Genomic DNA, 144179 nt, shown 5'->3' with positions numbered 1-144179 from the left:
TAATATTAAAAAAAAATAAAAAAATTATAAAATATAAAATTAGATTTAAAATGTATTATTTTTATAAAGATTTGCTATTAAAAAACCTATGAAATTCACTGAAAAAACCATAGGTTATAGACCATATATAGTTAGGAATTAGCATTTACAAAACCTTGAAAATTCACTGAAAAAACCATAGGTTATAGACCATATATAGTTAGGAATTAGCATTTAAAAAACCTTATTTTACTCACACAAAACCATTGAAATTCCATATATAGTTAGTTGCAGTAACTATATATCGCGCACCCGCAATCCACTGCTGATCATGTCACATATTACATCATTCATGACATGGTCAGTGACATCACTGATGACATCACTGATGACATCTCAAATGACATCACTGATGACATCACTGATGACATCTCAAATGACATCAGTGATGACATCATGACACACCAATACCAGTTACTACATACGCACTCACTGATTCCTACGTCTACACACACATTCACTCATTCACCCATACAATCACTCATAAATACAGTCACTCATTATTACAACACTATCATATGCACTCATACACCTAGTCAGTCCTGTGAAGAATCAATCACACTTCGATTTCCTCATCTATACAGTTAAACACAGAACACCATACTTTTCACACATAAACTAACACATACTTACTCTCTTATACAATCACTGATACAAGTACACATTGATATGCACAGTCACACACCTCCCAGCCAGCCACACACACACTCAGTCTTCCATACATCCACTCATTCTTCAATATGTAAAACATATTTAAACTTTACAAAAACACACAGACACTAGATGATGTCATCAGTGATGTCACTGACCATGTCATGAATGATGTAATATGTGACATGATCAGCAGTGGATTGCGGGTGTATATATATATATATATATATATATATATATATACACACACACACATATATGAAAACCAAGTCCTTAAAAACACGAAATAGGCCAAAACTCCACCCAGCGTTTCTTCAGCAGGAACGGACCACACCAAAGGTAAAGTTCTTAAAGTGCAAATTTATTTTCTTCCAACATGACGCGTTTCAACCAGGTTGCCCCGGCCTTGATCACATGACATGCTTAAAGAACCCACGCCCTTAAATACCACATGGCTCTGTCCAGATCACTCCCATACAGTTCATTGAAGTAAAAAACAGACTTCATGAATAAAGTGCAAAGTGCAAAGTGTACTTTCCTAACAAAATAGATGTTAGAAAACACAAACACATTAATTTTGTTAAAATAATCAATGCAATGCAATGAAAAATCCAATGCATATATATATGTATGCTATATGTAACAAGGAGTTTAAAATGTTCTGAGTTACCACCCCAATACCCAGGGCCACTGTCATTGTGCAGCCACGGTGATTTTCAAATAGTTATGGGTTTGCTGCATTTGCAACAAAATCCATCATCTGCCACATAATCTGCAGATTTTACGAAACGGTTGTTTTTGTTTCTAGCCCAAGCAGTTCAAAAGTTACTAAACTTGAGACAATACATGGTGCTGTGCAGTGGAAGGACCTTTACAAAGCTGGACTGCTCACTTTTCTTTTGCCTATTGCTCTATTTGGGTGTTTAGCTGGTACCAATGAGGTGCAAACCACTCAAGCAAAATGAGCCCTAGGGGGAATAATGGAGGAGGCCGCCCCCCACTCAGTCAATATTCAACAACAAAGGCCTCCCCAACCCACTCTACTTTCACAATTGAGAGTGGGACTAGACCTGGGTGTAACTTTTTATGTAAACACACCATGACCCTTTAGATTAGTGTTAAGAAACGCATCTAGGGCAGTAGTATAATTGGTCGTCTAACTCTGCCATCGGTCCAGCGTGAACTGGTGTTAGGTGGGGGACACCAATGAGGTGCAACCAATGCTCAGATAGTGGTACTAAGTTTAAAAATGACAAAATAATGAAGTAATACTATTCCAAAATGTGCTGCATTATGCTGCATAATTTGCCTTTACTCAACCCTGCCGCAAAATTTGGCCCTCACCTGCTACATAAATCCAGTGGCCCTGCCAATACCTTTATCAGTGTACAGTGTCTTTTGTCTGTTTGTTCCACCACCCAAGTCCTTCAGGATATTTCGTTATATCTTAATGACTGGATATCTGAGAAGGGGGGTCACATTTTCTGCCATAGAGCAGACATTGACTGGGTGTCCTTCATTGCCCATTCTTTGGTTGCAAACATGGTGTGTAATTGTGTGTCCTACCGCCATTCATTACTATGACCAGATGGAATGCGTTGGAGTAGAAGGAGATATGTGCTATGCATATCCCCCTGGCGTATTGAGATTTAAAACATTTTGTTAAGGCTATCCTGCGGGACTCCATTCCATAAAATGCCCCGAATTAAAGAGGTAAGCCATAGAAAAATCTATTATGGATCTCATACGGGAAATTTTAGAGCGGGTAAAGTAGTTGCAGCAAGGCAACCGTCTCAATTATAGCTACTGTGCTCATTACAAACAATGTAATAGGGGCCAGAACACAATGTCGCTACACAATCTATATGCGACTGAATGTTTTTCTGCCCAGCATTGGACTTGCCCACCTTCATATAGACTCCCAATATCTAAAGTCATCACTTGCAATTTTGAGGTCATGGGCCCATCGCTGCTGTGTTGTATCGATAGAGCGCCCCATGGATTTGACCAGTTTTATTGTAAGAGCAGTGAACGTTCCAGGTAGTCTATCATTTGGAGACGTTCCAGAATCTTCAGAAAGACGAGTATGCTGTCCACACATAGACACTATCTTTGACCCCTGGTGCTCATTCAAATACCGTAAGTAATCCATCAAACCGGATCCATTCCGCCAATGGCTCTGCGGCAATGCCCATAGCCGGCTTGATTACTTCTGTTGAGAGTAATTTTTGTAATTAGTCTGGAAGCCATTCGGGTAGAACATAACCCTTAATGTAAAACTAAATTTCAAGAGGCATTCTCCATCTTAGTATGAGCTACTTGAATGTATCTGAAGCTCCAAGGCGGTTAGGAGTGCAGGTGATTCGGTATCTGCAAATGTAAGATATAGTCTATCGGAACCAAAGCTGTCGAAGGTAAGGAACGGTTTCTTTCAATGTATACTATTCCGTCTACAGTTTCTTTTTCTTTGAGAGATTATACAGCCAATACCGTTAAATGTGGTTGTAAGTTACACTATCAATTGGACAAAATCGCTTATGTTTGTGTTAAAAGGCAAATCACCGGTGCTGCCAAAAGAATATCAACTCAGGATAGCGACTGAGGGGTTCAAATACTTGGGAATATTCATCACCAAAGATCCCAAATTATTTTACAAGGCTAATCTACTGCCACCGTTGCAGCGGCTGAGGTGTGATGTAGAACACTGGCAGTCTCTTCCATTGTCGCTCTTGGGGAGAGCCGCATTGTTTAAGATGATGTCGCTGCCTCGTTTTTTATGTGTTTTACAGAATTCACCTGCCCTAGTCCCCACGTCATATTTTAGACGGGTACAAAGTGTACAGCGAACGCTACTCTGGGGTGGCGGTCTGCCAAGCATCTCATTCCCGAAATTAATGAGAAGCTGGTATGATGGGGGAATCTGTTTGCTAAATATCAAAAAATATTACTGGGCGGCACAACTAGCGGCCATTAATCACTGTATATATCGGCCCCCTTCTGACCCAGGCTATGCCATGGATAGGTGGCTACTCCCTGGGGGTAACTATACTCGAGCACTATACTCAAAGCCTGCTAAATTCCCATTGACCGGCCCCACAAAACACTCCGTACAGGTGTGGCACTTGGTCCAGAAAAATATTGGATGGACAAAGACCATAACTCCGAGCATCCCACTATGGGATTCAGAACAATTGGGAGATCTCTGGAAAATAAAGGGGTTTGATAGATGTGATAGAATAGGGATCTCTCGGGTGGGCGATCTCTGGACAAAGGGGGAGGCGCTACCCTTCTGAACCCTCCAACAAGACTAGGGGTGGGTGGAATTTGCGTAATCGCGTTACGCAAATCTCCGCGAAACGGTAAAAAATCTCCGCGAACATGCACAAATTCCACGAACTCGCAGAATTGCTTGTTCGTGGTGCTTTTTTACTGTTTGGAATCGCTGTTTGCGTGCTCGGGAGAAATATCTCGCGAACACGCATTTGAGAACATGAACAAGCAAAAAATTTCACGAAGTCGCGGACCGCAGAATTTTGGGCAATTTCGCGTTCTCCGCGGAACGCAAAATTACCCAAATTCCACGACCGGAACGGAATTTACCGCCCAAGGCCTAAACAAGACTACGACTGAAAGAATCAGATATCTGCAGGTGCGGCATGCACTATATGCAGTCATCCCGAAGGGTAGGGCCCCTCCTGAGGCCTCGCCTCTTATGGATAGGCTTTTGGACAGGTGCATGCCCAAAAAAGGCAATTTCCTTGATGTACTTACAACTGATAAATCATTCACCTGATCCCCTTCCACAACTCCTGGCAAAGTGGGAAAGGGACTCAACAGAGCTTGACGAGGAAGAATGGACGGAGGCGCTAGCGTCCCCAAGGGAGGTGGCAATATCCTCTAAGCTGAAGCTGGCACAACTGAAAATACTCCACAGGATTTATGTTACTGGGCCAACATTGGTCAGGATGAGATATGGGAAGGGAATGAGTCCAGTTGTAGACAGCAATGTGGCAGAGAAGGCACTTTTTTTCAGATACTATGGGAATGCCCTCATGTTGCTAGATATTGGAGAGCAGTTACCTCATGTATGGGGGACGTTATGGAAGAGACAATAGCAATGGAGACCAAGCAGTGTCTCCTAAATGGTAAACAACGTTTACCCTAAAACTTTTTCCCCGCAGGGAATCACAACGCGGTCGTTACAACAACCGCGTTGTGAATCCGCATACCATTACTCCGCAAGTCGGAACAACGATTTGCGGGGGGGGGGATGTTGGATTTAAAATCCAACACCTTCCCTAGTGTCCGCACAGACTGGAGTTGGAATAGTAAATTAAACTATTCCAACATCCAGCACCCCCCCTCCGCAAGTCGTTGTTCTGACTTGCGGAGTAATGGTATGGGGAATCACAACGCGGTCGTTGTAACAACCGCATTGTGATTTCCTGCAGGGAAAAAGGCTGCGGGATTTTGACACAGATTCCTCCTAAATATCTGGGAGCCAACGGACTTGGGTAGCAAAGAAGAAACTTGGTTGACACTAGGATTGATGGTCGCTAAGAGGAATATTGCAAAGAGCTGGGGAGTACACGCAGCCCTGACACTGAGGGAAGGGGAAGGTGACACGGATTGGTGCATGTTCCGAGAAAAAGCTGTGTGTGTGTGTATATATATATATATATATATATATATATATATATATATATATATATATGTATATATAATATATCAAGAGAATGCCCTGAAAAATGGATGCAAGTATGGGGAAAAAGGAACTAATATAGGGCCAGGTGTACTATATGTGAACCACCCACGTTACCGCCACAACTGTCCCCAGGAGACCTAACACCCTAATATGGTAACATTCACTGTGAAGTAATCTTCACATAATAATATGGAACTGTATGTAATGTGTCGCTGACTACCATGCCATTTGATCTATACCGTTTGTAAGCTGTGATGCTGTTTTGGTTAACAATAAAAATATATATAAATTTTTTTAAATGTGGTTGTGGTCCTTACATGAGTAAAAAAAAAAAGAACTAAAGCTACCCCCAAATTGTGTTGAACGACCCATCTTACAGTAGGTTCAGACCTGGCATCTGACTCAAGGCAGTAATGTTTTGCGAATCTAGGGAAAGAAACGCAAATAGCCATCTTGCAGATTTACTGCTAATGTAAGAAGGAAATGCCTGCTCTCCTGCTTTTTTTCCACAGCATCCATCTTATCAGGAAGTGACATAATTGCATTTTCCATCATCCATCTGCAAAAGAAGTGACACCACTGGTTTCCCATCAAAACCATCTTTAAATGAAGCTAGGCAAAAAACGTATTTTCCCAACATGCATCTCAACAAGGAGACCTCCCTAGATTTCCACAGCTTCCATCTTAACAGGAAGTGACATCAGTGCATTTCTCAGCCTCCTTCCAGTGAGAAAGAGACATGTCTAGGCATCCTTGTCCAAGGCCTTCCAAGCTAAGGGAATAGTACTTAGTAACAAGGGAGTCGCCAGGGACCTTAGGTAGTTGTAGTATATCAGAACAGTCGTCCCTAGACATACAGTATCAGCAATCTTATACACCAAATGGTTGTATAGTCGTAACAAAAGGAATAATATATATATAAAAAAGGGATACAAACTCCTAAACAATGGTGTAGTGGGTGAAGGTGACAAAACATGCTCATTGTTCTCTTATATGTGATACATTCATGTGATAATCATGGTCAAAGTGTGTAACTAAAACAAGAACAGCACGGCCCGTTACAGATAAATTAACAGTGCAAATAGGGTCCGTAACAACAGTCGACGTTTCAATCTCTTAAGGCGATATCAGGATCATCATAAGGACGAAAAGGCCTTTTTTGGAGCCCAAAAGTTAACTTAAATCACACAAAAACAAAAATAGAGAAAACCCATCCTCAGAAAAAACATATATAGAGAGACCGAGTGCAAGGAAAATCTGAAGAATTACTCACAGGGTAAATCGCAATAGTAGAGAAGGAACAAAATACTCATCATAGAGTCCAAAGAGGCAAAGCCCCTATGCAGAAATTGATGCGTACACAGCAGAAGGCATAAAGAATAACCGGGGCATCATAAGAGAGGATGCCATGTTGGTATGATCAGAGAAGGCACTTTGCAATGAAGATACAGAAGAACAAAGCACAACCAAAAGATATAGAACATCAGGTTTCAATACACAGAGCAATAGTGTTCCTTATGAAAAACCTTAATCGTAGGAGAGAAGCCATTCTGTTATGTAGTGCCCAAATATCTGTACTGCCGCAGACGATTGTCATATCAAATCGGCCCGGTCGTCTTGTCTGTTCAAGCCGGTTCTCACGGCGTCCATCCTTAGGATCCATCTGGTTCCTCTTTGTTCAGTAGCTGGCTCATGTCTCCAGCTCTCTCTGGAGTCTTGGGACATTGATGGCCGGCCATCTCAAAAGGTTCTCATGGTGGCCCACTCCAATGAAGTGTTTCAAAAGGGAGGGGGGGGAGGGGGTGCAGAGAAGACCTTGCATCGGATCTAACTCGGATGCTGACTGACACAAATTTTTATATTTTGGGTGGTTTGGCCAATAGAAAGTTTATATATGTGCTGTTCTCTAATGTTTACCATTACTGTATTCAAATAATTCATTGTATTTTTACATTTTTATGTTGATATGTCTGCACTGTAAAGCACTCTGATACCCGCAAGGGTCTTGTTCACGCTATACAAAACTGTCAAAATAAATAAATAAGAAGGGCATGTGATGGCTGATATCCCATTGCAATTAGAAAATATTTTTAGAGGCACTCTGCTAATACAGGAGCACATCTGTAAGAGTCCCCTACTTCAGCACTGTCAGTCGGGGTTCAGACCCCGCTGTAGTACTGACACAGCCACACTGCAAGTAGTGGACAATGCCCTTTTCCTCAATGACCCAAACGGCCCTTGTCTCTTGGTCCTACCCTGCCGCTCCGCATCTTTCGACACTGTCCACCATCCAACATTGAGCCACACTCTGAAAACGTGCATGGGCTTTGCTAGCAAAAATCATACAATGGTTTACAACATTTCGTCAAAAAGCAGAAGGCCCACTCATTAAGATATGACACAAGTTCTTCTTAGTCCAAATCATTAAATTCTTTTTTTCGGTGATTTCACCAAGAGACTCACACAGCCAACGCGTTTCGTTCCATAAAGGAACTTCGTCAGGGCTTTACTACGGATGTGCCCAATCGGCTTGTAGACTTGTAAGTAGTCAGTGCAACAGAAGTATTTATATGGAACTCCTATTGTGAATATGTCACAACAGAAGTAGGCTCCAGTTTTCGGACGTTTTCAGGCACATTGTCGTTTGCAAAGAAAATTCGAGCTTGTAAGGACAAAAGTCCTAAGACAAGTAAAATAATGAGATGCAGAAGTGTTTATTCGGCTCATGAAAAGCAATCTAAGCTTGGTCCAAAGCGGCGAGTCCCGGCATGGTAACTGGGATACAGAGATGGTTCACAACATACCTCACCAACCAACAGCAAATCACTCAAATGGGAACTAGCAGATCCCGGATTCTCTCTGTCACCTAAGGTATCCCCCCAGAGCTCCATCTTGTCCCCCACCATTTACAACCTTTATATGGAGCCCTTGGGAGCCATCCTTGCAAAGAGCAGCATTAAGATCCACCCCTATGCTGACGACACCCAACTCTATCTCAAAATCTCAACCAACAGCGTACAGAGTCTCGAAGCCTGCCTCAAACGCATGCAAACTTGGAAGTCAGTAAACTACCAGATGCCTCACCCACTAAAGACTAAGGGGCATATTTACAAGGAGATTGCGCCACTGGAACATCACTTTTGCTGATGTTCCTGTGGTGCAATGTCCTGCTCCATAGTTACAACGTGCAGTTAAGCCACAAAGAGTGGCTTTGTAAATACGGTACCCTTTCACGCAGGTGTGTGCGTGAAAGGGCCGTGCAATGGATGTTGCTGTGGGCGTTCCACCGCAAAACTCATTGCTTTTTTACTTTTTTACGCTGCCTCAGATTTACAAGGATCAGTACATCTGAGTCCACATCACAGATTAATGTCATTCAAAACTAGGCGTTCGATTGGTGCAACGAGGAGAAATCCTTTTATTTCTCCTCCTTTTTGCTTTTTCTATGTGTGCTCTCTATCAAGAGCAAAACGCCATTAATGATTGTTTTTGCGCAGGAAGGTGTCCCTTCATGCACAAAAAACAATCATTATATAATGGTGATTTGCTACTTCTATGTGTGCTGAAGGATGCAGCACAGACAGAAGTAACAAATCAACATTATTAATTATAATAAACAATCATCCCTGCATCGCAGGCACCCTTGCACTATGGCGCATGGGTGTCTGTGTTGGAGCTAGGCAGCTATTTTTAGCACCAGCGCTAGAGAGGTTGCCCCCTGTTCTTGTAAATACAGTGCATCCCTGTGTTTTGGAAACGACGCAGCACTGCAAAATTTGCTGCAGTGTCGCGCTGCGCCATTTCATAAACCCCTACATTTTTCCCAATTGCCAAAACCACCAAACATTTTCTGACTCGGTCATAGCTCTCCAACTTGAACCTAAGAAGTTTCACACCCCAACTGACAGAGCAGGCCCAAGCCCTTGGATTCACCCTCAACTTGAACCTGTCACTCAAAGAGCACTTTGCCAAGAAGAACAAAACAGCCTGGTCCCAACAATGAAATGCTCCTTGTGCTGTGCTGGTTGGATCTAGAAGAAATACAATGACTGAGGCCCTTGTTTATTAATGTTCTGAATGAGAGCTCTTGCACCCTAACTAAAAAGAAAGCATCAATTTCCTGATCACTGTAGAAGCCCACTTAGGCAGCTCTAAATTGTGTTGGTACAGAAGCCACTGTGCAGGCTTTAGTTAAAGGGCCCAACTCCCCTCCTTGGATCTGGTTCATGCTCTCCTCTGCCTTACTATCATGTGGTAATAGGAGCAAGAGTGGTGCCTAACTGGAGTGGTTTAAATGACCATCTGGTAGCACTTTTGGCAGCAGGTACAGCTTTACTCTCATATTTTATTTATCGCTGGAAAGGAAAATATTACTTACTCCTCCCTTAGTCCACAATGCGCATGGACACTGCCCACCCCTCAGATTTCTTTTTTCGCCCAGCAGCAGAAAGTGGAGTGTAGGTTAAGACTTCTTGTAAGAAGCTGGCTCTGTATATACTATACCAAATTGAGGTAAAGTGCTCAGAGTCCAGTGGAACCCCAAAGGTAGGCAGAGGTAAAGTAAGATAGCACCTCACTCTCAATTTGTGGTAGTGTGGTTGAGCAGTAAGGTAGTATCAGAGGACAGTGTTAAGCTTTTGTTGTACACACTCAGGCAGCAAATGAATTCACACACTCAAAGACTGAACTTCAGACCAATTATTTTTGTATAAAAATATTTTGTCTTTTTATTTTTTAGAACCAAGCAAGCCTGGCACAGGTAAGCAATTAAATACTTTACAGTAGTAATGCATTTTGTAAACAGTTTGAATTGTAATTGCATATGCACTTTGTTTTGATTTACAGTATGGTTGCCGAGAAATGCAATACTTTGTAAATACAGTACATAGACATGAATGGTCTTTTTAGTAAAATACCAGGTAAGTTACTTCTTAGATTACTTTTCTTACACAGAGTAGTATACCTGGATACTACTCTGGGACATTTCCTGTAAACAGGTAAGTAAAATTGTTTTTGTTAAACAGTACAATTTTAAAGAATTTCTTTAGGTTTTCAAACTCCACACTTCGAAACTTCTCAAAGTAAAAACAGTAAATGTAATCCTATGGAGGAAAAAAGTGTTATCAGTTTTGAGGTAAGTATTTGGTAGTGGGAGTTAAGGTTTTGGGGTTAGACTCAGGGGTCCCCAGGGTCAGTGATGCACTCTTGTTACACCCTCAGCGGCACTAGGGCGGCCGGGTGCAGAGTGCTGAGGCCCAATGTTATCCAAAGGCGGATAGGGGGCCTCTGGTGGATGGCTGCTGACGAGCAGGCCACTTGGTTGTGGGAGCAAAGCTCCTGGTGTTAGGCTCAAGGCAAAGGGGATCCTGTTTAGCACAAAAAGTGCACCCACCGTGGCGCAGGAGCAGCTGGGTGCAGGGTGCTGTTTTGGCATCGGATGCCCTGTTGTTTTCAATGAGGATTTTCGGTTTTGGTTTTTAGCTGCAGGCTCGGTCCAGGAAGGCTTCCTGGAGGAACCAACAGCTGGGCAGGTAAGTTGGAGGGCTCGGGGACATAGGTGCACCTCAGTTTATTTTTTTCAGGGCCAGGGCGGCTGGATGCAGGGGTGTCTTTTGAAGTCGGATTTCACCTTACCGGGCAACTCGTGGTTGAGGGGGTTTCCATGCAAAGGCTGCAGGCGACATCGGGGAGTCCTGGAGGGGTCAACCCAAGGTGGACTCGGACTCTGGAGCGCTGACAGACCTCGCTGGGACCAGTGGGCCACTTGAACTCGTGCCTTTGGCGACTGGAGCAGTGGTAGTTCCAGGCGTCGGGTTTCTTTGTCCTCAGCAGGCTCAGAGTCTGTTTTCTGAGTTTCATTTGAACAGGGCTGCTGTTCACAGGATATCTGGTCTTTGTTGAAGGCAGTCCGTCCTCCCAGGGGTTCTGGAGGTTGCTGGCTGCAGGACAAGACGATTTTTAGCGCAGGATCTCCGGAAACTGCAGACGAGCCGGTAGGGCTGGGGCCAAGTCCGTTGTTCTTTGCAGTCTCCTCTGCTGGGCATCTACTTTCATCTTATTTCTTCTTAGGTTGCGGGAATCTGCCTTCTTGGTTCAGGGCTGCCCCCTAAATACTGTATTTAGGGGGCGTTTTAGGGGTCTCAGGGTCAGTAGCCCAACCTTAGGGTGACTACACCCTTGGCGTACTCACCCCACGTGGGGGAGTGAGCACCATCCCTAATCCTGATTGGGGAGTGCCTGCCATCTGCAAGATGGCGGGCACTGAAGAGTGGCTTCACCTCGCCTCCCCCACCTGAGGGGTGGAGTTGGCAGTGGAGGGCACACCTTCTCGGCTGGCTAGCTTTTCCCACCTGTCTTCCCGCCGACAAGAAGGGGAGACAGGAAGGGGGCCTGCTCCTGATAGCAGGAGAGGCTGGGGGTCGCATTACAAAGGCTGCCAGGCCTTTGAAGCTCCCCTGCCACAGATGGCTCTTCCTGGCCTGGGGGAGGTGTGAACATGCCATCATTGCTGGCTCCCACGGAGGAGGGTGGGTGTATGTGAATCTACAGCACTACACGCTATGTAAAGATGCTTACAGGATAAGGAACAAGTTCCTGAAACATGCTTAGTTGTAGCTAAACATGTTCTGCATCATCTGTAAAACATTTCCTCCCAAGCACCGGCATGATGCAGAAGGTTGGAATAATATTCTTAACTCAGTCTGGCCAACAATAGCATGTTTGGCAAGCGATATGTCCAGACAGTAATATTTTGTTATTGACCTGGTAGCTGCGTTGCAGATGTTTGCTAATGAGATGTTACATAGGAAAGCAATGGTCGCCCCCGTCTTGCATGTGGAGTGTGCCCTTGGAGGTACAGCGAGTACCAGTTTATCTTTGGCATTGCAAGTTTGGATGCAATTGACAATCCACCTTGCAGTGTCTGCCGTGGGAATGGGGTGACCTTTGTGGGGTTTTGAAAAAGGTACAAAGAGCTGGTTAGTTTCACAGAAGGACTTAATCCTGTCCGTGTACTACATGAGTGCCCATTGCCGTCTTGAGTGTGTAACAACCTTTCCCCCACAGAAAAGGTTGTGCAATGAATACAGGCATCTCAATAGTTTGGTTAATTTGGAAAGGTGAGACTACCCTGGGCAGGAACGTTTGGATCGGTTCTAAAGTCTTTTGCATCTGGATAAATGGTTCCTGAATGGTGAATGTTTGCGCCGCGGTGATGCGCCGGAGGGAGTTTATGGCTATGATAAGAGGTCCCTATTATAGAGGTCACCTTCTAGCAAGAAACCAATGTATTGTTCAGCGGTTCAAAAGGCGACCCCATAAGCCTGGTGAGAACAATGTTGAGGTTCCACGCTGAGGCTGGAGCTGTTCTTGGGCTTATTGCCCTTTCAAGTTTCTCTATAAACTCTGTAACCACAGGAATCCTGCAAAGGGGTGAGGGGTCCCTGGTCTCCATGTATACCGCCACATCAGCTAAGTGGAGGCTTATAGAAGTGTATTCAAGGGCAGCATTCTGAAGGTTTAAAGGGTAGCAGATGATGTCTCGAACCTTAAGATTGAATGGGTCTAGTTGTTTGGAGATGCTGTAGTGGACATACCTCTTGCAGTTGGCTGCATAACACACACTTGTAGTGGGCCTACATGCCTCACGCAAAATGATCATGCACTCCTCAGTGAGGTTTCGGTAGCCAAACATCTGGTGTCAGATCACTAAATTGAGTCGCTTAAGATCTGGGTGCCTGATTTTGCTGTGTTGTTGCTTGAGAAGGTTTCGGCCTGATTGATAAATTTTCTATGGGTCTGACCGATAGCTCCAGAAAGACTGAATACGAGGGCGGTCTGGCCCAGGTCCGGGCAACTAGGATGAGGGCCATGGAAACCTGCCTCAAGCATAAGTAAGTATCCCCGATCATCCATAGTGCCTCGCCCATGGACTATAAATGCAGGTACCTGGAGGCGAAGCTTGCGCATTTGCAATTTTTGGGGTGGTGAAGAGGTTGCAGACTGAGGCGCATTTAGCATTTTCTGGGGTGGTGAAGAGGTTGCAGGTTGAGGCTCCCCACTGCTGAAAGTACCTGTGTAGGACCGAACAGATCCACAGGTCGTTGTCCACCACCTGCAGGTGTTCCACTATAAGATGAATCTTGTGAATTGCTCAGGGCCAGATCTGCTGTGCTGGTGGGAGGGGGTGGAGAGAGTGTGGAACAAGTGTTTCTGTATCTAAGACGCTGTCACGCTCCCCATTTTTGTGAGATCACTTTGCCCTGAATAAGCTTGTAGGAGGCTTTGAGGGCTCGGTGGATGGCATGCAGCTCTACATGGTTGTGCCAACCCTGGTGGGGAATGGTCCAATTGCCTTGCACCGTCATGTTGCAGAGATGTGCACCCTAGCTATTGAGAGGTACGTCAGTGGTAATAGTTACGTGCGGAAGAGTGCCTGTTGGACCTGATATTCGTCAAGTAGACTTTCCATAAACTTTTTGCTTTTTCCGCCTGGGATTTGCTGATTCTCTTGTGTGGCCTCCGCGCAATTTCCCATTGTAAACAGTGGGAAAGTACGTGTGCCCTTCTACTCGTGTGGGGAAGTGGCGCTGACTCGATGTTCAGGAACATGGGCTGGACTGCCAGCGCAGACCGGTGTGTGCGCACTGGCATTTATCATGATTAAACTCATGAACAGCATGCCATTGCAGGCCGCCGTAGGTGCGCACCGGCACGGATGGTGCCCGTGATTGCGTGTGCCGCCTGCCATCGCAGGCTGGTGCGTGCGGACTAACCCCTGTTTAGTGCCCAGTGTTACTTTGCAGACTCAGGTGGTCGCACTTGCACCTTGGGGACTGTGTCAAAGATTTATGGCTCAATCCTTCTCTGGTAATGCGACCAGAATCTGGAACTCACTTCCTCCATCCCTCCGAACCAACACCTCCTTCAGGACCTTCAAAACTGAGCTTAAAACTCTCCTCCTCCAAATCCACTTCCTGGAATAATTCAACCCATTTCCTGACCCTTTCGATCATCTAGCACTCACATTAGGTCAACTTTGTAAATATGTATTTTACTCTTGCTTTTAACCTTATTTTTTTACATTATAAATATGCAAATAGTTAGATTTGGAACTGCGTATATGTAACTTGTAGCGTGCTCAGTCTTTCTTGTGTACCTTTGTGACTGTATATATGTAACTCGTTAGCGTGCTCAGTGTATCTTGTGCTCCTTGTGTAATTTACCTGGTTCTTTTGTAAAGCGCTCTGACACCTTTGGGTAGAGTTCGCTCTATATAAAACTGCAGTAAATGAACCTGCCATCGCAGGTCTGGGTGTGAACTAGCGCACGTGCGCCCAGGTAGTGAGGAATACCTGTGTGTGTTGTCATTTCCTATGAGGCGTGCTCATCCCATAGGTTAACATGGGGAAGTGGTTGACATTACTTCCGGCTGCAATAGTGGAGTGCCGTGGAGCAGTCTCAGGAGGTTTCATATCAATGGATTCCTCATGCCAAATGTAAAGGTGGTTTTGGCATAACTGGCTTATGAATTCCACTTATTGTTGTATTGTATTGTGTTGTATTTTGTAAAGCGCACGGCTGCCCATGCGAAGGGGCGTCCCGGCGCTGCCCTCAAACCACTGTGGAACCCTTCCTGGCTTTTCCATGTGAAATGTCCACTCCTGGGCACCCCCAAGGTGAAGCCAGGCATCCTAGCGTTGTGGGGGCCGTTGTGGAAATTAAGCAAGCTATTGCCCAGACTCACAGAGTGGGACCCATGATTGGAATAGGCACCGAGGCGAGAATTATCAGGTCCAGGGAGATTGAGTCCAAGAGCCGCCGAGGCGGGAATTGAACCCTGGTCCCGGGCATCAGGGTCTGCCGCTCTAACCAGTGAGCCACACTTCTCCACAGAATATAAACATTTCTAGGCTTTAATGTAAGAGTCTGGTGTGCCAATGGTCTTGGCTCCGGTGGACACCAGGGGTCGGGAAACACATTTGTGCATTTCCCAGCGACTATCATAAACCAGGGGCATACCACTAGAACAAGACTTCTGTCATTTGAGGGCCGGATAAGATTGTTTGCAGATAGAGAGGTTCTGACTCTTAGGGGGATATTTACAAGAAATGGTGCACCGCTGTTTTATCACAGCAGTGCGCCCCAAAAAATTACCGCCATGGTATGACCGATTTCTAATGCTATGTTAGCGTCATATTTACAATACAAAACCAACAGTTGATGGACAGAATGCAGAACAATGTCAGACATTCACCCCAGTACAGAGATCTGGGCCTAAATCCATCGTTTTTTTGCACTCCACACCACCCCAGTTCAGACATGGCTATATGCAAATCAGCCTTGACCCTGTGCCTCATGGGAACAGTCCAGCCCGAACTGCCAAGCCATGTCTTTCCTGGACCGGAATCAAGCATCCAAGGACCGGTTTCTGGCTATCAGCCTTCATCAGCCTGGATAGCTTGACTCCAGTGGTATGGAGAGCACGGGACTCACGTCTGAGCATACCCGTCCCACTCGGGGTGACAAATGCAAAACAACAGTTGATGGACAGAATGCAGAACATGTCATACATTCACCCCAGTACAGAGATCTGGGCCTAAATCCATCTTTTTTTGCACTCCACACCACCCTAGTTCAGCGCTCCGTGGTGTTAGGAAGAGGCTGGCTTCGTAAAAACTAACGCTGTTGTGTGCGCAGTTTCAGGGGAAAAAAATCACTCTGATGCTGTAAAAGTGATGCTCAGTCAATCAGCGTCTAGAAAATAGATGCTAGTCGTCTTATCGTCACTTTTGTGCACCTAGTGGCGGGGAAAAACGCTGCTATGTGGTAAAAATAAGTTACACTTACCTGAAAGCAGCAATGGAGAAGCCAGGAGTGAGCACAGCACAGCTCAGGACAACAACCTCAGCAACTTTCTAGGCACCTGGAGCAACATAATCTATTGGAGGAGGTTCAGTTTGGATTTCGGCCAGCCCATGGTACCGAGACGGCCTTGGTGACCGTTATGGATGAACTTCAGAGGCGGGCAGATAGAGGTCAGGCAGTGGTGCTGATCCTGCTTGACCTATCTGCCGCCTTTGATACGGTCAACCACGAGATCCTACTAAGGAGATTAAGCAAAGCTGGGGTGAGGAGCTGTGCCTTACGATGGTTTCGGTCCTTTTTACAGGACAGGCAGCAGGCAGTTTCCCTCCCTCCCTTTCGATCTGCCTTCTCCAATGTGTCACACGGTGTGTCACAGGGCTCGGCAATCAGCCCTATACTATTTAATGTCTATTTGAAACCCCTGATTGCAGTCATCAAAGCACATAATATTGACATCGTAAATTATGCTGATGACACGCAGCTGATTCTCTCCTTTGAAGGAGAGGAGTCTACGTCAGTGGAAGCGTTTCATAATTGTTTGAGGGACACAGCCTGTTGGCTAAAAGATAACTCATTGCAATTTAATGCGGGTAAGACTGAGGTGATTTTCTGCTCAGCCAGCAGGATGCCGCATGTTTTGCCCAGCAACTTTTGGCCCCCTGATGCTTCGACTGTGGTCCGACCAGTTAAGACGGTCCGTAACCTTGCCGTCATGTTTGATAATAAGCTTACGATGGAAGCCCAGGTTACAAAAACGGCGGCTTGCTGTTTTGCGATCATTAGATCCTTGCGGAAAATGTTTCCTTTGTTGCCCCCTCAGGCGCATGCTCTAGTGGCAAGTAGTATTATTCTCAGCAGGCTGGATTATTGTAATGCCTTGTTCCTTTTGGATAGACTTCAGAGGATCCAGTCAGCGGCGGCCAAGCTAGTTTTAGGACTGCCTAGAAGGTCATCTTCATCTAAGGCCTTGGCAAAACTGCACTGGCTCTCGCTGAAACAGAGAGTTCAGTTCAAGTCTCTCTGCCTTGTTTTTAAATCCCTACATGGGCTGGGTCCGGCGCTCATGCGAAAGAAATTTGATTGGTATGTCCCAATGAGAAGGCTTCGCTCCTCATCAGCTAGACTGGTGAAGGTACCGAGGTTCAGGAAAGTCAGGTCAGGTAGTCGATCGTTTGGGGTGGCAGCGGCCAAACTGTGGAATGAACTCCCGTGGGAGGTTAGACAAATCAAGGAGCTCCTCCCATTTAGAAGGAGTTTGAAAACCTGGTTGTTCCCCAAGATATAGGGCCAGATGTAGGAAGGCCCTTACCGACCGGTATTTGGGTTTTGACATGTAGGGGGCATTTTATTTACAGAATCGGTATATTTACCGATTAGGTAAATTTACAGAGTCTGTAAAATACCGAATCGGTAAATATACCGATTCTGTAAATCAATATGTAGGTGGCACTGTAATCAGTGCCACAGTCCTTACCGAATCGTTATTTACCATGGAATACTATTCCATGGTAAATAACGAATTCCAGTGTACATGCACATCTGTGCATGTACACCTGTGCCATGTGGCACACAGACATGCCCTAAGGGCATGTATGTGTGCCACATGGCACACAAGCCCGAAACAGGGGTGCAACAGGGTGTCAAAGTGACACCCTGTCCCCCTTGTAAATTCGGTATTTTTACCGATTCGGTAATTACCGAATCAGTATCTGCCATTGAATCCTATAGACTTCAAGGCCCATAGGAATCAATGACAAGTACCGATTCTGTAATTAGAGAATCGGTAAATACCGATTCCTACCGAATCGGTAAACATTACCGAATATTTACCTACATCCTATTTAACGATTCATGAATACCGAATCGGTAAAATTTGGTATTTATGAATCGGTAAATGAGATTTACCTACATCTAGGCCTAGGTCTTCTGCCTTGTATCTGACACACTTTTTTTGTCCTCTGAGATGCCTAGCGCCAGAATGCCTGCAAGGTTATAGCGCGCTTTATAAGTTTAATAAATAAATAAACCCCAGTACCAGCCAGGGTTCCATGGGAAGGGAAAATGCAAGTTGAGTCAGGAGGAGGAGATCCTGATCACGGAGGTGACGAAGCACCAGCACCAGCTCCAAAGTGTCATTGAGGAGAAAAAAGACCACTTGGCAGAACATAGTGGACAAGGTGGAACAGCGTTGCCTAATTCAAGAGGACAGTAAGTGACTGTAGAAAGTGCTGGAATGATTCTAAGCGCAAGACAAAGGAGAAACTCGCAACCAATCTCAAGGCAGCAGGTAGTCGAGCACCCCAGGAGGAGTTGGTGGTTGGAGTTGCAGGACAGTGCTGGCTATGACGAACTACAACAGCAGCGGGGTAAGTTGCAACAAGGGGCAACATGGGTAACTACGTAACGTCATGCAGTGTAGGCAGCTATGTCCCGTCGCTCTGCTGCACTGACTTAACACCAGAGTGCATTACAAAGGCAGACGTGGCACTTGTGAAGGAATCTTTTTTAATGCGCAAGCAGATCAAGCGCGAGGAGCAGGAACTGACGAAAAATGGAGTCCGTAAACACCTAATGCTCAGAACTTCCCTCGAAATGGAGCCATATCTCTCGTGGCCTTTGTCAATGCACGAAAGATTCCTGCTAGTCAGGTTCAGATTGGATTATTTCCATCTTTTATTGGCAGTACCTAGGGGGAGCCATAAAGGCCAGGTGTTAGCACCCTGTGGCTGCGACAACTTGTCTCCACAGGACTTGCTACACTTTGTCTTTTTCTGTAATTTCTATGAAGCCCCCCGTAGGCTGTTTTTAAAATCCCTTTTAGGTTTAAAGTTTTTTATTCAGCATCTCACACAAAGACCAACAAACATCAACACTGGGCGTTCTGTTAGGGTGGGGAGAACCCCAATCCCGGCCGGACCGGTTACATGCAGTGAATTTTATCAGCCCCTTGCAGCTACATCTGAAGTGCCAGTCCACAGTATGAGATAACGTTCCATTTCAAACTCCCCCCCCAGACCCCAACAACCCAACTCCCGGATCCCAACCTCCCCCCCTCCCCCCCCCCCACCCGCCCGTCCAGTGCACCAACCTCAATTCAGTCCAATCACACGACCCCCACTCGCCAGGGAAGTACTCCTCCCACTAAGTTACAGAGCCTGTGCCTCAGGACTCGTGAGCCGCAGGAGGCGGAGGTATTTGGGGCAGGTAATTTCCGTGAATTCCATCAACAACAGGGAGTGAAATGGCTGCCAAAGCTCTGAGAACTGTGATATATCCCCTGCCACCATCAGCGACAGTTTCTCCATGCCTAACACGTGCCACAACCTATAGAACCAGCCCGTAACCGAAGGTACCGTGGCCGTGCGCCAATGGATCAAGATATTTTGCACCGCTGAGCCCAGTGCAATGGCAATCTGCCTACCCCTGCGGGATCTAAGTGGGTACATTAGGCTGTTAGGGAGCCCCAGTAGTGTGTAGGCAGGGAAGCGCGGCAGTTCAATGCCAAAATGCGTATCAATGTTGTCCAGTACCTCCTTCCAATATGCAGCCAGGAGAGGGCAGTCCCATAGAATGTGTGTAAGTGTACCTCGGTGTCCACACCCTCTCCAACACACTGCCTCCTTGCTGTGGTCGAATTCGTGTACCCGCTCCGGCGTGTAGTACCAGTAGGTGGAGACTTTAGTTAGAGTGTCAGTAAGGCCCATATGGTACGCTGAATGCCTTGCTCTGTAAGAGATGTTCTCCCAATCCTTAGGGCTCAGTGTCCTCCCCAATTCCCTTTCCCACCTCTCCCTTCCCGGGTTATAGAAGTGTGTGGGCGGAGGTTGCAATAATTTATACAGGTCTGTAATCAGTTTAGAGTCTGAAGTGCGTGTAAGCAGCCATTGTTCATAAGGTAGAAAGCGCCTGTCAGCAGTCTCCCTCACCTGAGGCTGGAGGGCCCAGTGGCGTGCCTGCATATAGCGGTGTCTCTCAGTCTCAGGGAGGGAAAACTCCTGCCGGAACTCTGTGAAGGGGATCACCCCGCCCTGACCATACATATGGCACAGGGCCCTACATCCTGCCCCTCGCCAGTGCGCAAACGCGCCCTGTTCCATGCCCGGGGTAAAGTCAGGGTTATCCACCAACGGCGTAAGCGGCGACGGGAAGGAGGTGAGACCGCACGTAGTGGCGGTAGCATCCCAGACCCGTAAAGGTACTCGTGTAACAAAGGAGGCGTACAGATTCTTAGGACGATGAATCCGGCGCAAGAACGGGACCTCCTGCAAGGGTCGCCCCGCCACCGCCTGGTCCTGAAAGAGCCAGTTCTTGTCGGACTCCCACCTACTCCATTCCACAAGACAACGTAACTGCACCGCTCGGAAATATCTACGAAAGTCCGGGATCCCCAACCCTCCCATCTCAGGGGCCAAGAAGGCGAGGGGTCTACGCATTCTGGGCTTTTTCCCCTGCCAAACAAAACGTGAAACGTCCGCTTGCAACTGCTGAATCCACCCAACCGGAGGCTGGAGTGGCAGAGCCCGAAACAAATACAGCACCTGCGGGAGAATAGTCATTTTAACCGCAGCAATCCTGCCCAACCAGGAAAGGATACCACGGCTCCAGCGGTGCAGCTCCTCCTTAATTTTAACACCCAGGGCCGAATAATTGGCCGTAACCATGGCCGGTAGGGTGGGCGCTATCTGGATCCCTAGATAGGGTACCGCCGCCGATGACCAGATCATTGGGAATCGGCTCTGCAAATCCGCCCTGGTGGACGGCTCTAAAGAAACATCCAGGGCCACCGATTTCCCCATATTCAGCTTGAACCCCGCAACCGCGCCAAAGGAGGCCAGCTCCTCGACGCAGGCCGGGAGGGCAGTCCGCGGCTCATCAAGCGATAGGATGACATCATCAGCGTAGAGGCTAATGGCGTGTGTAAAGCCACCCATCCGTATACCGGTCACGGCCTGGTTATCACGTATACGCTGGGCGAACGGCTCCATATAAAGAGCAAAGAGCAGGGGCGAGAGTGGACACCCCTGCCTGGTGCCCCTCTCGATGTTAAAGGCCCGGGAGGCGAACCCATTCACCCGAACCACAGCAGTCGGGTGCCTGTAGCAGTTGAAGACCATGGTGCGGAACCTGACCCCTATGCCTGCCTTCACCAACACCTGTTCCAGGTAGGGCCAGTGCACTCGGTCGAACGCTTTCTCAGCGTCCACCGTTAACATCATCCGTTCCCCCGGGATCCGGGAGGCCTTTTCGAGCAGATGAACAATCCGCTTTGTGTTGTCAACCGTCTGCCTCCCCGGAACGAAGCCTGCTTGGTCAGGGTCAATAAGACCTGACAAGTGCGGGGCCAAACGAGCCGCCAGTATCCCAGTATACAATTTCAGGTCGACGTTGAGAAGGGATATCGGCCTATATGAGCCACAGTGCACCGGATCCTTCCCGGGTTTAGGGATCACCGAGATGGATGCTCGCAAAAGATCAGGTGGAATAGCTCCCTCCTCGGCAAATGAGTTGAAAAGGCGGGTCAGGAGAGGGGCCAGTGACGAGCAAAACGTCTTGTAGAAAAGCGCGGTATACCCGTCCGGGCCCGGCGCCTTGCCATGCTTAAGCCGAGCGATGGCAGAGATCACTTCCTCAATTCTAATGTCCCTGTCCAGGTGTTCAGCCTGCAGGGGATCCAGGGAGGGCAGTGCAACCGTATCTAAGTAAGCGGCCACAGCCGGTTCATCCGGAGGGTCTCCAGTGTAGAGGTCCTCGTAGAACCCACGGAAAACGGCCGCGATGTGGGCGTCCTCCGTCTCCATGGTCCCCGTATTGCTAGTGATCTCCTTTACCAGCTGACTCTGACGTGCCGCGCGGAGTCTGTTGGCCAGGAGCTTACCACAGCGGTCACCTCCCGTGTAAAAGGTATGGCGCAGCCGGAGTGCGGCGTATTCCGCTCGGTCCAAATCCAGAGCTGCCAGGGCCTTCCTAACCCCCTTAAGCTGTCGCCATATTCTAGGGGCCCCTGTCCTGCGATGGATCTGTTCAAGCTCGCGAGCCTTAACAGTGAGTTCCTCCCTCTTAGCCTGTCTCTCCTTGTTATCGGCGGAGGAGATCGCTAAGAATTCTCCCCGGAGGACCGCTTTCAAGGCTGCCCACTGCGTAGCCCGGGCGGTGTCCTGATTGTCATTGTGCACCATGAATTCCCGGAGAGCTCCCTCTATGCGTTCCACTACCACCTTCCTGTGCAGTAAAGTATCTCGCAGGCGCCACGTGCGAGGGGGGAGGGCCACGGGCGGCAAACGCATCGTGGCATCGACCGGAGCGTGATCCGAAAGGGACAGCACTCCTATGTCCGAGCCTGAGACCAGTGCCTGAACCGGGGCAGTGACCAGCAAGTGGTCCAGCCGTGCATACGTCTTATGCGCATGGGAGTAATATGAGTAGTCCCGATCCGCTGGGTGCATGTAGCGCCAGATGTCCAAAAGCCCCACCTCCGCCAACCACTCCTTGCCGTCGGCCGAGAGCTCCCCGACCTGCGGGTAGCGCTGTGCCGACCTGTCCATAGCCGAATCAAAGACCAAATTAAGGTCCCCTCCTATAATAACATGTCTATCCTGTGAGGCCGTGATATCCTCGACCGCTGTTCGCAGGAAACGTTCCTGTCGTTCATTGGGGCTATACAGGGATCCAATCGTAAACGTAAGACCCCCTATTCTGAATCTATAGGCTAACAGTCTACCCTTTAGTTCTGTAAGCTTGTGGAGGACCTCCCCCTTAAAATGACTGGACACCAAAATAGCCACCCCCGCAGACTTAGAGGAGCTGGATGAGAAGAACTGTGACGGGAACTTACGGGAGCGTAGTCTATGTGTGTCTTGCTGCAGCAGGTGTGTCTCCTGTAGGAGGCAAATGTCAGCGTGCGTATTCTCCAAGAGGGAGAGCACCGCCCGCCGTTTGACAGGGTTGTTCAGCCCCCTAACGTTCAGGGTAACCACTTTAAAAGAAGAAGAAGGCATAGAAAAGGAGAGGCAGCAAGCAATAGGGACCCCACCCGCGGGGATGGAGCGCAGGAGCCCACAATATGAACACAAGCAACAAAGCAGAAAGAAAATCACAAATGCATAAGCAGCCTCGCGACGCAGGCAAACCAAAGTGTAGGGCCACCTTCAAAACTCCCAACAGTCGCACTGTGCACTGGACAACCCCCCTTCCCCATCCCAACTCCCGGATCCCCCCCCCTACCCCCAGAACAACCCCCGAACTGCCCAACCCCCAGCCCCCATTCCCCTCCTTCCCTCTCAAGCCACCCCCCAACTCCCCCCCCCCCCTTCCCCGCACAACCCCCAGCATCAGAACCCCAACCCCCCGCCCCAAACCACCCAAAACTTCCTGAAATAGTCCCAGACCGGCCCTAACGGACCAGTCCGTGGAATGTTACCTTAGTGGACGTCCAGCCACACGTGTCCAACCGTCGCCCACCCCCCCCCGCTCCCCTTCAGCCAGCTGTTGGAACAGTGCTGTAGCGAACTCCCCCCGGAGCACGATTAAGCAGTCAATGCAACAACCTCCGGATCTCCAAGCTCCTCGGACGCTGTCCGAACAGCAGCCTCACGTTCCGCTCTAATAGTCGGAGACCCTGGCCTCCGGGTCCTCTCCGCCGTCCTTCTCCTGCGTGCAACCTGTTGCCAATCTCCCTCCGCTGAGCGTCGTCTTCTCGGTGTGCCGGTCTCTTCCCCTTCCGTGGTGATGCCCAGGATCTCACAGGTGTCCTGGAGGTTCCGCAATTGGTGAGACTGTCCCTGCCACTGAAAGATGATACGGAAGGGGTGTCCCCAGGAGTAAGGCGTGTCGTGTTGCCTGAGAAAGTCCGTCACAATCTTAAATGACTTACGCTTCTGAAGCGTGAGGGTGGACAAGTCCTGATATAGCGCCACAGGGTGGTCTCGGAAGGTGAGCGAGTGCGCTTTTCGTGCCTCCGACATGATCCTTTCCTTCAGCGGGTAGTCCGGGAGGAACGCCAGGATGTCCGGGGCGGGCCCATTAGCCCTTCTGCGGGGCCCTACTCTGTGTGCTCTGTCAATTTTAATGAGGAAATCGTCCCCTTCGCCCAAGACCATGCGAAAGAGTTCCTGCAGGTACTTAACTATATCAGGGTTCTCTTCCGAAGACGGCACACCCCGGACCCTAATGTTGTTCCTTCGTGACCTATTCTCCAAATCTTCATTGTGCGATTGGAGATCCAAGTGCTGTTCCCTGAGAGTCAGTACTTCCTGCTGCAAAAAAGCGATCTCCTCATCCTGTCTGTGCGTGGAGTTCTCTACAGTGTCCACTCTCTCGCCCAAACCTTCCACTTCCCTGCGGACTTCTCTCACCTCACCCGCCACTTCCTGCTTCAAGGTTTGGAAGTCGTCCCTCAATGTGCTGAACAGAGACTCCAAAAAAGATCTGGTGACCGGGGGTTCCATCGCCGCACCCGAGTGCGAGCTCCCAGCTGCTCCAGGCGAAGAGGAGTTCCTGTCACCCCTGGCCGGCTGTCTGTTGAGCATCTCCGGAAGCGTGCGATCATTGCGCTTACCCCCTCGCTGACCAGCCATGATGTAAGCTCCTTCACCCGGCCTATCGCCCGTCACGGTTCTTCAGCACGTCCACTCCCGAGCCCCTAGGGGCCACCTCCAGGCCAGGGCGGGCGGCGGTCCACTGCAGCTCCAGAAACCACGGGGAGATTCGCGCTCGCTATTCACCGGGGTCTCAGGCGCTACGGTACCGGGGCGAACAGCGGCTCAGGGGCTCCGGTGTCCTCACCGACGTCCAGCCGGTATTCGTGGCCAAAGGGCTCACCACGTCCGCCCGGTTGTGCTCCTGCGTCACCCCGTGGATGTCTGTAGACGCGGCAAACGTCGAGAGGGAAGGCCAGAACCCCCACGGCACCCCCTTGTGTCCGGGGGACGTGAGCTCCGTCCAAGGCGTGACCGCAGTACCCCCACTTGCCTCAAACCACTGCAGGCCTCGCTGGCGGCCTCATGCACAAGTGAATCAGCACCAGGGGCGTGGGGGCGCCACAAGTAGGCGAGGCGCTTGTGCCCATGCAGTCTCAATCAGGGCCGAAATGGCTGGTCCTGCCGGAAGCAGCGCCCGGCTCCTCGCAGAGATCGGGGAGGCCTCCAAGCCGGGCGCTCGCGTAGGTCCGTCCCCGGCCACGTCTGTCCCTGGAGTGGGGAGATCGCCCAGCACCGGCCGGAGGGACCGCCGTGTCCGGCGCCTCGTCCGCCTCGTCGCCAGGGAAGCCCCGCCTAGCAGCGGGGAGCAACCGCTCCTGCTAGCGCACTCACTTGGCAGTCCCAGGGCTATCCGCCAGTCCGGGCGGGGATCACCGGTCCCGGCGCGCCGCCATCTTGGAGCATAGAGGGGACAGCAGGGATGCCCCGGACACCTCGCTGCACCACACCGCAATAGGGGCTCCGAAGTCCGATGCCCTCCAGGTGCTCCGTACTCTTCCGCTGGGGGGATCAGCGCCCCTCCGCCTTCCCGATGCCACCGATCCGGCGGGACCCAGGCGCAGCGCCGTCACAGGTCTGCAGCTCGTCACCGCGAACTCGGTGAGTTTTTGCTGTGCGGGGCTCCGGCGGCGGAGACCAGGCGGTGACCAGCCCCTGGACAACACAGCCGCTCCGTATGGCTCTGGGGGGGAGTTCTTAGCAGCAATCAGGGCTTAGGGCCTAGGATGGGGTCGGGAGCTCCGGCAAACACGTCTTCCTACCCCGCCATCTTGGCCACGCCCCCTTAAAATCCCTTTTAAAAAAAAAAAAATTCCAAAAAATTTGCAGGTTCGCCCAGCCCTGTTCTATTTGCAAATGTTAAAACCCGAACATATTCCATTTATTGTAGGCTTTTTAAAATGCTCCTTAAGGTACAGGAAATGTCTGGAATTTTAATTGATTGGGATGAAATGTACCTTTATGAACTGCCTTTCAACTTAATAATGTGATGTACTCCGCCCTCTTATATTTGCACGACTTATGGCTAATTGCACTATTTGATATGTATATTTTTCTCATCCTGTTTTTATATTGATAAAATGTAACTTTTATGGCTTTTATCTTCAGAACCGAATAAAGTTTAATGAATGAATGACTGCAGGCCAAAGGGTAGGATGATAACTTATCTATGGCTAAACATGGCATCAATGGAGGGCTCATGGGCATTTTGATAATATGTTAGCGTAGGGCAACGCCGCAAGCCTTCTAGCTGTGTTACCCTATGTCAAAGGAAAAGGGCAAGAATGCATTGTTATCTACAAGATGCATTGCATTCCTGTAATTTCTGCCAGTGCTGGAGCACAAACAGCAGACATCCGCCAAAGCAGGCACCTCTGCATCAGGATGCAAGGGTACCTGCGGTGGTGCTAGCCAGCTGAAGGCGCACCAGCATAGAGGAAAGCACAGGGATGCGTTGTATTGTTGTAACCACAGCGCGACCCTGCACTTTCCTAATAACGCAGCTTGGTGCAGCAAGATGGTTTGTGGCGCTACGCCACATGTCTATGAAATATGCCCCTCTTTCTCACCTGGGCCCGTGCACAAAACCTAGCCTGCAAATCCATAGCTTAGAATTGGTACCTCAGAGGAGAAACTCACCGGAGGGGTGGGGGATATGTGGGCCGGTGGATATGTGGGCCGGTGGATATGTGGGCCGGTGGATATGTGGGTCGGTGGATATGTGGGCCGGTGGATATGTGGGCCGGTGGATATGTGGGTCGGAGGATATGTGGGCCGGTGGATATGTGGGCCGGTGGATATGTGGGTCGGTGGATATGTGGGCCGGTGGATATGTGGGCCGGTGGATATGTGGGCCGGTGGATATGTGGGCCGGTGGATATGTGGGTCGGAGGATATGTGGGCCGGTGGATATGTGGGCCGGTGGATATGTGGGTCGGTGGATATGTGGGCCGGTGGATATGTGGGCCGGTGGATATGTGGGCCATGGTTAGTACCTACACATAGGGACAATTTCAAGAGTCACTTCCATAGTCGCCTAGATTAAACTACATTGTAAGCAGCTGTCTTGGCATGCAGGCTCAGAGCAGGGTGTCAGCTGCCATGGTAGGGACCACCTGAACTCCTCTCATCTACGAAATATGACTGGATGTGGGGTGAATGCAAGGGATGTGCACCAGAGGACCGTGGGGCATATTTACAGTGAAATGGCGTAGCGCGTTGATGCAGACAAATCATCAGCCAAGCTGCATCATTGCAAAAATGCATGGATGGGCTGTATTTACAGGAATATGTGCCTCCCGTGTGCTCACCCCGGCGTCAAAAGAACAGCTGTGTGCCAACGCAGGGACTGTTGCACCATGGCGCAAGGGTGTTGGTCTCAGCAGAAAACCAACTCTGGTCACAATGAAATGGGTTGAACGTCAGTGATCGTAATCTGACTAGTATGACAGGGCCCATCCACTCCAAGTAGGCGTACAGTAGTAGTGAGGACAATACTGAGAGCCACTCATCTGAAAGGGAAATGCAGTGCTATTTGCAATCCATACCCTTGCGTAACAGGTGTCTTACCTTGATTGAAGCGATACAAAAGGGGATGATGGACGGAGCGTTTGAGCAAATCAAACACTCACCCCCAGTCAACTGACCTGGGTTTAATGGAGTGGCTGAGTGGGCTAAAGAATGGTGATGGATTAAACCCAGATCAGTTGACTGGGGGTGAGTGTTTGATTTCCTCAAACGCTCCGTCCATCATCCCCTTTTGTATCGCTTTGTTCGCCCTAAGTGTGGCAGGGTATGCTCCGACGTGAGTCCCTTGCTCACTTGGCCACTGGATTCAAGATAGCCTGGCTGATGAGGATTATGAATCCGAAACCGGTCCCAGGATGCTTGTTTCCGGTCCAGGGAAGACATGGCTTGGCAGTTCGGGCTGGACTGTTCCCGTGAGGCACAGGGTCAGACAGATTTGCATATAGCCATGTCTGAACTGGGGTGGCTGAGTGAGCTAAAGAATGGTGATGGATTAAACCCAGATCAGTTGACTGGGGGTGAGTGTTTGATTTGCTCCAACGCTTCGTCCATCATCCCCTTTTGTATTGCTCCGTCTTACCTTGATTGTCAACTGAATTACTCATGTCAACCTCTAATGGAGATCATTAATAGTATTTCTCCATCTCATTGCAGAGGATGAACCCTCACTACCTGGCCAGGATGTTCTCCGGACTTCAGCAATTATGGGGATGATGACAACATGCCGACCATAGAGCAGGACCCCCTCCAAGAACTCCTAGATTCCATCGGGACACCATCTCCGGACACAGGGAGGGTCAACAGCTTTGTTGGTGCTCCACATACCGCACCTACCAACCAACAGGCACCACCAGGCACCCCTCTCAGGTAGGGGGGACTCAGAGGACCCCCAGATTACCTTCCAATGTACTGTGGTAGGAGTCCAGTGGGAGTTGGTAGAGCAGGTGCAGGCAGAGATGGAAACCTTGGCGGCCACCTTAGAGGGAGTCCGTGGGTCCCTTGGTCCCAATAGGGACAACACGCCCACCATCAGAGGCTCCTACTCTCCTCTCTGTGACCTCCAGCAGTCCCTGGTTGACATCGCTGGTGTCATGAAGCAGATGCATGAACAAATCCCCTGCCAAAGTGGCACCCGCGAGGTAGCCAACTAGCTGGGGGCAATGAGAACCATCCTGGAGTCCATAGAGCAGAAGCAGGACTCCCACTTTGCTGCCATGGCTGCCTACCGCCGCAACATTGCTGCTGTTTTATAAAACTAGCAGATCCTCGTCGCCGCTGTGCTGCCTCATGTGTTGGCACAGATGAAAGATGCTGCAGGCACAGGATCCACATCTTCCGCCCCTGATGTGTGGGTGAGCCTCCCTCGGCTGCTGCACCTACATCACCCTCCTCATGGGAGACACCGCACACATCAGAGGAGCAAGATGTGGACAGCATCTCTTTCCAACAAAAAAGGTCTCCGGTAGCATTCATCTGTGCCACGTACCCAGTTTCTCCTGCGCTTATGAACATGCCACTGTGCTCATTTTGATTTTGCCCGATTCATCTTGACGATTTGTGGACTGTCCATGTGGCCTATCCTCCCTAATGACTCCGGGCCCGATTCACAGAACTAACTTAAGACAAAATCCTAAACTTACTATCATTTTGGTATTCACAGAAGGCACTTACTCATTTCGGTATTCACAGAAGTTAGGAGTCCTAACTTTAGGACTCCTAAATGCCTTCTGTGAATACCGAAAGTCTTAAAATGAGGATTTTTCTGAGAAAAATCCTCATTTTAAGACTTTCGGTATTCACAGAAGGCATTTAGGAGTCCTAAAGTTAGGACTCCTAACTTCTGTGAATACCGAAATGAGTAAGTGTCTTCTGTGAATACCAAAATGATAGTAAGTTTAGGATTTTGTCTTAAGTTAGTTCTGTGAATCGAGCCCTCCGTGGTCATCCTCCACACTGAAGCACTCCTCTCCTCCACATGTCCCTTGGCATGTTCCCCACATGGACTCCGTCTGGATCTCCACTGTCTCAAAACATCTTTTGGGGTTATTGTCCAATGACCTTTACATGTGCGCCGCCTCATCATTTGCACATGTAAATAAATGCACTTAGTATTACCTGTGTGTTGTCTGTCTGTTGGAGTCTGGACCAAGTTAACCAGAGGGCATTCTGTGAGGCTAACTACTTGCCAATGGGACATGTGTTTTTTGGAGTCGGGAGCGATGCTAGTCATAATATGAGTTGTCTGGATGGACTATGGGTATGTGCATCAGCTCAGTGGTTACCTGGGAGTCATTTGTATCACCTACAGGGACACTAACACTTGTGTGGCCTGCTCCGTGTCACAGAACACTGGTGCACAGATCGTGCCTGCACTATTGCCACAGTACAAGAACAAGAGCAACCCTAATGTCCATGTGAACATGGGTATCACGTAGCCTTGGAATAAGTATTCACATAGAACTCATTTAAAGAAAAGATTTGTAATGACACAGAATTTGCTGTGTGGATTTAATCTCTATTTCAATTAAGCTCCTTGTCTTGATTTAATCAATAAAGACATTATTTCAAACAGAAAAGAAAAGCCTATCATTATTAAACCATCCCCAGATCATTACAGTCCTGATGATACCCTGGTATTGGAATTAGGGACGAAACTCCGTCGATAAAGACAGACTATACCTTTGAATAGATGGCACACTGATAAAACTCTGTGTTCCCCATTGTATTGAATATATTTGGCTGACTTTTGAATGCAATAACCAACATACAGTAGATGTTCACATCACATTCCACTGTGTTTCCTTGTGGATCGGTTTTGGTCTTCTTTCACTTGGGGCTTATTTTTTCTTTCTTTTCTCTTTAAGCAAAATCTTTTATCACTCGCATATTAGATGAACGCCTTAGATTGTATAATATAAAATATAAAAAAGGATTAATGGGGTGGCTGAGTGGGCTAAAGAATGGTGATGGATTAAACCCAGATCAGTTGACTGGGGTGAGTGTTTGATTTGCTCAAACGCTCCGTCCATCATCCCCTTTTGTATCGCTTTGTTCGCCCTAAGTGTGGCAGGGTATGCTCAGACGTGAGTCCCTTGCTCACTTGGCCACTGGATTCAAGATAGCCTGGCTGATGAGGATTATGAATCCGAAACCGGTCCCAGGATGCTTGTTTCCGGTCCAGGGAAGACATGGCTTGGCAGTTCGGGCTGGACTGTTCCCATGAGGCACAGGGTCAGACAGATTTGCATATAGCCATGTCTGAACTGGGGTGGCTGAGTGAGCTAAAGAATGGTGATGGATTAAACCCAGATCAGTTGACTGGGGGTGAGTGTTTGATTTGCTCCAACGCTTCGTCCATCATCCCCTTTTGTATTGCTCCGTCTTACCTTGATTGTCAACTGGATTACTCATGTCAACCTCTAATAGAGATCATTAATAGCATTTCTCCATCTCATTGCAGAGGATGAACCCTCACTACCTGGCCAGGATGTTCTCCGGACTTCAGCAATGATGGGGATGATGACAACATGCCGACCATAGAGCAGGACCCCCTCCAAGAACTCCTAGATTCCATCGGGACACCATTTCCGGACACAGGGAGGGTCAACAGCTTTGTTGGTTCTCCACATACCGCACCTACCAACCAACAGGCACCACCAGGCACCCCTCCCAGGTAGGGGGGGACTCAGAGGACCCACAGATTACCTTCCAATTGTTAGAAAGGCGTCCCCGGGCGAGGCAGAAGATGTCTGACTGACCACCCCTAGGTCCACCTCTCCGTCGAGGAGTAGCCGAGCGGTTGCTGAGAGGCCTCCTAAATGAGGGTCCTCTCCTAGGATCGTACAGCAGAGTAACCACAACACTACAAACGGACACCACACAAGAAGTTAAGTTCTCAAGCTTTTATAGGGAATAAACGGTTGCTGGTTCTTGGCAGTATGTACAAGCAGATCGAGGGATCTGGAAAGTCTCTTAAAGGGGGGTAAGGTAGCGGGACAGTCTTACTCTGGGCGGAGGAAGGGATACCCTACGCACAGCTCTCAATCCTCGAGCTGGGGGGTTCCGAGATGTTCGAGCCGCGGCAGCGCCAGCAGGCTTGCAAGGTGGTTCAGCGAAGTAGGCCGCGGCAGCGCCAGCAGGCTCTCAGATGGTTCGACAGGATAGGCCGCGGCAGCGCCAGCAGGCTCTCGGAAGGTTCAGCAAGGTAGGCCGCGGCAGCGCCAGCAGGCTCTCGGAAGGTTCAGCAAGGTAGGCCGCGGCAGCGCCAGCAGGCTCTCAGATGGTTCAGCAAGATAGGCCGCGGCAGCGCCAGCAGGCTCTCGGAAGGTTCAGCAAGGTAGGCAACGGCAGCGCCAGCAGGCTCTCAGATGGTTCAGCAAGGTAGGCCGCGGCAGCGCCAGCAGGCTCTCAGATGGTTCAGCAAGATAGGCCGCGGCAGCGCCAGCAGGCTCTCGGAAGGTTCAGCAAGGTAGGCCGCGGCAGCGCCAGCAGGCTCTCAGAAGGTCGTCGGGTTACGGATGAGTTCGTCTGGTGTCGGCCGTGACAGCGTCAGCAGGGCTTCCAGTCCAGGATACAACTGAAGTCTTAATCCAGGGTTGCCCCAGATATAGGTCTGGAGGTCTTTGAAGTCCGGACCCTCGCGCCTGGGGGTCAGAGGGGCCGGGATGATGGTGTCCAGACACCCAGCAGGGGGGTGGAGCCAGCGCCCAGGGAGGCCGGAGGGCGATCGATACCAGGCGTCCGGGGACGGCTGGAGGCCCATCGAAACTCCCCTTCCTCCGGGATCTGTTGAGTGGCTACTCGACCACCTGGGTGGATCTTGGTGCCTCGATGTCGGAGCTTCGCTGGGGCCTGGGCTGGGGCCGCGGCCACGTGGTTGTGACGTGGCGGGTCCAAGATGGAGTCGGGCACGGCCTCGTGCTGAGGCCGTGATGGGCCTACGCTGGGGTCAGGCCTGCGCTGGTGGACCGGGATGGTAGCCGGCCCTGTGGGGTTGGGGCGTGCAGGATCGGGCCGAAGGGGCCGCCCGAGGTCTGGTGGAGGGCGGATATCGTCCTGGGCCCGCCATGCGGGAGGGGTAGGGCCACGCCATGAGGCCGGGTCCAACACGCGTCCCCCCCAGCTGAAGGCAGGGGAGAGTCACCCAATTTATTATAAGCACAAAGTAGCCATGGGGAAAAATATCTATTATACCACCCAAATAGACCAGGCGGAATGTAGCATGAAAAAATTGTTCGAAGTAGTGAACCATCTTTCAGAACCAATAAACCCTCCCACTGAAACATCACAAACTCTATGCAATACACTAGCTGACTATTTTTCAGATAAGGTCACATCTATATTTAAGGACTTTACCCCCAACTCCATTAATATGACACTCACGAACACAGAATCTAAACTGAACCCATCTACTTTCACGGATTTTACTCAGGTACATTCACATTGTATCCATAAACTAATTTCTTCAATTAAATCTGGCTCCCCTCTGGACCCTTGTCATCCCTCTATACTCCATACTATTTCAGATATTATTACTCTACCACTGACACATATTTGTAATATTATGTTTTCATCAGGTGTTTATCCAAATATTTGGAAAAACACAATAATCAAACCACTCTTGAAATAACCATCGCTTGACCCTTCTGAACCTTCCAGCTACCGCCCCATTGCATCATTGCCATTTCCTGCTAAGATCTTTGAATCTGTCATGAATGAACAACTATCTGACTATATTCAAACGAATGACCTTTTAGATGACACCCAGTTCGGTTTTCGACAAGGTCACGGGACAGAAACGGCTCTGATCAAGGCCGCTGACGAAATAAGAACCATAATGGACAACGACGGCCGGGCGGTTTTGATTCTGCTGGACTTATCGGTGGCTTTCGACACGGTCGATCATTCTACTCTGATCGGCCGTGTCGAGACCATCGGTATCAAACACAAGGCCAGGGATCTCATAGCATCTTTCCTGGCCGACCGTAAACAGGCAGTCAAGCTGGGCTCATTTACTTCTCCAACATTTGCCCTTCCTTGTGGTGTCCCACAGGGCTCCTCGCTGAGTCCGACCCTTTTCAATATTTATGTGTCGGACTTAGCGAGGGTAATAAAAGCGTATAACATCAATTTGACCACTTACGCTGATGATACCCAGCTGGTACTATCTATTCATAAAAATGGTTCCACTATAGCGGCCAACTTTAAAGACGGCATGCGGGCCATCAGCAGTTGGATGGCCTCCAACTGTCTTAAATTGAACTCTTCTAAGACCGAGGTAATGCTGTTCGGTAAGGTCCAGCCGGTCTGGTCTCCCTTATGGTGGCCGGAGGAGATGGGCACTCCACCTGAACCAGTCAGCAAAGTGAGAAACTTGGGAGTCATATTCGATGACAAACTCCATTTCCACGACCACGTGAATTCTGTAGTCTCATCATCTTTCAACATCTTGCGAAAAATCAAGAAGCTTTTGCCATATCTTCCTACCACTGCTGGCAAAACTCTTATTTCTACCCTAGTGTTTTCACGTACTGATTACTGCAATGCCCTTTTCCTCAACGCTCAAGAAAAAGTTATATCCAAACTGCAAATGATTCAGAATGCCTCAGCCAGAGTTTTACTTGGTATCCCAAAATTTATTTCTGTCTCTCAACAACTACCTCAACTACACTGGCTCCCAGTGAGGAGCCGTATTAAATTTAAGTCCTTATGTATTGTATATAAGGCAATAAACAACATGGGACCCAAATTTCTTAGAAATTCCCTTAAGCCTCTACCAACCCCCAGAACGCTTCGTTCCAACACTGCTAACTTGCTCCAACTTCCCAGAACAAGGAAAGTTAACTGGGGAGACAGACGTTTTAACATTGCATCAGCAAGATTATGGAACTCTCTTCCTTTCCAAATAAAATCCAGTCCCACATTGCTTATTTTTAGAAAGCAACTGAAAACGTGGTTGTTTTCTCAATAAACTAATCAGCACCTCAGACATAGATCTCTACACCTGCTCTTAAAAACACTGGTAGTGGATCTAGCTCTTAGCGCCGAGACACCCACGGGTAATTGCTGCGCTGTAAATATCACAAAAATAAATAAATAAATAAATCTTCTTGGGGATTCTCCTCGCCAAGGCGGAAGAATCTGGACAGGCCGTCAGCATTGGCGTGGTCGTTGCCGGGGCGATGCTCCACTGTGAAATCCATTCCCTGCAGCGAGATGGACCAGCGCAGCAGCTTCGGGTTTTCTCCCCGCATCTGCATCAACCAACGCAGGGGCTGGTGGTCGGTCTGGACTCGGAAGTGGGTGCCGAAGAGGTAGGGCCGGAGCTTCTTGAGGGCCCACACCACGGCAAAGGCTTCCCTCTCGATGGTGCTCCAGCGTTGCTCTCTCGCCAGCAGGCGTCGGCTGATGAAGGCCACAGGTTGGTCGATTCCTTCGGGGTTGACTTGGGACAGGACCGCCCCGATGCCGTGCTCCGAGGCGTCGGTCTGGACCACAAACTCTCTGCTGTAGTCGGGGGCCTGGAGCACAGGGGCGGTGCACATGGCAGTCTTTAGAGTCTCAAAGGCCGTTTGGCACGCAGGGGTCCAGTGCACCCTCTTTGGTAGCTTCTTGGAGGTCAGTTCGGTCAGGGGCACCACAATGCTCCCGTAGTCTTTTATAAACCGCCGATAATATCCAGTGAGCCCCAGGAAGGCTCGGACGGCGGTCTGGGTGACTGGGGGCTCCCAGTCCCGGATGGCGTCGATCTTTGGTTGGAGGGGAGCCACGTGGCCGCTCCCCACTTGGTGTCCCAGATAGGTCACAGTCCCTTGGCCTATCTGGCACTTACTGGCTTTGATGGTGAGTCCGGCCCGCCGAAGGGCCGTCAGGACCGTCCAGAGGTGGGTCAGGTGCTCACCCCAGTGAAGGCTGTACACAGCAATGTCATCGAGATAGGCAGCTCTGTACTCCTCTAGTCCGACCAGCACCTGGTTCACGAGTCTCTGGAAGGTTGCTGGTGCGTTCTTCATGCCGAAGGGCATCACCTTGAAGTGATAGTGGCCATCGGGGGTCGAGAAGGCTGATCGTTCTTGTGCACCCGGGGTGAGGCCGATCTGCCAATACCCCGCCGTGAGATCGAAGGTGCTGAGGAATTTGGCAGCTCCTAAGCGATCGATTAGTTCATCTGCCCTGGGGATAGGATGGGCGTCGGTTCTGGTGACTGCATTCAGCCCCCGGTAATCAACACAAAACCGGAGCTCCGGAGCTGTCCCGGGGGCGGCGGCTTTAGGGACCAGGACAACGGGACTGGCCCAGGGACTGTTGGAGGGTTCGACTACCCCCAGAGCTAACATCTTGTCCACTTCTGTTTGGATGCAGGCCCGAACCCGGTCGGGTACTCGAAAAGCTCGGTGTTTCACGGGCGGGCTGTCTCCGGTGTCCACATCGTGGACACACCACCGGGTGACCCCCGGAGTGAGGGAAAACAGATCCGCAAACTGCCCCAGCAGCTTCCGGCAGTCTTGTTGCTGCTCTGGGATCAGGGTAGAGGAGAGCCGGACCCCTTCGAAGGAGCCGTCTTTCTCGGAGGTGCTGAGGAGGTCTGGTAGTGGGTCGGAGTCGTCTTCCGCTCCGTCATCGGTCGCCAGCAGCAGACTTAGTTCAGTGCGTGCAAAGTGCAGCTTGAGTCGGTTAGCGTGGAGAACCCGGAGGGGGTTCCTGGGGGATTCCATGTCCACTAAGTAGGTGACGGGGCTCTTGCGCTCCACCACCTTGAAGGGCCCCGTCCACTTGTCCTGGAGGGCACAAGGTTCGACCGGGCCATGACCCAGACCTGCTGGCCCGGCTCGAATTCGATGGACGAGGCGTTCTGGTCATACCAGCGTTTCATCTCCTCCTGACTAGCCTCCAGGTTGGCCTCGGCAAGTTCCCGAAACTTCCGAGTCTGATTGCGTAGGGTCAGGAGATACCGGTAGACATCAGGTGGGGCATCTCGGACTGCCGTCTCCCAGCCTTCCTTGACCAGGCTGAGGGGGCCTCGGACCGGGTGCCCGTACAAGAGTTCGAAAGGGCTGAACCCCAGGGACTTCTGGGGTACCTCTCGGTAGGCGAACAGGAGGCAAGGCAGTAGGACATCCCATTTGCGCCGGAGGGGCTCCTCTAGGCCCTTGATCATCCCCTTCAGTGTCCTGTTGAATCGTTCGACTAGCCCATTTCCTTGGGGATGATACGGAGTGGTGAACTTATAGGCGACCCCGCACTGCTGCCAGAGGGACCGCATATGCTTCGAGATAAAGTTGGAGCCCCGATCACTCACGACTTCCCGAGGGAAGCCAACTCGGGAGAAGATGCTCATGAGGGCTCGGCCCACCACGGGGGCCGTGATGGTTCGGAGGGGGATGGCCTCGGGATAGCGGGTAGCATGATCCACCAGGACGAGGATGAAGCGGTGCCCCTGCGAGGTGCGAGGATCCAGGGGCCCTACGATGTCGATCCCCACTCGCTCGAAGGGGGTGGTGACCACGGGAAAAGGTTGGAGCGGGGCCTTCACCTTCCCCCCGCTCTTTCCGCTGGCTTGACAGGTCGGGCAGGTCCTGCAGTGGTTATGCACATCGTTCCGCATTTTCGGCCAGTAGAAATGGGTCACCAGGCGGCTGTAAGTTTTGTCCTGCCCCAGGTGCCCGGCGAGGGGCACATCATGTGCTAAGTTTAGGAGGAAGTCTCTGAATCGGAGGGGCACGACCAGCACCCGGCTGGCCCCTAGTTCGGCAATCTTCTGTTCACTGTAGAGAAGGTCGTTGTCCCAATAGACCCAGTGGGACCCCGCGGGGTCTCCCGCGGCTTGAGTAGCGGCTTGCTGTTGGACCCCCTCAAGGGAGGGGCAGGTTTTCTGCTCCTGCCGGAACTGTTCGCGAGTGGGACCCCCTTCTTGGCGCCATTGCGCGAGTTCGGGGAGGTGTTGGAGTTCGGGGAGATTTTCTTGGTCGGGCTCTTGGGAGCCGTGTTCCAGGCCAGGGTCCTCGGGGATGACGGGTGGCGGCGGTGCGGGCCACTCCGGCTCTTCAGTCGAAGCTTCCCCCGCTGGGGTGGAGGCTCGGGCGGACATGGAACGGGTGGTCGCGCAGACCCACTCGGGAAGGCCTAGCATCCCTAGGTGCTCTCTTCTTTCGACGCCTGCCCAGGGGGAACTTTCCAGGTCGTTCCCAAGGAGGCAGTCCACGGGGGCATCGTCGCGGACAGTCACTTTTAGCATGCCCGACACTCCCCCCCACTCGAAGGGGATGCGGGCCATCTGGCACAAAGTCTCTGAGTTATCTGCGGACCGGACTGGGCACAGGACGTTAGGAAGGATCTGTTCGGAGGTCACCAAATGGCAGCGGACTGCTGTTACGCTGGCTCCAGTGTCACGGAGGGCTTCGGTTCGGCGACCATTGATGGTGACCCACTGGCGGTACTTCTGGGTGTTGCCGGGGATCGGGCCTCGGGGGATTAGGTCGTGAGTCCCCAGGCAGGCTAAGGTCATGGCGGCGGGCTCCCACTCGGCCTGCTCGGGGCCGTTGTCCTCTTCCTCACTACCTTCTTCACCCAGGGCCGCGGCCATTATCTGGCGGGCTGGGGGCCCGGTGGTGCCGGGTCGCTGATTCATCGGGCAGAGGGGGTCATTCGCGTAATGACCCTGTCGCTGGCATCTGTGGCACGTAACATTCGGGCGGGGCCCTGGTCTGGCTGGGGGGCCCCCTCTCTGGCCCCAGGGTGGCGACGTGGAGGCAGGGGATGACCCCTGGGGGGCGTCTCGTCCCCGGCTCTGGCCTACTCTGCCGCCTCGGGGTCGGTGGTTTCCCGGAGATCCCCGGCCGGAGTCTTCCGTCGGACCCCGGCCGACTCGGGTGCTCGCCCATCTATCCGCCTCGACAGCGAGTTTTCGTGGCTCAGTCAGTTTGCTGTCGAGGAGGTGTTGCCGGAGTTCGATGAAGCAGTTATTGGATAGATGTTCCCACAGAATGAGGTCGACCAACTGCTGGTAGGTGGTGACCTGACAGCCCCGAGTCCACCCCTCGAAGGCTCTGCTGTAATAGTTCACGTACTCCACCCACGTGGTACCGGGGATTTTTTTGCAGTCTCGGAATCGCTGCCGGTACATCTCGGGGGTGAGTCCGTAGCGAGTGAGGAGGGCGGTCTTCATGTACTCGTACGAGGTCATCTCGGCGTCGGGGAGCTCTAGCAGGGCGTCTCTCCCTTCGTTGATAAACTTCCCCCACAGGCCGGCGCCCCAGTCCTTGAGGGGTACTCGATGGGCGGTCATGGCGACCTCGTAGGCTTTGAACCACTGTTGGATGTCGTCGTTCTTATAGTACTCTTTGACGACATCCTTAGGTATGTGCACCTTTGTGTCCCCCGGGGGAGGTGAGGTCTTCCCCCCGGAGCGATCAGTCTCGTTTGCCTTGGCTTTAAATTCCATTTCTTTGAGGACGCGCTCGTGCTCGAGCAGGAGTTTCTTCTCCTCGAGGTCTCTTTGTCTTCGCCTTTCTTCTAGGTCTCCTTCTAGCCGTAGCTGCTGGAGGGCTAACTTCCTTTCTGCCAGTTGGATCTCTCCTTCTTGCCTGAGTCGAACGAGCTCCAATTCGCGGAGCCGGTTCTTCTCTCGTTCTCTGGCATCTTCGTGGGAGAGGCCCGTGTCTGGGTTCGCGGGTCTCCCTCCCGCTGGGTTCGTCGCAGCCTCCGTTCGGGCCCGGGTTATCTTCCCTCGGGGGTGGCGCCTCGCCGGCGTCCACCCAGGCCTGCAGGGCCGATTTAAAGTCTTCTTTAGTACTTAAGTCAGTGGTAGCGATGCCTAAGTCCTTGCAGAATTGCTTTAGCTCCTTGTGACTGTAGTCTTCCATTTTCTCTTTCTGGAATTCTGTGCTCATGGTTGCAGTGGTTTTTTCTTGGTAGTGAGCGAATTACTCTCTGTACGATCTGCGTGGGCTCGGATCCCAGCGCTTGCCACCAATGTTAGAAAGGCGTCCCCGGGCGAGGCAGAAGATGTCTGACTGACCACCCCTAGGTCCACCTCTCTGTCGAGGAGTAGCCGAGCGGTTGCTGAGAGGCCTCCTGAATGAGGGTCCTCTCCTAGGATCGTACAGCAGAGTAATCACAACACTACAGATGGACACCACACAAGAAGTTAAGTTCTGAAGCTTTTATAGGGAATAAACGGTTGCTGGTTCTTGGCAGTATGTACAAGCAGATCGAGGGATCTGGAAAGTCTCTTAAAGGGGGGTAAGGTAGCGGGACAGTCTTACTCTGGGCGGAGGAAGGGATACCCTACGCACAGCTCTCAATCCTCGAGCTGGGGGGTTCCGAGATGTTCGAGCCGCGGCAGCGCCAGCAGGCTTGCAAGGTGGTTCAGCGAAGTAGGCCCCGGCAGCGCCAGCAGGCTCTCAGATGGTTCGACAGGATAGGCCGCGGCAGCGCCAGCAGGCTCTCGGAAGGTTCAGCAAGGTAGGCCGCGGCAGCGCCAGCAGGCTCTCGGAAGGTTCAGCAAGGTAGGCCGCGGCAGCGCCAGCAGGCTCTCAGATGGTTCAGCAAGATAGGCCGCGGCAGCGCCAGCAGGCTCTCGGAAGGTTCAGCAAGGTAGGCCGCGGCAGCGCCAGCAGGCTCTCAGATGGTTCAGCAAGGTAGGCCGCGGCAGCGCCAGCAGGCTCTCAGATGGTTCAGCAAGATAGGCCGCGGCAGCGCCAGCAGGCTCTCGGAAGGTTCAGCAAGGTAGGCCGCGGCAGCGCTAGCAGGCTCTCAGAAGGTCGTCGGGTTACGGATGAGTTCGTCTGGTGTCGGCCGTGACAGCGTCAGCAGGGCTTCCAGTCCAGGATACAACTGAAGTCTTAATCCAGGGTTGCCCCAGATATAGGTCTGGAGGTCTTTGAAGTCCAGACCCTCGCGCCTGGGGGTCAGAGGGGCCGGGATGATGGTGTCCAGACACCCAGCAGGGGGGTGGAGCCAGCGCCCAGGGAGGCCGGAGGGCGATCGATACCAGGCGTCCGGGGACGGCTGGAGATGCTGCAGGCACAGGATCCACATCTTCCGCCCCTGATGTGTGGGTGAGCCTCCCTCGGCTGCCGCACCCACAACACCCTCCTCATGGGAGACACCGCACACATCAGAGGAGCAAGATGTGGACAGCACCTCTTTCCTACAAAATAAGTCTCCGGTAGCATTCATCTGTGCCACATACCCAGTTTCTCCTGTGCTTATGAACATGCCACTGTGCTCATTCTGATTTTGCCCAGTTCACCTTGACGATTTGTGGACTGTCCATGTGGCCTATCCTCCCTAATGACTCCGGGCCCGATTCACAGAACTAACTTAAGATAAAATCCTAAACTTACTATCATTTTGGTATTCACAGAAGGCACTTACTCATTTCGGTATTCACAGAAGTTAGGAGTCCTAACTTTAGGACTCCTAAATGCCTTCTGTGAATACCGAAAGTCTTAAAATGAGGATTTTTCTCAGAATAATCCTAATTTGAAGACTTTCGGTATTCACAGAATGCATTTAGGAGTCCTAAAGTTAGGAGTCCTAACTTTGCTACTCCTAAACTGAGAAAAATCCTAATTTGAAGACTTTCGGTATTCACAGAAGGCATTTAGGAGTCCAAAAGTTAGGACTCCTAACTTCTGTGAATACCGAAATGAGTAAGTGTCTTCTGTGAATACCAAAATGAGTAAGTGTCTTCTGTGAATACGAAAATGGTGGTAAGTTTAGGATTTTGTCTTAAGTTAGTTCTGTGAATCGAGCCCTCCGTGGTCACCCTCCACACTGGAGCACTCCTCTCCTCCACATGTCCCTTGGCATGTTCCCCACATGGACTCTGTCTGGATATCCACTGGCTCAAAACATCTTTTGGGGTTATTGTCCAATGACCTTTACATGTGCGCCGCCTCATCATTTGCACATGTAAATAAATGCACTTAGTACTACCTGTGTGTTGTCTGTCTGTTGGAGTCTGGACCAAGTTAACCAGAGGGCATTCTGTGAGGCTAACTACTTGCCAATGGGACATGTGTTTTTTGGAGTCGGGAGCGATGCTAGTCATAATATGAGTTGTCTGGATGGACTATGGGTATGTGCATCAGCTCAGTGGTTACCTGGGAGTCATTTGTATCACCTACAGGGACACTAACACTTGTGTGGCCTGCTCCGTGTAACAGAACACTGGTGCACAGATTGTGCCTGCCCTAATGCCACAGTACAAGAACAAGAGCAACCCTAATGTCCATGTGAACATGGGTATCACGTAGCCTTGGAATAAGTATTCACATGGAACTCATTTAACCCGTTGCATGCTGATGACGGAACCGCTCCGTCATCAGCTGCGGGTGCGCTGTGCTGATGACGGAGCGGTTCCGTCATGGCCCACTCGCCGCTCATGCGCGGCGCGAATTCCGCGCCTGCGCTGAGCGTTCTATTGAGCGGGACGGGCCATGACGGAACCGCTCCGTCACAAGCACAGCGCAACCGACGCTGGTGACGGAGCGGTTCCGTCACCAGCATGCGCCCGCCGCATTTCTGCCCCGTCCCCTTAGCACTGCGGCGGAATAGCCGCCGCAGTGAAGGGGTTAAAGAAAAGATTTGTAATGACACAGAATTTGCTGTGTGGATTTAATCTCTATTTCAATTAAGCTCCTTGTCTTGATTTAATCAATAAAGACATTATTTCAAACAGAAAAGAAAAGCCTATCATTATTAAACCATCCCCAGATCATTACAGTCCTGATGATACCCTGGTATTGGAATTAGGGACGAAACTCCGTCGATAAAGACAGACTATACCTTTGAATAGATGGCACACTGATAAAACTCTGTGTTCCCCATTGTATTGCATATATTTGGCTGACTTTTGAATGCAATAACCAACATACAGTAGATGTTCACATCACATTCCACTGTGTTTCCTTGTGGATCGGTTTTGGTCTTCTTTCACTTGGGGCTTATTTTTTCTTTCTTTTCTCTTTAAGCAAAATCTTTTATCACTCGCATATTAGATGAACGCCTTAGATTGTATAATATAAAATATAAAAAAGGATTAATGGGGTGGCTGAGTGGGCTAAAGAATGGTGATGGATTAAACCCAGATCAGTTGACTGGGGTGAGTGTTTGATTTGCTCAAACGCTCCGTCCATCATCCCCTTTTGTATCGCTTTGTTCGCCCTAAGTGTGGCAGGGTATGCTCAGACGTGAGTCCCTTGCTCACTTGGCCACTGGATTCAAGATAGCCTGGCTGATGAGGATTATGAATCCGAAACCGGTCCCAGGATGCTTGTTTCCGGTCCAGGGAAGACATGGCTTGGCAGTTCGGGCTGGACTGTTCCCGTGAGGCACAGGGTCAGACAGATTTGCATATAGCCATGTCTGAACTGGGGTGGCTGAGTGAGCTAAAGAATGGTGATGGATTAAACCCAGATCAGTTGACTGGGGGTGAGTGTTTGATTTGCTCCAACGCTTCGTCCATCATCCCCTTTTGTATTGCTCCGTCTTACCTTGATTGTCAACTGAATTACTCATGTCAACCTCTAATGGAGATCATTAATAGTATTTCTCCATCTCATTGCAGAGGATGAACCCTCACTACCTGGCCAGCATGTTCTCCGGACTTCAGCAATGATGGGGATGATGACAACATGCCGACCATAGAGCAGGACCCCCTCCAAGAACTCCTAGATTCCATCGGGACACCATCTCCGGACACAGGGAGGGTCAACAGCTTTGTTGGTGCTCCACATACCGCACCTACCAACCAACAGGCACCACCAGGCACCCCACCCCACCCCACCCAGGTAGGGGGACTCAGAGGACCCCCAGATCACCTTCCAATGTACTGTGGTAGGAGTCCAGTGGGAGTTGGTAGAGCAGGTGCAGGCAGGGATCGAGACCTTGGTGGCCACCCTAGAGGGAGTCCGTGGGTCCCTTGGTCCCAATAGGGACAACACGCCCACCATCAGAGGCTCCTACTCTCCTCTCTGTGACCTCCAGCAGTCCCTGGCTGACATCGCTGGTGTCATGAAGCAGATGCATGAACAAATGCCCTGCTAAAGTGGCACCCGCGAGGTAGCCAACTAGCTGGGGGCAATGAGAACCATCCTGGGGTCCATAGAGCAGAAGCAGGACTCCCACTTTGCTGCCGTGGCTGCCTACCACCGCAACGTTGCTGCTGTTTTATAAAACTAGCAGATCCTCGTCGCCGCTGTGCTGCCGCATGTGTTGGCACAGATGAAAGATGCTGCAGGCACAGGATCCACATCTTCCGCCCCTGATGTGTGGGTGAGCCTCCCTCGGCTGCTGCACCTACATCACCCTCCTCATGAGAGACACCGCACACATCAGAGGAGCAAGATGTGGACAGCATCTTTTTCCAACAAAAAAAGTCTCCGGTAGCATTCATCTGTGCCACATACCCAGTTTCTCCTGTGCTTATGAACATGCCACTGTGCTCATTCTGATTTTGCCCAGTTCACCTTGACGATTTGTGGACAGTCCATGTGGCCTATCCTCCCTAATGACTCCGGGCCCGATTCACAGAACTAACTTAAGACAAAATCCTAAACTTACTATCATTTTGGTATTCACAGAAGGCACTTACTCATTTCGGTATTCACAGAAGGCATTTAGGAGTCCTAAAGTTAGGAGTCCTAACTTTACGACTCCAAAACTGAGAAAAATCCTAATTTGAAGACTTTCGGTATTCACAGAAGGCATTTAGGAGTCTTTACGACTCCAAAACTGAGAAAAATCCTAATTTGAAGACTTTCAGTATTCACAGAAGGCATTTAGGAGTCCTAAAGTTAGGACTCCTAACTTCTGTGAATATCGAAATAAGTAAGTGTCTTCTATGAATACCAAAATGAGTAAGTGCCTTCTGTGAATACGAAAATGGTAGTAAGTTTAGAGATTTTGTCTTAAGTTAGTTCTGTGCATCGAGCCCTCCGTGGTCACCCTCCACACTGGAGCACTCCTCTCCTCCACATGTCCCTTGGCATGTTCCCCACATGGACTCCGTCTGGATCTCCACTGTCTCAAAACATCTTTTGGGGTTATTGTCCAATGACCTTTACATGTGCGCCGCCTCATCATTTCCACATGTAAATAAATGCACTTAGTACTACTGTGTGTTGTCTGTGTGTTGGAGTCTGGACCAAGTTAACCATTGTGCATTCTGTGAGGCTAACTACTTGCCAAAGGGACGTGTGTTTTTTGGAGTCGGGCGATGCTAGTCATCATGTGAGTTGTCTGGATGGACTATGGGTATGTGCATCAGCTCAGTGGTTACCTGGGAGTCATTTGTATCACCTACAGGGACACTAACACTTGTGTGGCCCGCTCCGTGTCACAGATCACTGGTGCACAGATCGTGCCTGCACTATTGCCACAGTACAAGAACAAGAACAACCCTAATGTCCATGTGAACATGGGTATCACGTAGCCTTGGAATAAGTATTCACATAGAACTCATTTAAAGAAAAGATTTGTAATGACACAGAATTTGCTGTGTGGATTTAATCTCTATTTCAATTAAGCTCCTTGTCTTGATTTAATCAATAAAGACATTATTTCAAACAGAAAAGAAAAGCCTATCATTATTAAGCCATCCCCAGATCATTACAGTCCTGATGAGACCCTATTATTGGAATTAGGGACGAAACTCCGTCGATAAAGACAGACTATACCTTTGAATAGATGGCACACTGATAAAACTCTGTGTTCCCTATGTTATTGAATATATTTGGCTGGGTAAACAACCTTTACAACAAAACTTTTACAACGCACTACCATTACAACGCAGTCATTACACCGCAAACCATTACAACGCATTGCGCTGGGGGGGTGCTCTGGGATAGGGAATAAGTTTAATTTACTATCCAACACCTTCCCTAGTGTCCACGGGGACTGGAGTTGGAATAGTAAATTAAACTATTCACTATCCAACACCCAAAAGCACTATGCGTTGTAATGGATTGCGATGTAAAAACCGCGTTGTAAAGGCAGGCGTTGTAATAGCCTGCGTTGTAACCTCATACATCCATTTGGCTGACTTTTGAATGCAATAACCAATATACAGTGGATGTTCACATCACCTTCCACTGTGTTTCCTTCTTAATCGGTTTTGGTTTTCTTTCACTTGGGGCTTATTTTTTCTTTAAGAAAAATCTTTTATCTCTCACATGTTAGATGAACGCCTTAGATTGTATAACTATTTTCTAAGTAAAATAAAACTTGGTTCGGCTGAATCGAAGTACACCACACGATTCTAGCTTTTCTTCTCTTTTTGAAATAATGTCTATATTGATTAAATCAAGACAGGGAGCTTAATAGAAATAGAGATTAAATCCATACAGAAAATTCTGTGCCATTACAAATCTTTCCTTTATATGAGTTCAATGTGAATACTTGTTCCAATGTTACTTAGCACTATTGCCTCAGCATTTCCCTCTTTTGCTTGGGGCCATGGCTATTTTGAGCCAAATGTAATGTGAGCCATGCTTAATGTTGCCACAAATCATCAGTGGGTGCATGAGACGCATAAGCTCACCCTGCTCCACATACTTCGATGCCAACATAGTCCAGGTCTGACTCCCTGCCAACCATATCGGCTCAGCGGTGTTTCAGCCGATGGCTGTTGCACTCCACTCCGAACGGCCTCAGCATCCTAAGGCGTACACTCTCCCACTGTTGCTTCCGCACCTTCACGAAGTAGCCCTGGAGCACACGTCCCCCGCTGGCTACCATGGCAGCCCGGTAATGGGTGACCACCTACAGGAAGCTGCCAAACCCTGCTCACTCATGGGGCAAGACCTACTCTTTCCAGGCAGGATCCCACTAAATAAGAAAACCCAAATAAAACTGAACACCCCAAAATCCCACTACTACCCCTATGACACAAAATTCCAAGAGATAAACACATGACAGCACACAGGACAATAGACAACTAAACAGCACAAAAAGTACTTGAGGGACATGACAGGGACAGCAGATACGATGAACCAGCTACAAACACACCGACTTACTCTCCAGCAAAGACAAGACCCAGCCTCTCCCAAGCTCAGACAGTAAAACTGTGACTTACAGTGAAAATGAAAGTAACTTCAGAGTTCCTGGTTTACAAGCATGCAGGATCCATGACATCACTTCCCTTTAACATCACTTCCTGGGCGGATGCATCACGTTTTCAGCCGATGCATCGCCGTTTTCTTGATGTTACCAGTCAATGCGTTGAATTTAGACAAGGCACCATGCTGTTACTTTGACACGTCATCTGGGAAGCATCATTTTTGGCTGACGCAGTGGCTGCAGAAATCAAGCTTTAGGCCCCTGCGTCTGCAATAGGGCAAATGTGTATTTTTTGGTGATTGGGATGTACAGTGTATGTAATAATTAGGGGTGGGCGGAATTTGAGGAATCGCGTTACGCACATTTCCGTGAAACGGTAAAAAAATGTACGTGAACACGCAGAAATTCCGCGAACACGCGGAATTGCTTGTTCGTAATGCTTTTTTACTGTTCGCAATCGCTGTTTGCATGCTCGGGGGGCGGGAAAGATCTTGCGGACACGCATTTTGAGAACGCAAACAAGCAAAAAATTTCGCGAAGTTGCAGAACGCAGGATTTTGGGCAATTTCGCGTTCTCCACGGAATGTGAAATTACCGAAATTCCGCAAATTCCACGAGCGGAACGGAATTTACCGCCCAGGCCTAGTAATAATGTGCAGAGATTGCAGTGTTGGGTGTGAATAGTGGATCTGATCTCTTTACTGTCTTTGCATGTGTGTACTATGCATGTTGACAGTGTACATATGTGTGAGTTCATGCTGTTCCAGGATACGCATAGTGCCCAAACACACTGGAAGCACAAGGGTGCACCTTACAGGAGTTGCCCTGTGTGCTAAATTCATCTGAGCACCCAGTGGCATCGCATTAGCTTCCCCCAGGGATGCAACCTACATCGATGACAGCGCAGTCTCCTGCCAAACTGTGCAGTGTCCCACAGTAGAGGCTGTGGCGAAACTTGGTAGGGTTACATCTTCCCATACAGGTGTGTTGTCCTCAGTGATTCACTTACTATATGTCATACTCGTGAGTGCCAATGCCATGCTTAATGATTTGTCACCAGTAAGGAGAGTCTATTAGCCATTAGGGAGACAAATCTCTCACACCGGAGAAGTGTGGCTCAATGGTTAGAGCAGCAGACCCTGATGCAGAGGTCTAGCCCGGGACGAGGGTTCAATTCCCTGCCTCGGTGGGTCTTGGGCTCAAAATTCCTCGGACCTGATAATTCTCGCCTCAGTGCCTATTCCAATCATGGAGTCCCACTCTGCAACTCTGGGCAATAGCTTGCTTAATCTCCACAACGGCCCCCACAGCGCGAGAATGCCTGGCCTCCACCTTGGGGGTGCCCAGGAGTGGACACCTCACAGGGAAAGCCAGGATGTGTTCCACAGCGGTATTCGTACAAGCGCCTTGAGACCCTTGCGGGTGAGTAGTGCGCTATACAAGTATCAATTTACATTTTACACTCATCTATTGTGTCTATTATTGGCTACCATTGCTATATCTGAACTGCTACCTGTCGGAGTTTACAACCTGTAACTGGAGTAGGCGATGTGGTGTACTTCAGTCACACATATGTGCCATTGAGAGTTGGACTCAATGTTGTTCAATGTGTACTGACATGGGAAGGGTGGTGAGTGGATATCAACGTGTGACATGGTAGCGTGCACATGGCCGTGCACAGTCTCCACTGTGGTGACAGCACACAATGGGTTTGAGATACGTGGGAATCTTCGCTGTACGGTGCAACTGGTAGACTAACTACACCACAGTGCTGCACTTCTTGTGGACAGTTCAGAACATATCTTCCACATGATTTAGTCGAGGATGTTGTGCCTGCGCTGGCAGAGACTGTGCAGCACTGCTCCAAGACAGGCACTTTATTCCTGCGATGACTGTGTTGTTGGCCGTCATGGGAGATGTAGTTTGCTTGAGGCTGCACCTCGCTGCACAGTCTTGGAGGACTGATGGAGTGGTTTATGCACTACACAACGGTGGGTGCATAGGATGTGATGTGTGGATATGATGAGTGTGTAATGTAGCACGGTAGGCATGATCTTGCAAGGTTTATATATGACAATATGTCTCCGTTTCACAGGGTTCGGATACATCTCATGCCTCATAACCATGGGATTTACATGTGGACACACAGACTAGAGACCCTTCTTCAACAGGGTGATTGGACACGGCACTTTACAAGGTGTTGCATTAGCCCCTTTGCTGCGGGGGTAATTCCCCTGCTGTGCTGGGGGGGAGGGGAGGCGCACAGCGCCCGCATGCTCATGACGAGCTCAGCTCGTCACAGGTGCGCCGGCTCCCGTGGAACGCTCAGCACAGCAGGGGAATTCTCCCCGCACCTGAGCGTTCCACGGCTCATGACGAGCTCAGCTCGTCATGAGCACCGGAGCACCGTGCCTCATGACGAGCTCAGTTCGTCGTGAGCATGGAAAAGGTTAATGATGCTCTTTGACACTATTGAATGAACACACAGGGCCTCATGTAGCAGTGATTGCCGCTGGGCAGCACTGGATGTTTGTTATCTGGCTGCGCTGACCTGCATCCAAAGGGAAGGGGTCGAAGGTGCCACATACAGCACATCCACAGTTTGTCCGCATACGCACCATCACATGGTAGTAACTGGGGCCATCACCTCCAGTAGGAAGCTGGCTCTGTTTATAATATACCAAAGTGAGGTATGGTGTGCAGAGTCCAGTGGAACCCCAAAGCTAGGCAGAAGTAAAGTTAGATAGCACCGTACTCTCTATTTGTGGTAGTGTGGGCGAGCAGTAAGGCTTTATCAGAGGAGAGTGGTAAGTATTCGTTGTACACACGCAATCAGCAAATGATTTCACACACTCAAAGACTAAACTTCAGAACTATTGTTTTTGTATAAAAATATTCTTTTAGTTATTTTATTTCCTAGAACCAAGCAAGTCTGGCATAGGTAAGTGACAATAATTTTGCAGTAAATATACAGATTGTAACACAGTTTGGATTGCAATTGTAACTGTACTTTGATTTGATTACAGTAGTGTTACTGGTAATGCAGTGCTTTTCAGAATACAGTACGTATACTTTGTATAGGATTTTGGGTAAAATTACAGGTAAGTTACTTTTCTTACACAGTGTAGTATACCTGGATACTACACAATACATTTCCTGTAAACAGGTAAGTAAAATCGTGTTTGTTAGTACAATTTTAAAGAATTTCTTTAGGTTTTCAAACTCAATACTTGGAAACTTTTCCAAGAAAAGTCAATGCTGTCCTATGGATGAAAATAGTGCTGAGGCCCAATGTTATCCAATGTTATCCAATGCGGCATAGGGAGCTCCGGTTGGTGGCGGCTGACGAACAGGCTACTTGGTTGTGGGAGCAAATTTCCTGGATTTTAGCTCAGGGCAAACACTGAAACAAAGTCGTACCAAAGGTGCACCCTCAGTGGCACTAGGGCGGCCGGGTGCAAGGTGCTGTTTCGACATCGGGCACCCTGTTGTTTGCAATGGGGAACCTCCGGTTTGCAAAGTCACTGCAGGCTCAGGAACAAATGTCTTGTGGGTGTGACCACCACTTCGAGAGGTAAGTTGGGATGTTGGGGATTGGTTAGGCACCATCGATTGGGCCACCCAAGGCTGTGGGGTGTCGGGTGCAGGGGTGCCTTGGTCCTTGTTGGGGGGGACCTTCCGGTTTGAGGCTGCAGGCGTCGGCTGGAGGCTTGAGGCAGGTCAGAGGTCACCAGATAGCGGGTCAGGATCACTGGGGAGACCTCCTCGTGGTGTTTGCCCACTAGAGCTCGGGCCGTGGCGGCGGGTGCAGAGTGGTGCAGATTCGCAGTTTTCGGCCGGGCACAGAAGTTGTCGTTGAACAAATCCAGTGTTCACAGGAGACACAGTCTTTGTGGTTGCAGGCAGGCAGGCCCTCCAGGGTTTTCAAGGTTGCTGGCTGCAGGACACACCATGATTTCGCAGGAGGAGGTTTGAGGTGGAGACAGACCGGTAGGGCTGGGGCCAAGTTAGTGGGCATCTTCCTCTTGTTAGCTTCGGCACAGCTGTTCCGTCCTTCTTCTTTTCTTGTTGTAGGTTCTTGTCTGAGTAAGCAAGGTTCAGGGGTGCCCCTCAATACTATATTTTGGGGCGTTACAGGTAGGTAAAAAGATTGGGACCAATGGGTGCCTTCCCTGGGGTGGGTACAACCCCTATTATGCCACCCTCCAGTGGGAGGGGGGCATAAGCCTTTCTCTGGTTGGTCCCCCATCTGCAAGAGGGTGGGAACTGAGAGTTGTGCTTCACCTCGCCTCCCCCACCTGAGGGGGGGAGTTGGCAGAGGTGTTCACACCTCTCTTCCTCACCTGTTTTTCCCGCTGGTTCTCCCGCCCAAAGTGGCGGTCAGAACCAGTGGGGACCAATTGCTTAAAGCAGCAAGTGGCCCAGGGAAGCTCACAAAGGCGGCAAGCCTTTGAAGCTTCCCCTTCATGGACCCTGCCCATCCTGGGGGTGGAGGCTTGGCCCTCTCATCCCAGGATGTGCATTGCTTCAGGCTCTCGACCCAGGGGTCCAGAAACATGTCTGGTGGTGGCAGCTGAAAGCAGCCTCTCAGCATGGACACTAGTGGTAGGTTCGTTTTTAGGAGGCATCTCTAAGATATCCTCTGTGTGCCTTTTTGTTATTAAATCCCACCCACACTGGCATCCGTGTGGGTTTAATGTGCTGAGAAGTTTGATACCAAACGTCTCCGTTTTCAGTGTAGCTATTATGGTGCTGTGGAGTTCGTAATGACAAACTCCCAGCACCATATACTCTTAATAGCAGCACTGTACTTACAATGTCTAAGAATGGACTTAGACACTGTAGGGGTACAGGGCTCATGCACCTTTACCCTCACCACTGGTATAGTGCACCCAGCTAGAGGGGTGACAGATCTATGCCAGGGCAGTGGAATTGTGGGCATGGCACACAGGGATGTGTGCCATGTCGACTCTTCATCTTGTTCTGCACCAAGACACACAGCCTGCAAAGTCAGTGTGTGTGTGTAAAGGTACAGGGCCTCTAAGGATGGCACAATAAGTGCTGCAGCCCTAAGAGGTCTTCCTTGTTCACAGTACCCTGGGTACCTGTGGTACCATTTACCAGGGGCTGACCTGTGGTTAGAAATGCCAATTAGGTTTGGGTTAGATATGGGAAAGAACACAGGTTCTGGGAACCTGTTTGGCAGGGACCCAGGGCACACCAAGTAAAAAGTGCATCAGTAGTCTGGCAAAAAGTGTGTGTGTGTGGGGGGGGGGTTACTGCAACAGAAACCCAGCTTCTCACACCTCCCCCTAGCACAATGGTGCACGTGTGTCAGCTTAGTGTCCTCACATAAGGTGCTTTAAGGGACACATACCTGCCCCAAAAAAAACTCTATCTATGCAATTTCCATCTGTGTGCTCTGCGGAATGCAGGGACAGAGTAATTGGACGTGACAAGGAGACATGTAATTATGTATCCTCGTTTCACCTCCCCTTGGGATGCACACTATGTGCACGCAGTCCCAGGGTCCCTGAGCGTAGGATGTGTGGAAATGTGTGAGATCTTCATTGGTGTTGCATGGGAAAGGTCACCGCAAGGCCCATGGTACACATCCGTAACATGGAGTGAATGAATGCTGCACTTTGCTGTGACTTGCCTTACTGCACACCTATGAGGCCATACAATGGCATGCAGAGTTTGCATTGCCACATTGATATGATTTGGGGAGCTGCTCCACCAGTCCATCAAGACCAGCGATACTCCCATCAGCGCAGTTCACATGTACATGTGGCACACAGTGGCATGGGCAGTCTTGACATGTATGACTTGTAGGACTGTGTTTCACATATGCCATGTAGCAAGGCACAAGTATGTAGGCCCACACCGCATGCAGTCTCAGTCAAACCAAGCCTAATATGCCAATGTATTCCAACATAATTGACTGTTATTTGCTTGAGAAGTATTTGCCAACAAATAGGCCATTCCCATGTGTCCCATTCTAGAAGCGCTCATTGATGGAGGGATGCTGGAAGATGAAGGAATCATGAGGACTGCCAGGGGATTTTCAAGGACATTTATTTATTTTATTTTTTTGAGTTTTATATAACGCGAACTAGACCCGAACCGAGTCGGGTATCAGAGCGCTTTACATAGCACCAGTTACGTTACATGAGGACACACATTCATTTTTAGGCACGAAGAAGAGACCCAAATGGTCCACGATTGCCTGCATGTTCATCGGATAGGTGTGCTTCCTGTTGCAGTACAGGTGCAATGTAGCCGCTGGTGGGGCACAAGTTGCACATGGGTGCAGTTTCTTGCCCCAACATATGTGGAAATCCTGCAATGGCATAAAAGCCTCGCTTGTCCTCCTGTTGCTGCACTGTGTTGGGGAAGAACAGATACTGCGGTATGATGTTTATGATGGCACCGAGGACAGAGGGGAGGAACCTTGACAAGGATGCCTGGAATACTCCTGCAACTCTGGCTGTGGTGGGTTGGAAAGTTTCAGACACCAGCAGGCGTAGGACAGCCAATAGCTTGGCCTGCAGAGGTATGTTGGTACAGCGCTGCAGTGTTGGACAATGGGCTCCCTCCTGAGCCTATAAGGGGCACTGAACTCCTCTTCCCTGAGGTTGATGAGGGTAATCCTCTGGCAGTGTGTCCGCTCCCTTCTCCTACGCTGCCTCTGCGGTGGTGGCCTTCTTGGTGCTCCGAGCTGCAATAGTAGAAGGTCCATGGCATAGGTGAGCTTGCCAGAGTGACTTTGTTATGTTCTGCTGTTAAACCAGTGTCCATGCATCATTTTTACGCCTGCTTTTCTGTAGTGGTGAAAAACTGATGCTATTGGGATGCTGAACCTAATTTTAAAATTGTTAAAAATACAGCTGCATCAGTTTTGCTATGCTTTTTCTGGGGGAACGTCCACCTTGCATACCATTAGAGAAAACCGGTCGGTGGGGTAATATGGTATTAGGCATTATACACCTCAGACACATGTCATAGTTTGTTATAGTACAACAGAACTATAGGTAAACTTTTATTAGGTCTGAGTACGAACATGATGTATGGTAGAATATAAACCGCTATTAACATCTAACTGTAAAGAAATACAGCGGTACCCTGCATACCACTTATTGTCAAAAGTAAAATGTATGACTGTATAATCAATCCTGTAACCTTTAACCGTACTACCCAATAAAATTTGTGTAAAAAAAAAACATTAGAGAAATCCACGGCAAGCAGATCTTGCACTAATAAAAATATGCGCTGGGGGTAAAAAAGTGACGCTAAAGGCCTCCGGCATCATGTTGTAAATATAGCGCCAACAAAAAACTCCACAACATCAAAAAATGTATGCTGCAGTGATAATAGATCCTTGTAAATATTGTAATTGCATTTATATAGCGCTTACTACCCCTGACAAGGCGTCAAAATGCCTTTTCGGCAAGTAGCACGCTACTCCGGAACCTATAAAAGATTAGTGGCGAATTTGTATAGTGAAATATGAAAGTAATTTGAGTGGTGGATATGTTAGTTATTTGGATTGAGAAGGATAGAGGAGGGAAAGAGGGAAAAGGTTTGCATATATATAGCGCTTGCTACCCCTGATGAGGTGTTGAAGCGCTTTTTGGCTAGTAACACGCTACTCCAGAACCCATAAAAGATTAGTGGTAAATTAGTATTGTGAAAGAGTAAATTAATTTGAGTGGTGGACATGTTGGTCTGTTATTTGGATAGAAAAGGATAGTGGAGGGATAGAAGAGGGAAGGCCTCAGAAATCTTTGTTTTTGTTTGGAGCTCATAGCAGAAGGAGGAGGCTTGGGATGAGTAAAAGGGAGGTGGAGGGGAAGGGTTTAGAAAGGCTTGTGTGGGAGATCTGAATAGTAAGAGGTATGAGATGATGCAAGGAGGGGTAGAGTAGAGAAGAGTCTAGAAAGGGTTATTTTGTGGATCATAGTAGTTGTATGGGTTTAGGATGAATGCGAGAGTGGAGGTAGAGGATGCATTGATAGATGTATAGGGTGAGAAATAGGGTGGTGCAATGGAAAGAGTAGTAGCATGAGGTTTGAGATGAGTCAGAGAGTTGAGGTAGAGGTTATATTGAGAGCGGTATAGCGTGAGAAATAGGTTAGTGCATTGGATATGCTTAATTAGAAGAAAAGTAATAAATATATAGATGCATAAGTACATGGAATATATATATATATATATATATATTACCTACTGGCGGTCGCCAGTAGGTATATATAGTTAGGATTTTTTCCCTATGGGATTTTTGAAAATTCTATGTCTAATAACTTTGGCGTTTGTGGACGGAATTGGCTGAAATTTTCTGGAAAATGGAACATTTTGTTTCTGAGCAGCCCCTGGAAATTTGGGGGGGGTTTGTCAAGGGGGGGCCGAGAAAAAAGGGGGGTCCCAAAACGTGTTTTTAACATTGAGTTTTCCATAGGGCGGTTGGCCTCACTTTTAGCCCGAACGGCTGAATGGATTTGCACGAAACTTGGCAAAATTGTAGGGACTGGTAGCCCGATGTGCCTTTGCTAGGTCTCAATATATGTGCTTCAGTGGATTTTGAGAAATTAACGTTTAAAAAAAGATATATATCTGTAAGCGCGCTCCCGGGCAGCGCCCCGGTTCGCGTACCTAACGCGTAACGGAACTTCGCGAAGCGAAGCTGATTGGCTCTCTGGTGTCTGTCAACATTCTAAACAGTCCGGAGCGGCCGCCATCTTGTCTCTCTGTAGGATCGAGAGACAAGATGCGGTGAAAAACGAAGGGGGAAATGAAGGAAAGGGGGCAAGGTAGACCCCTCCTGACCCCCTAGGATTGATGAGGGGGATATTAAAGTGCCCCGCGGGGCAAAAAAATTTTTTTGCGATTTTTCGCCATAGAGGCGCGTCCCGGTACGCGAACTGGGCAGCTAACTGGCAGCGTAACGGGAGTCCGCCATCTTGTGTTTTTGGAGCGTCCGGTTCGCGTACCGGGTAGCGTCCCGGTAAGCGTAACAAGAGAAACAGTAAAAAAAAAAATTAATGGAATAGATTATCAAGAAAACTTTGAAAAATTGTAGGGACTGTTTGTTTGATGTGCCTTTGCAAGGCCTCAAGATATGTGCACGTGTGGATTTTGTCTAATTAAGGTTAAAAAAAATATATATATCTGTAAGCGTGCTCCGGCGCGCTTACGTTACGGGTTTTGTTTGCGCTGCAGAGCCGATATCTCACGGTTATGCGACGCGTCATGAGGCCTCTCACGTGGCTACGTGATACGTCACGTAATAAAGAATATATTTTACAGATACAGATATTAGCTTTTGAAAAACCATTGAAATTCACTGAAAAAACCATAGGTTATAGACCATATATAGTTAGGAATTAGCATTTACAAAACCTTGAAAATTCACTGAAAAAACCATAGGTTATAGACCATATATAGTTAGGAATTAGCATTTACAAAACCTTATTTTACTCACACAAAACCATTGAAATTCCATATATAGTTAGTTGCACTAACTATATATTTCGCGCACCCGCAATCCACTGCTAATGATGTCACATATCACATCATTCATGACATGGTCAGTGACATCACTGATGACATCACTGATGACATCTCAAATGACATCACTGATGACATCATCCAGTGACTGTGTGTTTCTGTAAAGTTTAAATATGTTTTACATATTGAAGAATGAGTGGATGTATAAGTGTCTGGATGAAGGATTTAGTAGGTGCGTGACTGACTTATGAGTGAGTGAATAAATGTGTCGTACTAAATGCATGGGTTAGTGACTAAACTGTCTGAATGTGTGCATCAGTATGTCTGTTGTGGTGTAAACTGCTGCATGTGTTGATCATTAGCTATACGAGAGGCTATATGTGTTATTGATTGGTTGCCCAAGTATTTGTATGGGAGATTGAGTGTGTGTGGGGGTGGCTGGGAGGTGTGTGACTCTGTGCATAGATGTGTGAGCAGTTGATTCACTAGGTGTATGAGTTCAAGAGTGCATGTGGAAACAGCTACATGGGCGGTTGACTGTGTGCATGAGTGTATTGATGAGTGAATGGATATCTCAATGCTACATGTCATAGTAAGTACATATGTAAAACACAGTACATGTGAGAGTTGGCATATATAAATAACTGTGCATGAGAGCCAGTGAATGTGTGAGTGGCTGTATGGATCATTGTGAACTTGTATCAGGGATTGTATAAGAGAGTAAATATGTGTTAGTATATGTTTGAATAAGTAAGGTGTGTATAACTGTATAGTTGAGGAAATGGAGGTGAGATTGATTCTTTGCATGACTGACTAGGTGTGTGAGTAACTCCATGGATGAGTGACAGTGTGTGAGTGTCTGTATACACTGAGTGTATCTAAGGTTATATTAGAGTCTGAAGAGGTTCATCGTATTAGCACATGAATGATGTCATCAGTGATGTGATCAATGATGTCAAATGAGATGTGATCAGTGATGTCATCAGTGATGTCATCAGTGATGTCATCAGTGATGTCATTTGAGATGTCATCAGTGATGTCATCAGTGATGTCATTTGAGATGTCATCAGTGATGTCATCAGTGATGTCACTGACCATGTCATGAATGATGTGATATGTGACATCATCAGCAGTGGATTGCGGGTGCGCGAAATATATAGTTAGTGCAACTAACTATATATGGAATTTCAATGGTTTTGTGTGAGTAAAATAAGGTTTTGTAAATGCTAATTCCTAACTATATATGGTCTATAACCTATGGTTTTTTCAGTGAATATATATATATATATACACATACACATAAAGAAGGTAGTATATATACACACATATATAGGTACATATCTGTAGTCCAAAAGGCTGCTTATATGCAGAGGGATATGCTGTATATTTCTGTTTCCGTATGGTGGTTATGTGGGGAAGAGCCAATTCTTGAGTAGTTTTCTGAAGATAAGCTGCTTATCCGTGGATTTTATGTTGGGGGTAAAGACTTCCATAGTTTGGCTGCTTGAACAGAGAAGGATGTGCCACCCATGTTTTTTTCTTGTACGTTGGGATTTTGAGGCAAGGTGCCACTCTAGAGCAGAGGCTCCTTTGTTGAAAGTATTTTGTTATTTTATTTCTGATGAAGGGCGGTCCTGTTCCATGTAAAGCTGTGTGGGGGATACAAAGCAGCTTGAACGTTGATCTTCTGGCTTATGGTAACCAATGCAGGGCTTTCAAGGCAGGAGAGACGTGGTCTTGCCACTTTATATGTAAGAGTAGTCTGGCAGCTGAGTTCACATGAGTATTACTGTTTTGGAAGCAAACATTTTGAGATGGTTCCACGTTATCCATTGATCCACGGCACTGAGACAACAGAAAATTGGCGACTTTCCAATGTCTTTGGGGCATTTCAGTTGAAGGTGTATTTGTGTGTCATCTGCATAGTTATAGCACATGAGGTGAAATTAATTGATCAGTGGCTGTAATGACTTCATGTAGATGTTGAAAAGCATGGGCGAGATGATAGAACCTTGAAGGACCCTTGCTTTTGTGAAACACAGTTTGGATGAGAAAGGGACCCCCCTTTAGTTCTGACATTAGTTCTGTTGCGAAGGCAGGAAGTGATCCAGTCTAGAGCAGTCCCCTCTATGCCGGCTTCATAGAGTCTTTGTATCAGAATGTCACGGTTGACCATGTCAAAGGCAGCTGAGAGGTCCAAGAGAAGTAGTGCAGCAAACCTGTTGCGGTCAACTGTGTTCTCCAGGTCATCCCAGATGGCAAAGTGGGCAGATTCTGTGCAGAATCCCATTTGGAAGTCTGAAAGTATGGCATTATCTTCAATTAATTGTGGCATTTGGGCAAATGCTGCTCTTTCTATCAATTTGCCCAGGAAAGGTACATTTGTAAAAGGTCTGTAGTTGTAAGGGTTCAGCGGGTCCAAGTTTGTTTTCTTCAGTAATGGGCACATGTATGACTTTTTGAGTTCTTCTGGAAATATTCCGGTTGTTAAGGAATTGTTGATGATTCTTACGGGTGTGGCAGCAGAGGTTGTTATAGAATTGTCTTGAAGGTTTGCGGTGGACACAAGTCAGAAAGGCTGGCGGCAGGCCTGGTTGCTTTGACCAGGTTCATAAATTCATTGTGTTGGAAGGAATGGAGAGGCTGGGTTAGAGTATTCTTGGATTGTTGTTTTGGAATTGAGTCGTAGCTGGTGCTTTATCGTTTTAAATATGAATCCAACGTGTCTGCTTTTGCCATGTAATGAGCCAGGTTGTCTGTGAAATCTTGAGCAACGGAATAAGCTGCTTCTACGCAATTCTAAAAAATCCATTGATAATTTTATAGAATTCTTCATTTGCACATTTAGCATTTGAATTCTGTGTGAATAGTACCTTTTCTTAGCTTTTTTGATTCAGGACTCATCAGCTCGAAAATCAGGATTCATCTGCTGATTTGAGTTTTTGTAAAATAAGTTTATAAACCAGCTACATTATTTGAATTCAGGATTCATCAACGTCAAAATCAGGACTCATCTGCTGATTTCAATGTTAGCAAAATAAAGCTACAAATGTGCAAGATGATTTGAATTCAGGATTCATCAGCTCCAAAATCAGGATTCAGCTGCTGATTTCAATGTTAGCAAAATAAAGTTACAAATTAACAAGATGATTTGAATTCAGGACTCATCAGCTCGAAAATCAGGATTCATCCACTGATTTCAGTTTTTGTAATATAAGCTTACATAGCAGCAACATGATTTGAATTCAGGATTCATCAGCTCCAAAATCAGGATTCAGCTGCTGATTTCAATGTTAGCAAAATAAAGCTACAAATGTGCAAGAAGATTTGAATTCAGGATTCATCAGCTCCAAAATCAGGATTCAGCTGCTGATTTCAATGTTAGCAAAATAAAGTTACAAATTAACAAGATGATTTGAATTCAGGACTCATCAGCTCGAAAATCAGGATTCATCCACTGATTTCAGTTTTTGTAATATAAGCTTACATAGCAGCAACATGATTTGAATTCAGGATTCATCAGCTCCAAAATCAGGATTCAGCTGCTGATTTCAATGTTAGCAAAATAAAGCTACAAATGTGCAAGATGATTTGAATTCAGGATTCATCAGCTCCAAAATCAGGATTCAGATGCTGATTTCAATGTTAGCAAAATAAAGTTACAAATGTGCAAGATGATTTGAATTCAGGATTCATCAGCTCCAAAATCAGGATTCAGATGCTGATTTCAATGTTAGCAAAATAAAGTTACAAATGTGCAAGAAGATTTGAATTCAGGATTCATCAGCTCCAAAATCAGGATTCAGCTGCTGATTTCAATGTTAGCAAAATAAAGTTACAAATGTGCAAGATGATTTGAATTCAGGATTCATCAGCTCCAAAATCAGGATTCAGCTGCTGATTTCAATGTTAGCAAAATAAAGTTACAAATTAACAAGATGATTTGAATTCAGGACTCATCAGCTCGAAAATCAGGATTCATCCACTGATTTCAGTTTTTGTAATATAAGCTTACATAGCAGCAACATGATTTGAATTCAGGATTCATCAGCTCCAAAATCAGGATTCAGCTGCTGATTTCAATGTTAGCAAAATAAAGCTACAAATGTGCAAGAAGATTTGAATTCAGGATTCATCAGCTCCAAAATCAGGATTCAGATGCTGATTTCAATGTTAGCAAAATAAAGTTACAAATGTGCAAGATGATTTGAATTCAGGATTCATCAGCTTCAAAATCAGGATTCAGCTGCTGATTTCAATGTTAGCAAAATAAAGTTACAAATGTGCAAGAAGATTTGAATTCAGGATTCATCAGCTCCAAAATCAGGATTCAGCTGCTGATTAATGTTAGCAAAATAAAGCTACAAATGTGCAAGAAGATTTGAATTCAGGATTCATCAGCTCCAAAAATCAGGATTCAGATGCTGATTTCAATGTTAGCAAAATAAAGTTACAAATGTGCAAGATGATTTAAATTCAGGATTCATCAGCTTCAAAATCAGGATTCAGCTGCTGATTTCAATGTTTGCAAAATAAAGTTACAAATGTGCAAGAAGATTTGAATTCAGGATTCATCAGCTCCAAAATCAGGATTCAGCTGCTGATTTCAATGTTAGCAAAATAAAGTTACAAATGTGCAAGATGATTTGAATTCAGGATTCATCAGCTCCAAAATCAGGATTCAGCTGCTGATTTCAATGTTAGGAAAATAAAGTTACAAATTAGCAAGATGATTTAAATTCAGGACTCGTCAGCTCAAAAATCTGGATTCATCTACTGATTTCAGTTTTTGTAATGTAAGCTTATAAAGCAGCAACATGATTTGAATTCAGAATTCATCAGCTCCAAAATCAGGACTCATCTCCTGTTTTAAATGTTGGCAAAATATGAAAATCAGAAAGATGATTTGAATTCAGAATTCAGCTGCTGATTTCGATGTTAGCAAAAAAAAGTTACAAACTAACAAGATGATTTGAATTCAGGCATCATCAGCTCCAAAATCAGGATTCAGCTGCTGATTTCAATGTTAGCAAAATAAAAGTTACAAATTAACAAGATGATTTGAATTCAAGACTCATCAGCTCAAAAATCAGGACTCGTCTGCTGATTTCAATTTTAGCAAAATAAAGTTACAAATTAACAAGATGATTTGAATTCAGGCATCATCAGCTCCAAAATCAGGATTCATCCGCTGATTTCAATGTTGGCAAAAGAAACATAAAAATCTGCAAGATGATTTGAATTCAGGACTCATCTGCTGATTCCAATGTTAGCAAAATAAAGTTAGAAATGTGCAAGATGATTTGAATTCAAGATTAATCAGCTCTAAAATCAGAATTCAGCTACTGATTTCAATGTTAGCAAAATAAAGTTACAAATTAACAAGATGATTTGAATTCAGGACTCATCAGCTCAAAAATCAGGATTCATCTGCTGATTTCAATGTTAGCAAAATAAAGTTACAAATGTGCAAGATGATTTGAATTCGGGCATCATCCGCTCCAAAATCAGGATTCATCCGCTGATTTCAATGTTGGCAAAAGAAACATAAAAATCTGCAAGATGATTTGGATTCAGGACTCATCTGCTGATTTCCATGTTAGCAAAATAAAGTTAGAAGTGTGCAAGATGATTTGAATTCAAGATTCATCAGCTCCAAAATCAGGATTCAGCTGCTGATTTCAATGTTAGCAAAATAAAGTTACAAATGTGCAAGATGATTTGAATTCGGGCACCAGCTCCAAAATCAGTATTCATCTGCTGATTTCAATGTTGGCAAAAGAAACATGAAAATCTGCAAGATGATTTGAATTCAGGGCTCATCTGCTGATTTCAATGTTGGTAAGATAAAGATGAAAATCAGCAATATGATTTGAATTCAGGACTCATCAGTTCCAGAATCAGGATTCAGCTGCTGATTTCAATTTTAGCAAAATAAATTACAAATTAAGAAGATGATTTGAATTCAGAACTCATCAGCTCAAAAATCAGGAGTCATCTGCTGATTTCAATGTTAGCAAAATAAAGTTGCAAATGTGCAAGATGATTTGAATTCAGGATTCATCAGCTCCAAAATCAGGACTCATCTGCTGACTTCAATGTTGGCAAAATAAAGATGAAAATCAGCAAGTTGATTTGAATTCAGGATTCATCAGCTCCAAAATCAGGACTCATCTGCTGATTTTAAAGTTAGCAAAATAAAGTTACAAATTAACAAGATGATTTGAATTCAGGACTCATCAGCTCGAAAATCAGGATTATATGCCTTTTTGCCTCTCGGGCCAGATCATCGCCCCACTATTAGGATCTGCACTCCACAGGCCAATGGCAGACAGGCTTACAATTTAGGGGAGACATCTGTGGTTCAAATGGAAACCCCTGAAATCACTCCTAATTTGAAAGACACACAACAGTATAACTACTGGTGCCATCCTTCCACAAGGTGTGAGATACACTTGTTATGACGCAGGACCAGAGAAACTGGACTGCATGTTGCACATTGCCAGGGGACTGTGTTGTGCACATGGAGGATTACTGCCTGTTAAAGGGACCGCATGCCATTTTTGAATAGTGGCTGTCCTGGGCCGAAGACCTGCTTAAGGGGGTGTCTGGCATTGTGCTTTCCAAGGGCCGGTCAGCGGGCCTCCTGTTCTCCCTGAGATTTTTCAAGGACATCAAAGATCTTCCATGAGGGACCTACACCATCTATCTACCTGACACACCTGGGGAGCGGTGACCTCTCAAGTGCCCACATCGCCTACTGAATCCCATCAGGTAGTGCAGTGTGAGAGTGGAATCAAGACTTGTGTCTGGAGACCGGATTGTCTAGCGCAGAGCCCCAGAAATCTTGTCCACCTCTAAGGCATGTGGTGCTTGTACCGCAGGGACCTTAACACTCATTATTTGCAGGAACACCTTCCTGCACATAAACAATCATTCCCTCATCGTAGACACCCTTGCACTATGATGCAAGGGTGCCTGCGTTGGCGCTAGGCAGCTGAATTTAGGGCAGGCAGAAACGCAGGGTGCATCATATGCATTTCTAAAGTGATGGAGCACGGCATTAGCTATTTTGGAGCTAACCCATGCTCTGCCACTTTCTTATACATATTCCCCTAAGTCTGACTTCGGCCGCTAGCAGTCTAGTATCCAGCAGGCAGGCTGATTATCTTCCATATGGGGGTACAGTACTATCAGGGTGATTTAGAGGGTGGAGGCAGGCTAGGGCCACGGAGTCTGCAGGGTGTTATCCATTGACCTGCTGGGTACCAATAGCACCACATTAGGTGAGTGCATATGTGTGTAATAGCGTTCCAGATGGACTGGGCTGATACCTGTTGCATGGTGCAGAGTAAGTGTGGGAGAGTGATTCACGACACTGGCCAGCGGTGCTGCTTTATACATACATTTTATGCCAAAATCACAACACATTTGACATTGGGTCTACCCATGTGGCTCTAGCCCACAGTGCTGCTAAAACGTGTTCTTGTAGGTACATATCTTTGATATCGTTGGGACCCGTGGTGCATCCTATAACAGGCTGGGACTGTATTATTAGGCTTGCTAGGGTGGGCCAGGGGTGGATAGCATGTTGCATTGCATAAGGTGCTCTCTTTCTGTGGGAGTGGTCTTGAGGCCACCATTCTGCACTCCTCGGATGTCTGCTATTACATGGAGAGTACATCTCCTCCCCTAGTGCGGCGGTTATTACTTTTTTTGGGGAGGATGACAGGTATTCGTCTTCTGAGATGGCAGTCTCAAAGTCATCCTGATCTAGGTCAAGGACGTATTCATCCATTAACCGCTTCCGCGCTACCACGAATTCCCGCTGTGCGCTGGAATTTCAAAAATGCGCGGTTTGTGACAAAGTCAGCTCGTCATCCGCGTAGCGCAGGTAACGCCCATGACGAGCTGGCTTTGTCATTAGCGCGGAAGGGGTTAAATCTGCGCCTTAGTGCCTTGTTCCTCCATTGCAATGTCTTGCGTTCCATTCGGAGCACTTATAAAGGTGTCCAAAGCGGCACACCGCAAATATGAGATCACTGCTCACATACGGGGAGGCTTACGAGAATGTGACTCTGTAGACCGACAAGCTACAAACAGAAGGTTACAGGGTAAGATCTTCTGAGTGTAACACGTGTTGCTTTAGACACACATACTATACACTGACAGTAAAACAATTTTCTCCAATAAGCAGTACCCTGTGATTAGATGATGCTAATGTGTGGAAAAGTGTTTTGTAACACAGTTTGGTCAACTGAAGCATCTTGGCAGGCATGAATATCCTCTAGTTCTGTACTATTCATTATTAGAGAAGTCCCCAAAATCCTTTTGTCCTAATGGGACCCTTGTATACTAAATAAGGGGCAAAATGTCACCAATACAAATGACTAACATACAAACAATGAACTGCTAACTTTGCCACATAGATTCTAAACTAGTGTTTGTTACAAACACATCAGCTTTTTGCTATACATTTACTGTTATATTTGTTGTTGCAGTGGTAGTTAAACTGGGGACAAATGCCGAAAAATCTGTATTTAAGATCAGAGGGTGCCCCAAGAAGTGGGATAAAAAGTGGGGACAATGGAACGCGTTTAGAGGAGAGATATGTACCTTCCCCTCTGTGGAAATGGCAATGGATAAGGCTGGATCGAGACGATGTAATGATCTTTAAAGTGTTTTCTTTCTGTGCATGCCTGATATATCTGATTGTGTACTGCATTGTTTGATTAATTGGATGATGACTCTGCTGTTGTTTTTGTCTTTCAATAAAATATTAAATAAAAAATAAAAAACTGGGGACAAATGCACTGTTTTTTCAAATAATTTTCTTGAATGAAATTATTTTTAATGTGTTTCTATGGACATTTTGTTGAAATAAAATATTTGAGGATACAATTCTTTCCCTTTTGCTTCACCTGGTACTGTGGTGGTCTTTGTTGACTTATCAATACTATGCCATTGATTGGATGAGGTTGTTTAACCTCCTAATTTAATAACCATTCTCAAATTATACCAATGAGAACCACTGATGCATTACGTTTGTGTAATACCCAGGTTCCCATGGGTTGCTCTTGTGCCCTAATAAGACTATTTAGGATGGTGGCTACACCGCAAGAACTTAAAACAATCTCTCAACCCAACTCTCTTTTGGGGTTCATGTATTAATTTGTGTTGAGATTATGATAGAGATAGAGACACCCATTTATACAGAGGAATACATAGCAAAGGTCATAAGTGGCCCCTCATTAGTCACAACACCACCTGTGACTACCAACCCAAAACAAACCACACTTGATAAATGAGAAAAAAGCAGGTTTGTAAACACCTACATGCTTACAAAATATTTGAAAGCTGGGATCATCCCTTTGGGCTTACAAATTAGGAACATACCCAGTATCTTTAGAAAAAACAAAAAGAAATTCAGGGGGGGGCTTCAGTAACATCACAACTTCTTCTCGCGACTGGATGGCATCAGGTATTGAGACTGCCTCTGAACATGCTAAAGAAGAGCTGAAAATTATCAACGAATTGGAGGAAGAAAAAATAACGTTTTAGCCCTGATGCCATCTCAGAAGCTAAAACATCCACAGAGAATCTACACAAAGCCATTACTGAATTCAGCCCCAGAGAGATCAAAAATAAAACTGGTAAGATTACCAAGGAAATTAAGAAATTCTCAAAAGGAAAAGGCTTATAACTATCTAAAAGACAAATTCTATGCCCAGAGTTCTACTTTTAATAGAACATATAAAAGGGGGAGATGATTTAAAAATCAAAAGTATCACCTTCTCAGACTCTGATCCTCAAGAAGGAACAATCAGTTGTTTGAACTCAGACTAACAAACCTTTTTACAAAGAGGACAGCGAGAAGGGGAGTAAACGGTAGGGGAAAACAATGGCAGACCCCAGGGGATCACCAAACCAAGAGTAAATCTTAGAAATAGGGGGCCAGAGGGCCCTTAGTCACTGATGAAATGCCAGACATACTGCCAGGGGCTAGTACGCAATCAAGTGACCAATCCATACCCATTTTCAATCGGTCTCAACATGTTCTATCCTCTGCTGAGATCCCCATTTTAGTAAGGGTTTATCCATAGTTTAATTAGCAGCGCATCCAGGGCTCGAAAAATCCAAAAAATGGTACTAGTCCTGCAGGAATAGTACCTTAAAAATGTCCTCGACCTAACTGCAACCTACTTGACCTCCGTCTCTGAAAGCGGAGCAAATGTGACAAGATAACAAGATTTAAAGGCATCTTTATTGCTCATTAACTTTATGAGCAATAAAAATGCCTTTAAATCTTGTTATCTTGTCACATTTGCCCCATTTTCACAGACAGAGGACAAAAGTTGGTTTGTTTTCCTACTTGCCAGAAAGGGTGAGTAGGACCTAAAAACAGCTCGACCTTGTTAAATTTAGCTCGACTATGCGAGCGGTCGAGTGGAATTTTCAAGCCCTGGCATCCACATCATATGAAAGAACACAAACTTCGGCCAATGAGGTAAAAGCATAATCTCTCCTACTCACCCTGCAGGCTACCATAGCTCAGATTTCAAAGCACAGGTGTGATCAGAATATATAACGAATGAACCTTTGACCGGGAAGGAGAGGGTCGCTCTTGAAAATATATATAAAAAGATACCAACATTGGAGAAATAGAGTTACAGGTAACTAATTTCTTCTCCAACATTGGATCTTTTCTATTACGACAAACATAGTAAGCAGGCTCACCTTTATCGGAACGGGTTTCTCAGGACTTCCGGTCCACTGCTGCGTCAGCTTCTGCATCCACATCTAGAAGTAACGCTTCATGAACATAGTCCATTCTTGCAGGTGACTGCACGACATTCAAGGGCACACCAGCCTAGATCCACACAGTTGATACCATGCTCCTTGCGGAACGCATCCTCGCTCTTCTGTCGAGTGGGTGCTTAGCCCTGTTTCAACCTCATCGTGGCTGTCTACACAACACAAACAGCTGGTCTGATGTGCGTAGGATCTTTGTTTTGTCTACATCTACAGCAAACCTGAGACATGTATGCAAGTCCAATGAATGCAACTATTTTTCTGCTATCGTAGATGGATTTGGGAAAAAAGATTTAAGACCGACAGGTTAATTTAAGTGAGTTAGAAGGAACCTTGGGTATGACTCTACGGTTTATTTATTTATTTATGTTCTTGTATAGCGCAGGACTCGACCCCCGAAGGGGTATCTCCAGTTGGTTCTACAAATTACTTTATGTTTTATGAATCAGAAGAAGGGTTCCTCGAAGGTGAACACTCGAAACTCGCTCTCCTTGCAAATGTCAAGGCTAGAAGAAGCACGGTCTTCCATGAGCCACATTTGAGATGTGCCTCGTGTATAGGTGCAAAAGGTGGTAACATTACCTAAGTGTTAAGTTCCCATGGAACTGGGAGGATGTTGAATAGGTGGGATTTCTCGAAAGAACCCTTGCTTAACGGCTTCGCCGCGGCGGAATCCTGAAAAAAATTACACGTGCACAGTTTGGACGGCCCCCGGCCATCCTCCGCACACGCCCACTGTGACGTCGGTGACGCATGGAAAAGGTTAAACCGTTTTATTATCCACTGGGAAAACAAATTACAAAACTTCAATGTAAACAAAGATTTTGGACCAACTGATGGAAAGGGCATTGCCCATCATCCCTGGATGCCAAAACCTGCGTGCATGGCACCAGCATTTGCTGTTGCCTGCAGTGATAAACAGATCGATCTTAGGTTGATGCAAACGACTGGATATGTATTTCACTTGGTCTTGATGGAATTATCACTCATGATGGCGTGAATCCATCTGTTCTATAGCAATGCCGATGTGATGAGAAATGGCCCAATCCCAAAGCCGTAGAGCATCTTCTGAGTTTTCTGGACCCAGTTCCTCCTTGCTTGGCTATGTAAAGCATAGACGTGGAGTTGTCCGTTCTAACTAGGACTGCTTGACCTGCTAATCTGGGGAAGATCCCCTGAAGACCTAGACGTATGGAACAGTTAAAACACATTGACGTGAATTCTCTTTTCCACTTGGATGTATCCATGGTAGGTATAATCTGGTCTGATATAGGTAAGAAAGTCCTGCATTCACATTTGCGGGAAGCCTCCCCCACAATGGCTGCTTTAGCCACTGTGTGACCTGGACTATTTATTCCCATGATCCTTTGATCAGCTTCCATTGCAAATACAGTTCGACAGGTCTCGTGCAAAGCCTGCAAAACGCGACAAGGTCTGTAAGGGCTCGTAATATCACACGGATTGCTTTGTTGAGCTATTCCATGCAACTTTTTTGCCTTTTCCTTTGATGGAAAAGCCTTCCTCAAGCGTTTCAATTAATGCATTTAAGAACAGGATCATTGTCTAGGTATCTAAGGTGATTTCTCGGTTAAATGGGAGGCCCACTATCTGGAATGGATTGATGCAGATTGAAACTTTTCCCTCTTCATTTGATGGCGCTTTGGCAAGCCAGTCGCCGCAGTATGGGACAACTAGATGACCTTCCCTTCTGAGGAAAATAGCTACAGGAGCAAGACTTTTGGGCGAATGGTTGTGGCAGTATGCACCACCCAAAGATCCAAAGTCATCATAATAGGAAAATGTTATTTACCCTATAAGCATCTGTTGGTGGCATGTAGTGCTGTAGATTCATGTGCTGGGCATGCTTCTGCCATTTAGTGTTGGGCCCAGATGTGTGCAAGTTGTTTTATTCTAAAAAGTCTTTCGAGTCACAAGGTACAGAGACTCCTCTTGGTGAGGATACCCATGGTCCTCAACTCCGTCGGATTGTTCTTCCACAGAGCAGGTGAGGATTGAATGCAAAGCGATATTATAGAGAGGACTAAGAGGGAGGAAAGAATGAAAAATACTGAAACAGCCGTTGGGTGACGAGGAGGGACGCATGCATATCTACAACACTATATGTCACAAACAGATTCTTACAGAGTAACATATTGTGTTCGAGGCATGCGTGGCTGTAGATACACATGCTGTGCAGAGACTGTAAAGCAGTCCTCCCAAAAAGAGGTGGCTAGCACGTGGGTGTTGCAGTAGATTGAAAGAGTGTACAGAGAACTGCCTGACCAACATTAGTTTGTTGGCAGGCTAGGACATCCACACAGTGAAGCTTTGTGAAAGTGTGTGGTGTGGATCAGGTAGCTGCTTTGCTATTAGGATGTTGCACAGGAAACCCATAAAGGCCCCCTTCTCATGAGTGGAGTGTGCTTTAGGAGGAGTGGGGAGAGACCTTTTAGCTTTAGGATGGCAAGTCTGGTTGCCTTTAACTATCCATCTGGCAATGCCTGACTTGGATATAGCCTTTCCTTTGTGGAGTTCGGAGAATGCAACAAAACGTTGTGTCTTTCTAAATGTTTTTGTTCTGTCAACACAGTACATAAGAGATAATTGTACATACAAAGTATGCAGAGCCTGTTCCGCAGCTGAATGAGGTTGCAGGAAAAAGCAGGGAGCTCAATCGACTGAGATGGAAGTGATAGACTAACTTAAGGAGGAATTTAGGGATGGTACGGAGGACAACCCTATCCCTTTGCATTTGGAAGAAAAGTTCTTCCAGGGTTAATGCATGTTATTAACTCGCTCAGGCATGCCAGCTTCAACCAGGAAGGCCACCTTTCAAGATGGGAACTAAAGGGAGCAGGCATGGAGGCGCTCAAATGGAGGAACCATGAGTCGAGTGAGTAAAACGTTGAGATTCCATCATGGTGCTGGTGGTAATCGGGGAGGAATTACCCTTTTGAGCCCTTCCATGAAAGCTTTAACCCCATCGCCGCGGGAATAATTCCCCTGCGGCGTGGGGGAGGGGGACCGCGTGCGGCACCGCAATGCTGAGGACGAGCTTGGCTCGTCATGCAGCACGGTGGCGCGGTGCTGATCCCGCCCGCTCAATGGAACATCCAGCACAGCAGGGGAATTATCCCCGCGTGGGCGTTCCGCGGAGGCCATGTAAATGTATGTATACTTGTAAAGCGCACTATCACCTTTCAGGCATCCTGGCGCTGTATACCGCTGTGGAACCCTTCCTGGCTTTCCCTGTAAGATGCCCCCTACTGGGCACCCCCAAGGTGAAGCCAGGCATCCTAGCGCTTTGGGGCCGTTGTGGAGATTAGGCAGGCTATTGCCCAGAGTTGCAGAGTGGGACCCATGATTAGAGTAGGCACCGAGGCGAGAATTATCGAGTCCGCGGACATGCCGCGTCGGGAATTGAACCCTGGTCCCGGGCCAGACGCACAAGTTACTACTTGTGTAACGATATATCTGTAAGAGACATTAGTTAGTATTAGATTCCTTACCTTAGAATATCCCCAGGCGTCAGACTGGATCCGGAAATGTTTACGTAGCAGTACCCCTGCGCGTCGGTAGGCGTCGTCTGCGGCTCCGCGTCCGTCATCGGCGTCGTGATGACGTCGTCGGAGTACTTAGACGCCGCCTCCATGTGCTGACGTCAGTTCTTAGACACAGCTTTTCCGCGCCAGAAACGCAGAGCCATGTTAAAAACCAACACTGGTGCCATTGAAACTAGGGCCCTGAAAGGGGGTAACCCTAACCCTAGATATCGGTTCGCAGAACGGGGAGGATGGGTGGGTCAGTAAGGAATCTAATACTAAGTGTTCTGGACCCAGTTCCTCCTGTCTTGGCTATGTAAAGCATAGACGTGGAGTTATCCGTTCTAACTAGGACAGCTTGGCCTGCTAATCTGGGGGAGATCCCCTGAAGACCTAGACGTATGGCAGAGTTAAAACACATTGACGTGAATTCTCTTTTCCACTTGGATGTATGCGTTGCAAGTATCATCCTGTCTGACATAAGTAAGAAAGAAAGTCCTGCATTAACATTTGCGGGAAGCCTCCCCCACAATGGCTGCTTTAGCCACTGTGTGACGTGGACTATTTATTCCCATGATCCTTTGATCAGCTTCCATTGCAAATACAGTTCGACGTCATCAGCACGCAAAGGGTTAATGGCTGGTATCCTGAAGAGAGATATTTTGTCTATTTTGACGGTACGCAGCCACAGCAGCCTAATGTAATCGTATAAAGGTAATAGCTAGGCCAGAAACCAGCAAGAATAGTAAGTAGACACTGTCCTGCACTGTGGCTTGAAAAGGGTGAATATCTTTTGAGTGACAGAGAAGACAATTCTTTTCCACTTGGCTGCATAGCAAACACAGGTGGGAGGACTGCTCCCTTCCTTGAGAATGCTTATGAATTCAGGTGGAAGATTGAGGTACCCAAGTTCTATGACCTCAGGAGCCAGATTGCAAGATTCACGGATTTGGGATCCGAGTGCCTGATTTCTCCAGGATTCTGTGAGAGTAGGTTTGGCTTGTTGGGGAGCTTCTCGTGTGGAACCAGGGCTGGTGCACCCATGTGGGGGCCTCCAGGATGAGGAAGGAAAGTCTGTTGCAGCCTCTGAACCACAAATGAAAAAAGGGTGAGAGGCTGTAAAGCCTATGCAAATATCCCTTACCAGTTCATACATAGTTGTAGGAAGCTGGCTCTGTATATACTATACCAAAATGAGGTATAGTGTGCAGAGTCCAGTGGCACCCCAAAGGTAGGCAGAAATAAAAGTAGATCGCACCTTACTCTCTATTTGTGGTAGTGTGGGCGAGCAGTAAGGCTTTATCAGAGGGTAGTGTTAAGCATTTGTTGCACACACTCAGGCAGCAAATGATATCACACACTCAAAGACTGAACTCAGACCAATTTGTTTGTATAAAAAATATTATTTAGTCATTTTATTTCTAGAACCAAGCCAAGACTGGTGCAGGGAAGTGAAATAAATGCTTGCAAAATCCTATGCAGTGATTTACAGTTGAATGCAGGTTCAAATGCAGTTGGTTGAATTACAGGTAAATCAATAGTTCAAATTTACTTTTCACTTACTTTATAGATTACTATGTACGTTACTTTTTAAGATTACTTTCGATAATCAGTGTGATATGCCTAGATCTCAGACTGCGACATCTTCTGGACAAAAGGTAAGTAATTCCCTTTCAGTACATTTGCAGTTTTTCAATGTTCCATACAAACCAACTCCACACTTCGAACAATTTTCAAGAAAAGCAGTCAATGCAATCCTATGGGAGGAAATGGAGTTAATCGGTTTACAGGTAAGCAGTTACTTGTGGGAGTTGGTATTCTGGGGTTAGACCCAGGGTTCACCCAGGGTCAAGGATGCACTCTTGAAACACCCTCAGCTGCATCAGGGCAATGGGGAATAGGGGGCCTCGGTTGGTAGCTGCTCACGAGCAGCCCACAAGGTTGTAGGAGCAAAGTTCCTGGTGTTAGGCTCTGGACAAAGGGGGATCCGAGTGAGTGCCCAAAGTAAATCTGAAGACGGCTGAAATGCCAGAAACCGGTCCTTGGTAGCTTGTTTCCGGTCCAGGGAAGGCATGGCTTGGCAGTTCGGGCTGGACTGTTCCCATGAGGCACAGGGTCAGACTGATTTGCATATGGCCATGTCTGAACTGGGGTGGCAGAGTGGGCTAAAGAACGGAGATGGATTAAACCCAGATCAGTTGACTGGGGGTGAGTGCTTGGATTGTCAACGCTCCGTCCATCATTTCCTTTGGTTTTTCTTTGTTCGCCATAAGTTGGCAGGGTATGCTCAGACGTGAGTCCCTTGCTCACTTTGCCACTGGATTCAAGCAAGCCGGGCTGAAGACGGCTGAAATGCCAGAAACCGGTCCTTGGTAGCTTGTTTCCGGTCTAGGGAAGGCATGGCTTGGCAGTTCGGGCTGGACTGTTCCCATGAGGCACAGTGTCAGACTGATTTGCATATGGCCATGTCTGAACTGGGGTGGCACAGTGGGCTAAAGAACGGTGATGGATTAAACCCAGATCAGTTGACTGGGGGTGAGTGCTTGTATTGTCAACGCTCCGTCCATCATTTCCTTTGGTTTTTCAAAGTAAATCTACAGCGGCGCAGGAGCAGCTGGGTGCAGGGCGCCGTGTTGATGCTGGGTGCCCTGTTGTTTTCAATGGGGATTCTCCGGTTGCAACAAAGACTGCAGGCTCGGGGACGAAGATATTGTGGGGGTGACCATCGGTTGGCGAGGTAAGTTGGGATGCTGGGACACAGTCGGTTGAGCCAGCCAAGGCTGTGGGACTTAGCAGGGACGTCAGGTGCAGGGGTGTCTTTAGGCGTCGGGTTTTCTTACCAGCTCCGGTCGCGGGGATACTCCAGAAAGGAGCTGCAGGCTTTGCTTGGAGATTTGAAGCAGGTTAGAGATCACCAGATCTCTGGTCAGGATCGCCGGGGAGACATCCTCATGGTGTTAGACCACTCGAACTCGGGTCAAGGCCATCGGGTGCAGACTTGTGGTTTTGGTCCGGGCCAGAGTCTGTTAGTGAGCAAATCCAGTGCTTACGGGAGACAAAGTCTTGTGTTTGGAAGGCAGAGCAGGTCCTTCAGGTTCTTGAGGCTGCTGGCTGCAGGACAAACCGGGATTTCGCTGAAGCACGGTTCGAGGTGGGGACAGGCTAGTAGAGCTGGGGCAAAGTCAGTGGGCATCCTTCTCTTAGTTTCAGCACGGCTTCTTCGTCCTTCTCTTCGGTTTTTGTCCGAGGAAGCAAGGTTCAGGGTTGACCCTAAATACTAGATTTAGGGACATTACAGGCAAGTAAAGGTTGGGACCAATGGGTCCCTTCCTTGGGGTGGGTACACCCCCTATTATGCTCCCTCCAGTGGGAGGGGGGCATATGCCTCTCTAGTTGGTTGGGTCCCCCCCATCTGCAAGATGATGGGGACTGAGAGGTATGCTTCACCTCGTCTCCTCCACCTGTGGGGTGGGCACACCTCCCTTCCTCACTTGGTTTTCCCCGCCGACTCTCCCGCCCAAAGTGGGGGTCAGAACCTGTTGCTGGAAGCAGCAAATGGCTGGGGTAGCTCACAAAGCAGGAAGCGTTTGAAGCTTCCCCTTCGTGGACCCTGCCCATCCTGGGGGAGGCGGCATGTCACCTTGCACCAGGTTGTGCATTGTTTCAGACCCCGAGAGCAGCAGGCTCTAGACCAAGGGGTCCAGACCATGTCCAATGGTGGCAGCTGGCGAGCAGCCACTCGGCCAGGACACTAGTGTTGGGTCATTTTTCAGGGGGCATCTCTAAGATGCCCTCTCAGTGCATTTTTCATGTAATCCCACACCAGCATCAGTGTGGGTTTAATGTGCTGAGAAGTTTGATACAAAACTTCCAAGTCTTCAGTAAAGCCATTATAGAGCTGTGGAGTTCATAATGACAAGCTCCCAGCACCATTAACTCTTAATGGCATTACTGCACTTAAAATATCTAAGAATTGGCTTAGAAACTGTAGGGGTACAGGGCTCATGCACCTGTACCCTCACCACTGGTATAGTGCACCCAGCTAGAGGGGTAGCTGACCTATGCCAGGGCAGTGAAGGGTGGCACAACAAGTGCTGCAGCCCTTCCCTTGCCACAGTGCCCTTGGTACCATTTACAAGGGACTGGCCTGCGGCCAAAGAGTGCCAATTGGGTTTTGTTTTCAATGCTGTTTGGCAGGAACCCAGGGCACACTCCATCAGCAGTTCGGAAAACAGAGGGGGCAACCATGCAAAAAGAGGGCACTTTCTTACAATAGTGCATTGCTGCTGGACCATGATGTGGGATCCTGAAGGCGAAGTTTGAGCATTTGGCCTTTTTTTTGCTGCTGGGACCAGGTCTGTCTGCGGGAAGCCCCTCTGTGATAGTATCGGAGAAGGACTTTCAGGTGGAGTTCCCACTCGTAGACTTGCAGCCGAATCCTGCTGAGGTGGTCGGCAAAATCATTGTCCATTCCTGGAAGGGACTCTGGCACTCCGCCGCAAAATCCATTTGTTGGTAAACACTAGATGCTCTTCACACCTATCGCAGCTGTCACAGAGCGTGTCCCTCCGGTTTCTGGAGGTAGTAAATGACTGTCATATTGTCCATTCGGAAAACAACAACCTTTCTGGTGAGGCAGGAAGGCCTTCGGTGAGAATTACATGGCTAGAAGTTTCAGGTGTTTGATGTGGAGGCCCACTGACCCTGAACAGGGACATCTTGTATGTGCACACACCCCCAATCAGGAAGGCATCCGCTGCAACCATCCTCTGCAGAACCGAGTCAAGAAAAGCCTGCCCATACAACAGGTAGTTCCACCACTGCAGAGGGCAAAAGGTGATCGTCCCAAAGACCCTCCACTTGAGACCACTGCTGTGCTAGGCATTCTTGCATCAGGTGCATATGTAGCTTGGTATGAAGAGCTATGGTAATGCAGGAGGCCACCATGCATAGGAGGCACATGACTGTTCTGACCTTTAGTTGTCAATTTGGTTGGAACAGAGGGTGCTTTGCCTGAAAAGACTGAACCCTGGGTTTGGATAGACTACACCTACCTCATAGTTGAGAATAGCCCCTAGGTAGGGTTGGATTCGGAGAGGTTGAAGAAGGGATTTTGTGGCATTGATGGTGAACCCTGAACAATGATGGTCTATTGTGACCTGTGTATGTTTGCAGCACTGCTGGCGTATGGCACTTTGATCAGCTTGCTGGAGAAGCAGGACATCCAGAAGGGTAACCATATGAAAATGTTCCGACAGTATGTATTCATTCAGGGGCGTGAGGTGCATACGGACCAGTCTTTCTTGGGTATCAGAAAGTACAGTGCATACCCTCCCGTGCCTGCTGATGGCGGAGGGGTGGGGGGCGGGTTCTATAGCCCTTTGAAGAGAGCCTTGTCCTCTGCATTTGGTGTACTGGTGAGTGTGTGAGGTGGAAAGCTGGGAGGCATGGGAGTGAGCGCCAAATCCTAGCCATGTTAGATATTATCCAACACCCACTGGTCTGGTGTGATGGTTTGCCATGTGGGGAATAAGGCATGTAGTCACCCCCAACCAGTGTTGTGTGGTCAGTTAAAAGACTGAGCAAGTAAGTGTTTGGTGGAGGTTGTAGCTCCTTTTGAGGAGCTATCCTTGCCTCTAGAATTGACCCTTTAAATAGCCCTGGGGGAGGATTGCTCACCCTGAGTACACTGATAAGATGTGGAGGCCTCAGATGGTCTTTGAGCCTCTACATAATGGGTGGAGTGAAAGGAGCCACAGGGAGCATCTTATCTAATGTTTGGCCCACTTGTGAAACAGAGATGCTCACCATCAAAGGGCATCTTCAATCTTGCCAAGTGCGGCTACTAACCCGTAAGCGGCTTAAGTCTCGGAAGGAGGGAGGGGTTGGAGGTCAGGCTGGGCGCTGAGGTTCATTCAAAGAGCCAGGTCAGGAATTGTGTAAGATGGGGATAGCCTGAGGCGGAGAGGCATGGCATTCCAGGTTTTGTTGTTGAGGTAGGTTCTTTCTCCAGTCCTTGTCTTGCGGATCAGAGGGATGGTGGACAGGGCCAGTTGGAGGGGGCGGAGGAGTCTGGAGGGTGGGTGGAAGGAGAGGCGGTGTTTCAGGTACGCTGGTCCGGCATCATTGAGGGCTTTGTAGGCATGTGTGAGGATCTTGAAGGAGACTCTTGTTGAATGGGAGCCAGTGGAATTCTCGTAGGTGTTTGTGGCTGCAGTGGGGGGGGGGGATGTTGAGGACCAATCTGGCTTCAGCGTTCTGAAGCTTCGGTGGTGCCTGCTGAGTAGAGTGTGCTGCCGTAGTCAAGTCTGCTGCTGACGAGTGCTTGGGTGACTGTTTTCCTGTGCTCAGTGGGTATCCATCTGAAGCAGGCAGAGTGTGGAAGCATGACGAGGTGATGGCATTGACCTGGTGGTTCATGGTGAGAGAAGAGTCCAGTATGATGCAGAGGTTTCGTGCAAGGTCAGTCGGTGTGGGCCACCAGGAGTCTGCCCAAGCAGAGGTGTTAGGCCGCAGGACATCGAAATAGTGAGCAAGTTGAATTGAGAGCAGGGTAGAGGCCAAGGAAAGTATAAGATTGAAATAAATCAGCCACAGGGGGCATATAAGTGAAGCACGGAGTGCTAAAGCTGTATCCAATTCGAGTCGTTCGCTTACAAGGAGACCGTATGAAAGGGCTGAGTGAATCAATTATGGAGAGCCATGCGACTGGGGGTCACTCTGCCTTTGCGCGATCTGCACAGTGCAACGAGTTGCATCCGGTCAGGGATCAGACTACGCAGCCGTTGTTTGCTCAAAGGGGACTTAATTAATATGCCTCAAATCAAAGGTCCACTTGTCCTATTATTAGAAGGGAAGAGTTGGGCCGGTTATTGGTTAGTAAAGGCTACATGAATGAGCCTGAATTGGGAGAATGGAGCTGCGTGTCCTGCTGCTTCCGAAATCCTCCCACAGACAGGAGTCCGTCAGGTCATGGAGAGGGAGGAGGGCAGTATGAGGCCGAGGTTTCAGGCATGGTCCGAGGGGATGGGGGAGGGCTGATGAGGGAGGATGGCCACCTGGTGTTCCATGCGGAGGGGGAGGGTCAGAGTTGAGCTTCAGGCAGCTGCTGTTCATCCAGGATGCGAAGTCCTTCATTCCTTCCTGGAAGTGGAGTCTGGTGGTGATCAGGTCATTGGTGATGGAGAGAACGAGCTGGGTGTCGTTGGCGTATGATACTATGCTGAGTCCATGCTGTCTGACGATGGTGGCGAGAGGGGCCATGTAGATGTTGAAAAGCGTGGTGCTGAGCAACGATCCTTGGGGTACTCTGCAGTGGATTTCCCTGGGTTCTGAATGGAAGGGTGGCAGTCTGATTCTTTGGGTTCTGCCGGTGAGAAATGAGCGGATCCAGTTGAGGGCTGTACCTTGTATGCCGGCGCGTGGAGTCTGGCTGCAAGTGTGCTGTGGGAGACTGTGTTGAACGTTGCCGAGAGGTCGCGTAGGATGAGGCTGCAGTGTGACCTTGGTCGAGGAGGGTGCATATGTCATCTGTGGCAGCGAGTAGACCGGCGGCGTGTAGAGCAGTCTCGGTGCAGTGGAATCTGGATTGGGTGGAGGATGGAGTTTTCGTCGATGATTTTGGTTATTTGTATATTGACGATCTTCTCTGTGTATTTGGCTGCGAAGGGAAAGAGGGAGATGGGTCAGTAGTTTTTTAGGTCTGTGGGATCTGCTGAGAGCTTCTTGAGCAGTGGTTTGACTTCTGCGCGTTTCTAGTCTTCAGGAAAGATACCAATCTTGAAGGTGGCGTTGCAGTTTGGGACAATGGCGGCATGGGTCCATGGGGGCTCCTGAGTGGATGCCTTTCATGGTCGACAAGGTGTCTTCAGTGGTGACTGGGGTCCAGGATGAGAAGGTGGGTTGGCTGGCGTTGCTGGAGGGGGAGAAGGTTTCGGAGTCTGGTTTCCAGTCCGTTTGTTGAAATGATCGTAGAGGCCCTTGATTTTCAGATGGAAGAAGGATCCGAGCTTGTTGTAGAGGTCCTGGGAAGGGGTGATGTCTGGTCTCGCTGGGGGGCTTGGTGAATTCTTGGATGACGCTGAAAAGTTGTTTGGAGTTGCTGAGGATCTTGTTCTGGATAACGGTCCTTTTAGTGGATCTGATGCATTGGTGGTATTCAGTCATGGCGTTCTTGTAGGTGGTGCGGTCTTCTAATGTTTTGTTGTTTCTCCAGTTCTTCGAGACGTCTGTAGGTGCCTGGATTCCTGGAGGTCAGCGGTGAACCAAGTGGCTTCCTGGTGCGCTGTCTCTCAGGGATACATAGGGGTGCGAGCTCGTCTGCGCAGTTGGATGGTCATCTGTGGATTTCTTTGGCTGCGTGCGAGGTTGGCATCTGACGGTGTGGACGTCGCGGTTGAGGGTGGTGTCGAGCTGCCCCTGTGACTTTGCTCCAGTTCCTTCGTGGAGGGTGCGGTGCCGGTTTGGACAGCGTGGGTTTGTCCATGTTGAAATGTATGCAGTGGTGATCCGTCCAAGGGGGTTGTGTGGTGTGGAAATGTGGATGTTGTTCCCTCCTGCGAAGATGGGGTCGAGGGTGTGAAAGTCTATGGGATTGGTGTCGATCTCTACTGGTTAGACGATGTAGACCATCATTTTGGTCTAGTCATCAATATTGCGGTTGACTGCTGTAGTTTCGAAGATTTCTCATGTTTAATTATAGGTTGACCCTCATATGCACTATATTTTGCATAGATTACAATCCCTCAGATGAATGTTTTCATTGTCCATGTTTAATAACAGAAGAGGTGGCTACAAGCACTTATCAAAGTTTTATAAAGCGCTCGCACACCCAAGGGTTTCATGGCGCTAACCTACAGGACACTAACTCTACTAAGGAGCCCATCATTCCTTAGGCCGTAGCCTGGGTGAACAGCCATGTCTTTAAAAGCTTCCTAAATGAGAGGAGAGCGGTGCAGGAACGAATTTCAAAGGGAAGAGAGTTCCACAACTTGGGAGCAAGGGAAGCGAACCTGCGGCCTCCCTTGCGTGAAAGCTTATAACGAGGAACTATCAAGAGAATTTGGGAAGTAGACCGAAGGCTGCGAGAGGGGGTGTATCTGAGCAGAAGTTTCTGAATGAATTTAGGACTGCGAGCGTGTAGGGATTTAAAAATTATACAGGCCAATTTGAATGTAACCCGGTGTTGAATCGGGAGCCAATGGAGTTGCCTCAAGAGAGGCCTAGCTGACTGCCAACGCTGGAGCACTGTACCAAACAAATCAATTTCAGGAAACTGCATAGACTCCTTTTCTGTGCTGCAGTCATAGAAGTGCTAGGCGGAGCACTTTTCACAGAATCTTGCCAAGAGGGGGTAACTCCTTTAGGAGGAGGAAAATTCTCCATCGCCATCATATACAATGCCAACCTCCTTTCTCGGTCCTTAATGGTCCTAATTATGAAAGTTTTACATTTATCACATTTAGCTGCCTTATGATTTGGATAAAGGCAATAGATACACTGAAAAAGAGGATCATTAAATGTAAATCCACTTGAACAAGGTTTGAAAAGGGATTTCTTCTCTGTAGGCCATGGTGACAGTTAGGTTTTGGGTACAAAGATCTCCCTGGTACAGCATTTGATCAAGAGCTCTGCCAGGTGATTCCCTCGCATAAGACATGTGGTACAAATCGGAGCTATGGCAGCCTCTAGAGCAAGTAGGAGAGCTCAAGCTTCCATTCCATTGGCGTACACTTGGGTTCGTTCAAATGAGGTGGCTGTGCTACTGAACAGATGAGCTGGCTGGGAGCACAGCCGCTCACACTCAGAAGTGGAGAAGTGTGGCTCAGGGGTTAGAGGCAGCAGACCCGGAAGCTGAGATCGGTCCTGGACCAGGGTTCAATTCCCGCCTCGGCGGGTCTTGGGCTAAAAATTCCACAGACTCGATAATTCTCGCCCCGGTGCCTCCTCGACTCACGGGTTCACACTCTGCGACTCTGGGCAATAGCTTGCTTAATCTCCACAACGGCCCCTCGCGGCGGGATGCCTGACTTTCACCTTGTGGATACCCTGCTATCTCACAGGGGAATACCAGGAAGGGTTCCCTAAGCAAGCGCCGGGAAACCCACTGCGGGTAGCTGTGCGCTATATAAGCTCAACTACATTTACATTTACATTTACAAGATCAATCCTAAACTGTCAAGTCTTCTGGCACCCGGCTGTTTTCACCCCTAAAACAATAAATTAAACAGAATGAAGGCATTGCTAGCTGAAGATAACCACATAATAAATTCCATTAAAAACAAAAACTCAAAGCTAAAGTAATTGTAAAGTCCATTTATTTTCAGTTGCAAGCGCCTCACCCATGCCCCTTTCCAAACAAAAGAAGCCAGTCTCACATTCTGCAAATATAAGGGGATGAAAAATAAGACAACTGTATGTTTGACATTTGTTTTTTGCAGCTTTTTTCTTTTGTTATAAAACAATCATTTACAAATTGTATGAAAGTTAAACACTTAATAATCATCTTAAATATCTGAATTTTCGATTGACAATTGCTGTCCACTGAAACGTGGATGCTCTTTTTTTTTAAAGCAATAATAAAAATAAAAAACTGAAAAGAGGCCATTTGGAAGCTGCAGTGAAGCACCTGTCAAAGATACAACTGGATCTGTAACAAGCGCAGACCAACCAGAAGTATACAAAATAAGCAGGATCTATTATTACAGCAGGAAACATTTTGTTATGCCTTATGCTTCCTAAGAGAAACAGTAATAGGTATCCTTTACTGCCCTATGTTGAAGATGAACTGAAACCACCTGACTCCAGCTACAACACATTTTGTGGAATTTTCGGCTGCGATTTCCACGAGAATGTTGCTCCTACCCAGACTGGTTTCCAAAAGGAGAACAGCAACAAAAACAAAAAAAAAAATGTTTAAGCACAAACTTAATATAAATGGAATTTATTACAACTCCCCTGTAGTTTTTGAATAGATCTTCAAGTCCTCTCTTTGGGATGGATATGGACACTCTACAGACAAATCAGACTGTGGTAAATGAACAGGTTCGGCCCAGCTCAAGATTCAAGAGGGATTCTAGTGGAAGGACAAACTGACTCCGCAGCACTAGAAATGTGGCAGTTTACCTTTCCATCAGTGTAAAGCCACAAATTATATGTATATAAAAAATAAAAAAAATATTCTGGTTACCTAACTGCACCAAACCATACTAGAGCCCTTGGGTGCAGAAGGTGAAAAATCTAAATGGTTACCAAGACAATATTTAGTTCTGGAATTTTTTGTCCATTCGGATGTGATTTGTAGTGAAAGGACATCCCGACAACTAGGGTGCAATCCACCCCTTCAATTTCCCTTCTGGCTTTTACACTAGGCAACCCTTAGTATAAATTTCAGGCGCATCTATGATGGAACCTAATTACTAACGGACCACAAAATGCTGTTTGGAGTACATAAATACTGAAAAATTAAATCATTTCTGGATGTTTATGAGGAAACAAAAAGTAATTTATCATTCTGTCCTAGTTTAATATGAAGGAAATTGCTAGCATCTTTTTTACGTGTTTAGCACCAATAGAATGTCAAGACTAAATAATAGTAAGCCTATATTGAACAGCAACTAGATGGATCACCTTGGGTCCTTGTTTAATACATTAACCTTCAACAGACTGTAGATATAAGCACCTCTAGTGTATACTGGTCTGCTTTCTTTGACCCACTGGTGCAGGAAGCAGTGCTGGGCTTTCTTTTTGACATTCCAGTCCTTGGCGCTGCTAAACAAATGTAATATATTAAAAAATAAATAAAGGTGGCTGCAACATGGGTTTTGACTGAAATGCCCTTGAGAGGTCTGAAAACTGCTCCATGTCCTACTCCTGCTACCACTATCCTAAGAAAAGGAAAACCGGCACTAAGGATGTAGGTCAGAAGATGACGGACCAACCGAGCATTATGCAATTCCTATTTAGCAATCAATGCAGTTCCTGGAAATCTCCATTGTGATAACAGCACCAAAAAGGAGGACTGTGGACCGAGTCCATCCAGAGGAAGAAGTAGGGCAGTACGAGAAGGAAAAGGGGATTAGTTTATCAGTTACATTCTGAACAATGAACAGGCAGACACCAAGATCAGACCACAGGGGCCAAGATCAGACCACAGGGGCCAAGATCAGACCACAGGGGCCAAGATCAGACCACAGGGGGCCAAGATCAGACCACAGGGGGCCAAGATCAGACCACAGGGGGCCAAGATCAGACCACAGGGGGCCAAGATCAGACCACAGGGGGCCAAGATCAGACCACAGGGGGCCAAGATCAGACCACAGGGGGCCAAGATCAGACCACAGGGGCCAAGATCAGACCACAGGGGCCAAGATCAGACCACAGGGGGCCAAGATCAGACCACAGGGGCCAAGATCAGACCACAGGGGCCAAGATCAGACCACAGGGGCCAAGATCAGACCACAGGGGGCCAAGATCAGACCACAGGGGGCCAAGATCAGACCACAGGGGGCCAAGATCAGACCACAGGGGCCAAGACCAGACCACAGGGGCCAAGATCAGACCACAGGGGGCCAAGATCAGACCACAGGGGGCCAAGATCAGACCACAGGGGGCCAAGATCAGACCACAGGGGCCAAGATCAGACCACAGGGGCCAAGATCAGACCACAGGGGCCAAGATCAGACCACAGGGGCCAAGATCAGACCACAAGTTAGGATCAGCTGCCCATGTCCTATGGCACAAAAAGATTCCACAACGTATTGGGATGCCACTTTTCTGTAAACCTGGCAGTTGGGTAATCATGGATTTCAGAAAATGCATAATGTTAAGGGACATGTAGAGCTTTTACCAGACAAGGGCACTGTCTATTTAGAGGGCAAATGCAAAACTACTAGAAGAATGTGACGCTCATTACACAGGTGTTACCAAATTGAACAAACAGAAAATTAAGGTATATGGTGATTGAACTGAAAAGGACTCAAAATTAAGGTGAAACCAAATTAAAACAAAAAACTAAGGCAAATTCATCTACTTATTTGCACCATGAATTTGTGCATAATTATGTAAATAGCAAAGCCTTTTAGGCTAGAAAAATTCAATGAGCAGTTTCAGGCCCCAAAATTCCCTGCGATGGTGTTGAGAAGTGTTGGGGCTAGCTGCGTTTCCTAAAAATCCTGACAAACTGATTTAGAAGCAAATATGACATCTTAAACATCTGCCATTCCCAAACAGCTGGCTCCAATAGAAAGAGGGTTTGAATACCAGCTTCAATCGGTCTCCCTAAAGTACAAGATTTAGGATAAAGTAGAGTTGTACAACGGCTTCAACCGCTGTAATTCGCAGATTACGTGGCATCACTTAAGGCCTGCTTCACTTCTGAAAAGTCACCTAGGCGGGTTTTATGATAAAACATATTTGGTGCACCTGTTCCCCCTAATAATTTGAAGACAGCTGGATCCACGGGTAAATAACAATGCTCAGGGTGTCGTGCAAAACTAGGGTTAGCAAAGAACGTAGAATGATTGCGTCAGTTACCAGATATACATTTTAGTCAATTAACAGTAGATGCCAAAAAAGGAACATGGAATTACAGATTTTAGCCACAACATAAATACATTGGGAAGGGTGTATGTAGGAAGAAGAATGTGGTTATTGGAAAATAATATGGGGAAAAATACTGAAACTAATTTGCCAACAAGGATGCCCATATGCCATTTAGTTCTTGCTCTCAAGCTGTGGAAGCAGCCCACACATTTCCATTCTGGGTTCTCAAACATGAATAGTCAGAGGGAATTGGAAGCTTTTAGTGCCAGCACCAGTCATGAATTTAACATCCGTGAGTGGGGAGGGGCGAGGCCTGGAGGGGAGAATATGCTCTGCCCCTTTCATGTTTTCACACAGCAGGGGTTCAAAAGTCCACGCGACAGGATTCCAGCCTGGGAAGGTAAGTGGCAGTTTGCAGATGACAGCAAGCAGTAGTTTCCTTTAACAGCCTTGAATGACAAGCATTTCAAATTTCTGTATAAAATAAGTTTTATAGGTCAATTTACAGTCAAGAAAAACTGCAGCTCCACACCCCTTCCATCAAAGTTTAATAACAGTAGATGATGACGTATGTGACAGTTGATGGGGAGTCGAATGGCCATTGTAAACAGACTGCCCAGAGTCCGATCGGATGCCCTTGCCGAGCATATACCAGTCAAGGGGGATGCAAATATCTGGTCCACCCGGAGTGAAGAGCTCTTGGAAACACATTCCCACGGCAAGACATCCGGGTATCCATGTGCACAGAACCCTGCATTCCAGCAGCTGAACCGACTGGACTGCAGCTGAAACGCCATTTTCTTTGCATCCGGTCTCCAGCGGGTTACTTGAAGGAAGAATGGCTCTTGTGGAAGAGATAGATTGGACGTTGAAATCCTGTAAGGACAAGAAACACCAAATCAGAAAGTTTTCAAAAATTGGGTCAATGCAATTAAGATCCCCTGTGATCCACTGAGAATAAGGAGGGATGTGTACTAGCACAGGCAAGGGTGAGTGATCCACCCTGGTTTTCAGAAGCATAAGGCTCCCTCCAGACCAGGAGCAGGGGTGGCCACAGCCCAAGAAAGGATCACCTTACTAATACCGACAATACAAGCCCTCCCTCAACCCTGTCCGCGGAGCCTCCGAACCAGTACATCAGCAAGCAGAGGTACTCCCCTCCCCTACGCCCAAGCCTGCTGACAGCCAATAAATCAACAAGTGCAGCTACTTTCTGGTTCCCCAGCAGCCCGCTGTGAAACTATCCATCAACAAGCAAAGGTTTCAGTGCTTAAGGAAAAGTTTCTTACCTGCAATCTTACTTCTCTTTACGGGGGGGATGTTCAAAGCCATAACCACTGAACTCCGAGCACTTTGCTAAATGTGTATATGTGCGCAACTTCTTCTTGTAGACCATTCATATATTTCAACAAAAAAATTTACTTTGCAGCCCATCTGAAAAAAATCTCCAATTATATTAAGACGGTCACTAATTCAAAAGAGGTTAGAACTAACATTCTACAAACCTTTTTAAAGGTTGTAGGATGGAGACCTGCATGGTTAAACCACGTGAGCCTCTACAACGCAGCCTGAACCCCGAATGAGACTTAACCACACATTCAATTACCTCGCATTTGTCATAAAGGCACGTTTGGTAAGGGAATGTACGTTGTTAAATTCGCCACTACCCAAACCCTTCTGCCAAGCCGGTAGGTGATTTAAGAAACTCCACTCGCCCATTCTTAGAGCCACAAGGCAGGTTTTAATCAGGCTGGATAGGTGCAGGTTATATATAGTACTGTTGCTTTGTTCAAAGAGTACGAGCTCATCACTGACAACGCATGGGCGCGTCTGCAGAGCTGCCTTATCTTCTAATGTAGACATATGTTTGGCCGTGGAGAATGTCACTTCAATACTTGCTGGGAAAGGCGTTTACGCTGCGGTAAGTGAAGTCCCTCTGCACCGTTGTCTAGGTTGCATCAGTTTGGTCCAAATTATAGCACGCATGGATTTGGAGGGCGCCCATTTGAGCCGGAAGCAGAAGTTAAGAAAACGGCAGAGACTGGCCCAGCGCTGCTTTGTGATGTTGTATTCTAATCTCACTTGGGCAGGAGATGCACTTTTTGGAAGGCGCAGGGTGGTTTTATAGATTCTTGTGAACAGTTTGTCCACATACCCAACTTCCTTTCTTAGGTTAGGATAGGGCATATTTTTTTTACTTTATTGCCTTGAGAAGCAGAGGGCTACATCGAAGACTGAAGTTTGATATCAAACTTCTCAGCACATTAAACCCACACTGATTCCAGTGTGGGATTTAATGTAAAATGCACTACAGAGGGCATCTTAGAGATGCTCCCTGAAACCTAACCTACTATCCACGTCTTGTCTGAGAAGCTGCCTAGGCTGCCACACAGCAGACATGTTGCTGGACTCCTGGGTGTAGAGCCCCCGCTTTCCTGGGCCTGCAACATTGCACACCCTGGGCGAGGTGCTAGGTCTCCTCCCCCAGGATGGGCAGGGGGAAGCTTGAAGGCAACTGGCCCCCACGGGTTCGGACCCCCACTCAGCCGGGAAGACTGGTGGGAAACCCTGCGTGAGGAAAGGGGGTGTGCCAGCCTGTGCCAACTCCATCCCTCAGGTGGGAGAGGTGAAGCACAACTTAAGGCTCCGGCCATCTTGAGGATGGGGAGCCATGCCCAATCAGAGATAGGCTCCTGCCCCCCTCCCACAGGAGAGGAGCAGGATAGGGGGTGTACTCACCCCATGACAGGGACCAATAGGTCCTTGCCCTTCCACTACCTGTAATGCCCCTAAATTTAGTATTTAGGGGCACCCTGAACCTTCCTTCCTCAGATCCCGATTGCGACACAAGAAAGACCAAGAAGAAGACTACTTGTTGTGCAGCTACTAACAAGAGGACGACACCAACTGACTTGGTCCCATCCCTACAGGCCTGTTGATCCTTGAAACTGCTCCTGCTAAATCCCGGCGTCTCCTGCGGACAGCAACCTCGAGAACCCCGGAGGACCTGCCTGCCTTGACTCTCTTAGAGAAAGGGACTCCCATGAACAGTGGTTCTGCTCAAACAGTAATACCCCTGGTGCCAGCCAGGAACCTTGAATCCAGCACACTCTGCACCCGCTGAGCCCGGCCTGTGCCTGTGCCTGAGTGAACAAAGACCCCGAGGACATCCCCCCTGGCGATTCTGACCTGGAATCCAGTGCCAAAGGACCCTCCTGGACAACCCCGACGACGCCTGCAGCCTCAGAACAAGGGACCCATCCAACTGCAACCAGCAGACAGTAAGATTTCCAGACGTCAAGACACTCCTGCACCCGGCGCCCTCCGGCCCCCTGTGCCCAACTCCGGGGTGCCTACCTATCCTACAAGATCCCAACTTACCCCTCAAAGTGTTGGTTGCTGCTGAAGATCCTCCGTCCCCATGCCTGCAGCCTTTGTCCACTTTCCAAGATCTCCATTGAATAAAATTGAGCGCTCAACGGCTCAAAAGCCCCCTTCACCCAGCCGCCCGAGTGCCCTGGAAGTGCAACCTTTGTCCTAATCTACTTCCCCATTTACCATGAGCAAGTGACCAGGAGCCCAGCTCCCACAGCCGAGTGGCCTGCTTATCAGTAGCCACCAACCGAAGGCCCCCTGCCTCTCATTGGATAACATTGGGCCTAACTACCTCTGCACCCGGCTACCCCAGTGCCGCTGAGGGTGTGCCAACTGTACCTACCTGACCCTGGGAGACCCCCGAGGCTATGCCCAGAACCTTAACTCTGCCAGTCGAGTACTTACCGAAAAGCTGATAATTCACTTTCCTTCAATAGGAGAACATTGACTGGTTTCACTTGAAAATTCATTCAAGTGTGGAGTTCTGGAACTTTCAAATATTCATCTAAAATCAGCCGAACAACGAATTCCGATTTACTCCACTGTTATCAGGAGAGAACCCGGTGCTGCATCTTTTAGCCCAGCACTGACACTGAAAAGTAATTTTAACCGTACTTACCAGTAACTTGAATTTCCTTCCATAGGAATCCATTGTCTGGTTTTCATCAGAAAAGTTTGTGTCGATTTTCAGAAACTACAATTATTCCTTATTCCTGTTGGACTTAAACGCATTCTTTCAACTGTTTACAGGAGATGCACCAGTGCTGGATCCAGGATCCAACACGGAGTTAGAAAAGGTAATCAGGACACTACTTACCTGCTAAGCGAATTTCCTCCCATAGGATAACATTGGTGATTCTATGTGAAAAAGTTTGCCAACTTTCAAAATTCAATAATATTCCTTAAAAATCACCACTGTAACAAAAACGCTTTTACTTAACTGTTTACAGGACATGTCCCAGGACTGAATCTAGGAACCAGTCCGGAGGTTAGAAAAGTAACCTACAAAGTAACTAATTGCATTTAAATAGAAATTCCCATTGAGCTCAATGTTGCATTGTGTTTGAAATTGTGTTGCCTATTGCAACAAACTGTAACTATTGTAAAAGTCTATTGCCTATTTGAAAAGTATTGAAGTAAAGTAACTCATTCTGAGAAAGTATATTTTAATACCTGGTTGGTTCTAAAATAAAAACAACTTTTGATACAAAACAATTGGACTAGAGTTCAGTTATTGAGTGTGTACAACAAATGCTTTACACTGTCCTCTGATACTGCCTTACTGCTCGACCAAGCTACAACTTTAGAGAGTGCGGTTATATCCAACTTTAGCCTCAGCCAAACCTCTGGGGACTGTGGACTCTGTGCACATTGTACCTTACTTTGGCCCAGTACATACAGAGCCACTTCCTTACAACAGCACAACAACATTGAGAAGAAATCGACACAATACTCAAGAAATCTGTCACCAATTTATAAAAATAGACTATCCTTATAAGGATTTAGACACCAGAACAACCAGCATTTGGAATGCAATAGGTCTCGCATTTATGCAAGTTTGAGCTATTGACATTGTAAATGACAATGCCTTTTAGTTTTGTTTTTGTTTTTAAAACATAAATAAAAGACACTATTATTTACAATGACTATAGCTTAAACTAGCCTAAATGCAAGACCTATTGAATTGCAAATGCTTGTTTTGCTAGGCACAGATTAAGTGATTTGGCTAGAATCGCAGGATGATGAGCGTCGCTGCCGAGACTCGAATCGGGTTACCAGCTTTGAGGTCGACCACCCTAGCCGTATGGCTACATCCTCTCCCCCTAGAAAATCGAAAAGTCTGCATCTTAAGCCTGCTTTGCTTGCTGTACAGAACCAGTTTGACAGTGGTTTACCAATGGCCACAATAATTTATGTGTATGAAAATCAGGACTGGAGGGTGGCACCGTGCCATGGGGCTTGAGTCCTCATGAACCCCCAGCAGGACCCCCCAGAGGCGGGAGGGGGCTCGTGATAGGAACCGCTGGGGGGAGGTCGAAGGGGAGGGGTCGGAGGAGGGAGTGTGCCCTGGAGGGGGGTTGCCCTGGCTGTTAACAGATGAAGGTGGCCTTTAGAGTCCGGACAGGCGTCCCCTCCATTCTATCAGAGCTCATCAGTGATGATGATCCCCTCTGGACGAGTTTAGACCTCAGCAGAGGGGGGGGTCTCAGAGTCAGTCTTCGCGCTCACCACGAACACCCATGTTTTCTAATGGGATTGGAGTTAAACGTTTCTTCCCTCACTCTTCTTGTCGTTGTTTGCTGCATGCAGGTTTGTTCTGCAAGCTTGACAAATTTTACATCATTTAAACTGATTTTACTTTTTCATTCAGTTTTTACGTGTAAATGCGTGCTGCTGTTTTGGTTGCTTGCCACTTCACTCACTAAAAGATCAAAGAAAAGATAAACCTGCAGAAAAGATAAACGTGTGCAAGAAAACAAAGTAACGCACTATGTTTACAAAAAAAACCAGCTGTACACACTTTAGAAGAAAGTCTTTAGAAGCAGGCGCGTGTCTTCACAAGCGCGTCCACAGACCCTGATCGGCTCGTGCCCCGGTCTGTACCGCATGAGAGGAAACACAATCACAATAAGTCTCGCTGGCGACAGCGCGAACAGGCGAGACCTAAAAAAGAGCCACCAGAGGGGGTTCCAGAGATCTAGATTTTACAAGAAATAATAAATCAAATCAACATCACTCACAGCAAACAGGCCGTGGCAAAGTCGGCGAAGTAGACACAGAAATATTTTCAAGGAAAATGTAGGTATATGTCAATGTGGTCAATTACAGGTACTTCGGGTGACAGATTCCGGCAAGGAGCTAGTCAGGGGGCCCAGCTCGATCCTCAAGAACAGTTACCTTCACAGAAGAAACAGTCCTTCAGTTCCAGGCACTTATCCACATTGCAGTGGACTCCTATGGAGTGGCCCCAATACAAGAAATGAAGGATGCTGAAGATGCTCTAAGGATGCAACAGCAGTCCCTCTCTTAGCTAGTGGCCAGGTGCAGTGTTAGTCGATGCAGCCTCTCTTTGCTGGCAACTCGGTGCAGCAGGGCAGTCCTTACAAGTCAGTTGAGATCTGACGTCTGGGTGCCAGGGATTCCCTCTTTATGCTTGCAACGGGCCCTCAAGGCAGAATGTACTTAGTAGCCAAAGGGCTACCAGGTTCCCTCCCACCTGGTGACCACTTCCTGTGGAGTGTGGCATCTGACTATCCCAGGATGCACCATTCTGCCTACTTCTAGAATGGAGAGCCTCCTCTCTAGATGTTCAGACCTCCCTATCCCCTCCCTGGGGTGTGAATACCTCAGGGCTACCCTCCCCATGGGAAACCGTTTTGGCAACTGGTTTCCCCTCTCTGCCTCCCATGCCAGCCCGTCTAACTCAACAATGGGGTAGCACCCCCCCCTGGTGTTACATACCTGACCTTCAAAGGTGGCTTCACATTTGAAGACTGCCTTTTGGGACCAACACCCAAGTGGCTTCCTGCACTCAGTCAATGTTCTCCTTCCTGCGAATCACTCGCACATCTCTTCAGGAGGGATAAGATCTGTCTGGTGGAGCAGGCTCTATGTGTGCCCAGGAAGGTATGTACAGGAGTTTTAAAGGCAACCAAGTATTTTAAGCTGGATAAGATCAAAAGACCCGCGAAGGAGACATTCTGCCAAAAGAGAAGAACCGGAACTCTGAAGAAACGAGACCCTGAACGTGATGTCTATGAGACACGAAATTTAAGACAATCACAGAAGTCAGTACAATCGAAGAACCGAAATACTACGCTTCAATACACGACGTAAGCCACATATAGCACTCCATGCCATACACAATTATACCCCCGTCCTGATGAAGACCTTTGAAAGAATAATTCCTTCTGGTCCCACATACTGAAGGTCAAAACTACTTGGCCCCCACACGAGAGGTTCAGAGCAACCGATAGAACTCTATTTGCACCAAATCAGGCTTACTTGAGCAGAATGTTTTGAAGCTCTTGCTTAGTGTTGGTTAAATAACTCTGACCCCTCTAGGACCTCTTGATTTTGAGTATATTGAGGACAAAAAACAAATATAGTCACACTATTGCATGTAAAGAAGTAGGACTGCTTCAAGTTCCAAAGCACATTTCTTTGATTGTTACTTTTTTGTCACTAATCTTATACATGTATGTTTTGTAAAAAGTATTTATGTCACTTGTTCTTATTAGTTGTGCCAAGAGTTGCTACTGTACAAGAAACTCAGAGGAGTATGTCTTAATGTATAATGTGGTAGTAACTTCTTCCTTGATAAGGTTTAAAGTATGAAAACATAAATAAATAACCCAGGGTCAATTAAGACGACCACTGAGGCACAAAAATATCTGCATTGATTGGGTCAGAGGCATTTTTTCTTTTGCAGCTCTATCTAAAGCTGCACACTGCAACAAGTTACATACATTTTGACTTGAGATACAAGTTGATACAAGTCGGGCTTAATGTAATGAATTATTGGATACCCTTGAGTGCACCCTTTGGTTGCACCATTCAGGAGTTAGCACAACTGAGGGTCAGCACTTAACCCTGTACTCGCCAATTGGGTGACCAGGTTTTTCCATAGTACAATCTGTAGTTCTGCGTGTTAGTGTCTCCTAAGAAGATATCGTTAGACTGCGAGTTAGAGTTGGTGGTAATGATTTCTATTAGCTGGTCTATGAATTTGGTCTTTGTACCTGGGGGTGGTAGAGTGCATGGAGTTTACAGTTTTCGTTATCAGCTGATTTAAGGGACCTGCCCATTTATTCACAAGACTCTAATGGGTCAGCATGAATTTTTGTGATGGAGATGTATGATCTGTGAATACAAGCGATATCTCCACCCCGACCTTCCTTTCTGTCCTGTCTCATAATCTGGTAGTTTGGTGGGACTAACAGGTCTAAACATGGCGAGGACGAGTCCGATAGCCATGTTTCAGTTAAGATGGTAACTTCTACTTCATGCCTTAGAATGATGTCGGCTATGTCAGCCGCGTGTTTATTTGCTGAGCGACAGTTAAGTAGCATACACCGCATGTGTTCCTGATCATTGATCCTAGCCGAGACCGACTCTTCAGGCATTAAGGGCCCATTTTTAAGGTTGTTGGCATTAAGTCCTCTTACTTTGGACTGAGAGGTTCTGTCCCCATTCGTTGTGATTGTTTTGATTGTTTGGATGTGATTTTCTCCTGTCTTATGAGCAGTAGGAGTAGGTTCATATGACGATAGACTGGATAAAAGTTCACTATTTGTCAGATAGTGGAGTTGAGAACGTGGACGGTAAATTCTGTTTGATACTGCCATGGGGGTGGACCTGTGCTTAACTTGTGTTAACCAGAAGGACCTCAATTTTGGCAAGCCATTTTTCTGATAGGCACAGCAGGTTTTTCATATCTTTAATAGCGGATAGCATAGCTTTGTAAGTCTTACAAGTTTACGAGCTGAAATTGATAAAATCCCCATTTGTGTGTTGGGGGTCTGGTTTTCCCCGCGTCCGATCTGTGAGGTATACTAGTAGGTTGTTGTGTGGGTGCTCCTATCGGATGGCAAGTTTTGATTATCTCTGCAGTATCTGTATGTGTATTTTTAAGCCTGGAACCGGATCCGCCACTCCCTGTGATGTCACTCTGAGTGTCCCTTCCTCTATCATGATCTACTAGCGACCTATCCACCCGTCTGACTGTTCCCATTTGAGGGTCAATATCAGGGTTAGGATGAGAGCAAGACAAGGGGAGAGTCGGAGGGTGAAGAGACTATTGAACATTTTGTGTTGTTGACTCTACCTTTAGCCTTGCTAGCTTCTTGATACGATTGTTGGGGCTCCTCGTTAGGTGACGTGTCTTTTAATGCTAAGGTAGTAACAGACTGTTGAGGTTCCAAAGTCTTGGTGGATACAATTTCGCTATCACTTGAGAAATTGACTTCCTGGGGTGATATTTGGGGCTCTACCCTAGGGTTTATGTTAGCTAGTTTTCCTTCGCTATTAATTGCACTACTCTGCGAATTAATGGTTACCTGGTATAAAGGTTGAGGTTCTTCATTAGTGTTAGAGCGACCAGACGAAATAACTTGACTAGACTGTTGTAAAACACTTTCCCTGCCTATTTCCACCATAGGGAGGGACCATAGCTTGAGGGTTCGTATGTGGATTATGTCTTCTAGAGGTGGAACTGCTGATGGCCTGATTTTTTAATATTGAGAAGAATTCCTCGCCATCATTCCCAAGAACTCCCTCCGCCTCACTACCTCCAGTGAAACCTTCCCCTCCGCCGAACTAACACCAGCACTACCAGATCCAGACCAGCGACAACTCCACACTCTGCGGCACCCGTTCCTACAGGACCCCCCCCCCCCCCCCGGCCCCCTTTGCTGCAACCATCACCGACCTCATCGCTCCCCATGCCATCGACTAGATGAACTACATACTAATCGGGGACCTGAACTTCCACCTCGACAACCCTAGCGACCCCAACTCCCCCACCCTCTGTGACAACCTCGCCAACATCGGACTCAAACAACTCGTTACCACAACGACCCACTTGAGTCCCGGGCCCTGCCGGGTCGGAATCATCACCGGCGGAGCGACTTCCCAAGAGACAATTTGTTCCATCGTAGCCCTGAGGAGTCGCGGGAATACAATCCCACTTGCAACGAAACACGTGTTGGCTTGTTTGCTTACAAGAACATTAAACACTGAATTACTCACGTGCCACTTGAAGAATTGTTTTGTTTATCCTCAGGCTTTGTTGTTCTTTGTAAATGTATATGTGTCTACATTTGACACACTGTTATATGCAAGTGTTGTGTGCAAGGGCATCCTGTGGCGATCAATGCGGAACCGACTAGGTTCATCGAAAACTACACCATACTCAACCAGTCTCAATCCGGATTCCGAAGCAACCACAGCACAGAGACCGACCTACTCGCTGCCCCAGACATCCGCATCCTCCTCAACCAAGGCCACACTGCAGCCTTCATCCTACTCGACCTATCAGCAGCATTCAACACCGTATCCCATCGCTCACTCGTGGCCAGACTACACAACACCGCCATACAAAGACCCGCCCTTGACTGGATCCGATCATTCCTCACGGGCAGAATCCAAAGGATCAGACTGCTGCCCTTCCTCTCAGACCCCCCGGAAATCACCTGCCTGGTTCCACAGGGGTCATCACTCAGCCCGACCCTCTTCAATGTCTACATGGCCCCCCTCACCGCCATTGTCCGACAACACGGACTCAGCATTGTATCTTGCGCCAACGACACCCAGCTCATCCTCTCCCTCACCCAGGACCCCACCACCGCCAGACTCAACTTCCAGAAAAGAATGCAGGACGTCACGGCCTGGATGACCAACAGCTGCCTAAAGCTCAACTCTGAGAAAATAGAAGGCCTTGTCCTCGGAACCCCCCCTTCAGCACGTGACGACACCTGGTGGTCCACCACCCTCGGCAGCCCACTGACCCCCACGGACCACGCCAGAAACCTTGGTATCTTACTCGACTCATCCCTCTCCATAAAACCGACAGATCAACGCCGTAGCCTCCAGTTGCTTCAACACCCTCCGCAAGACATTGAAATAGCAGTAATCTCCCAAAGCGGTGGCTAACCAGTGGGCGTTGCAGTTCTTTAAAAAGTGTTTACAGCACTGCTTGGCCTTCATTGGTTTGTTGACGTGCTAACACATCCACACCGTAATGTTTTGTAAAGCAGCAACATGGTCCACACCACACACTTACCAATGTCTGCTATAGGGATGTTACCTAAAAAGGCTGCAGATTCTCCTATTTTACAAGTGGAATGTGCTCTAGGAGGTATAGACAAAGTTTGTTTAGCATTATTGTGGCAGGTTTGAATGCATTTAACAATCCATTTTGCAATACAAGATTTAGAAATGGGATTGCCTTTGTGAGGTACAGTGGTTATGCGAAAATATTTTGTTCTTTCAATGTAATGCAAAAGAACTCTTCTGACATCAAGAATATGAAGAGCTTGTTCAGCTATCGAATCAGGTTGAGGAAAGAACACTGGCAACTCAACAAATTGGCTGATATGGAAGCAGAAACTTCTTTGGGAAGGAGCTTTGGGTTGGTGCGAAGAACTACTCTGTCTATGAAGTTCAAGGAAGAATTATTCTAAGATTAAAGCTTGTAGCTCACCAAATCTTCTAATGAAGTGATTGCAATGAGGAAGGCGACTTTCCATTAAAGAAATTTTAGCGGACAGTTGTGCAATGGCTCAAAAAGTGGACCCATCTAAGCACAATGTTCAGATTCCAAACTGGTGCTGGAGGTACCCTGGGTGGTATTATTCTCTTAAGGCCCTCCATAAACGCTTCAATTACTGGAACCTTGAAAAGAGATAGATGTTGTTTGTTTTACAAATATGTAGCTATTGCTGCAAGATGCAAACAAACGGAAGCGTAGGCTAAACCAGCACGCTATAAACACAGAAGATAAAATGATATTTTGAGTAGATGCATTTAGAGGACCAATATTGTTATTATTACAATACATACATAGTTTCCATTTAGCTGCATAGCATGCTCTGGTAGTAGGCTTTCTTGCTTCTTTAAGAATGGTCATGCATTCAGGTGACAAGTTAAGATATCCAAACGATGACTTCAGGGGCCAAATCGCTAGATTGAGCTCCTTGGGATTTGGATGTCTGACTTCTCCATGGTTCTTCTGCGTGAGAAGACTGGAACGGAGAGGCCGCATTCGATGGGGAACTACTGACAGTTCTAAAAGTGTCGTGAACCATGGTTGACGAGCCCAAGTGGGAGCCACTAGAATAAATGTGAGGATGTTTGCCTGAGCTTCCGAACCAGAACTAGGAGAGGGAGAAGTGGAAAAGCGTAGGCAAATATCACTGACCAATTCATCCATTGGGCACTGCCTTTGGATAGAGGGTATGGGAAACTGAAGGTGAAGTTTGGGCATTTTGAGTTGTCCACTGTGGCAAACAGATCTATTTGTGGGAATCCCCATTGTTTAAAGTATGGAAGGAGAACTTGGGGATAAAGTTCCCACTCGTATATTTGTTGCTGCATCCTGCTGAGGAGGTCGGCAATTTGATTGTCCACTCCTGGGAGGTGCTCGGCCAGAAGATGGAACTTTGTGAATAATTGCCCAAAGCCAAATGGTCCGAGAGAGGTGCGACAGTTGCAGAGAATGTGTCTCTTCCATCCACCCCCTTTCTTCCAGTTTTTGTATTTAGTACATTGCGGTCATGTTGGCGCGGACTAGGACAACTTGCTCTATGAGGCGAGACTGAAAAGCTTTCAGTGCTAGATACACAACTAGACGCTCTAGATAACTGATGCGCAGAGCTTTGTACTTGTCCCATATACCTTGAATTGCCCAGTTGTGAAGATGGGCACCCCAACCTGCAAGGGATGCGTCTGCTGTTAGCACGATTTGTGGAACAGGTTTGATGAAAGGCCGCCCTTTTGATAAGTTTGATGTGATCCACTACTGCAGAGAGAGCAATGGGTAGCGTGGCTGTCTACCAACACTAGATCTGTTCATTGAACCAGAGACTGATTCCACGGACGTGTTGAGCACTCCTGTAGAGGATGTATATGCAATCTTGCGTGAGGCACTATCGTAATGCAGGATATCATCCCTAGCAGTTGCATGAACGTTTTGTCTTCTAAGTATTGATTGGTCGGAAACTATAGTAACAGAGTTTGACTATTTCAAATTCTGGCTGCATTGGGAGAGGCTAGAGCTGTGCAAGAGTTTAGAGTCGCTCCAGATAAGACTGCATTTGTGACGGCTGATGAGTCTTCCGAGCATGGACTGTGAAACCCAATTGGTAGAGTAGGTCTAATGTTGTCTGAGTGTGGTGTAGACACTTTTGGTGTGTGAGTCGTCCAGATATAGGAAGACATGAATTTGTTGTCTTCTGAGATGTGCCGCCACTATCGCTAGACATTTTGTGAACACTCTGGAGCAGTGGTTACTCCGAATGGGAGAACCTTGATTTGATAGTGGTTTACGGTAATCACAAATCTGAGGTATTTCCGATGAGCTGCGTGAACCGGAATATGAAAGTATGTGTCTTAAGTCTAGTGTGGACATAAAATCTCCTTGCTGTAGCAGTGGAAGGACCTGTTGAAGCGTGACCATGTGGAAATGTTCTGAAAGTATGTACAGATTTAATGTCCTTAGATATAAAATTGGTCTTAAGGAGCTGTTCTTCTTGGGGATTAGAAAAGTATGGAGAACACTCCTGAACGTTGGTACTGTAATGGAACCAGTTCTATCGCTTCTTTTGTTAAAAGAGCTTGTACATCTCGTTTGAGAAACTGCAGGTGTTCCAATTTGAGTGCGAGGGGTGGAATGTTGGGAGGATTGCTGGTGAGCTCCAGGCAATAACCATGTTGGATGTCTAGCACCCAATTGTCTGATTGTATGGATTGCCAAATGGGGAGAAACTGTCGAGATCTTCCACCAACAAGTGTTAGATGATGGAGGGAAGCATAGGCATTTCACTGCTGATAGGGGAGCTACGTGTTGACATGCCCATACCTCTACCCTTAAAATTATTTCCCCTGTACCATCTGCTTAAGAAATCTCTACCGGAAGAGGGTTGCGTGTTGGACTTGTACGAAGAAGTGTTAGGGTCTGAGTATGTCGTTTTAGACCAAGCTCTATAGAATGGGCAACGAAAGGAGCCTCTGCTTGTAGGAGACTGAAGCACTCCCATGGATTTCACCAAGTCTGTCTTTTTTCATTTTCTACTAAAGCTTCACCAACCCGGAGGTCCAAAAAGATGTTGTTTTGTTAAAAGGAGTGTGTAACATGGCTGTTGTACTTCTGGTTTACAACCTGAAATTCTAAGCCAAGCATGTCGACGTAAGAGAATGCTGGTGTTTACTTCATTTGCCGCAGTGTCCTTCAGCATCAAGAGCCCATCTAATAGAAGAATTAGATATATGTTTTCCTTCTTGGACTAGCTCTTGTGCCTTTTTCTTGTGTTCTTCTGGGAGGTATTGAAGTAAGCTTTCCATCCCATCTCAGTGTACCCAGTCATACCCAGCTAGTAGGCCTTGCGCCAGTGGACAGTGGCTTAAGCAGCCACTCCTACCAGGTGCATCAATTAATTTAAACTATCTGGGGGAGGTGCATCTCCAGAGGTCTGGGAGTTTGCTCTCTTATGAGTGTTAGAAACTTTTAGTGAGCATGAAGGGAGCTGTCCTTTAATAAAAACAGGATCAGAGGATGAAGGTTTGTATTTATCAACCCAAGGTTAAAATGTGTGCACCAACAGGGTCCTTAAAAATGTCACCTGCATTTCTCATCATGCCTTTTAACATAGGGAGACTGTCTAACTGTGTGAAGACCCGAGGGTCTCGAATAAAAAAATCATCATCTAAGGTCTCTTTATGCAGTGTAACCCTGCGATATGCTGCTGCTCTGGAAATTAGCTCTCAATAGGAAACGTTATCATCTGGAGGTGAAGGTTTTGCAGAGTATATGTCCTGATCATTATCTATAGGTTGATCAATATGATCATCATCCCACGGATCTGTAGTTAAAGGAATATGGTCAGTCATCATCATCATCGCCGTCTCCTAAATCAGTCTGTGTGAGAGGAGATCCCTGTGGTGCTATGTGTAGTGGATCGGAGCCTGGTAATATTGGAAGAGGTGAAAATGGTGGAGGGGATGGAAAAGTAGGATGGATAGGACTTGTAGCAATGTCTTTCTTCTTAAGGATGGGAGGGGGGGGGGCTTGTATCCAGTGTCCTCTGAACTAAATTTCCTTTTGGAAGGAGTTTTGGCTAATATATGTCCAGGGTCTGGATTGATGTAAAGCTTTTTCTGCTTTGGATCCAATTTGTCTTTCATAATGTATAAAATTGGTTCTGGGGGGATCTGAAATATCTTCTTTGGATGAAGGCGCCAAAAGATTTGGTGCTGAACCGGACTTGTCCTTGGAAGCGGAAGGTTTCGGGTCCGAAGACTGTCTCAGCTCGATCCTGAGCCGGAAGGCTGGACTACTTGTTTTGGTGCCAGGCCAGAGGGGTCCAAACTGGGGTGGTGTGGTGAGCAAAAGAATGATGGATTTAACCCAGATCCTTGTGACTGCGAGTGAATGTTTGCATTGTCCAGCATTCTGTCCATCAATTGTTTCTTTTGCATAAGTCGCCCTAAGTGGGAAGGTTATGCCCAGACGAGGTTCCCGTGCTCACTACACCATTGGATTCAAGCTAGCCTGGCTGATGAAGGGCGATGCCCTGAAAGCAGTCCCAGGATGCTTGTTTCCGGTCCAGGGAGGACAAGGAACAGGGTCAAGACTGATTTGCATATGGCTGGGTCCAAACTGGGGTGGTGTGGTGAGGTGAGCAAAATGGATTTAACCCAGATTCTTGTGACTGGGGTTGCAGGTTTGCATTGTCCAGCATTCCGTCCATCAACTGTTTTTTTTGCATGGGCCAGAGGGCATGGCATCAGAAACAGTCTCGGTGCTGACCAAGGCCCGGAGGCAGAGGTGGTGCCGAAGCCTTGTTTAGTGGAAGATAGCTTATGGAATGCAGGAGTTTTACTACTCACGACCACCTGTCCAGCTTGAATGTCTTCGGACTCCAATTCGATCTCTAGGTCAGAATCAAATTCTGCGACCGAGAAGGCCTCCCTTTCTTCCACAGCTGTGTCTTCATGTTCAGATTTGTCTCTAAATATATCCGGAGTATGTGGAATCTTTCGATTGGAACGACCAACAGGCTCTGCAATCTTCTTCCTTGTGCTCCTGTGTTGCAGACTTGGTGGATATAGGTGCAAGGGTATTGGGCGTGGCACTGAGGACAGATTTGGAACGGGATCTATTCCATCGGTAGAAGAATGGACCGACAGGGCTAGGCCTGAAGCCCATCCATGATTTTTTCAATCAAAGATGAGACTTTCCTGATCGAATGGATACGCAGAGAGGGAAACGCATACAATATTACCGTTGAGGGTAAGTGGACTGCGCACCGAGGGGAACCCGGAGGACAGTTTCGAACCAGAGCGCAGGAATACACGTCCAAACCCGATGGTGGAAAAAACAACCTAACAATGGAGTTGATGCCCATGCGCACTATCACCGAAAGGAGGATTCAACTTACCTCGTGACTAAGAAAGACTTCTTCAAAGAAAAACAACTTGCAAACATCCAGACCCAACACTAGATGGCAGGAGTATGCAAAGCATGTGTATCTACAACACACATGCCTCAAACATACATATATATTTATAAACATACATATTTGGCATAATTCCCCAGGAGGAAAAAGTAAAACCCAAATTAATTGTTTTTTTTTATTAATCTTTAAAACCAGTCCACACCTGCAACTTACCTTTTGTTGTGCTCTGTGGAGTTCCCACCAACTCGTATCTGGCGAAGCCCACCTCTTGTGACACCAAATAGGATGTGAACTGCTCTGGCTTAAACTGTATTCGATTGTAATTTTTATAGATGGCTTCCTGCATGGAGGATAAAAAAAAAAAATGGCGAAAGTTTAAATCTAGGACTGTGCTACTTTGCAAATGTAGATAACTTGTCAGGAAACTAAAAGATCAGCAGCATTTCAAAGTTTCTGTCTAATGTGTTTTTTATTCAGGATAAAGAACTGCATATTTTACACAACGAAAAAAGTCACGGAAGAGACTGGGGTTTAGAAAGAAAAAATTCACTAAACTATATACTTTGAATTAGTTAAAACAGAAGGAATTGAAAACGACTCGAAGGCTGAATATCTAACTTCAAGAGTGAGTCTAGAGGCGAACAGTCACTTAAGGGTGGTGGGCACCGGGAGTCTAGAGGCACACAGTGACAGAAGGGTGGTGGGCACACCTGCCGTCTAGAGAAGGGTGGCATCCACACTGTTGAAAAGTCATCCTGTGCCCTGGGCACCCCCCCAACTTTTTGCTGATTGGAACTGGTGGTAACTGATGGACTGACTGACCCTGGGCTCTGTTTAAGCAGGCCCAGTGTCAAGCTGAAAGGAACACATAATACAGTTAAGACACTCAACATACACAAGGGTACACTATGGTATGGTGGGGTCCCCTATAATTGGCATGACCTACCCCATAAGTCCCTAGTATATAATAGGGCAGGGGATTGAAACTACCTATAAATCCCCAGTATCCTGGGGCATGGCAGTTTAGAGCCTAGCAGATTTTCTGCACTTGCATGTGTGCAATGCTGAAGCCTGGGGTCAGTTTAAAAACAGCCCTGGTTGCCTTTTAAAAAGTAAATTGTGCTCAAATTCGACTTTGGTGGTAGGGGCACTTAAAATGGGAAACCTACAATGTTTGTGCATACTAGGGACCACCAGGGTCTCCCCTAGGCATCCATGGGGTGGGGGGTGGTCCCTTCTAAAATGAGTTTTTATATGCCTGGGTAAAGTGAAGTTTTACATTTCACTCCCCACATCGTATTAAAGTGCTGCTCAAATTCGATATTTTGCTGCTAGGAGGATCTGAAATATTTCTGCAGATTCAGAACTCCTGTAGAAATTAGGGAAATACTTATAAAATATGTTTTTATAAGCCCTGGTGCTAGAAAACTGGCCAAAGTCATTTTCCCCATTGCAAACCCCATGGCCCATAGGTTAACATGGTAGGAAGTTATTGATTAATAAATATTGATAGGAGAGGACTAGCCGGACCATTCAAAGACTTCCCAGAATGGTAGTAGTAAATCCAACAATATTATATTGTTGAATTTCTCCTAAAGTGTACATACAAGAAGTTTTATGACTTTCTTGTTTGTAAGTCCAAATTCAGCCTTCCAGTGGTCTGCCCTGATTGTTCAGAGTTAAGTGGAGTAGCCAGGCTGCTTTGAAGCGGTGATAAGGATCCCCTAGGGTTAAGAACTCTGCTGGGAGGGCAGTGTGCTGGTCTATAGGAATGCCAGGCCAGGGGGTGGAGTCATAAACCATACTTTTCAAAGACAAAGGGGAGCCCTGGGTTTCAGTATCACTCTTACACTCTTGACCCAGAGTCCTGGCTAGGCTTAAGGAAGGTATGTGCAGATGGTAGGGGGAGAGTCCATGGAAATAAGCCATCTCAGGGGGTGTGCTTAGCCAGCTCTTACCTCCTTGCTGGAAAATCAGCCATTATGGATTTGGAAGAATGGTGCACTCTGGGACAAAATGATGCCACACTACAGGATGTGGTCATAACTATGAGGAGTTACCCTGCTCTCATTGGTCAGAGGTGACATGGTGCTTGACGCAGAGAATTTTGAATAAGTATCTGAGAGGGGCAGGGCCCTCCAGATCTGCTGCTTGAAACTACTGAAGCAAGAAGTGCCCTGCTAAGAAGTTTTGCTGTGCAAAGATTTCGATGGCCTGACCTCTGAAAACTGCACCATCTGAAAACTACAGCCGTGCTGCAAAAGGAACTAAAAAGAGTGGACTCCCCGAAGGCTACAGGTTAAAAGAGCTCAATTGGAACATCACCAACTAAATCTACACCTTGGAGACCCATCAATGGATTTGTAAGGGTTTTGTTCAAGTGGATTGTGGAATTGAAGTGTCACACTTTCAAGGACCCTCTTGGAGATTCCAGAACCTTGGATTGTGTGTTGGATACTTTGGGACCCGCAAGCCGAACTCCAGGAAGGAGTTCTAACTGGACCCCGCTTGCTGAAGAAGGCGGCCCACCACAGTGGTGCGAAAATTCTTCAGAACAATTTCTAAAGGTGTGTCCCTGTCAGAGAAAACAAAATGACTAAAAGGGGCACCGCACTGTTGGTTTTTAAGCACTAGAAAGTGACTAATTTTTAAAAATTCATATCTCTGGTTCCCTACAGTGGATTATTTTCGTTTTGGTGTCATTTAAAAGATACAAATACAACCTATTTTTATAAATTGGTGTTGGATTTTGATTTTGTGCTGTGTCTTAATTATTTACCGAAATTGTGTTTTTAAATGCTTTACATATCTGTCTTTGAAGTTAAGCCTGTCTGCTCACAGCCACGTTACCAAGGGTTGAGCATAGGAATAATTTCCTAAGACCTATGCTGGGTCCTACCATGCGTTAGTGGCCTTATTGCCAGTGGCAGACCTACATTTGCCCCCACCAATAACCCACATTCCAACACACACCTGCAGTCTAGAGAAGGGTGGTGGACACCTGCAGTCTAGAGGCCACAGACGCCTGCAGGCTAGAGGAGGGCGGCAGATACCCAGCAGGCTAGAGGAGGGCGGCAGACGCCTGCAGGCTAGAGGAGGGCGGCAGATACCCAGCAGGCTAGAGGAGGGCAGCAGACGCCTGCAGGCTAGAGGAGGGCGGCAGATACCCAGCAGGCTAGAGGAGGGCAGCAGACGCCTGCAGGCTAGAGGAGGGCAGCAGATACCCAGCAGGCTAGAGGAGGGCAGCAGATACCCAGCAGGCTAGAGGAGGGCGGCAGACGCCTGCAGGCTAGAGGAGGGCGGCAGATAGCCTGCAGGCTAGAGGAGGGCGGCAGACGCCTGCAGTCTAGAGAAGGGTGGTGGACACCTGCAGTATAGAGGCCACAGACGCCTGCAGGCTAGAGGAGGGCGGCAGACGCCTGCAGTCTAGAGAAGGGTGGTGGACACCTGCAGTATAGAGGCCACAGACGCCTGCAGGCTAGAGGAGGGCGGCAGACGCCTGCAGGCTAGAGGAGGGCGGCAGATACCCAGCAGGCTAGAGGAGGGCAGCAGACGCCTGCAGGCTAGAGGAGGGCAGCAGATACCCAGCAGGCTAGAGGAGGGCAGCAGATACCCAGCAGGCTAGAGGAGGGCGGCAGACGCCTGCAGGCTAGAGGAGGGCGGCAGATAGCCTGCAGGCTAGAGGAGGGCGGCAGACGCCTGCAGTCTAGAGAAGGGTGGTGGACACCTGCAGTATAGAGGCCACAGACGCCTGCAGGCTAGAGGAGGGCGGCAGACGCCTGCAGTCTAGAGAAGGGTGGTGGACACCTGCAGTATAGAGGCCACAGACGCCTGCAGGCTAGAGGAGGGCGGCAGACGCCTGCAGGCTAGAGGAGGGCGGCAGATACCCAGCAGGCTAGAGGAGGGCGGCAGATACCCAGCAGGCTAGAGGAGGGCGGCAGACGCCTGCAGGCTAGAGGAGGGCGGCAGATAGCCTGCAGGCTAGAGGAGGGCGGCAGATACCCAGCAGGCTAGAGGAGGGCGGCAGACGCCTGCAGGCTAGAGGAGGGCGGCAGATAGCCTGCAGGCTAGAGGAGGGCGGCAGATACCCAGCAGGCTAGAGGAGGGCGGCAGATACCCAGCAGGCTAGAGGAGGGCGGCAGATACCCAGCAGGCTAGAGGAGGGCGGCAGATAGCCTGCAGGCTAGAGGAGGGCGGCAGATACCCAGCAGGCTAGAGGAGGGCGGCAGACGCCTGCAGGCTAGAGGAGGGCGGCAGACGCCTGCAGGCTAGAGGAGGGCGGCAGACGCCTGCAGGCTAGAGGAGGGCGGCAGATAGCCTGCAGGCTAGAGGAGGGCGGCAGACGCCTGCAGGCTAGAGGAGGGCGGCAGATAGCCTGCAGGCTAGAGGAGGGCGGCAGATAGCCTGCAGGCTAGAGGAGGGCAGCAGATACCCAGCAGGCTAGAGGAGGGCGGCAGATACCCAGCAGGCTAGAGGAGGGCGGCAGACGCCTGCAGGCTAGAGGAGGGTGGTGGACACCTGCAGTATAGAGGCCACAGACGCCTGCAGGCTAGAGGAGGGCGGCAGATAGCCTGCAGGCTAGAGGAGGGCAGCAGATACCCAGCAGGCTAGAGGAGGGCGGCAGATACCCTGCAGGCCAGAGGAGGGTGGCAGACGCCTGCAGGCTAGAGGAGGGCGGCAGACGCCTGCAGGCTAGAGGAGGGCGGCAGACGCCTGCAGGCTAGAGGAGGGCGGCAGATAGCCTGCAGGCTAGAGGAGGGCGGCAGATAGCCTGCAGGCTAGAGGAGGGCAGCAGATACCCAGCAGGCTAGAGGAGGGCGGCAGATACCCAGCAGGCTAGAGGAGGGCGGCAGATACCCAGCAGGCTAGAGGAGGGCGGCAGACGCCTGCAGGCTAGAGGAGGGCGGCAGACGCCTGCAGGCTAGAGGAGGGCGGCAGATACCCTGCAGGCTAGAGGAGGGCGGCAGATACCCAGCAGGCTAGAGGAGGGCGGCAGACGCCTGCAGGCTAGAGGAGGGCGGCAGATAGCCTGCAGGCTAGAGGAGGGCGGCAGATACCCAGCAGGCTAGAGGAGGGCGGCAGACGCCTGCAGGCTAGAGGAGGGCGGCAGACGCCTGCAGGCTAGAGGAGGGCGGCAGATAGCCTGCAGGCTAGAGGAGGGCGGCAGACGCCTGCAGGCTAGAGGAGGGCGGCAGATAGCCTGCAGGCTAGAGGAGGGCAGCAGATACCCAGCAGGCTAGAGGAGGGCGGCAGATACCCAGCAGGCTAGAGGAGGGCGGCAGATACCCAGCAGGCTAGAGGAGGGCGGCAGACGCCTGCAGGCTAGAGGAGGGCGGCAGACGCCTGCAGGCTAGAGGAGGGCGGCAGATAGCCTGCAGGCTAGAGGAGGGCGGCAGATACCCTGCAGGCTAGAGGAGGGCGGCAGATACCCTGCAGGCCAGAGGAGGGTGGCAGACGCCTGCAGGCTAGAGGAGGGCAGCAGATACCCAGCAGGCTAGAGGAGGGCGGCAGACGCCTGCAGGCTAGAGGAGGGCGGCAGATAGCCTGCAGGCTAGAGGAGGGCGGCAGATACCCTGCAGGCTAGAGGAGGGCGGCAGATACCCTGCAGGCCAGAGGAGGGTGGCAGACGCCTGCAGGCCAGAGGAGGGCAGCAGATACCCAGCAGGCTAGAGGAGGGCGGCAGACGCCTGCAGGCTAGAGGAGGGCGGCAGATACCCAGCAGGCTAGAGGAGGGCGGCAGACGCCTGCAGGCTAGAGGAGGGCGGCAGATAGCCTGCAGGCTAGAGGAGGGCGGCAGATACCCTGCAGGCTAGAGGAGGGCGGCAGATACCCTGCAGGCCAGAGGAGGGTGGCAGACGCCTGCAGGCCAGAGGAGGGCAGCAGATACCCAGCAGGCTAGAGGAGGGCGGCAGACGCCTGCAGGCTAGAGGAGGGCGGCAGACGCCTGCAGGCTAGAGGAGGGTGGCAGATACCCAGCAGGCTAGAGGAGGGCGGCAGATAGCCTGCAGGCTAGAGGAGGGCGGCAGATAGCCTGCAGGCTAGAGGAGGGCGGCAGATACCCTGCAGGCTAGAGGAGGGCGGCAGATACCCTGCAGGCTAGAGAAGGGTGGCAGATACCCTGCAGGCTAGAGAAGGGTGGCAGATACCCTGCAGTCTAGAGAAGGGTGGTGGACACCTGCAGTCTAGAGGCCACAGTCACAGAAGGGTGGCAGACGCCTGCAGGCTAGAGGAGGGCAGCAGATACCCAGCAGGCTAGAGGAGGGTGGCAGACGCCTGCAGGCTAGAGGAGGGCAGCAGATACCCAGCAGGCTAGAGGAGGGCGGCAGATACCCTGCAGGCTAGAGAAGGGTGGCAGATACCCTGCAGGCTAGAGAAGGGTGGCAGATACCCTGCAGTCTAGAGAAGGGTGGTGGACACCTGCAGTCTAGAGGCCACAGTCACAGAAGGGTGGCAGACGCCTGCAGGCTAGAGGAGGGCAGCAGATACCCAGCAGGCTAGAGGAGGGTGGCAGACGCCTGCAGGCTAGAGGAGGGCAGCAGATACCCAGCAGGCTAGAGGAGGGCGGCAGACGCCTGCAGGCTAGAGGAGGGCGGCAGATAGCCTGCAGGCTAGAGGAGGGCGGCAGATACCCTGCAGGCTAGAGGAGGGCGGCAGATACCCTGCAGGCTAGAGGAGGGCGGCAGATAGCCTGCAGGCTAGAGGAGGGCGGCAGACGCCTGCAGGCTAGAGGAGGGCGGCAGATAGCCTGCAGGCTAGAGGAGGGCGGCAGATACCCTGCAGGCTAGAGGAGGGCGGCAGATACCCTGCAGGCTAGAGGAGGGCGGCAGATACCCTGCAGGCTAGAGAAGGGTGGCAGATACCCTGCAGGCTAGAGAAGGGTGGCAGACGCCCGCAGGCTAGGGAAGGGTGGGAGACGCCTGCAGTGTGGGGCCACAGACGCAGGAGTGAAGGTGGCCGACACATTATTTCTGCACCCCGAAGAAGCCCCGTTTTTGCACGCACCCCATCATCACTATTACGAATCAGAGCCGCATTCAGAGGGACAGTCCTTGCTTACCGTTAAGTTCTTTCTTTTCCCATAGGAGGACCAGGCCTGTGGCTCCAGCAGCAGCAGCCCCCCGGGACGGAGGTGTCTGTAGATGCGCTTGAACATTCGCTTCAGCCCCTCGTCCCCCCAGTTTAGGTGAACCCACTTGGTCACGCTCAGGCACAGAATGACATCGTACTCCGGGCTCTGCGCCTCCAGGAGCTCGTCTCGCTCCAGCACATAGTTCCCCTAGAACACAAAAAGATGGCATCTGAGTAGTGGCACTACAAGTTGGTACTATGAAGCATGCTTTTGTTAGGTGCCCCCCACATGACATTACCCCAGGGACTCTCACTCAGACAGATCAGGATCACTAGTCCAGTCAGCGGAGCCCCTCTCTAACCCACCCACCATAGGTACCCATGTGCGCATCCTTCACACAGCTGCCCAGGAGCACAAGGCGCGCTTACATGCAAACCACTCCATACCCCATTTCAGTTGGACACCCTGGCCTCAGAGCCAAAAAGATCTAGGGTCATATGATATGATATGAAAAGCATTTGTAAAGCGCAGCGTACACTATACAGTTTCTTAGCGCTTGGTCGACCGTGTCAGACAGGGAGGGATTGAGGGTACCGCCCTTGATTGGGTTCACTCGTTCCTCACCAACCGCCAACAAGCGGTCCGGCTATCCCAGTTCTCTGCGGACAGGGTTAGGCTGGCTTGCGGCGTGCCTCAGGGATCCTCTCTGTCCCCACTCCTTTTCAACCTATATCTTACCCCTCTAATTAGTTCCCTCCGACATAAAAATGTCTCCGCATTTAATTATGCGGATGACATCCAGTTAGTCTTTAACATCGACTCCTTGGACCAGTCCGTTTCTGATTTTCAAGCCACCCTCTGCCACATCAGCAAGTAGATGGGGGCAAACCACCTGAAACTAAACCCCGACAAGACCGAATTGGTTCTTGTCGGCGGCCCCTCCAACCCCTGGAACTCCAACTTCTGGCCCACCAGCCTGGGTCCTGCTCCCCGTCCCACGGATTCGGCAAAAAGTTTGGGGCTTATCATCAGCAAAGACCTTTCGATGAAACCCCAGATAAATGCCACTGTTTCCTCGTGCTTCTACCAACTCCGCAAAATCAGGAAAATCGCGCGTTTCCTCACCACCGAAGCCCTTACCTTGGCTCTTCTGGCGTTAGTCATCTCCAGAATTGACTACGCCAACTCCTTGTACGTAGACAACCCTATCAGCTTAAACGCTTGCAGCTCGTCCAGAACCAGGCGGCTCGCCTCATTTTCCATCAACCGAGGCACCACCACGCCCGCCCTCTGCTAAAATCCCTGCATTGGCTCCCTGTCTCTGAACGCTGCAAATTTAAGTTAGGCTGCCTCGTCGTTAAATCTCTTGCCGGCCTTGGCCCCCCGTTCATTTCCTCTCTCATTCACCCATATGTTCCCTCTCGTAACCTGCGCTCAGCTCACCTGGCTCTTCTTAAAGTCCCCAAAGTCAAGCGCAAGAAATGGGGTGGCCTAAGGTTCTCGTTCCTGGCTCCATCTTTCTGGAACTCCCTTCCCCTGGACATAAGATCGGCCTCGCCTTACTCCCACTTTAGATCCTTTCTCAAGACCCACCTTTTCCGCTCGGCGTACAACTATATCTAACTTCCTTCTCTTCTTAGCTCCCTCTGTGCCTTTTTCCCCTCACTCTTGCCGTACCTTCGCCCCCCTCTTATTTATTTATTTTGAAAGTTTTATATAGCGCGAACAAGATCTTTGCAGATATCAGAGCGCTTTACAGAGCGGGGAATACAAACATGAGGGTGCAAACAGACCATTTGGTATAGCGCAATTGTAGATAATAAGTAGGTATATGAGGGAGCATGGTAAAGCAGGTACATTAATAATGCAAATAATACACAAGTGTGAGCATAGACCGTCAGGTGAGTAAATAAAAAAAGTAATACAAATCATCGAAGGGATCGAGCAAATAATACAGATTGGTGCAGAGACTTTAAGAATCACGTTAATAGATCAAGTGTATTTGGCTATGAGGATAGCTTTTACTTCTTTCTTAAAGAGTGCGATGGAGGAGATGAGTCTGGTTTCAGGAGGGAGGGAGTTCCATATCCTGGGTGCCATTCCTGAGAAGGAGCGTTTATACGTTTTTTCCTTCCGGAATCTTCGAGGTTTTGCGAGTGCTGTAACCCTAGAAGGCCTGTGCAGAGGCACGCAGCACTATACTCCTGTCCGACTGGCCTGTGCAGAGGCACGCGGCACTATACTTCTGTCAGACAGAAGGATTGTGAGCGCTGTAACACTGGAAGGCCTGTGCAGAGGCACGAGGCACTATACTCCTGCCCAACAGAAGGACTGTGAGCGCTGTAACCCTGGAAGACCTGTGCAGAGGCACTATACTCCTGTCCGACAGAAGGATTGTGAGCGCTGTAACCCTGGAAGGCCTGTGCAGAGGCATGAGGCACTATACTCCTGTCCAACAGAAGGACTGTGAGCGCTGTAACCCTGGAAGGCCTGCGGAGAGTCTCACTGCACTATACTCCTGTCCGACAGAAGGACTGTGAGCACTGTAACCCTGGAAGGCCTGTGCATAGGCACGATACTCCTGTCCAACAGAAGGATTCTGAGCGCTGTAACCCTGGAAGGCCTGTGGAGAGTCTCACTGCACTATACTCCTGTCCGACAGAAAGACTGTGAGCGCTGTAACCCTGGAAGGCCTGTGCAGAGGCAAGAGGCACTATACTCCTGTCCGACAGAAGGACGGTGAACGCTGTAACCCTGGAAGGCCTGTGCAGAGGCAAGAGGCATTATACTCCTGTCCGACAGGCCTGTGCAGAGGCACTATACTCCTGTCCGACAGAAGGATCGTGGGCGCTGTAACCCTAGAATGCCTGTGCAGACACACGCAGCGCTATACTTCTGTCCGACAGAAGGATTGTGAGCGCTGTAACCCTAGAAGGAGTGTCTTACAGTACTGGGAGCTGTAACCATAGGAGGCGTGTGCAGAGGCACGCAGCACTATACTCCTGTCCGACAGGACTGTGAGCGCTGTAACCCTAGAAGGCCTGTGCAGAGGCACTATACTCCTGTCCAACAGAAGGACTGTGAGCGCTGTAACCCTGGAAGTCCTGTGCAGAGGCATTTTACTCCTGTCCGAAAGAAGGATTGTGAGCGCTGTAACCTTGGAAGGCCTGTGCAGAGGCATTTTACTCCTGTCCGGCTGAAGGATTGGGAGCGCTGTAACCCTAGAAGGCCTGTGCAGAGGCATTTTACTCCTGTCCGGCTGAAGGATTGAGCGCTGTAACCCTAGAAGGCCTGTGCAGAGGCATTTTACTCCTGTCCGACTGAAGGATTGGGAGCGCTGTAACCCTAGAAGGCCTGTGCAGAGGAGGCACTATACTCCTGTCCAACGGAAGGACTGTGAGCGCTGTAACCCTGGAAGTCCTGTGCAGAGGCAGTTTACTCCTGTCCGAAAGAAGGATTGTGAGCGCTGTAACCTTGGAAGGCCTGTGCAGAGGCATTTTACTCCTGTCCGGCTGAAGGATTGAGCGCTGTAACCCTAGAAGGCCTGTGCAGAGGCATTTTACTCCTGTCCGACTGAAGGATTGGGAGCGCTGTAACCCTAGAAGGCCTGTGCAGAGGAGGCACTATACTCCTGTCCAACGGAAGGACTGTGAGCGCTGTAACCCTGGAAGTCCTGTGCAGAGGCAGTTTACTCCTGTCCGAAAGAAGGATTGTGAGCGCTGTAACCTTGGAAGGCCTGTGCAGAGGCATTTTACTCCTGTCCGGCTGAAGGATTGTGAGCGCTGTAACCCTAGAAGGCCTGTGCAGAGGCATTTTACTCCTGTCCGACTGAAGGATTGGGAGCGCTGTAACCCTAGAAGGCCTGTGGAGAGGCACTATACTCCTGTCCGACAGAAGAGGTGAAAACCATCCTTCTGGCCAAGATCTCCTGATCGTTATAGATGTTGGTTCAGAGACTCTGCATTGCTTTGTATCACTGCTCACCCTATCCCTTGGCACTACACTCTACTTGTTGGGGGCACTACTACGCTACTCTCTTACTACCGACCAAGATATGATACACGTTGGTTTACTGATCCACCTGAACACCTCTGTAGTGGGATCAATGACCTGTGCTGTCCTATATTACTTCCTTACCTGATTGTATACGGATTGGTTTTATGTATGTTTTTATTATCCATGTTATTACCATGTTATTGACTTTTATACTGTTCCCATTACCTCTGTTGACTCCTACTGCCCCTACCCTGTCTTTGTGAAGCGCTCTGATATCTGTAAGGATCCTGTTCGCGCTATATAAAACTTTGAATAAATAAATAAATAAGCGTTGTGAGCCCTGGAAGGCCTGTGCAGAGGCGCGAGGAACTATACTCCTGTCAGCCCTGTGCAGAGGCACGAGGCACTATACTCCTGTCCGACAGGCCTGTGCAGAGGCACTATACTCCTGTCCGACAGAAGGACTGTGAGCGCTGTAACCTTGCAAGGCCTGTGCAGAGGCAAGAGGCATTATACTCCTGTCCCACAGAAGGATTGTGGGCGCTGTAACCCTAGAAGGCCTGTGCAGAGAGGCACGCAGCACTATACTCGGCAGGCCCTCTGCACACCACGGAACGCCCCTTCGGCTGCTCCTCTGACCGGCGGCCGGGGATGCCTGGGCATGTTCCCTGGATGTGCCAATGTGACCACCCCGGGCTCTGTGCCCTCCTGTGGGGCACACGCAGGTGGCATGCCAGGCTCTGCCGGCAGATGAGTGCCAGTCCTCGGACGGTGCCTCCCTGTTGGCTGCTCCAGGGCTCGGAACGGCCTGGTATGCGGAGCAGGGCCATATGTGCCGAGCGCAGCTCACAGTGTGATCCTGGGCGCACGCCGAGGGGTCCGTGGCCCGGGGGCGACTGCAAGGAGCGGCAGAAGGAGGGGGGGCTCCGCGTACACAGCTCAGACTAAACACACACAAGAACCCCTGCACTCATCTTAAAAACACACACACAGGAAGCCCTGCACTCACCTTAAAAACACACGCACAGGAAGACTTGCACTCACCTTAAACACACAAACACAGGAAGCCCTGCACTCACCTTAAACACACACAGGAAGCCCTGCACTCATCCTAACACACACACACAGGAAGCCCTGCACTCATCTTAAACACACACAGGAACCCCTGCACTCATCCTAAACACACACACACAGGAACCCCTGCACTCATCCTAAACACACACAGGAAGCCCTGCACTCACCTTAAACACACACAGGAAGCCCTGCACTCACCTTAAACACACACAGGAAGCCCTGCACTCACCTTAAACACACACACACAGGAAACCCTGCACTCACCCTAAACACACACACACACAGAAAGCCCTGCACTCACCTTAAACACACACACAGGAAGCCCTGCACTCATCTTAAACACACATACACACAGGAACCCCTGCACTCATCCTAAACACACACACACACACACACACACACACACACACAGGAACCCCTGCACTCATCCTAAACACACACACACACAGGAACCCCTGCACTCACCCTAAACACACACACACACACACACAGGAAACCCTGCACTCACCTTAAAAACACACACACACACACAGGAAACCCTGCACTCATCTTAAAAACACACACACAGGAAGCCCTGCACTCACCTTAAAAACACACGCACAGGAAGACTTGCACTCACCTTAAACACACAAACACAGGAAGCCCTGCACTCACCTTAAACACACACAGGAAGCCCTGCACTCACCTTAAACACACACACACAGGAAACCCTGCACTCACCCTAAACACACACACACACAGGAAGCCCTGCACTCATCTTAAACACACACAGGAAGCCCTGCACTCATCTTAAACACACACAGGAAGCCCTGCACTCACCTTAAACACACACACACACAGGAACCCCTGCACTCATCCTAAACACACACACACAGGAACCCCTGCACTCATCCTAAACACACACAGGAAACCCTGCACTCATCCTAAACACACACACATACAGGAAGCCCTGCACTCATCTTAAACACACACACACACAGGAACCCCTGCACTCATCCTAAACACACACAGGAAACCCTGCACTCACCCTAAACACACACACACACACAGGAAACCCTGCACTCACCCTAAACACACACACACACACAGGAACCCCTGCACTCATCCTAAACACACACAGGAAACCCTGCACTCATCCTAAACACACACACATACAGGAAGCCCTGCACTCATCTTAAACACACACACAGGAAGCCCTGCACTCACCTTAAACACACACAGGAAGCCCTGCACTCACCTTAAACACACACACACAGGAAACCCTGCACTCACCCTAAACACACACACACACAGAAAGCCCTGCACTCACCTTAAACACACACACACACACAGGAAGCCCTGCACTCACCTTAAACACACACACACAGGAACCCCTGCACTCATCCTAAACACACACACACACAGGAACCCCTGCACTCATCTTAAACACACATACACACACACACACACACACACACACACACACACACAGGAACCCCTGCACTCATCCTAAACACACACACACACAGGAACCCCTGCACTCATCTTAAACACACATACACACAGGAAACCCTGCACTCATCCTAAACACACACACACACACAGGAACCCCTGCACTCATCCTAAACACACACACACACAGGAACCCCTGCACTCATCTTAAACACACACACAGGAAGCCCTGCACTCATCTTAAACACACACAGGAACCCCTGCACTCACCTTAAACACACACACACACACACACACAGGAAGGCCTGCACTCACCTTAAACACACACACACACACACACACACACACAGGAAGCCCTGCACTCATCTTAAACACACACACACACACAGGAAACCCTGCACTTACCTTAAACACACACAGGAACCCCTACACTCACCTTAAACACACACACACACACACAGGAACCCCTGCACTCATCCTAAACACACACACACAGGAAGCCCTGCACTCATCATAAACACACACACACACACACAGGAAACCCTGCACTCATCTTAAACACACACACACACAGGAAGCCCTGCACTCACCTTAAACACACACAGGAAGCCCTGCACTCACCTTAAACACACACAGGAAGCCCTGCACTCACCTTAAACACACACACACAGGAAACCCTGCACTCACCCTAAACACACACACACACAGGAAGCCCTGCACTCACCTTAAACACACACAGGAAGCCCTGCACTCACCCTAAACACACACACACACAGAAAGCCCTGGACTCACCTTAAACACACACACACACACACAGGAAACCCTGCACTCACCCTAAACACACACAGGAAGCCCTGCACTCATCTTAAACACACACAAACACAGGAACCCCTGCACTCATCTTAAACACACACACACACAGGAACCCCTGCACTCATCCTAAACACACACACACACACAGGAACCCCTGCACTCATCTTAAACACACATACACACAGGAACCCCTGCACTCATCCTAAACACACACACACACACACACACAGGAACCCCTGCACTCATCCTAAACACACACACACACAGGAACCCCTGCACTCACCCTAAATACACACACACACAGGAAACCCTGCACTCACCTTAAACACTGACACACACAGGAAACCCTGCACTCACCTTAAACACACACAGGAAGCCCTGCACTCACCTTAAAAACACACACACGGGAAACCCTGCACTCACCTTAAAAACACACACACACAGGAAACCCTGCACTCATCTCAAACACACACACACACACAGGAAGACTTGCACTCACCTTAAACACACACACACACACACACACACACACAGGAAGCCCTGCACTCATCTTAAACACACACAGGAAGCCCTGCACTCACCTTAAAAACACACACACAGGAAACCCTGCACTCACCCTAAACACACACACACAGGAAACCTACACTCACCTTAAACACACACAGGAAGCCCTGCACTCACCTTAAACCCACACACACACACAGGAAGCCCTGCACTCATCTTAAACACACACACACACACACAGGAAGCCCTGCACTCATCCTAAACACACACAAAGACAGGAACCCCTGCACTCATCTTAAACACACACACACACACACAGGAACCCCTGCACTCATCCTAAACACACACAGGAAGCCCTGCACTCACCTTAAACACACACACACAGGAAACCCTGCACTCACCCTAAACACACACACACACAGGAAACCCTGCACTCACCCTAAACACACACACACACAGGAAACCCTGCACTCACCTTAAACACACACACACACACACAGGAACCCCTGCACTCATCCTAAACACACACACACAGGAAGCCCTGCACTCATCATAAACACACACACACACACAGGAAACCCTGCACTCATCTTAAACACACACACACACAGGAAGCCCTGCACTCACCTTAAACACACACAGGAAGCCCTGCACTCACCTTAAACACACACAGGAAGCCCTGCACTCACCTTAAACACACACACACAGGAAACCCTGCACTCACCCTAAACACACACACACACACAGGAAGCCCTGCACTCACCTTAAACACACACAGGAAGCCCTGCACTCACCCTAAACACACACACACACACACACACAGAAAGCCCTGGACTCACCTTAAACACACACACACACACACAGGAAACCCTGCACTCACCCTAAACACACACACACACAGGAAGCCCTGCACTCATCCTAAACACACACACACACACAGGAACCCCTGCACTCATCTTAAACACACATACACACAGGAACCCCTGCACTCATCCTAAACACACACACACACACACACACAGGAACCCCTGCACTCATCCTAAACACACACACACACAGGAACCCCTGCACTCACCCTAAATACACACACACACAGGAAACCCTGCACTCACCCTAAACACTGACACACACAGGAAACCCTGCACTCACCTTAAACACACACAGGAAGCCCTGCACTCACCTTAAAAACACACACACGGGAAACCCTGCACTCACCTTAAAAACACACACACACAGGAAACCCTGCACTCATCTCAAACACACACACACACACAGGAAGACTTGCACTCACCTTAAACACACACACACACACACACACACACAGGAAGCCCTGCACTCATCTTAAACACACACAGGAAGCCCTGCACTCACCTTAAAAACACACACACAGGAAACCCTGCACTCACCCTAAACACACACACACAGGAAACCTACACTCACCTTAAACACACACAGGAAGCCCTGCACTCACCTTAAACCCACACACACACAGGAAGCCCTGCACTCATCTTAAACACACACACACACACAGGAAGCCCTGCACTCATCCTAAACACACACAAAGACAGGAACCCCTGCACTCATCTTAAACACACACACACACACACACACACACACACACACACAGGAACCCCTGCACTCATCCTAAACACACACAGGAAGCCCTGCACTCACCTTAAACACACACACACAGGAAACCCTGCACTCACCCTAAACACACACACACACACAGGAAACCCTGCACTCACCCTAAACACACACACACACAGGAAACCCTGCACTCACCTTAAACACACACACACACAGGAACCCCTGCACTCATCTTAAACACACACAAACACAGGAAGCCCTGCACTCATCTTAAAAACACACACACAGGAAGCCCTGCACTCACCTTAAAAACACACGCACAGGAAGACTTGCACTCATCTTAAACACACACACACACACACAGGAACCCCTGCACTCATCCTAAACACACACAGGAAGCCCTGCACTCACCTTAAACACACACACACAGGAAACCCTGCACTCACCCTAAACACACACACACACAGGAAACCCTGCACTCACCCTAAACACACACACACACAGGAAACCCTGCACTCACCCTAAACACACACACACACAGGAAACCCTGCACTCACCTTAAACACACACACACACAGGAACCCCTGCACTCATCTTAAACACACACAAACCCAGGAACCCCTGCACTCATCTTAAACACACACACACACAGGAACCCCTGCACTCATCCTAAACACACACACACACACACACACACACAGGAAACCCTGCACTCATCTTAAACACACATACACACAGGAAACCCTGCACTCATCCTAAACAAACACACACACACAGGAACCCCTGCACTCATCTTAAACACACACACACAGGAAGCCCTGCACTCATCTTAAACACACACACAGGAACCCCTGCACTCACCTTAAACACACACACACACACACAGGAAGGCCTGCACTCACCTTAAACACACACACACACACACAGGAAGCCCTGCACTCATCATAAACACACACAGGAAACCCTGCACTAATCTTAAACACACACACACACACAGGAAACCCTGCACTTACCTTAAACACACACAGGAACCCCTGCACTCATCCTAAACACAGACACACAGGAACCCCTGCACTCATCCTAAACACACACACACACAGGAAACCCTGCACTCATCCTAAACACACACACACACAGGAAGCCCTGCACTCATCTTAAACACACACACACACACAGGAAGCCCTGCACTCACCTTAAACACACACAGGAAGCCCTGCACTCACCTTAAACACACACAGGAAGCCCTGCACTCACCTTAAACACACACAGGAAGCCCTGCACTCACCTTAAACACACACAGGAAGCCCTGCACTCATCTTAAACACACACAGGAAGCCCTGCACTCAGCTTAAAAAAACACACACGGGAAGCCCTGCACTCAGCTTAAAAACACACACACGGGAAACCCTGCACTCACCTTAAAAACACACACACACAGGAAACCCTGCACTCATCTCAAACACACACACACACACAGGAAGACTTGCACTCACCTTAAACACACACACACACACACACACAGGAAGCCCTGCACTCATCTTAAACACACACAGGAAGCCCTGCACTCACCTTAAACCCACACACACAGGAAACCTACACTCACCTTAAACACACACAGGAAGCCCTGCACTCACCTTAAACCCACACACACACAGGAAGCCCTGCACTCATCCTAAACACACACAAAGACAGGAACCCCTGCACTCATCTTAAACACACACACACACAGGAACCCCTGCACTCATCCTAAACACACACAGGAACCCCTGCACTCATCCTAAACACACACACACACACAGGAACCCCTGCACTCACCTTAAACACACACAGGAAGCCCTGCACTCACCCTAAACACACACACACACAGGAAACCCTGCACTCACCTTAAACACACACACACACAGGAAGCCCTGCACTCACCTTAAACACACACACACACAGGAAGCCCTGCACTCACCTTAAACACACACACACAGGAAGCTTCACTCACCTTAAACACACACACAGGAAACCCCGCACTTACCTTAAACACACACAGGAAACCCTGCACTCACCTAAAAAACACACACACACAGGAACCCCTGCACTCATCATAAACACACACACACAGGAAACCCTGCACTCATCTTAAACACACACACACACAGGAAACCCTGCACTCACCCTAAACACACACACACAGGAAGCCCTGCATTCACCCTAAACACACACACACACACACACAGGAAACCCTGCATTCACCCTAAACACACACACACACAGGAAACCCTGCACTCACCTTAAACACACACAGGAAGCCCTGCACTCATCTTAAACACACACAGGAAGCCCTGCACTCACCTTAAACACACACAGGAAGCCCTGCACTCACCTTAAACACACACACACACACAGGAAGCTTCACTCACCTTAAACACACACGCACAGGAAACCCTGCACTTACCTTAAACACACACAGGAACCCCTGCACTCATCCTAAACACACACAGGAACCCCTGCACTCATCCTAAACACACACACACAGGAACCCCTGCACTCATCTTAAACACACACACACACACACACACAGGAAGCTTCACTCACCTTAAACACACACACACACACAGGAAGCCCTGCACTTATCCTAAACACACACAAACACAGGAACCCCTGCACTCATCCTAAACACACACGCACAGGAAACCCTGTACTCACCCTAAACACACACACACACAGGAAGCCCTGCACTCACCTTAAACACACACACACACAGGAAACCCTGCACTCACCCTAAACACACACAGGAAGCCATGCACTCACCTTAAACACACACACACAGGAAACCCTGCACTCACCCTAAACACACACAGGAAGCCCTGCACTCATCCTAACACACACACACAGGAAACCCTGCACTCATCCTAAACACACACACACACACAGGAAACCCTGCACTCATCTTAAACACACACACAGGAAGCTTCACTCACCTTAAACACACACACACAGGAAGCCCTGCACTCATCTTAAACACACACACAGGAACTCCTGCACTCATCCTAAACACACACACACACAGGAACCCCTGCACTCATCTTAAACACACACACAGGAAGCCCTGCACTCATCTTAAACACACACAGGAACCCCTGCACTCACCTTAAACACACACACACACACACACACAGGAAGGCCTGCACTCACCTTAAACACACACACACACACACACACAGGAAGCCCTGCACTCATCTTAAACACACACACACACACAGGAAACCCTGCACTCATCCTAAACACACACACACAGGAAGCCCTGCACTCATCATAAACACACACACACACACAGGAAACCCTGCACTCATCTTAAACACACACACACACAGGAAGCCCTGCACTCACCTTAAACACACACAGGAAGCCCTGCACTCACCTTAAACACACACAGGAAGCCCTGCACTCACCTTAAACACACACACACAGGAAACCCTGCACTCACCCTAAACACACACACACACACAGGAAGCCCTGCACTCACCTTAAACACACACAGGAAGCCCTGCACTCATCCTAAACACACACAGGAAGCCCTGCACTCACCCTAAACACACACACACACAGGAAACCCTGCACTCACCCTAAACACACACACACACAGGAAACCCTGCACTCACCCTAAACACACACACACACAGGAAACCCTGCACTCACCTTAAACACACACACACACAGGAACCCCTGCACTCATCTTAAACACACACAAACACAGGAACCCCTGCACTCATCTTAAACACACACACACACAGGAACCCCTGCACTCATCCTAAACACACACACACACACACACACACACAGGAAACCCTGCACTCATCTTAAACACACATACACACAGGAAACCCTGCACTCATCCTAAACAAACACACACACACAGGAACCCCTGCACTCATCTTAAACACACACACACAGGAAGCCCTGCACTCATCTTAAACACACACACAGGAACCCCTGCACTCACCTTAAACACACACACACACACACACACAGGAAGGCCTGCACTCACCTTAAACACACACACACACAGGAAGCCCTGCACTCATCATAAACACACACAGGAAACCCTGCACTAATCTTAAACACACACACACACACAGGAAACCCTGCACTTACCTTAAACACACACAGGAACCCCTGCACTCATCCTAAACACAGACACACAGGAACCCCTGCACTCATCCTAAACACACACACACACAGGAAACCCTGCACTCATCCTAAACACACACACACACAGGAAGCCCTGCACTCATCTTAAACACACACACACACACAGGAAGCCCTGCACTCACCTTAAACACACACAGGAAGCCCTGCACTCACCTTAAACAAACACAGGAAGCCCTGCACTCACCTTAAACACACACAGGAAGCCCTGCACTCACCTTAAACACACACAGGAAGCCCTGCACTCACCTTAAACACACACAGGAAGCCCTGCACTCAGCTTAAAAACACACACACGGGAAGCCCTGCACTCAGCTTAAAAACACACACACGGGAAACCCTGCACTCACCTTAAAAACACACACACACAGGAAACCCTGCATTAATCTCAAACACACGCACACACACAGGAAGACTTGCACTCACCTTAAACACACACACACACACACACAGGAAGCCCTGCACTCATCTTAAACACACACAGGAAGCCCTGCACTCACCTTAAACAAACACAGGAAGCCCTGCACTCACCTTAAACACACACAGGAAGCCCTGCACTCACCTTAAACACACACAGGAAGCCCTGCACTCACCTTAAACACACACAGGAAGCCCTGCACTCAGCTTAAAAACACACACACGGGAAGCCCTGCACTCAGCTTAAAAACACACACACGGGAAACCCTGCACTCACCTTAAAAACACACACACACAGGAAACCCTGCATTAATCTCAAACACACGCACACACACAGGAAGACTTGCACTCACCTTAAACACACACACACACACACACAGGAAGCCCTGCACTCATCTTAAACACACACAGGAAGCCCTGCACTCACCTTAAACAAACACAGGAAGCCCTGCACTCACCTTAAACACACACAGGAAGCCCTGCACTCAGCTTAAAAACACACACACGGGAAGCCCTGCACTCAGCTTAAAAACACACACACGGGAAACCCTGCACTCACCTTAAAAACACACACACACAGGAAACCCTGCACTCACCTTAAAAACACACACACACAGGAAACCCTGCATTAATCTCAAACACACGCACACACACAGGAAGACTTGCACTCACCTTAAACACACACACACACACACACAGGAAACCCTGCACTCACCCTAAACACACACACACACAGGAAGCCCTGCACTCACCTTAAACACACACAGGAAGCCCTGCACTCACCCTAAACACACACACACACACACACACAGAAAGCCCTGGACTCACCTTAAACACACACACACACACAGGAAACCCTGCACTCACCCTAAACACACACAGGAAGCCCTGCACTCATCTTAAACACACACAAACACAGGAACCCCTGCACTCATCTTAAACACACACACACACAGGAACCCCTGCACTCATCCTAAACACACACACACACACAGGAACCCCTGCACTCATCTTAAACACACATACACACAGGAACCCCTGCACTCATCCTAAACACACACACACACACACACAGGAACCCCTGCACTCATCCTAAACACACACACACACAGGAACCCCTGCACTCACCCTAAATACACACACACACAGGAAACCCTGCACTCACCTTAAACACTGACACACACAGGAAACCCTGCACTCACCTTAAACACACACAGGAAGCCCTGCACTCACCTTAAAAACACACACACGGGAAACCCTGCACTCACCTTAAAAACACACACACACAGGAAACCCTGCACTCATCTCAAACACACACACACACACAGGAAGACTTGCACTCACCTTAAACACACACACACACACACACACACACACACACAGGAAGCCCTGCACTCATCTTAAACACACACAGGAAGCCCTGCACTCACCTTAAAAACACACACACAGGAAACCCTGCACTCACCCTAAACACACACACACAGGAAACCTACACTCACCTTAAACACACACAGGAAGCCCTGCACTCACCTTAAACCCACACACACACACAGGAAGCCCTGCACTCATCTTAAACACACACACACACACACAGGAAGCCCTGCACTCATCCTAAACACACACAAAGACAGGAACCCCTGCACTCATCTTAAACACACACACACACACACAGGAACCCCTGCACTCATCCTAAACACACACAGGAAGCCCTGCACTCACCTTAAACACACACACACAGGAAACCCTGCACTCACCCTAAACACACACACACACAGGAAACCCTGCACTCACCCTAAACACACACACACACAGGAAACCCTGCACTCACCTTAAACACACACACACACACACAGGAACCCCTGCACTCATCCTAAACACACACACACAGGAAGCCCTGCACTCATCATAAACACACACACACACACAGGAAACCCTGCACTCATCTTAAACACACACACACACAGGAAGCCCTGCACTCACCTTAAACACACACAGGAAGCCCTGCACTCACCTTAAACACACACAGGAAGCCCTGCACTCACCTTAAACACACACACACAGGAAACCCTGCACTCACCCTAAACACACACACACACAGGAAGCCCTGCACTCACCTTAAACACACACAGGAAGCCCTGCACTCACCCTAAACACACACACACACACACACACAGAAAGCCCTGGACTCACCTTAAACACACACACACACACACAGGAAACCCTGCACTCACCCTAAACACACACACACACAGGAAGCCCTGCACTCATCTTAAACACACACAAACACAGGAACCCCTGCACTCATCTTAAACACACACACACACAGGAACCCCTGCACTCATCCTAAACACACACACACACACAGGAACCCCTGCACTCATCTTAAACACACATACACACAGGAACCCCTGCACTCATCCTAAACACACACACACACACACACACAGGAACCCCTGCACTCATCCTAAACACACACACACACAGGAACCCCTGCACTCACCCTAAATACACACACACACAGGAAACCCTGCACTCACCCTAAACACTGACACACACAGGAAACCCTGCACTCACCTTAAACACACACAGGAAGCCCTGCACTCACCTTAAAAACACACACACGGGAAACCCTGCACTCACCTTAAAAACACACACACACAGGAAACCCTGCACTCATCTCAAACACACACACACACACAGGAAGACTTGCACTCACCTTAAACACACACACACACACACACACACACACAGGAAGCCCTGCACTCATCTTAAACACACACAGGAAGCCCTGCACTCACCTTAAAAACACACACACAGGAAACCCTGCACTCACCCTAAACACACACACACAGGAAACCTACACTCACCTTAAACACACACAGGAAGCCCTGCACTCACCTTAAACCCACACACACACAGGAAGCCCTGCACTCATCTTAAACACACACACACACACAGGAAGCCCTGCACTCATCCTAAACACACACAAAGACAGGAACCCCTGCACTCATCTTAAACACACACACACACACACACAGGAAACCCTGCACTCACCTTAAACACACACACACACACACACAGGAAACCCTGCACTCACCCTAAACACACACACACACACAGGAAACCCTGCACTCACCCTAAACACACACACACACAGGAAACCCTGCACTCACCTTAAACACACACACACACAGGAACCCCTGCACTCATCTTAAACACACACAAACACAGGAAGCCCTGCACTCATCTTAAAAACACACACACAGGAAGCCCTGCACTCACCTTAAAAACACACGCACAGGAAGACTTGCACTCATCTTAAACACACACACACACACACAGGAACCCCTGCACTCATCCTAAACACACACAGGAAGCCCTGCACTCACCTTAAACACACACACACAGGAAACCCTGCACTCACCCTAAACACACACACACACAGGAAACCCTGCACTCACCCTAAACACACACACACACAGGAAACCCTGCACTCACCCTAAACACACACACACACAGGAAACCCTGCACTCACCTTAAACACACACACACACAGGAACCCCTGCACTCATCTTAAACACACACAAACCCAGGAACCCCTGCACTCATCTTAAACACACACACACACAGGAACCCCTGCACTCATCCTAAACACACACACACACACACACACAGGAAACCCTGCACTCATCTTAAACACACATACACACAGGAAACCCTGCACTCATCCTAAACAAACACACACACACAGGAACCCCTGCACTCATCTTAAACACACACACACAGGAAGCCCTGCACTCATCTTAAACACACACACAGGAACCCCTGCACTCACCTTAAACACACACACACACACACAGGAAGGCCTGCACTCACCTTAAACACACACACACACACACAGGAAGCCCTGCACTCATCATAAACACACACAGGAAACCCTGCACTAATCTTAAACACACACACACACACAGGAAACCCTGCACTTACCTTAAACACACACAGGAACCCCTGCACTCATCCTAAACACAGACACACAGGAACCCCTGCACTCATCCTAAACACACACACACACAGGAAACCCTGCACTCATCCTAAACACACACACACACAGGAAGCCCTGCACTCATCTTAAACACACACACACACACAGGAAGCCCTGCACTCACCTTAAACACACACAGGAAGCCCTGCACTCACCTTAAACACACACAGGAAGCCCTGCACTCACCTTAAACACACACAGGAAGCCCTGCACTCACCTTAAACACACACAGGAAGCCCTGCACTCACCTTAAACACACACAGGAAGCCCTGCACTCATCTTAAACACACACAGGAAGCCCTGCACTCAGCTTAAAAACACACACACGGGAAGCCCTGCACTCAGCTTAAAAACACACACACGGGAAACCCTGCACTCACCTTAAAAACACACACACACAGGAAACCCTGCACTCATCTCAAACACACACACACACACAGGAAGACTTGCACTCACCTTAAACACACACACACACACACACACAGGAAGCCCTGCACTCATCTTAAACACACACAGGAAGCCCTGCACTCACCTTAAACCCACACACACAGGAAACCTACACTCACCTTAAACACACACAGGAAGCCCTGCACTCACCTTAAACCCACACACACACAGGAAGCCCTGCACTCATCCTAAACACACACAAAGACAGGAACCCCTGCACTCATCTTAAACACACACACACACAGGAACCCCTGCACTCATCCTAAACACACACAGGAACCCCTGCACTCATCCTAAACACACACACACACACAGGAACCCCTGCACTCACCTTAAACACACACAGGAAGCCCTGCACTCACCCTAAACACACACACACACAGGAAACCCTGCACTCACCTTAAACACACACACACACAGGAAGCCCTGCACTCACCTTAAACACACACACACACAGGAAGCCCTGCACTCACCTTAAACACACACACACAGGAAGCTTCACTCACCTTAAACACACACACAGGAAACCCCGCACTTACCTTAAACACACACAGGAAACCCTGCACTCACCTAAAAAACACACACACACAGGAACCCCTGCACTCATCATAAACACACACACACAGGAAACCCTGCACTCATCTTAAACACACACACACACAGGAAACCCTGCACTCACCCTAAACACACACACACAGGAAGCCCTGCATTCACCCTAAACACACACACACACACACAGGAAACCCTGCATTCACCCTAAACACACACACACACAGGAAACCCTGCACTCACCTTAAACACACACAGGAAGCCCTGCACTCATCTTAAACACACACAGGAAGCCCTGCACTCACCTTAAACACACACAGGAAGCCCTGCACTCACCTTAAACACACACACACACACAGGAAGCTTCACTCACCTTAAACACACACGCACAGGAAACCCTGCACTTACCTTAAACACACACAGGAACCCCTGCACTCATCCTAAACACACACAGGAACCCCTGCACTCATCCTAAACACACACACACAGGAACCCCTGCACTCATCTTAAACACACACACACACACACACACACAGGAAGCTTCACTCACCTTAAACACACACACACACACAGGAAGCCCTGCACTTATCCTAAACACACACAAACACAGGAACCCCTGCACTCATCCTAAACACACACGCACAGGAAACCCTGTACTCACCCTAAACACACACACACACAGGAAGCCCTGCACTCACCTTAAACACACACACACACAGGAAACCCTGCACTCACCCTAAACACACACAGGAAGCCATGCACTCACCTTAAACACACACACACAGGAAACCCTGCACTCACCCTAAACACACACAGGAAGCCCTGCACTCATCCTAACACACACACACAGGAAACCCTGCACTCATCCTAAACACACACACACACACAGGAAACCCTGCACTCATCTTAAACACACACACAGGAAGCTTCACTCACCTTAAACACACACACACAGGAAGCCCTGCACTCATCTTAAACACACACACAGGAACTCCTGCACTCATCCTAAACACACACACACACAGGAACCCCTGCACTCATCTTAAACACACACACAGGAAGCCCTGCACTCATCTTAAACACACACAGGAACCCCTGCACTCACCTTAAACACACACACACACACACACACAGGAAGGCCTGCACTCACCTTAAACACACACACACACACACACACACACAGGAAGCCCTGCACTCATCTTAAACACACACACAGGAAACCCTGCACTCATCCTAAACACACACACACAGGAAGCCCTGCACTCATCATAAACACACACACACACACAGGAAACCCTGCACTCATCTTAAACACACACACACACAGGAAGCCCTGCACTCACCTTAAACACACACAGGAAGCCCTGCACTCACCTTAAACACACACAGGAAGCCCTGCACTCACCTTAAACACACACACACAGGAAACCCTGCACTCACCCTAAACACACACACACACACACAGGAAGCCCTGCACTCACCTTAAACACACACAGGAAGCCCTGCACTCATCCTAAACACACACAGGAAGCCCTGCACTCACCCTAAACACACACACACACAGGAAACCCTGCACTCACCCTAAACACACACACACACAGGAAACCCTGCACTCACCCTAAACACACACACACACAGGAAACCCTGCACTCACCTTAAACACACACACACACAGGAACCCCTGCACTCATCTTAAACACACACAAACACAGGAACCCCTGCACTCATCTTAAACACACACACACACACAGGAACCCCTGCACTCATCCTAAACACACACACACACACACACACACACAGGAAACCCTGCACTCATCTTAAACACACATACACACAGGAAACCCTGCACTCATCCTAAACAAACACACACACACAGGAACCCCTGCACTCATCTTAAACACACACACACAGGAAGCCCTGCACTCATCTTAAACACACACACAGGAACCCCTGCACTCACCTTAAACACACACACACACACACACAGGAAGGCCTGCACTCACCTTAAACACACACACACACACAGGAAGCCCTGCACTCATCATAAACACACACAGGAAACCCTGCACTAATCTTAAACACACACACACACACAGGAAACCCTGCACTTACCTTAAACACACACAGGAACCCCTGCACTCATCCTAAACACAGACACACAGGAACCCCTGCACTCATCCTAAACACACACACACACAGGAAACCCTGCACTCATCCTAAACACACACACACACAGGAAGCCCTGCACTCATCTTAAACACACACACACACACAGGAAGCCCTGCACTCACCTTAAACACACACAGGAAGCCCTGCACTCACCTTAAACAAACACAGGAAGCCCTGCACTCACCTTAAACACACACAGGAAGCCCTGCACTCACCTTAAACACACACAGGAAGCCCTGCACTCACCTTAAACACACACAGGAAGCCCTGCACTCAGCTTAAAAACACACACACGGGAAGCCCTGCACTCAGCTTAAAAACACACACACGGGAAACCCTGCACTCACCTTAAAAACACACACACACAGGAAACCCTGCATTAATCTCAAACACACGCACACACACAGGAAGACTTGCACTCACCTTAAACACACACACACACACACACAGGAAGCCCTGCACTCATCTTAAACACACACAGGAAGCCCTGCACTCACCTTAAACCCACACACACAGGAAACCTACACTCACCTTAAACACACACAGGAAGCCCTGCACTCACCTTAAACCCACACACACACAGGAAGCCCTGCACTCATCCTAAACACACACAAAGACAGGAACCCCTGCACTCATCTTAAACACACACACACACAGGAACCCCTGCACTCATCCTAAACACACACAGGAACCCCTGCACTCATCCTAAACACACACACACACACAGGAACCCCTGCACTCACCTTAAACACACACAGGAAGCCCTGCACTCACCCTAAACACACACACACACAGGAAACCCTGCACTCACCTTAAACACACACACACACAGGAAGCCCTGCACTCACCTTAAACACACACACACACAGGAAGCCCTGCACTCACCTTAAACACACACACACAGGAAGCTTCACTCACCTTAAACACACACAGGAAACCCCGCACTTACCTTAAACACACACAGGAAACCCTGCACTCACCTAAAAAACACACACACACAGGAACCCCTGCACTCATCATAAACACACACACACAGGAAACCCTGCACTCATCTTAAACACACACACACACAGGAAACCCTGCACTCACCCTAAACACACACACACAGGAAGCCCTGCATTCACCCTAAACACACACACACACACAGGAAACCCTGCATTCACCCTAAACACACACACACACAGGAAACCCTGCACTCACCTTAAACACACACAGGAAGCCCTGCACTCACCTTAAACACACACAGGAAGCCCTGCACTCACCTTAAACACACACAGGAAGCCCTGCACTCACCTTAAACACACACACACACAGGAAGCTTCACTCACCTTAAACACACACGCACAGGAAACCCTGCACTTACCTTAAACACACACAGGAACCCCTGCACTCATCCTAAACACACACAGGAACCCCTGCACTCATCCTAAACACACACACACAGGAACCCCTGCACTCATCTTAAACACACACACACACAGGAAGCTTCACTCACCTTAAACACACACACACACACAGGAAGCCCTGCACTTATCCTAAACACACACAAACACAGGAACCCCTGCACTCATCCTAAACACACACGCACAGGAAACCCTGTACTCACCCTAAACACACACACACACAGGAAGCCCTGCACTCACCTTAAACACACACACACACAGGAAACCCTGCACTCACCCTAAACACACACAGGAAGCCATGCACTCACCTTAAACACACACACACAGGAAACCCTGCACTCACCCTAAACACACACAGGAAGCCCTGCACTCATCCTAACACACACACACAGGAAACCCTGCACTCATCCTAAACACACACACACACACACAGGAAACCCTGCACTCATCTTAAACACACACACAGGAAGCTTCACTCACCTTAAACACACACACAGGAACTCCTGCACTCATCCTAAACACACACACAGGAAGCCCTGCACTCATCTTAAACACACACAGGAAGCCCTGCACTCATCTTAAACACACACAGGAAGCTCTGCACTCACCATAAACACACACACACAGGAAACCCTGCACTCACCCTAAACACACACACACACACACACACACACACAGGAAGCCCTGCACTCACCTTAAACACACACACACAGGAAACCCTGCACTCACCCTAAACACACACACACACACACACACACACACAGGAAACCCTGCACTCACCCTAAACACACACACACACACACAGGAAACCCTGCACTCACCTTAAGCACACACACACACAGGAAGCCCTGCACTCATCTTAAACACACACACACACAGGAAGCCCTGCACTCACCTTAAACACACACACACAGGAAACCCTGCACTCACCCTAAACACACACACACAGGAAACCCTGCACTCACCCTAAACACACACACACACCGGAAACCCTGCACTCACCTTAAGCACACACACACACAGGAAGCCCTGCACTCATCTTAAACACACACACACACACACACACAGGAAGCTTCACTCACCTTAAACACACACACACACAGGAAGCCCTGCACTCATCCTAAACACACACAAACACAGGAACCCCTGCACTCATCCTAAACACACACACACACAGGAAACCCTGCACTCCCCCTAAACACACACACACACAGGAAGCCCTGCACTCACCTTAAACACACACACACACACACAGGAAGCCCTGCACTCACCCTAAACACACAGGAAGCCCTGCACTCACCGTAAACACACACACACAGGAAACCCTGCACTCACCTTAAACACACACACACAGGAAACCCTGCACTCACCCTAAACACACACAGGAAGCCCTGCACTCATCTTAAACACACACACACACACACAGGAAGCTTCACTCACCTTAAACACACACACACACAGGAAGCCCTGCACTCATCCTAAACACACACAAACACAGGAACCCCTGCACTTATCCTAAACACACACACACAGGAAACCCTGCACTCACCCTAAACACACACACACAGGAAGCCCTGCACTCATCTTAAACACACACACAGGAAGCTTCACTCACCTTAAACACACACACAGGAAGCCCTGCACTCATCTTAAACACACACACAGGAAGCTTCACTCACCTTAAACACACACACAGGAACTCCTGCACTCATCCTAAACACACACACAGGAACCCCTGCAACCCTAGAAGGCCTGTGCAGAGAGGCACGCAGCACTATACTCAGACGGGTAAAGGTTGGCGCTGGATAGTGTGGGCAGGGTTTATGCTCCGTTGCCCCTTGGCCCCAGGCTGGCAGCGGCAGGCCCTCTGTACATCACGGAACGCCCCTTCGGCTGCTCCTCTGACCGGCGGCCGGGGATGCCTGGACATGTTCCCTGGATGTGCCAATGTGACCACCCCGGGCTCTGTGCCCGCCTGTGGGGCACACGCAGGTGGCATGCCAGGCTCTGCCGGCAGATGAGTGCCAGTCCTTGGACGGTGCCTCCCTGTTGGCTGCTCCAGGGCTCGGAACGGCCTGGTATGCGGAGCAGGGCCATATGTGCCGAGCACAGCCCACAGTGTGCAAACCGCATACACAAGTACCTGACAGAAAGCAGCAGCGACACCTGTCCCCGCAGAGCGCACACAGCTGAGTGACACCTGTCCCCGCAGAACACACAGCTGAGTGACACCGGTCCCTGCAGAACACCCAGCTGAGTGACACCTGTCCCCGCAGAACACACAAAGCTGAGTGACACCGGTCCCCGCAGAACACACACAGCTGAGTGACACCTGTCCCCGCAGAACACACACAGCTGAGTGACACCTGTCCCCGCAGAACACACAGCTGAGTGACACCTGTCCCGCAGAACACACAGCTGAGTGACACCTGTCCCCGCAGAACACACACAGCTGAGAGACACCTGTCCCCGCAGAACACACAGCTGAGTGACACCTGTCCCCGCAGAACACACACAGCTGAGTGAAACCTGTGCCCGCAGAACACACACAGCTGAGTGACAACTGTCCCCGCAGAGCACACACAGCAGTGCAAACCGCTTAAATATATGTATCGCACAGGAAGCAGCAATGACATCTGTCCACACAGAGTGCACACACCTTGCACAGTAATGCAAACTGTATACACACACACATTTAACAGAAAGCAGCAGAATCTGTGCCAAAAGAGCATACACCTTGGACAACAGGGCAAACAGTATACACACATGTACTCGCAGCCATCTCAAGCTGAATGCGGTCAAAGAATCCCATCTCAAGGCCCCACCTATCCACAATCTCAAGATCAATTTATGGATGAAGCATCCAACTGCCCCAACTGCTCCCCTCACATTCTAGACTGCGAGATTTCTGGGAATTACACTAGATAAATACCTGAACCTGCATGATCACATCAGTACCGACACCAAAGTAGAGAATTATCAGATGAGCCTTTGAAGGAAAATAGAACCCTTCCTCCTCCCCCACCACAGGATGCAGCCAAGGCCTCTGGCATTCCCCAGCTGGATTATGGAAGTGCTAGACCCTGTGGCCTGCCTAGATACAAGTTGGCCCCTCTATGGGCCTCTCAACCTTGCTGTCAGACTTATCAGAACAAAAAGACAAAACATCTCACACTTTACGTCTCTTGATCTTATCCTTGACTATTCTTCATTGGTTGATCAGGACTACTATCCTGCTGATTTCCTGTGGAGGTCATGTTCCTCCGCTTGTTATTTTTCTTAGATTATACCTCCTCTCTCGTATAGGCAACTGTTCTCTTGTTTCGTACTTGCCTCTTATTTCACCCACCTGTAATGCAGTCTGACACCCTCACAGATCATGTTTGCGCTATATAAAATTGAGGAAATAACATCTACCGGTCAGGAAGCAGCAGTGACCTCTGCCCCTAAAAATCTTGAACAGGGCCCACTGTATGCACACAACAGGAAGCAGCAGTGACCTCTGCCCCCATAGACTGAACAGGGCAAACAGTATGCACACTACAGGTAAGGGGGCAGGAAGCAGCAGTGACCTCTGCCCCACACACCTTCAACAGGGTAAACGGTATGCACACAACAGGAGGCAGCATTAACCTCTGCCCCCATACACTGAACAGGGCAAACAGTATGCACACTACAGGTAAGGGGGCAGGAAGCAGCAGTGACCTCTGCCCCCATACACTGAACTGGGGAAACAGTATGCACACAACAGGAAGCAGCATTGACCTCTGCCCCAAACACCTTGAACAACAGGGCAAAGGGTATGCACACAACAGGTACGGGGCAAGAAGGAGCATTGACCTACAAGTACAGAGCTTGGACAGCAGTGCAAACTGTAAACACACAACAGGCATCAGTGACATATGAACACACTTTGCACAGCAGTGTAAACTTATACATAACAGGCAGTAGCAGTGAAAAATGCTCCCTTTACTTAAAATAAAGCATACATAGTTTAAACAGCAGTGCAAATGTTACACCCACAATAGGTTACTGGCTAGGTAGCAGTGACAGCTGCCCCCTCACAGAGTGCACACAGCTCGAACAGCAGTGCAAGGGCATCTAAAGCAGTAGAGACCTCAAAACATCTCCCCTCCATCAACTTTAAATCTGAGCTATGACCTCGGCTGCACACACTGCTGAGAACACCTGAAAGTGAAACCTTTTTAAATGCCACTATGCTGTTCCCCCCCCCCGCTCCCCCCCGGAGTGTATGCCGTCAGGGAGACGGAGGAGGTTGACAGACACCAGCGTGTGTGAGACATGCACTGGCCGATGCTGCCTGAGAGGGTGCCCTAAAGTGCAGTATGTCCACACACTGACCCGGCCAATCAAGTGCAAATGAAAATAAAGTAGAAAGGGTGAAGTTTGCCTTTAACCAGAGCGTGCCCTTTAGTGGGTGCGAGGAGAAAGTGATCAGGCTACAAATCAAAGTCAAACAACTCGCCATTTAGGTGGAAATAGAATGTAAAAAGTACCACAGGTGTGTGCCCACCCCCAGGCCATCCATGTGCGCAGAGCCCAGAGTGCAGGAGAGGTGACATGTTTCATTCACGGCAATCTTTGATCTAGAGACACACATCACAACACATGCAGCGCCCGCTGCGCTGAGCCTTACCGTGACGAAGAGCAGGTTCTGCGGGAAGCCCTGCGCCGGGCCCCCGGGCGGCGGCGGCAGCTGCGGGGCGGCGATGGGCCCCCGGATCGCGGCCAGGGAGGCCGGGAAGGCCCGGCTGTGCTCCTGCTGCAGCTCGGACAGATAGTGGCGCACGTTCTGGCGGGCAGCGTGCACCAGGCGCCCGTCGATGTCCAGCCCCACCACCCGCGCCGCCCCCCAGCCGCGCGCCAAGCTCAGGCTCACGTGGCCCACGTTGCAGCCCAGGTCCAGTACCTCCTTGCCTTGGAACCAGGCGGGCTGGAAGAGGCGCAGCCGGGGGTCCTCGGCGCGCCCCGGGTTGCGGTAGCCGTAGTACTTGCAGTAGTTGCCATACTGGAACTTCCTGCGGGCGGGCCGGGGGGCGGCAGCGGCGGGCTGGGGGCCCCGCGGGGGGCTGGCCCTCCGTGCCGGCTCCGCGCTGCCCCGGCTGCCCGTCTGCTTCCTCTTGCGGTGCCGCAGGCTGGCGGGGGCCACCACCTCGTCCCGGCAGTTGATGGCGGTGTTGAGCTCGTAGGGCAGCGGCTCGGCGGGGCGCGCAGGTTGCGCGGGGTGTGCAGGTTGCGCTGGCGGGCTCTCGGCTCCCTCGGCGGGCGCCGCCGGGTGGTGGCGGTGCCGGTGCCGCTTCCGCCCCCCGCCGCTCTTCAGCGGGGACACCAGCACCTCGCCATCCGTGCCCAGGTTGAGGCTGAGCGGGTCGGTAATGTCACGGGGCACCAGGATCTGCACCGGGTCGCGGCCGCGGCGTGGCAGCGGGGAGCTGCGCGGGGTCTCGGCATTCAGCGCCCGGCTCACCTCCTCGTCCAGCAGACTGTTCAGGTTCAGCGGGTCGAAGATGTTGCCGCCCAGCAGGAAGTTAGAGGGCAGCACCGGGTCGCAGTCCGAGTTGGCCCTGCGCCGCCGCTTGCCGAAGGGGCCCCCGGGGTGCTTGAAGCCCCCCACGTGGAAGCTGTTCCTCCTCTTGCCCCCGCCGGGGGGAGCGCCCCCGGGCTTGGGGGGCTGGAAACCATTGCGGGGGCGGTTGAAATCGGTGTCTTTGGTGCGCGGGGGCGGAGCCATGCACGCAGGGGCGGGGCCGCCCGCAGGGCTGGCCCCGCCCCTGCTTTTCTTCTCGTTGGGCGTGTCAATCATGGTCTGCATCGGGCATGGGTGCGCGAGCGGCGCCGCGCGCCAGCAATGGAACACCCGCGGCGCACGAGCCTCCTGCTCGCGAGGGAGGGGGGCGCGGCTGTGTACAGGCGCGCCGTCAGTCACTCGCGCGCCCTCAGCCAATCGGGGAGCGAGGGGGCGGGCGCATCCTTCCCCTTTCCAACCGCCCACTTTCACCCGCCACGCCCCTTCATTAGCATATGTCAACTGAGCGTGACGTCACCGCGAAGGGTTGTGTATTTTTACCCCTCCCAAGGAAAAAGGCTTAATATAATAAAGAAACCCGAAACGACCTGCCTGCAGGAGATGCTGCTGCTGGTGGTGGCCACTCAAAAGTCCGCCTCGCTCCTCAAACGCGTCGCCTCAGCGTCACTTTAGTGTCGCCGCCACGTGACGTCGGGAGCGCCAGCTACCTGGGAGCCCCGCCCCTATCCGCGCGCCCCACTACTCCCCCTGTTCCCACTAAACACCCAGGCAGTCCCGCTCCAAGCGCTTTCTGAAGTGCTCTTCCCTCCGTTAGGCCTATATATAGAAGAGGGCGGAGGGGCGGGGCGCTGTCCTCACTGACCAATAAAGGCGCGGCGAGTGCACGAGGAGCAGTGCTTCGGAATCCGCCTCCCCCAATGAACGGCGAGGGAGGTGCGTCGCTTCGCGTCCACACGTCGAAGCCCCTTAGGTCTCCTCGCAAAATGCCGTATTTGTTGTTGCGTGGAATTATTTTTAATGCAGTTTCTGGTACCGGGCAGAAATCTCCTCCTGCAGGGTGTTCAATAAATTAAAACTAAAAATACAGTAAGACGAGGAAAACAGTGGAAATAAACAGCAATGCTGCAGGCACTAGGGCGAACACCGATAAAAGACACGGGTCAGGTTCCGTCCCCAAGCCACGCGCAACTTGCATAAACCTAGAATTCTGAAAATCAACAAGCAAAATGAAATCAAATTGCGCATTTCATTAACGGAAAATGCCAAGTGGGAGCGTTGGGGAGGAACCCAGCACGTGACGCCGTCGGAGCGACGGGTCCTCGCGGGGCGCGCGGCACGCCGGGACTTGTAGTCTTTTGAAGCCTCGCGTCCATTTCCGTGGGACGTTGGCCTGTCGTTTGTTGTCGTTTCCTTGCGTCCCGCGGACCCGGGCGGTGCACCTGTTGCTCCCAAGGAGTTCAGCACTTTTCAAAGACTAACTCTTGGCTGTCGGTCAAACCAACATGATTCGGATAAAGCAAGATGCGGTGCGCTCAACTAGCTTTAGGTGCACAAAAAATAAAAAAAATATATATAAATATATATACACCATGTGACAGGTATAAATTTAAATTGTTATTTTTCTTATAAAAAACACATTTTACATTCACGGCTAATCCCTCAAAAGTAGATTTGACATTTGTGGGGAGGTCAAGTTAAAGGCACTGAACCTAGAAAATGCAAGTTTTCTTAAATTCACCAAAGGGACATTATTTATGAGGCCTGGGCTGAGGGCATGGCCTCAGATAATTAGATTTCTTTGGATTGTGCTGGGCTTGGGGGGCTCCACTAATCAATAGCCCCCATAAGCAAGTTGGTGAAAAGTTTTGATCCAAAGTACACCATTTTTCCTGCCTCTAGCACTTTTTTCTTGTTATGTCGAAGGCATCTTGGCAGTTTTTGAGGCATTCCAACGTTTTGTTTTAGCAAGCCACTTCTCACATCTGAGTACTGAAGGTATAAAAGCCATTTATGAATCTTAGTGGCTCACCGTTCCTAGGAACAATTGAATGCATCAGTGGCGCTGTACTCTAGCACTGTACTCATTCAGGGCTTCTACCCTTTTGAGGTGGGCAGCATGCCTTCTGCTCAACATATATATGAAACAAGCATTTGCAATGCAATAGGTCTCGCATTCGCACAATTTTGAGCTCTTGGCATTGTAAATAACAATGCCTTCTATGTTTTGTGTTTTAACCCCTTCGACGCTCATGACGAGATCAGCTCGTCATGAGGTGTACCTCTGGTACACTCATGACAAGGTGAGCTCGTCATGAACAATGGGTTTTTGAATTTTCCAGCGCACAGCGGGAAAATGCACCGCATGGATGCGGTTAAAACATAAATACAAGGCATTGTTATTTACAATACTATTAGCTTAACCCCTTCCCTGCTTCCGTCGGCCGTTGGTTGTCGCGCACGCTCCTTTCCTGATACTGTGCACGTCCAACAGCCGACTCGGCCCCGCCCACCCTGTAACACGCCCGCACCGCGGCGGATAAGGCGTTAAAAAATGCAAGGAACCTCACCACCTATACCAACAGAAAGGGTGCTTTAGATATATCAGGTGAAAGAGCAAACACCCCGGGTGGCGCAGATGAAAGCACCTCAGAATACTGAACATCTTTAAACTACTATGTTACATTTGCAGAACATCTCAGCGATTCTACTGTTCAACTTGTTAACAGACCGACAACTTTAAACATACTTTCCCCGCCAAAGTCACATGCACGGCGCCCTTATTGATTTACTAAGACACAGAATCCATTACAAGCCCAGAGCACCACCACGTTGCATGAACTGTCTGCTTTAAACAGGCATGTCACCTACCGTGCATGACACCAGCGATGGTGATTGAACTGCCTGCTTTAACCCCTTCGCTGCTTGTGTTATTCCCCTGCTGTGCTGGGGGGAGGGGGGCGCGCACAGCGCCCGCATGCTCATGACGAGCTCAGCTCGTCATGGCATACACCTCTCGGGTGCTCATGACGAGCTGAGCTTGTCACAGGTGCATTGGCTCCCGTGGAACGCACAGCAGGGGAATTCTCCCAGCACCAGAGCGTTCCACGGGCCATGACGAGCTCAGCTCGTCATGAGCACCCGAGAGGTGTATGCCATGACGAGCTGAGCTCGTCATGAGCATACAAGGGGTTAATAAAACCTGTCACCCGCTAGAGTGCATGAACAGCCTGCTTTAACGAGACATGTCACCCGCTACAGTGCATGAACTAACTGCTTTAAACAGGCATGTCACCTGCCATGTTGCTTGTTCAGCCAGCTTTAAACAGGCATGTCACCGCTACGGCGCATGAACTGACAGCTTTTACCATGCACGTCACTCACCTAGATGCATGAAATGCCAGCTTTTGTCGTGCCTTTTATCCAATGTTGCATACACTCCCTGCTTTTACCAGGGCTTTCACATACTATGTTGCACAAATTGCCACCATGTACCATTCACAGCAAACTTGCCCAGCCACCATTTACCCTCCCTTAAACCCACGACGTTACGTGCACTGGCAGTTATTACCATACATGTTCATCTAATATGCTACATGAAATACCAGCTTTCGCATTTCCTTTTACCCATATTGCTACCAACACAACACTCTGTCAGTTTTATCTTGACTGTAACTCAATTTGCTACACCCACAAAACTCCCAACACTTACAGTGGCACGCGACATCAGATGCAAGGAGTACTGGTGGAAATATCACGCTGGGCGCTGGCTGGTATTCCACATGCACTCCGCACAGGGTATATACAGAACACCTAACTAAGCCCACCACACTACATGAGCCGTGTTAGAACTGGGGGTCTCTAGTTGGCAATGGCTTGCACCTTTGTCCAAATAGGGAGCCTTGCTTCTAGTCAGAGTAAGGGGGCTACACTCCGAAAATAACCCCTGATCAACCTTGTGGTAGCTTGTCACGAGCAGACAGGCTTCTATCAGAGGCAGTGTGTAAAGCATTTGTGAACACATACAGTAATATAGTGAAAACACTACAGATGGACACAACACAGGTTTTATAAAAAAATAAGTATTCTTTATATAGACGGTTACCACAAGACCCAAACGACAAAAATCCACAATACAGTATTAAGAAAATGACTTTAAGATGGTAGAAATAACTCAGTTCACTTTAGATGGTAAATGCAACACGTTTCCCACAAAGTACCTTTAGATGCGTCACGCAAGATAAACAAAAGGTTTGCAGGGAGAACGATGCGTCGGTTTCTTGCTTCAGGGAGGCGATGCGTCTGTTCCTCAGTGCTTGCGCAAAGTAGGCGATGCGCCTGTTCCTTACCGGAGAGGAGGTTATGCGACGATCTCGAGGTGAGTCCCGGTTGCAATGCGACAAAATGGCACCTTGCTGTGATGCGAGAAGATGGCGCCCTTGATGCGACATGCAGATGATGCGTGCATGCCCCGTGGCCGTGCAGTGACTCTGTAACTTTGGCGCCGCGACAGGCCCTGTGACACGCTTTTCCGCTGATGCAAAAACACATAGCTGCGGCGAAGACACGCTTCTCCGGTGATGCGACGGTGACCTTTGCAGTGGTGATAGGACGGCAGCAGCTGCGGGAGTGACATGCTTCTTCTCGTTGAGTCAGGCTTTCAAATCCCAACAACACACAGGCTTCTGCAGACAGAATTCCCAGCAAGGAAATTCGGGGGGAAGCTGGTGGTGAAGTCTTGTATCCCTGAGACTTCAGCAGGAGGCAAGCACAGTTCAAGCCCTTGGAGATTCTTCTTCAAGATGATGAAAGTTGTAAATAAAACTCTTTCTCCCTTCCTTGGCAATAAAGAAACTACTGCAGGCCAACCCCAGCAATTACAACTGGCACAAACACAGGGGAAGTCAAAAACTCCTGCAGATTCCCTGGTTCTTCTCCCTGGCAAAAGGTCAGTGTTGATGTCCAGAAGTGATTTAAAGTTCCAGGGTCTGGGTCCCCCTTTTTATACACACAAATCATTTGTCCCTGAAGGCAGAGAGTGTCTGTAACTAGTCCAAACCAGTTCTGGGTGCAATCTGCCAGTGCACAACTTCTTCCTTTGTTAGTGTGGGCCAGGGTCATCAGACACACCACAGGAGGTGGAGCCAGCATTGTGGAAGGTAGGCACAGCCCTATTCAGGCCTAGGTGCTACCTCTCCACCACTGCAGATAGGTATATTCAGCCTTGTGCTGACTCACCCTGTCTCCTGGAGCCCTCCCAGCCCCTGTCACTCACAAACCAGACATGGAATACACAACCTAGCAGAGGCAGGCTTGGATGGTTAGGCAAGAAAATACCTACTTTCTAAAAGTGGTATTTCCAAACACAGAATGTTAAAACCAACTTTACTAAAATATGTATTTTATCATTCTGAGTTCAGGCATACTAAATTTGTTTTTCTACCATGTTCCCCGGGTCAGTTAGGATTATAAAATGTTATAATCAAACTGCCCATTCTAGCCTATGGGGACAGGTAGCCTTCCAAGTGAACAACAAAATTGGCTGTAATTCACTATTAGGACATTGCACACATGAGGGCATGTCCTACCTTTCACACACAATGCACCCTGCCCTACAGCTGACCTTAAGGGTGGCTAACATGTAGAAAAGGGAAGGTTAAGGGACTGGTAAGTGGGTGCTCTTACCAGGTCGACATGGCATTACTAGACTGCACACAGGCTCTGCAATGGCGGGCAGGCCTCACACACTTTACAAGCTGCTTCTGTGGGTGGCACAACCAGTGCTGCAAGCCCACTAGCAACATTTGATCTATAGGCCATGGTGCACTGTACTAGGGTCTGAGAGGTAAATCAAATAAGCCAATCATGGAGTCACTAATCCAGTACAATAATTTACAATAAGGAGCACTTGCACTGTGGCACTGAATAGCAGTGGCACAGTGCCAAAAACAACTAACCATCAAAAACATATAAAAACAGAGGAGACAACAGCAAAAAATGGAAGGGAGACTCGCGCCAATGGTACCAGGTCTAACACGCCAACACTGGCATCCTTTCACACATGGTACCATATACATTCCATGCAGACCACTGGTAACTTATATTTCACACCTAACTGCACCCACTACACTGCATGAGCCAACACTGGCGACCTTTCACGCACTGTACCGAACACAACCATGCAAACCACCAGTAGTTTGGATTTCACCCGTTAAATTACATGTATCGAGCTTTCCCCCCACAAATGTGCCTGAGTGGACCACATCCACCGTTTCAGTGGCTGGATGGCGTACACTGTCACCTAACACACCTCACCCAGTATCTGAGCAGGGGCAATGTTTGTTTCACCCAGTAAAATGCATGAGCATAGCACCTGCACGTTGAATGCATAAGGCATAAGGCGCGTCGGCCATCGAGTTACACAGAATATATTCATACTACTTGACAAGCAACAATCATACTTTCCATAACACCACAGGACTGCGCTACTTTCCTGAGATCTTCCTCCCAGTATGGAGCAGAAACCTAATTAACTGCCAATTTAAAATGCTAACTTTACAGGAGAGCCCCGCACATGCGTCATTTTCTGCAATAGTGGGTTGTTCTCGATGCAGAGAAATGTAAATGTAAATGTAAATGTAGTATACTTGTAAAGCGCACAGCTGCCCCAGCAACGGGGCGTCCCGGCGCTGTATAACTCTGGGGAACCCGTCCTGGCTTTCCCTGTGGGATGGTCCCTTGCTGGGAGTCCCCAAGGTGGAGCCAGGCATCCCCGGAATTGGTGGGGCCGTTGTGGAGATTAGGCAAGCTAATGCCCAGTGTTGCCGAGTGGAACCCCTGATTAGAGTAAGCACCGAAGCGAGAATTATCGAGTCCGCTGACCAAGGTCCACGACCCTGCCGCGTCGGGAATTGAACCCTGGTCCCAGGCTGACTTCTGCTCTCAGGCCTTCCGCCTCTAACCAGTGAGCCACACTACACCACGTTGGCCGGGTGAGAAGCGATGCACCCACATAACACACAGTACACACTAAACCCGATCTGTCCCCTGCTGCAGAGCAGGCGCCATGTGCCCCTGAGACCCGCAAGTGGTGGGAGGGCTGCGAGGGTGCACAGTAACTCATGTTCTGCTCCAGAGACCGTGAGGGCAGCTCGCACGGGTCCCTCCGCATAGATCATCACATCACACCGGAGTAACTGCTGTGCACAAACAGTGGCACATGCACCTCCAGCTCCTCTATATTGTGCCACATCCGGAGAGGTGCACAGATCAACAATCCAAGGCACGAGCTTGCAGCCAGGGGTGCTCCTGCACGCAGACAACTGAACTCCCCCCATGAGATCTGCAAGTGTCCCGGCAGAACACGGAGGAAGAGATCCCACAGTCCAAGCTGTACACGTGAACAATTCCCAGTTAATGCGCGTTGCTAGTCCAGCTAGGTAGGTACCGGGGCGTGCTGCGCATCCTGCTGCTTCTCCTGCTGCAGGCGGCTCATGGAAGGAGCTCTCTGCCCGACCTCCACGTGCTGCCTCGCTCTGCGCTCCTCACGTCCCATACAAGTGTGTTGCGCTCAGAATCCGACCCGAGGCTCAGAAAGACAACTAGGAATACGCTATGGACAGAGCAGATGTACATACCAAGGAAATGGAAGAATACAAGACTTCGGAAACATGATCCGTCACTACACGCCTGCTTTATATAATAAATACCCTCACAACAGCCGTCAAGCACACAATCCAGTCTGGATGGGCCACCCCAAAAGGAGACAGGGCGGTAACAAAGAAGCCTCATTTTCAATCGGAGGCCACCGTTTAGCAAAACGATGACGCCAGCCAATGAAAATAATGGGTGGGGCTTCAAGTCCCCTTCTGAAATCTCCTTTACCAAAATATGTGTCGCAGAGCATGCAGCGCATGCACGCTGCAACGCTAGGTGAGACCTTAAAAAAAGTATATACATAACACCTGAGCACACAACATCATTATTTCTATAATCTGATATGTTTATGATGCTTTTTAAAGCATATCGCAGTGTCTCTAAACCCTATCGTCCAAAATCCGTATTTTTCCAAAACAGAATGCAATGGTCCAATCACAGTCTTCAGTTAGGTGTATGCTTTTAATTTGCAGATCAATAATAAATAGCACCACAGC

At 48.9% G+C, this 144179-nt stretch overlaps 1 protein-coding gene across 1 annotated transcript; it reads right to left on the bottom strand.

Moving 5' to 3' along the window:
- Positions 1–80987: 80987 nt before the first annotated feature.
- On the bottom strand, positions 80988–136526 carry MEPCE (methylphosphate capping enzyme). Its single transcript, XM_078670303.1, has 4 exons — positions 135139–136526; positions 107838–108056; positions 100994–101120; positions 80988–85106 (listed from the first exon to the last, which is right to left on the bottom strand). The coding sequence occupies exons 1-4, from the start codon at positions 136312–136314 to the stop codon at positions 85054–85056; spliced, it is 1575 nt and encodes a 524-aa protein (XP_078526429.1). The 5' UTR covers positions 136315–136526; the 3' UTR covers positions 80988–85053.
- Between the last annotated feature and the right edge of the window lie 7653 nt (positions 136527–144179).

Source organism: Lissotriton helveticus, chromosome 12 (assembly GCF_964261635.1).
Source record: "Lissotriton helveticus chromosome 12, aLisHel1.1, whole genome shotgun sequence".
Taxonomy (NCBI): domain Eukaryota; kingdom Metazoa; phylum Chordata; class Amphibia; order Caudata; family Salamandridae; genus Lissotriton; species Lissotriton helveticus.
This window is presented reverse-complemented; position numbering and strand designations above follow the sequence as displayed.

What these genes read in the sequence shown, in the direction of transcription:
- MEPCE (XM_078670303.1), bottom strand. Translation starts at nt 136,314, where the DNA reads ATGCAGACCATGATTGACACGCCCAACGAGAAGAAAAGCAGGGGCGGG. An exon ending in AGAACCTGCTCTTCGTCACG is followed by an intron (nt 108,057 to 135,138) that starts GTAAGGCTCAGC and finishes TTTGTGTTCTAG; the next exon opens with GGGAACTATGTGCTGGAGCG. An exon ending in GGAAAAGAAAGAACTTAACG is followed by an intron (nt 101,121 to 107,837) that starts GTAAGCAAGGAC and finishes TCCTCCATGCAG; the next exon opens with GAAGCCATCTATAAAAATTA.